This window comes from Magallana gigas, chromosome 3 (genome assembly GCF_963853765.1).
Source record: "Magallana gigas chromosome 3, xbMagGiga1.1, whole genome shotgun sequence".
Lineage (NCBI taxonomy): Eukaryota > Metazoa > Mollusca > Bivalvia > Ostreida > Ostreidae > Magallana > Magallana gigas.
The window spans coordinates 34,442,212-34,546,224 of NC_088855.1; the positions used below are offsets into that span (position 1 = coordinate 34,442,212).

Sequence of the window (104,013 nt, forward strand, 5' to 3'; positions counted from 1 at the left end):
CCCCAGGATCATGGATAAGGGTTCAGGCCATGGGGTATGGCCAATTTGGCCATTTAGTAAAAATGTATTAAATCTTTGAAAATCTTCTCTACTCTAGTATTTTTTTGAGAAAAACTAAATAGATGGTTATGATGTCCATGAAGCTCACTACCTAAATTTTGAAATTCGTGGCTCTTGAGACAGGGATTCAGGCCCTAAGGCAGAGCCAATATAGCCATATGGGGAAAATGTATTAGATCTTAGAAAATCTTCATTACTACTATACATGGTTTTTTTTTTAAAGAAAAACTTAATGCATTGCTGTGATGTCCATGACGCCCTCTACCAAAATTCAGAAATTTATGGTCGAAGGGTCAGGGGGTGCAGGCCCTAAGATGGGGCCATTATGGTCATATAGTAAAAATGTCTTCTCTACTCCCATACTTTTTGAGAAAGACTAAATGCATGATTCTGATGTCTACGAAGTCCTCCATCTAAATTATGAAATTCATGGTCGCTGGTACATGGGTTCAGGTCCTAGGGCGGGGCAATTATGGCCACATAGTGAAAATGATTTTTAGTTGTGGGAGATGAAGTCATGCATTGTTATTATGTTCATTTAAACAATTAAATGCTTTCTTTGGTGATTCATTCGGGATATGAAGGTAGCGACATTGCAGAAAAATACATAACCCGCGTTAGCGGGTTGTGTAAATTTTTTATGGCCTCGGGCAATAGATCATACTGAGCTGTTCCTTGCACCTCGGGAAAAATATTCTGGTCTATTGACTGCTCAAACATTAAATAATTGTATAATATTGAACATGTATTTTTACTCAGGTAATTATGGTTGACAACTAGCAATTTAATTTAAACTCCATCTTGGAAACTTGGGGTATTATGGTTGACAAATAGCAATTTAATTTAAACTCCATCTTGGAAGCAATATGGTAGATTGTCACTCAGTGGAATTATGTTCTATTCTATGAAATCTAACTAAACATGTTTATAATGTCATATGCATTGAATACTTGTAGAAAAAAATTTGGTTTGCATTATAAATGAAACTGAATATTATTGAAGATTGACTATAAAAAGCTTGCATGTCTCTTATTACCAAAAGTTTACAATTTTTGGTCCCTGGAGCTTAGGTGTAGATAATCCGAATTTCTTCCGATTTTTGCACCCCTCCATCCCAAATTTTCATGAAGTAATGTTTTTCAAACATCAAAAGTCGGGTTTAGATTTCAATATGAAGCTTAATATGCAATCATAAGACTCTGATATCTAACTACAGGGCTATGGTACTCAGGTGACCGTCAAGGCCTGTGGGTCTCTTGCTTTATTGTTTAAGTTCAGCAATTATTGTTTTGACAATGTAGCAACTTCTCGGGGCCTTTTCGGCATGACTCGGAAAACACCTTTCGATTCTTGAGAGAAGCGTTATTCCAATATCATATCTGCCGGAAATGCTTGATGAGTTGTGATAAAGAAGGTGTGAAAACATGGCTGAGCCAAAATAATTCCCGAATTTTCCTTTGAATTCGGGGCGGTTCCGCTCGAGACAGGAGCTGATTTTTTGTATGAGATGAAAAACAATGTGTAAGAGGTCTAACTATCCCAGTTTTGTAATAATGCGAGGTCATTTGAATTTTTGATGCGCGTTGTTTCTGGAGGGGGGTGAAAAGTCCCGGGCTTGATTTTCAAGCACATGTGTAACTTCGATGTAAACAAAGTCGCACGCCTTGCTGGATGCACTGTGTATTTTGCTAGAAACTTGTAAATGAAGCGTTGTTTAAAAAGATGTCAAGAGGATTTTTTCCAGAAGTTCGTTTTGAATTTTTAATCTGTATGTAAAGTTGTGCAATTTTGGTAAGAATATATAGTAGAATTTAATACTGTAGTGCAACCAGAATATGTGGATGTCGTCGAACAAACTTAGCACGATTTGTCATGTTTAATCTGGTTCTCTTAGGTAAGGTAAGAGGAGAACCAGTTAATTTTTCTCAAAATGTAAACAGTTCCTACACTGATGAATTTCTGGTGCAAAAATTGATAGCTAAGGTAACGTTACTCTAGTTTGGAACATTTCAAATTCTGAAGTCTTATGTATATAGATGTTTATATCACGGTAAATATTGTAATTTTTCACTCTACAAACTGTCAACAGAAATCGGGCAAATTCGGTCAGCCACAATCACTGACAATGAAGTACTTGCGAGAGACTACTTAATAGATGAATAGACCTATAAGCTAATATTGTTGCAATTTTTCTTTGTAGGTCTTGCAGGCACCATGTAGTAGTACCATTCTCCCTTGCCCTCAGATTGGACAATCATAAACTTAGGAAATAAGAATTTGCAAATGAACAGATATGGCCGCAGATGATATAACACAAACTGGACAAAGCATTCTAAATGTATTTGGCTTAAAAAGTACTCTAAATGATTTTGGAGGTAAGAATGAAATGATCAGCTCTTAGGCAATCATTCTTTGAATATTGGTTCTCAAATTTGCCCTTGGTTCCTCTTGCAAAAAATAACGCCAAAATGAAATCTTTAACCCAGGTATGTAACTCTCATATGAAATGTAACACCCCCCCCCCCCCCCCTTCCCAAACACAAATAAGGGTGCTTTCCATTTAACCGGCATTGCCGGATTTGCCAGTGTTGCCTTCGTTGCCGATTACTTGAATGCGCGTCGCCGACGAGTGATTGTGGCAACGCAATATACCATTGCCGATTAGGAAACAATATGGCGTCAAGGTTATCACATTCTACAAAACCATGAATTCCTAAACTACAATTTGTCCTACTACATTGAAATACATTAAAACTGCAAATAGCCAAAGTTTCTGGATCAAATTTCAAGATCAGTATCACTTTTAAGCTGCAATCTTCCTCGCTTGAGCATTTTGACATTGCCAAATGTTCCATTTACATCACAGTTGCTCAATGACATCGCCGGCGAGGCAACAATAATGGAAAGCGCCCTAATTTTCATCTATAAATGGGATCATTTTTAAATGAAAAATTACAATAACAAACTGTCAACCATCTCAAAAAATCCATAAAACGAAATAAATCTATTGAATTATATGCATAACATTTACCGGTAGTTACGTGTGTGCAACATGAGGTTGCAGGTTAAGAGTTAAAATCCAAGGATATTTAAAAACAGATTCTTGTTATTAATAATTAATTCAATTAACAAATAATATTCACTTTTTCCTGATCCTCTTACAGAGATTTTCTACAATATTTTTCTGTGGACTCTGTTTTCCTGTGTGTTAGTGCACTTCATAGCTGCAGCTATCGCCTTTTGTCGGCTTCGACAACACAAGATAGGTCGATGGATGCCTGTTGTGATCATAGTGATGGGTTTCCTCTCACCACTGACCGGAGGAGCCCTCTCCAGTAAGTATTTTCATGATAGAAATCTTATTGATATTCTTTTACACAATTTTTTCTGATATGATAATATTCAGTATAAGCAACATTGCACCAATACCAGTACTACTTTTTTTTATAATTAGTATTAGTAAGTAAGTTGGAAACTTGAATTTTGTTTACAAATCTAACATGAGCCCAAAAAATTATATGCTACCTCAAAATTATAAAGACAATAGTTCTGATTATTACAATGCATTATGTTATGGTAACAACATTGAAAGTATGATATTTTCCTTATGAACTTGACACAACTGAACATACACAGTGAAAAATGTTTATTTAATTTTAACTGTACTTTGCCTCATTAAGGTGCTGCCATAGCAGGGTTTTACAGAGGATCTGACTTTCCCCTGGAGCCAGAATTTGCAATGTGCTGGGGAGTGGGACAAACTGTTGTACTGGTGGTTGTTTCATTCAGCAGGATATTGCCCTCCATATAGACTAGAGATTATGTTGAAGGGTGAAACAAACAAGGAATATTCCATTAACCATGATACTTGTATTGCCCTCCATATAGACTTGTGGATTGTGTTGGAAGGCAGAATAGACAATGAATATTCCTTAAACAAGAATACATGTATTGCCCTCCATATAGACTAGAGATTGTGTTGAAGGTCGGAACAAACAAGGAATATTCCATTAACCATGATACATGTATTGCCCTCCATATAGACTTGTGGATTGTGTTGGAAGGCAGAATAGACAATGAATATTCCTTAAACAAGAATACATGTATTGCCCTCCATATAGACTAGAGATTGTGTTGAAGGTCGGAAAAAACAAGGAATATTCCATTAACCATGATACATGTATTGCCCTCCATATAGACTTGTGGATTGTGTTGGAAGGCAGAATAGACAATGAATATTCCTTAAACAAGAATACATGTATTGCCCTCCATATAAACTGTTGGAGAGCGTTTAAGGGAGAAACAAACAATGAGTATTCTATGAACCAGAGTATTGCCTTCGATATAAACAAAGACATTATTGATAAGGACAAGAAAAACAATCAAAGGTTTATTTCATACCAGAATATTGGCCTCCAATTAACTTGATGGATTGTGTTTGAGGGCTGTATTCCATAAAACAAAGTATTGACCAATATATATAGATTGGTGGATTATCTTTGAGGGTGCATGATTCAAACAATTGATATTTCTGGCTTACATGTAATATACTTATTGTGATAGAGGGAGTGAGAATCATGATTTTAAACCAGATGTTATTTAGTAGGTCATGTTGGAGACTTCTTCAATAGTGGTAAAATTGCCCATCATATAAATTTCAGTTTCGAACTGTGCTGAACACAGCTGGGAAATGAGAAAACTAATGTGTTTTTTCATGAATATTTTATTTAAGACAATTGCATACAATATGAAATTGACATTGTTGTTACTTAGGTAGATTAATCTATTATAAAAAAAAATTCTAATTAAAACATTGAGTGAGGGAGCTAGTGAAAGAAGACAGCAGAAAATGATACTATTTAGTCTTACTCTTATTAAGATTATCTTCCCCGTTACTCAACTTGCTGTATATAAAGAATGCGTTATTTTTGTGGTTTGTAAAATGGTATATGTGCAATATTACATGATCTCTGTCATGTGGATAAAAACTGTCACGCTTCTTTTGTGTTGTACAATTTAATAGCGATTTCTTTGGAAACCCCGAAATTAAATCTGAAATGCAATACTATTATAGTGCGTATATGTGACACCACGACATTCAATATGCAGTGTCTGCAGCTCTACAGGAAAAATCTTGTTAACTGTCGGGAATTTTCCATTTCCAGTTGGCAGTAGTTCAATTCAGAATGCAAGGCCCTAACTTAGGGTTTCAAATTTGAATTGATGAATTTTAAACGTTGATGGTGCTCAAATCTCTATCAACGTGTGTTAATTTTCTAAAACGACTTTCATTATGTATTTTTCTGCTCTCAAGTCTTTGTGTTTGAATTTTGATAATGCTAAACATAGAAACCAAGTAAAATTACCGATTAGACCAGAATATCATACGTACGTTGGTAACGGGATCAAATTGCCGCACCCCCAGTGCAGTATCGAAGTATCGCTGATAGAATAACGATGGGGATTTTAAAACAAAATTGAAAACATATTTAGATTGCTTTTTGATGTAAAAGGATATCATTTAATAATAATCGGGTAAAGTAAAGAATTTCTCAACAACTTAAAAACAAGACATAAGTCATAAAAGCATTTCTAAAGGAAAGGGATTTTTTTTTCTTTTGTTCCCCTTCATTTGAAACTGCCTCCATTTGATACCTCTCGATCAATTATCTTTTAATTCATTAACACACAATACTTAATCCTAATATGTTTTGGAATTATTTTCTTTATCGTTGTCCTTAGTTATATTTCTAAATTTAAAAAAAAAATAACTCATGTTCTATTTGTAAATTTCCTAAATTTTTCTGAAAGCAGATACTCTGATCCTTTAAACATAACAGATACAGATATTTGACACCCCCCCCCCCCCCCCCACCCCCATTTAGTTTTCTCCAAAGTCAAGGATTTCTAAGAAAAGGAGCACAATGGAAAAGGTAAAAGGCTATATATTTCATACATGTATATATAATATACACTCGCTTTTTCACAAATAGATGTGCGGTGCAGTTTGAAATGATATCAGAATACATGTATTACTTACATAGATTGTCTAGTGTGGTTATATACGTAATCTCGTACTTGTTAAAATATGTAACTCTGTACAATTTTCTTCATGCGTATACTTTTATTCGGGTATTTCGGTTAACTTTTTGTTTATCTAAAAACATGTAAGTAACAAGTTTATAATTTGTTGTTAACAGAAGGAATTTATAAACAATATTTTTGGGGGGTGATTCATGCGGGATATGGAAGTAGCGACATGATTTCTACCTTTATAACCCACATCAACAAAGAAAGTATTTTATTGTTTATATTACATTTTTCTATTAAAAAATTACATGTATAATGAATTGATCGCCAAAAGTAAATAGAGTTAACTAAATTACTGGTACATTGGTACTTTAGATAAAAGAAACAGCCAAATCGTTTTCTATGAGCTATGCTTTCCGTGGTTATTCTTAGCAGGAATAGCTAGATACCAAAGGCTGAAAGGCACGGTGTGTTCCCCGTTTTGCACACATTTGATAATTGGGTATAGAAAAATAGGTGTGATTTGTGATGTGATAGCAATTATAGTCTGCTTTCAGTCAAAGATTTTACCTGGATTTTTACCTGTGTTTTATGAGCACCTAAACGATATAACAAGAAGAAAATAGATAATGATATATTAGTCTTAAATTTCCGCTCATTGATAAGAAAAATAATGAGTAAATGATTTGACTTTTACATTTTTGTAAAACTAAATGAATTGAGGAAAAATTGCTAAGCCAATTGGAAGCTGCAATGGATGATTATATGATAATGGGGAAAACTAATATGTACAATCATATGGGGTATTCCGTGTCTCGTTTTACAACTAAGTTGCATAATATCTAAAACGCATGTTTATAATTCAATTTGGCTGTTTGGTATCAATAGAAAGGAAACAGATTTTTATCACAAAATATTTCTCTCTTTGAAATAGCGACCTTGTCTAGTTTATTCTTATGATCGACATCGCTGCTTTTATTGCGAGTCACTTTCTGGTTTTTCAAATCAGTAGATAAATACATGAAGCACAAAAAAAATCCGACAAAGATAATAATTTTAATATTGATTCGATACTCAAACTGAAGAAAATGCATGAATTTATTTAGTTCTACATTTGATAGGTTTGTGAAAATATCTTTACAGTCTTTGAAGCATATAAATATGCCGATTTATCATCGCATCGTCACACAGTTTGTCTATTTTCTTCGATTATTCAAGCCCCAGCATAAATGAAAAATATTTAGCAGCATTTTCCCTAGTCACATATCCTCCATTTATATCAGCAAAAGTAATAATTAAATATTAATATGATATTTTCTCTTCAAACTTGTAGCATGTACATGTACTTCCTGAAGGCAGTAAGTTAAACAAAAGCACTTCATATACAACATTATACAATAATATGTTTTGTTTATAGAAATTAATGAAATTGTTCATGGCCAAATTGATGTTTGAAATTTAATTCAAGAACATGGATATCAATTATTATATAAAAGAGCTTTTATGCAAGTTATATTGTAACATAAAATAAATGTAAATATCAATGGCGAGTAGGTATGTTTTATTTATTTTATTGTCTGTTACCCTCACAGGAACTGTGATAAAGACTATAGCAATTAAGCAATTATCTCACCTGGTCAAATTCCCGCTTCACACACATTTTTTCGATACCTAATTTTCAAATGTGTGCAAAACGGGAACAAACCGAAGGCACGTGCCATCGGATGGGGGGAGGATGCAGTTTTCTCACAGCAAACATTTTTCTTAAATTTACACATATAGAAAATTGAATTATCATGGAGTTGACCCCCCCTTCCAATTTCTTGGGCGCATGTAAATTAACAGTGAAATTGACACCCCCCCCCCCCCCGGAGATTTTGACGAATTGCGATTTTGAATATAAATGTGAAGTTTATTTTTGAGAAAGAAACATTTTACCGTTAAAGGCATTTTATTCCTACCCCCTTAAGCTTTGCACTAAATAGTGCCGATTTCATTGACGATTCTCAATTGCACAACCAAAAATAAAAACAGTTCTAATACTATAGTTACTATTTCCCGAGCAATACATTCAATTATCGCCTTTTCTTCCTTAATTGATCAATCAGCTTTAATGCATTGTAATATATCTGGGCCCATCTTCCAATCGATGATCCGCCCAGCTGGAGTTTACTACACCTGATTCTCCACCAATCATCGATCGGCTGCATGCGCGGAGAGGAATTCCTGTTTATCTAAGAGACTGGGAGATCGGCTTCAGCGGAAAGTAGGTATATATAAACTGTGTGTGGACGTGAATTGTTTGTATTCTTTTTTGTTCCACGTTTTCAGTTTCTGGTAAGAAATTTTATATTACATAGATTTATTTGAGAACACGTATTTAAGTAATGTCGTCATGGCAATACTTATAAAATGACCCTGTCTCCTTCATGATAATGCTGAATATTGGGTTAAAAATGTATGAATAGTTTTCTTAAAACTGACGATTTTCATAATCTATCAATTATCTTTTTCATTGAAAATGAGTATAGTTACATGATTGATGTAATTTCTTATCAAAATTATTTATAGACTGGCAAATTAAACATAAATGTTCGATTGTTGATTGATATACACAAGCATACATGAACGCAGTTAAGGTGGGTCAAATTCATCACATGCAGCAATAGGATATATCACAAGTTAATAAAATTGTTCAGGAAATTATTTGGGGTTCAGTTAAGTTCCGCCTTAAGATAATCATTCCTTCTTACATGTACAGCAGGAAAAATTATACAGTCAGGAAGTTTAATATTTTTTTAGTGTAGCTGACTCAATCTGTTGCTGTGTTTTAATCAATAAGAGTTAACAAACATTTCATCAGTGAAGTATTATATTAAGAGCGTAAATATACGCATATTCTTGGCCGGAGTGATATCTAAGTTGTTCTTCCACCCAAGATGGTGTACACATGAAAGTGAAATTTTATTAAGGGTACTTACATGTAAATAGCGATCGATAGTAAGTTTTTGTTTATTCTTTCTAAAACTCTACTACAATGTATATATTACTAAATTGAAAATGGGGAATCGATAGTCAGAGGAAACAAAATGGCGATCACAGTATCTATCGATTGATTTTTCCGTAATCCCCCGTGAGTTTTTGGTGTATTTGACCGTATGGCTTTACTGTAGCGTGTATTGTTATCAATGGGAACCTGATAATTACATCATCGATTATCAATAAGAATACGGCCCGGCCAGGTCAAAGGGTCAAGCTCTCTGGACCCGCTGTGAGTATTAGTAGCATCTTATTACGTCATCACACAGTGCCGACCATAAATAAACAGACACACTGGGAGTTGATGTGTCAAACATCTTGATCAGCTAGGTTATTATCCTCGAGTGTTAATAGAGGTCTGCTGTACATGATCAAAATACTCTGCTTCACTGATTGAAACGCTTATAAATACTCTGACCGAAATCCATCGCAGACAAGACGCTTCCCATTTCCCCCTTTTTTTTACCTGTCAAAAGGTAACCCGATCTATCGAATCTCATATAACTTAAGAATTCGAGGAATACTTTAAAAATAAACACACCGTCATCGGGTTTTTAAACTTTTTAATGTTTTTTTTTCTTCCTGTAGGCCTACTTAGTAATCGTTCGAATGAAGTTTTCCCGGGATTTTAAAAACCACGTGATTACAATATAGATAAAGTATATGTATACAGAACTGTTTATGTTTCAGAACAGATTTCCTAACAAGAGTGCTAAACCCACAGCTCACGTGCGCACGCCCGCACACCTATACAACAAGATTCAGTGATTACCAGCTAGCGTTCGGTAAGTAGGTTCTTCTGCATCTTTCTAAATCTTCCAAGTTAAGTTTTGTCAAATTCTAATGAAAACTGAACAAATCACGCGATCAAAAAAAAAAAAACAACCGAAAAACAAGTGATCGATTTGCTTTGATTCTATTTGTTTCGTATTAAACATTTTTTTTTATGTTCGGGCTACCTTTTTTTAACGCAGAGGGGAAAAATGCCTGCACTATCCAGATGAGTGTGTATTCTGTACGCGCTATCTGTGGAATGTCTCATCCTGCAGTCTTTGTGTTTTTTTGATGCGCTCAGAATTTTCTTTCACCGTAATGCTCTCACGAAATCAAAAATCTGTTATTTTGAAAAAAATCACAGTGAAAATCGTAATTTAGAATTAATAGAGTTTGATGTAGTGTGTTTTATTGATGTAATATTAACAACATCGTTTAATTTTTTTTATTTCTTTGAGAGAGTATGATGGTGTAGATAATTAGTTTTAATGAGTCAGAATTTGTAGAGATTTTTTTTTGTTATCTCTGTATTTGGAGGTACATGTGAACAGCTGTAGGAAATAAGTACGGAAACGGGCAATGTTCTAGTCTTATGGTTGATACATTCACCATAACTGTATGAAACTCATTCCTAGGAAACCATCTTAATATGATTTTCTAAAATAGCTTCAATTGTGAGATGGTAATCATTTTTCCTGTTTCTAAAATTCTGGATTTTCTAACGACTGAATAATCTTGAAAACATGTACATCTAAAAAAAAACTTTGAAATTATACATGTAGTATCGTTAACAGAGATTTGAATTAAGAGTGTATTACAATGATTCAGGTTGTCCATTATTGCTAAAATGCTATTCATTATAATTTTTATCTTTTTTCACTGTTTATAAGGATACATGTATTTAAAAATAATATTTAAATGTATTTTCAGGTCATCAATGAATAAACTCGAAAACCAGACCTTGGCGTCCCTCACGGACAGCGCAGACGGACGCAAATGGTGGGCCAACTTCGAGTTCTATCCGGAAGCGGTCGGTGAGCGGAAGGCTGCTTTCCGAGGTTACATGTACAGTGGGGACAATTACTTCACACAAACTGACTGTGTGGTCAAATTCAGCGATCCCGCCGTAACCGAGGAGGATCTAGTGAGGCACGTAGAGGGAATCAGAGAAGTTCGTCGGCTGGCCGATTTGTTCAACGCAACGCAAAATTGCGTCAAAGTTATTGTCTTGTTGCCTTGTGTTGCGGTAATGGATAAAGTTGCGCCGTTTTACAACCGCGTTTTCCGGTTTCTGCACAAGAATTACAGTCGTGTGATTGCGGACGATGATTGCGTTCTTCTTGAAGAGCGAGTTCCGGAACAGTTCACTTCCTTCGTCGATCCCGACGGGCATTCGAGCGACGTCTGTCCGCAGAGTTTACACCAGTTTGCGCATTTCTGCTTCAACGAAACCAAGGGGCAATTGGCAGTGACAAATATACAGGGTATCATGAAGGACAATAAGCTCGTGCTTTCCTCCCCTGTCGTGCATTCCGTGACACAGAAGTACGGACCCCGCGACAGGGGGATGCAAGGAATTGCCATTTTTTTCAAGAACTTTTCCAAAACATGTTGCGAAGATTGCAAAAAGAATCTGTCTTTTGTGAACGCGTCGTATCCTAGCGCCCCGCCTATCGTTAGCAACAATACTGATCACATGACAACTGAAAAAACAGCAGCCGACTTCATGTTGATGTTTGAAGACAGTTCGAAGCCTGTCGTCCCTCCAAGTTATTCGGACATTGGGTGTAAGGAGAGTCCCCCGCCTCCATACGACAGTACTTGCTTTTCAGCGCTACCAAACAACCAGGGCCTGCATTTGTTCGGTTCAAAAAATTCCTACATAAACAATAAAATTCAAACTGTTTGACAGACATGTTCAGTTTTTCAAATGTTCCGTATGCATAAGGTGCTCGAAAGAGATGGATCTCAATGTTTTAAGTAGTTTTACTTTTCAAAACTATTTGATAATCAAAAATGTACTCGCTTGCATGTTAAAGTCTTCTAATGTGTTCTTATGCGATGGTCAATTATGAAAGAAACAAAAGGGGGGGGGGGGCTGAAAATCAAATTCAAAAGGTTTCTGAATCTATAATCTGACAATAATTGCCGACAAAAGAGGAAAATAGTAGCTTTAGAATGTGTTAATTAAATGCAATTTAGCAAGAAGTTAGAACTTGAAACTTTTTATCTTGCATTATTTTTGTTCATATTTATATGCATGTACTTATATCCTGTGATCACTATTTTCAGTAACATAGTTTACGTGAAGTTGGATATCAAATCTCAGTTGTTTAGATCTGAATTAGTTAATCATGTTGTGTTTCTCAAAGTTTATAATATTTTGATATAGATGCTGTGTTTTATTGTTAATGCATGTACATGTCTTTCTCCACATTCAATTGTTTTTCTCGTCTCAAAATTACATGTATGTTTCTGTTATGTGTCAGTCTTAATTGATAAAAATAAAATATTTGTAGTGGCCAGTGCAATTGTAATTAAAAATAAAGTTCATATTTCATAAATCAAAATGTTTTTATATATTAAAAATTGTATTTCTACATTTTCTGTTCAAGAGAGGTTAAATATTGTTTGTGACACCTGTAGATGTTTTCCGCTGTGAATAAAAATTTGAGGATATCAAAAAACCTTCATTGTTTTGTTACTTAAATTTAAAAAGTGTTTAAATGAGCATCAGGCTTTTTTGCAGAGAGAGAGAGAGAGAGAGAGAGAGAGAGAGAGAGAGCGCGCGCGTGTGTATAGGCACAAACTATCCAATGCAAATCAAGCTTCATGCATGCATGGTATCAGGGACATATACAATGTATACTTAGTATGTCCGTCCCTGATAGTATATAGCAAAATAAGACTATTTTGTGGTGTTGGTCTATATGTATGGATGCAAGGTGTATCATTAACAGCTGCAATAAGATCAAACCAACAGCAGCAGTTGATGAATATGTCCACAAAACTCCACAATATTTTTATTGCTTTTCAGTTTGTATTTTATGCACACTGTCCTTATTCTTTCAATGTTGGGATGAATTTCCAACTCTAAAAGTACATATACATGTACGAGTACATTTTGGTTGTAAGACTTACAAAATTATTTCATGCTACGTACTGCAACACTTGTCATTATGCTGTTGTAAGTAAGTAAAAAATCATGCAAAAAACAAACTGCAGTCCATGGTTTCTAGATCTGAACTTTAAACATTCTCTTTAATAAGTCTAAAGCTGTTCATTTCTCTGAACGATAAACATAGCTTTGCATTATATCCGTTTCCTCACCATAAATTTGAATGAAATTTCTGCAATTATTTTTTATAGCAACGGGAAAACTGACAGAGAGCCATGATAGAAGCAAAATTAATTGTGAAAATTAATTAAAAACATTTTAACACTGATCTTCATAAGTATATAGTGATATCAGATGAATGGAATTAAAACCTGAAACCCGTATTCATAGTTATAATTTATAAGCCCTAATTTAGCTTTTTAAGGTCAGACGACACGTTCCTCAAGTATCTTCTTGGTATCTCCTTGTAATAAAGAGTTCCAATAAAATAATTATTATTTATAATCATTTTTTCAAGTATTAAAATTTTATTTATATATAAGTATATGCCTAAACGACCGAGTGGTTTGTGTGGTGGCCACTCACTGCTAGGGACGTAGGGTCCAGAGGCTGTGAGTTCAATTCTCGGCCCCACGGCCAAGATGGATCTCCAATTAAGTGAATTTCCCTGTGCTGAATATTTATGGTTTTTTATATCAACAATTCAAGTGTATTTTCAAGAAGATTATATAGGAAATTGTATACTCTAGTATTTTGCAGAAATTCCTGGTAAGGTATCCTAATTTTTTTTTTTGCAAGAAAGCTTGTCAAAGTAGTACTAAAGCAATAACAAATTCCTAGAAAAGGTTATATAAAATTGAGGAATGTGTCACCTGACCTTTAATGCAAAAATAGAAAAGGAACTATTGGGCATGTGCATTCAATGCATCACCATAAGTGAAAAACAAAGCAATAAAACTCTTTCTTAGAGGGTTTTAAACAAAATTATGTCACAGGAATGCAACAAATAAAATGGTTATAAAAGTTTTGAATGCTTCTAAAAATGGACACTCGAGTTATGTATACAAGTGGCTCCACTGAATAACATCAAACACTCAAGGATTACACACCTCAAGTCCATGCAAGTCAAACTTTCAACATCAATACCACTAACAGCAAAGAAGGAAAACTGTATTGAAAAAAAAAAAGTCTCAAATACTCTTGACATCTTTACTAGCACTCAAACCTCATTCACAAAAGCCATAAAATACATTGAATCAGATACAATGTAAATCTTCATGTGAAATCACATGTAAAACAACTGTCAGTGGGTTTCTGGATTCACAGATTACCAAATGTACATGTATTAAAGATGATTTCACAGTTTAACACTTTGTCGGTCTAGCTGTTTTTTCTTCTTCAGTTTCGGATTGTTTTTGTATGTGACAGGTATCGGTCCTTTTCCTGCCTTTTCCATCTCAATGGCATGAATGCGCTCAAAGTCTCTTAGGGCCTCCTCATTTGACATTTTAGATTTACCTATAATAAATAGATAATGGTAAAACAACGAGTGAGTGGTTCGAGTTTCTTTCTTTTATAATCTCTTCTTTGATAGATTAATTCTTGTTTGCAGCGGCTTGTCACTTTTGCTGCAATATGATTTCAGTTTTTCATAAAATTTGTCCTGGATATCCTAGGAATTACGGAAAGCATTCCTAAATTATGAATACATCATCACATCCTTCATACTATATTATTTTATCGTAAGAAAATAATTTTGAGTTTCTTGTTCAGATGAAATAAAATTCCACTGTTCTCCTTAAGATAATTTTTTAAATGTCCGGATGTAAATAAGTCACTTACGAGCGGAATCTTCTTTCAAATCTTGGTAGATTTCTCTTAAACTTTTGTTCCCTTTGTTGTTTTGTGGAGCAACTTGGACAATTTCCGGAATATTGAAAAATTTCTTGACAGGTTTCAATGTAAATAAAAAGGCTTGAAACAGAGAAATGAAGTTAGTGGTCACCCAGTAGCATCCAAGAGCCTAAAAAAAAAACAGTCATCACATTCATCACTGTTAAGTTGACCTTCCATATTTAGAAAAAAAAATACAAATTCAAATCATGTACAGGGATATTTATTATAAACAAGATCAATTGTATATCTTTTGATCTTTGCTAAGATTATAAAATTCATTAATTTGATTCAAAATTGCCAAAGATGAATTGATTGTTTTAAAAGCACTATTCCACCCATGCAAATGTGTGTCAGAATGTTTTCTTTATCGATGCTTATAAGTATATAATAAATCCCGAGGTGCTCGAATGAAAGAAAGTTCACGAGACTTCCCCAAGATTTGTTCAGTTCCTACTAAGCATGTTAATTGTTGCAACAGCAGAGAAAACCTATATTCTCTACTGTCACATTTATTTCTAGAACTCATTTTATCCACCAATTATTGATGATAAAGTTTAAAATCAATAAAATTTAGATTTTATATTTGAACACAAACACCTAGATTCCAGGAAATAGACTATAAACACGAGGCAGAATTTTTACTGCAAAACTGAAAGGGTCAAATAAAACCACATGGTCTAAATTTAAATGACAATAACATTCCCAGGGGTTTATCCCATCATCAGAAAAACATACTACCAATAAAGACTGAAAATTGTCCCTGATGTCAAACATTAGGTTCATTTACATACACATTTGTTTTTTGAAAATAAATCCTCACCGCAGGGAAGTTCATAACAAATAAAAACGAAATTCCAGATAGGACCATTCCCATCTTCCTGGCTATTGCTGTAGTATTGGGATTCTCAGCTCCAACCTAAGGAAACAAAAACCATAATAAACAAGAAATATAATAATAATGTATTTAAAAACACAACTCCAGATAATGCCAGGGTGGTAACTTTAAATTAAATCATATAATTTTTTGTATCTGCACTTTAGTGTTGCAAATTTTGAATACAATTCAAAAGATATATACATTTACTATGAAAAACTATTTTCAAGATTAAACAAAAAATTAAATCAAATGTAAATTTGATTAAGGTCAGACGACACGCTCCTCAATTTTAAATAACTTTTTCCAGGAATTTGTTAATGGTTTACTACTACTTTGAGAAGCTTTCTTGCAAAAAATTAGGGTACCTTACAAGGCATTTCTGCAAAATACTAGAGTATGCAATTTCCTATATAATCTTCTTGAAAATACACTTGAATTGCTGATATAAAAATAAATGCATCTACAGCACAGCGAAATTCACTGTATTAGAACTATATCTCCGCCGGGGCGGGGCTTTGAACTCACAACCTCTAGAACCTATACGCTTCTGGCAGTGAGCGGCCATGATTCTAACCACTCGGCCATCTAGACATATAACCAAGACAAGTAAATTTTGATCGTTTTTAAAGTAATTATAAAATTAATATTTTTTACTGGAACTCTTTATTACGAGGAGATACAAAAAAGATTCTCGAGGAACGTCTCGTCTGACCTTAAAACATTTTAAAACTAAATTCCTCTTTGTTTAAAATACATGCACATGTACCGGTACTCAGTCACACTGAAGGGCCCTTCATTACTAACTCGTCCTTAAAATAGCCACAGTGCCACTCTAAAACATGTAAAATGTGAAACAAAGTAATTTGACCTGAAATGCCATATCAGGACATGTCCATGCTGCTAAAGCCCACTAGGCCATCCTTAAAAAAATCTTTGTTTGGAATTGCCATCTGGAGGTTTCTAAGCCCATGATGGATAGAGGGATTTTTTTTTTATAGTTTTCAAACTTGAAGTTTAACTACCGGGTAATTAAAAATTAGTACGGTAAAAAAAAAATTCTTCACATTAAAAAAGTTTTTATTTTTATTTTTTGCTAATAGAATTTTATCAGCAGGGGGTATTTCAATGAGGCGGGAGGCAACTCCAAACAAACAATAATTCTATTGTAGAGATAAGAAGCGTGGGTCACTCACCCTCACAATGGTCGCCAAGGTAAGACTGGTCAGTGCGGCCAGGCCGTAATACGGGTCGGCTTGGGTCAGGTCCTGGAACCACAGGATGCCGCCCGTCTTCATGCTCTCCACCGGGAGTTCCGCCATTCCTCGCAGACCCATGAACGTTGGGATAAACACAGCGGACTGGCGGAAAAAGAAAGACCGTTATGGTACAGTGTATTATCAAAACGGAAATAAACCGATACAGGTCTAAGTAAGATATACATTGATACTGGTCTATAACCAATAATACATGCCATTACATGTAGTACATTACTCTCTTACCAGTGCTTGATACCAGTTACTAAGTGTTGATACAGTGGCATACTGTAGTAACAATGCATTAACAAGAAATGGTTTTTAGCGAGGACTGGTCTTTAACTTTTAAAAAATAAAAAGTAATGGATAATGGGTAAAATTGAGATATAAATGCAGTTAACAAATCAAAGTGAAAAAAATAATCAAGAAATAAACTAGTTTAATACTTTTTGGGGTATACCGGTATAATTCTGTACTAGAAACTCTCTCCTCTGTACACATCATGTCTGATAAGCAATTTAACAAAGGACCCCGTCTCAACCCCTGGGGATAGTTAGATTATACGTACGGCAATGGAGTAAAAAGACTTAATGTTCATACCATTGAAAAAAATTCAAAGCCGTATCAGATGTCAAGTGTAGAGTCAAATAAATTGAAATGGTGAGTTTCATTTTCCATCTTTGTTCTTTTTATCATTATTGGTTTATCATTACATAGTGTATTGTATATTCGTTTATCAGAATTGCTGACCAAAAAAGACGAACGCAAGCCTTCCTTTAAAAAGCATTGCTTTACAAGAGAATTGAAGAATATTTGATGTTTTATAATCATTCTAGATATGAAATTAAAAATATTAAATCTTTAAGAGTTGTATTAAACACTATCAATTACGATAATAGAAATGACTATAAAACATGTGTGTATATGCATGTCTAGAAACATAATGTGCATATGCATCTAGAAACATAATATTAGACCAACTTTTATCAATTTTGATATCTCAAACCTTTGGATATCTCAAAGTTAGACCAACTTTTATCAATTTTGATATCTCAAACCTTTGGATATCTCGAAGTTAGACCAACTTTTATCAATTTTGATATCTCAAACCTTTGGATATCTCAAAGTTAGACCAACTTTTATCAATTTTGATATCTCAAACCTTTGGATATCTCAAAATTTTTACCCAGTTCTGCCAAGTTTGAGATACCAAAGTTTGACTGTATAACTATACTAATAAATTTTTGACACAATATTTCCTGCAAGTTTCAAACCTTTGAGCATGATGTCACGAGCTGGTGATAAAATTACAGAGGAAAGGTATTTGACAAACATAGGATAAATACTTCAAGCTATGAATTCAAATTACCAAATTACAATTCAGGATTTTGTAATACATGTATATACATACTACATGTATCATATAAAAGAAAAAAACAGGCCACTAATTCAAACTGGGGAGAAAACTGACTGAACTGCCTACATGTATATTTATTCTAGTACCTGAACCAATAATGGGAGGAATTGCTTATATGTCTGTATTCCATGCCTTGCTTGGTACTCCTTCAATTCTGCCTTGTATTCTCTAGCTGTACAAAAGTCAAAGTAATAGTTTGTCATTAACAGTCATTTTGAAAATTATACAAGAAAGAACTACTGGTATATGCGAAGCTCCAATTTGATGGGACCTGGTTTCAAGAATTATTTTAGTTGAAAAGAAAAGAAACTTCAATTTTCAACAAAATCATACTTTGTTAAGTATCAATGGGGCAACGTCGCCTTTGTACAATAAATTAGGTTTATATAAACTCCATACAACAACAAAAAATGGATTACAATTTACCGGTATATGTTTCAATGGTACATTCTCTACCCCCAGAATGGTTAACAGTCTTGTACATAGTTAATGATGTAATAAACTCTGTATATTGTATACATTCAGCCACACTTTACAAAAGACATTCTCACCTGTTAAGTCGTCTCCCTTTAGTGTAGCTCTTCTGATTTTCTCATATAATGCACTCGTTACCTCATGGTGATTTGAAGTTTTAACTGAAGCTTGCCGGGACTTCACATACATAGGAGTTAATAAAAGTCTAATAATAACTGTATCTAAAAAAAAGGAAAAAAAAAACCAAGATACTGATAAATTTACCTTCTCTTTGAAGCAGTTTACAAAAATTATTTTTATGTTCTCTAACAATGAAGCCTACACATTGTAAGAGACTAAGACAGTAAGACTTAAAACTAATGATGGCCCAACAGTCTAGAACCAGTAAATATTTGACACGGGCTAATGCATTGTGAAGAGCACCTTTCCTTTCATTGGGCCATGTTATATATGTACATGTATCTATATCTGAGGATAAATAATAAATATTGGTCTAGTTGGGAAGTGAAAATTCTCAATTGGCCAACAGAATTCTAGTTGTAGGAGGCCAAGAGATATCCAAGTTTTTACGATATCAAGGGTAAAACTTAAAGTATAAGTGGTTGGAATTTACAAATCACTTCGACATATCCATTGCATTCAAGATATAGGTGTTTGGGATACCGAAGTCGACTGTATCATTATTATTATTTAATGAGTCTAAGAGTTACTTAAGAGATTTGAATGTTGTTTGTAAAAAAAATTGTTTGTAAACTAAATTTTTACAGGTATACATGTATGTGGTTTCATCACGCAATTTCTTTTTTATAAAGATGGCATTTACTTCTCTTCAGTAAAAGGCTACCTTTTTATATAATCTTGCTCAGGTGTCTATCACACAAGGAAATTTTCTAAGTCATATCTTACATATGGCAATGGCTCCGATCCATGGAACATCGAGATTCACATGTATCATCTCCAATATCTGCTGTATAATGCCAATAGGGGTCATCTTTGCTAGACCGAGACTTTTCAGTGACTCCTCTCCGAGGGCATTGAGATGGGCAGTGACATCAGTCAGCTCTGGCATCATGTCCTTCAAATGCACATCTTTGATGATACTGCCATCTTTGGATATTTCTGATGCAGCTTTGCTTAGAATTTCATCCACTCCTGTCTAAAAACAAAGGAACATACAATTGCAAGTCCTTTATTATTCATTTATACCTTTTATGATAATCTGTTTTATGTCTTAAAAATTGTTTTTATATTAATAATTCATCATGCTCTTTTGAGGAGTGTCCCAGCTAGCCTTCACATACACATGATGTACATATGTACAGGATAGATTACCAGGTACATAAACTGCTTGTATTCATGTCTCTAAAAAGCAAAATTATTGTTTTATATATATATATAATTCAAACAATTGAAATATGAGAATTTTCAAAATGAAGATGAATGTTTTGCTCAACCATTCTTCAAGAAGATAAATTAATTGCTATTATGCAAAAGATATACATGTTAAAGAATGCCATTTATAAACTTGCTGACCAGCTATTATTTACACCTGCTTAAATTAAAAGTGACTCTTTTTAGACTGAGATTTAGATAAACGTGTAGTTTTTTTTTTTCATGCTCAACATAAATAATTTAAGACAAATGTAAATACAAAGTAGTTACAAAGTTAATGTTCTTTGAAAAATTGCATCATATGTCCTCAAAAAGGATCTAATGTATGCAAAAATCATACATGAATGTGTTTTACAAATATCTACAATTATAATATAGTATTGTTTCTAGGTACATATTTGACTTAAGTAATTGCTATGTTATTTTTTTCAGCTGCACATGTATGAATTATTCACATCATGTCACATGCCATTGGCCTTTTTGAAAGATGCAGGAACTGTATCTCCTCAACTAATTATACCCCATATAAATGTTCACTAATCATTTTAATCAATTACATATTTTCTTTTACCGATGTGCTTTTTGTTCTTGATAGCAACAGCGTGGAAGCTGAACTTGTTATCTGATGATTTCTTAAGATGTCAAATCTGGCTTTGTTTGAACATTTTTGAACACTGTAGTATCTTTTGAATGTCGCCTGTAATAGAAAGAAAGCACAATTCGAATAAAACATTAATGAGACACGTATCATTCATAGAAAAGTTAACTGACATTGAAATCTAACAGAGAAAATTCGAAAGCTATGATTAAATAAAAATGTTCACTTACATTTGTAAACGGTGCACTCCCTAAAATGTAAGGGCTTGATGCATACCGAAACACACAATGAATAGAGCGATTTACTGCCATTTTGTTATATTTTAAACATAAAACTAAAAGTAGTTGTAAAACACATGTTATAAAATTATGTTCACCCGAACGCTGATACTAAAACAAGTCCCACGGGGAAAACAAGTCCCACGTAAGTCCCACGTAAGTCCCACGGCAAATGCGGCTATATATCGATATAATTATGATTGATAATTATTAAATGTGATGAAATAATATCAATTCACACAACAAAATATTTTTATAAGCTTTTATTACGGATTTATCGACGAAAAATCAAAGATGTTGGTAAAGGTAGATAACTCGTACGTATAATTCATACGGTAGCAGAATAAATCTATATGCCCGCCGTTTAATTGATGGATAATTTTAATTTTCTCCAACAAAATAAAATCTAATAGCAGTAAAAAGTTGACTTTATATTCATTAATTGACACAAACTAAGTAAAAATCAGGTAAGTAGACAACTCGTACGCAGAATGCATTCGCCCGCCGAGAAAAGAGCACTCCTGCCGCTTACCTGATGGGTTATTTTAATGTTTTATATTTTCTAACTTAAAAATGATCATATTAATAGAAAAAATTTATTATGCCTGTCACTGAGGCCTTTATGATAAATTATAATACAGTGAAAGATTTAAGAACTAGTCTATACGAAACACAAGCCTGAAGGAATGTACATGTGTACGCTTAAATTACCCTTGTCGAATAGCTACCTATATTAATGGATATGATTTTTTCATTACCTTAGTTTTTTTTTTTTAATCAACTGTACGTACGAGGGTTGTTAGAAAACTTCGCGGACAGTGATTTACGGCAAAATTACTGTGAACTTTGTAGGATGGCGTATGTTTTATTAAATGACTACCATTTGAAAATAAGTATGCAAAAAATCATATGAATTTAATTTTTTTTCCAAAAGATACAGCGATTTTTACTTTGCGTGAATTAGATTTACGGAGCAACATTTCATATTTCCACGAAGTCAGGTGACGTCAAACAACTGAAAGTCAAACATGTTACTCTTTTTCAAAGTAAACACCTTTCAGTTCCACACACTTTTTAAGACATTTAACCGATTTATAAAATGCACGTTCATACCATTATTTGTCAAGCTTTTGTATAATGCCTTTTGTGGTATTTCGTAGATCATTTAGGTCCAAAAATTTCTGTCTACGCAGTTTCAACTTTAGATGAGGTAAATAAGCGAAATCTAAAAGTGCAAGATCCCGGCTGTAGGGGGGGGGGGGGGGGGGGGGGGAGGGTGCTGCAAGGGCTAAAAAACCAGTTTTTCCATCTTTAAACCTCTGTGATTCAAGTTGTAAACATTTTTCCTATAAAAAAAATAGTAGCATTCATATATGAACCCTTTGGTCTCCATCGGAGATTTTCCTGCGTGCACACAAAATTAAATGACGGCCCGGTGCTCCAAGATGTCCATAAATATATCAGACGTCAAAGTTTTTGACTCATTTTCAAGCGTTGTTCGTCCAAGTTCGGCGATAAAACGGTAAGAAATTCTTCAACTTAAAACTTTCATAAAACGTAATAAAAACCATCCGTTCATCCTGAATATTTTTGAGGGGTATATTCAGGTTTGTTAAGGGAGGGGATCGAGGAAATTTAAGAAATTTGATTTGTTCCACGGGGGCGGAACTCCAACTCCCCCCTCCCCCACCCCCGAATCCCATCTAGATTTAGCTCATGAAAAGTATGTGATCGAAAATCATCTACAAAGCCAAAGAAAAATTCTTACATCTTCTCCAAGTTTTTCAAGATGTAAACAGTTACTAACATTGTACAGAACTGATTGTGTATATATACGAAAATGTGCGTGCACTTTGCTTTAAACGTATATTCTTTCTCCATATAAATTTACTAAAATTATGAATTTTGGAGAACAAATAATTATAAAATCTGGAATGCTTACACAAGTACGTTAGCCTGTTCTTTTTCATATCAAGATCTAAGACTTTCACTGCCTAGTTCACCAAACTACGAGGGTCAATCAAAAAATACGAAGACAATGTGGCTGTCTATCATATGTTTTTCATGAAAGTCATACTTTAAAGTTTTCATTTTCTTACCGTGTATTTCTTAGTTTACAGTAAGGATAACCCTGAACGTCGATTTACGTTACTTATTTTTTGACCAAATATTTACAGATATTCTACTCTCTTTCGGACTGTTTTATATTCAAAATACAATGACCACCACCCTCACAAAATTCTGATAATTCTGTTGCATGTAGCGACCTTGCTCTATCAACGGGATTAATAAAAGTGGACTGCATAGTATTTTGAAACATAACTTTTTTGTGTTTCGTAGATCTACTCGTTCATAACTGTTATTTTTCCTAGTCACCTAAAATATTAGAGAGAGAGAGAGAGAGAGAGAGAGAGAGAGAGAGAGAGAGAGAGAGAGAGAGAGAGAGAGAGAGAGAGATGGGGTGGGGGTTGTGTACACGGTGTGCTTCACGGTCGTCTCCCAATATACAGGTAGGCAAAGGTCTATTGTTTCTTAAGCGACAAAAAACCGTTCAATTCACACAGAATATACAAGAAACTAACACGTGTATATATACACGTGTATAGGTAGAGCCAACGATCACCAATCATCTTTGGACATGTAGCCCCCCCCCCTCCACTAGCCCCAAATATTTTAGTAAAGTAGTAAAGGAAATAATGAGCAAGTTATTTTGTAATTAGTAAATGATTTATAGAGATAAAAAAATACATTAATTCGTGTTCGTGTTCAGATTGTGACAATGGTCCCGCTTCTTTCTTTTTTTTTTCTTCTTTTTTTGATACAAAACTCTGCGTGTAACCGTTTGAGGGAAAGTGAAGTGAATGATTGTTTGTCGTACGAAAAACATATGCACATGTCAACAAATAAATGTATATACATTAAAAAATAAACAATATTTGGTAATGCTCTTGCATTATTCTTGACTTTCTTTTTATCAGGGACGTATATACTTAGTATATACGTCCCTATTTTTATCAAACGTAAAACATTTCTCGACCTTCGATTCATTCTGTTCAGTGTGATTCATTAAAATTGTCGGAATGACATTTTGCTTTTCGAACATTTAGAATGTGAATGTTGCAGTGGAACTCTTACCGACTCGCTACAAAAATATTAAAATGTATCTATCAGTTTAAAAATGATTGATATATTGGCACAGATTTTTTGTGCATGTCCTATATCTATTTATTTATTTTCCTACACATTCAATCCCGTTTGCTTGATAGTTTTCTCTATACGTGTATTTTAATTGTATTGAAAAAATACATGTACTAGAACAGTTAAACGCAGGTTCAACTACATATATATAAGTATTTTTCTCTCTCGATGTTTGTATGGTTTTCATGAAGAGAGAAAGAAAGAGAGGGAGATGGATGGAGAAGACGGAGAAAGAGATCGATGAAGTGAAAGAAGGAGGGAAGACAAAGAAAGAGAGAAAGAAATGCATGTTTATAAATATACATACTTGTATACATATACGCTTGTGTGATTCTAGCAGTTATTATGAATAATTCTATAAAATTAGAAGTCGAAAACATTTATTTCAGTAGAAAGTTACTTTTAACATATGTATAGATTTCCATAGGTTTCCGAATAAATTGGGGGAATATAATGGAAATCTCGAGAAAACAGCTAGCTTGATTCCTTGCTGAAAATTGTCAAGCAAACAACTACATATTTATACATGTTTTCAAAGCCTTCTCTTTTATCATAAGGGTTTCGAAAAATATGACGATCTCTGCTGGTTTCTATTTAAAACAGAGTTGGTCTTTAGACCCAAAGATCGTGGAACAGTCTCGTGAACAGTAAGCTGCTGTAGACAGTTAGAATGTTCTTGCTGACAATAACAATTTAATAACAATACATGTATATGTTAGTATAACTCATGAACTTCCATCAAATATTTATTTCAGTCATCATTCTTTTTTTTTCTTTTTTTTTTTTTTTTAGTAGATGCAAGATTTTTTCTTTGACTTTTAGGAAGATTTTCACCACTTACAGACTTTTCATGAGCTGATCTAGATGGGATTCGGAGGATGGGGTGGAATCCCCCCCCCCCCAAAAAAATCAAATTTCGTAAATTTTCATCGTAAAATGACCAAAAATATGCCCCGACCCCCTCCCCCGACAAACCTGAATACCCCCCCCCCCACCCCCCAAAAAACACTCTGAATGAACGCATGATTCTGTCATGTTGTAAATTTTGAATTTACTGGGTGGGTGTAAATACAAAATTTCCAACATGTGTAAATTTTGTATTTAAACCCACCCAGTAAATTCAAAATTTACAACATGACAGTTCTTAGAGAGAACAGAACTGGGTCAAACTAAAAAGGAGTGATATACGGACTAAATAAAACTCGTATCACCCAACTTCATGTAATATAATAAATTATTCACAGCAATAAGTAAACTTCTCTTCTGAACATAATCATAAGGCAAAATGTTAACTCTACAGCCATCTGAAATAATTTACAAATAAAATAACATAACTATAAATGGCAGGCGTGCATTTTAAATCCACAGTCGTAAGAAGTCTGTGTTAGAGTTTTCCCTTTATTTTTAAGCCATTCGCGCTTTTTTTTTTCTAAATTTGCGTAAAGAAATTAATAATTTTATCTATGCATTTTTAGTACAATGAAATAAAAGACTAACATACCAAAAAAAAATTAAATAAATTAAATTAAAAAAAATAGCAATTAGTTGTTTAGATTATGGATTCTGCGGAATTTTTTTTTTTTACTTTCATGATTTTTACTAATTTATTGAGTGTTAATCAATAAATGTGGCATTTTTTTTCATCAATATTAATATGATCATTTTTTAAGTTAGAAAATAAAAGTAAAACATTAAGATCGCCCATCAGGTAAGCGGCAGGTGTGCTCTTTTCTCGGCGGTGAATGCATTCTGCGTGAAGTTGTCTTCTACTTACCCAACTTTTACTTAGTTTGTGTTATTTAATGAATATAAAGTCATTTTTTATTGCTATCAGATTTTATTTTGTTAAAGAAAATTTGAATTATCTATCAATAAACGGCGGGTATACCATGTATATGTACAGATTTCTTCTGCTGCCGTATGAATTCTACGTACGAGTTATCTATCTTTACCAACATCTTTGATTTTTCGTCGATAAATCCGTAATGAAAACTTATAAAAATATTTTGTTGTGTAAATTATGTTTATTTTATCACATTTAATCATAATCAATCATAATTATATCGATATATAGCCGCATTTGCCGTGGGACTTACGTGGGACTTACGTGGGACTTGTTTTCTCCGTGGGACTTGTTTTAGTATCACCCCACCCGAATATGACAACGAAAGAAGTGTTCCGAATGAGAGAGGTATTCCGATGCTCAAAATGGCGACAATAGTGAGGGTAAAACGAAAAAGAAACGCAGAAGCCGTCCAAAATATTCTTGTGTCATGTAAAAAGGCCAAAACAGATGAAGCTGGGAGTGTAGCTAAAGATGACAATGTTTGTCAAAGTTATCTTAAGTTTGCTGGGACTGTCACATCAAAGGTAATCTGTATAACAGAATCAACACTGAGAACAGAACATATAGTATACACAATAATGACGGAGCAGACTGGGATTCAAACCCGGGCCCCCTGAATTCTCTAGTCAGGTGCTCTACCAACTGAGCTATCCAGTGCTGGTATTCGAACTGGTCTGACCATCACACTTGTTTATGTCTTTCAATAGGGTATCTTATATATATATTTATTTGAAATATAGGTATACTTTTTGTCATTGAGTCATCATAAAAAGTTTTGTTTGATTTGCTTAGGGAGAGGTGATATCAAAGCACATCAGAGATGCGATTCGAAAAGAAAAACTACAGAAGGAATACAAAAGCCATCAATCTGTGACTAGTGTATTACACAGAAAGAGACAGCACCAAAAGGAGTCCTCAAAGAACAGTAGGCTTAAAATCACTTCGACCCTTCGAGCTTTAGATCTTGCAGAGCTTGATAAGGAAAATGGAGAGGTTAGTCAAACAGAGAGACCTTCAACAGTGCAGTCTCCTGCAGAAGTGTGTGAACAGTGTTTACAGAATATTGAAAATAAATCAGGAGCTCTTGAAAACAGAGTAAAAGATGAAGTCAGTGAAAAACAGAGAGAAACAATTATTTGTACCTGTAAAAAGAAAAAGAAACCAAATGATGAAGACACTGTAGATAAAACTCCTCCAGTAGCTAGTCTAACAAATGGTGCACAGGCAGCTGAAAAAGTATATCATCTGTACGATGTAGAAGATACAGAGTCATCATTGCCAACATTTCAGTCATTATTGCAGGTAAATATAAAGATTTTGTAAAATGATACCTACAGTTTTTTAGCAGTCATAACCAACTTGATTGAAGTCTTTTGAGAATATTCTTAAACTTATAAAATTTAAGTATTTAGATCAGTATATCAATACAAGTATTTCAAATCTTTAGCATTGAAATTAAATTTTTCAATTCTTGAAATGATTTTAAATTTGCAACAGAATTGAAATTTTAATGTAATAATAATAATGTACCAGTACCAGTATATAAATATTACAAGTAGATTTTGTATTGTTTGCAGGAAGCTCAGAATGCTAGCTTTGTCACCTGCAATTCTGAGCAAATGATGCATGAGCAAGTGCAGCCTGACAGGCAAGAAGACTATGTGTATGATCTGTACTACACAAATAGTAGAGATTTTAACCTCCAAATTCTTGAGAGCTCCTTATCAATTCATTCTTTAAGTGCAGACAATTTTGAATATGCAAACAATGAGGAAGAGGATGATGAAGTGTATGAGGATGAAGATGATGAAAATGAGGAGGGGAATTGGAGGAATGATTACCCTGATGAGGATCCAAGGTTCTTTGAGAATGAAGATTTAGATTATGTGTATGGAACTGGTAAGTTTTCATTTAATTAAAGTAATATTGATTCATAGATGACGTTAAAGGGGCCAAATCATTTTAGGTATTATTTTTTTTGGAGGGGGGATGGGGGACAATTTCCGAAAGGTGAATAAAAACTTGCATGTTTGTTGGTAGTTTATTTTGTGCGTCCTATGGTGGCATCAGGGGGAAAAGAGTTCATTTCTTTCCTGGTAAATGAATTTTACAGTATTGAGGCCATCTAAAGTGCTGTGTTTGAAGGGAGCTAACTCTGGTTTTTAAAGGAATCAGCTCATTTTACAAACTACATGTAAGCAATGTACATTTATTTAGAACATAAAATAATAAATTATGCCACAATTTGTTTACATTTAAAATTTACTAAGTATTGTGAAAGTTTTTTAAGTAGAATTTAGCAAAACCTCTGAAATATAGGAATTGATATAAAACAAGCATTCTGAGAGTATTGCATAAGCAATACACGTCCCCTACCTGTTTGTGGAAATTGTGAAAACAATGCACTGTTATGCAGAATATCGAACCCGGGCATTAAAAAATTGGAATATAAAAAATTAATTTTCTCGAAAATATGTCAACCAGACGCTACAAAAGTGTAAACTTGATCTGTAGTTTGACATTTTGAAGCTGTTCAGCAAATTTCATATTATTCCTCAAACGCATAAAGAAAAAAAGTGTGGAAAACTGAAGTGGGACAGACAAACGGACGGACGGACAGATGGACGGACGGACGGACTGACGGACGCAGAGGAAAGCTATAGTCCCCTCCGGTGTAAACCGGTAGGGGACTAATAAAAGTGGGGATCAAGCATTAATGAGCGTATATTATAGCAAGGGTTCAAATTTTTCAAGCATTATAGGGAAGAGTTTCTAGTTATGGAATTCAGTTAGCTTTAAAAGCTTTATAGATTTATAGAAAAAAATTCCTTACAAACATGTTTTATAGACTCTGCCCCTCCACCACATACATACATCTACCTAAGATATTTATTTTGTAGGGAATGATGACTATCAGGCCTTTGATTATGATGACAGGGGTTTGGCCGAGTGGATGACTTCTGGGTGCAATATTGGTAAGTTTAGACGTACAATTAGAGTCGCTTCTAGATATGTAGAAGCTTATAAACAATAAAACTTTCTGGATATTTTATAATTCAAAAAATTGCTGTATTCATTTTCATAAACTGTAAGCATGGATATAAATATTACCGGTATATAATAGAGTAAAATTGTTGCTCTTGCCCATTTATTCACATTTTTAGTAATGATTAACTGTGTACATCATAATTTTATTATTAATAAATAATAATTTATATCATAATTTTATGCAATATTGTTAATACTTTGTATAAAAATTGCAATTGCTTTGCTAGAGCATTTGCTTTTAAAGAGGAATGAATGCATTTGGTGGTTATAAGGAATATTAAGAAAGAGTACAATAGGTATATGCAAACATAACTACCATAAGTGACTTTGTGCTTTGCTTTGACCAAACTTGCAGAGATGATGCATTTTGGGATGGATAATATCAGCCATACTTCTGATAATTTGCAAGTAACCTAATTTGTATTTTCCTGAAAATGGAAATTTGAACGAACTACTACTTGCACTGCTACTACTCCCTTGTAACTTTGTGCCATTCCTAGGCTATATCGGTATGGTCAAAGCATATATAGATGTATGAGTTGAATCAAGGGAAAAGGGACCTTCGTGACAAAATTTTTGAAAATGGGTTTTGCTGGTTTATTAAAAAACAATTATAAATACCAAACATGTTGAATGTTTTTTGTACAGTTGATGGGTTACCTTATTTAAACTCTGTGAACAGGTTTTAGTGATTCAAGAGAGAGAGAGAGAGAGAGAGAGAGAGAGAGAGAGAGAGAGAGAGAGATAGAGAGAGATGCATACAATACACAATACTTTGTTTTTTTTTCAGAGGATAAAGGTTATGATTCTTCAAGTGAAGATACGGATGAAGAAAATCAAAGCACATATGAAAGATTTAAACGACGGGTAACCAAAGAGTTAAAGATTAATAATTCATAACATATTTTGGATTTACTTCCCTTTATTTGTTACAGAGTTTTTTTAAAATTGACTTTTTTAAAGTAGAAATTAGGTTCATGTGTTAAAAAAACAATTTGTTTTAGATACCGTATTTACATTAAAGATTTTTTATTATCATTTTATTTCCGTGATTACAAAGATATGTTTTGAAATTCATTTATTTTCAAAATCAATGTGTCAAAATATTTGTAAGCAGTTTTGTTTACATAATGATAGATGTGCATATTTTGGATTTAATGTTTATTAATTGCAAGTCATAAAATTTGTATATTTGTCTTCAGTAGAGCTGAAATGCAAACAATGTAAACAACTGATGCAGAAAATCTTTTTTTGATGTTTATATTGTTAAATAATATCACATCTTGCAATTCAAATAATTAATCAGATCAACAAATATATGGGCAATTATTTTTGAAGCGGGTTTCAAATTACTAGTTGTTTTTAACAGATACTTATTCACATTGATACATGAATTAAGGTTTTAATTATGATCAAAATAACCCTGTTTTTATTGTAAAGATGATGTTTGACCTTGGAATACCCTATTATTCAGTACAAAATTTATTTTTACCAATGAGCTAATAAAAAAATAAAATCCAGTGGTTGGGTGGCTCTGAAATTTATGATGTATGTAAATCTTTAAAGGGTTTTATCTGTTAAGTAAACAGCTATATTTATTATATATATACTTTCATATGATTGCATAATAAAGAGATGAAAAGCACCCAGCTTGACTTGTTTGTCCGCATGCAGCAACAGTATAGATAACACTTTGCTCTGAAGGAAATTTTAACAACTTTTGATGCATTTGCTGAGGTTTTGATGAATCAGGGTGAAACTTGGAATTTGTGAAAAATCTATGTCCACATTTTCTCTTTCCTTCTTGGCTCATACTTCCTGAAAGAGTGCGGTTGGTTCAAAGGCATCTAGAGACCTTGAACCAAGTTTTTTGCTTGTACATGTATCGTAAAATTGAAGTTAAATCAGACCTTTGTAAGAAAAAAAAAACCTAGCCTGGATCAGATATTTTATCTCCTTAGCCCAGTTTTACACAGACTATCAATTACAGAGACTGTCTGTAGGTAAGGGGCATGCAGTGACCTTGAATCAAGAATGCTTGTGTAAGAAGCTTGATCTTCATTTATAAGTCAGCTAAAGTTGAAGCAAAGTCCTAAAAATGCTTTTTATTCTAATGCCCTGTATTACAATTAAAAACAAAATACAACATTTAAATTATGATTAATTTACTTCCATATTAGCAGTGCATGTATGTATTTAAAGAAATTTAGGAAATCAATTAATTTAGTTGTCAAAGTAGAAAAAATATATAACCTTGGAATTTCTGCAATGATTTTACATGATTTCATATATCTTGTATGAATTACCAAAGATAGGAATTTTTATGCCCCCTTCGAAGAAGGGGAGGCATATTGTTTTGCTGCTGTCTTGTCGGTCGGTCGGTCTGTCTGTCGGTCGGTTCACCAACAGTTTCCGCTCATTTTCTTCGCATAGGATTAACATATTGAAGTGAAATTTGGTATAGGCCTACAGGTTTATCATGATAATATCTAGGTCAAGTGTGATACTGGGTATGATCAAGCAATTTTTGACAGAGTTATGGCCCTTGGACGTAGAAAAATTCCAGTTATTTGCAGTTTCCGCTCATTTTTTTCGCAGAGGATGAACATATTGAATGTGAAATTTGGTATACAGGTTTATCATGATATTATCTAGGTTAAGTTTAATATTGGGTACGATTGAGCTACATGTATTTTCGACAGAGTTATGGCCCTTGGACGTAGAAAAATTCCAGTTATTTGCAGTTTCTGCTCATTTTCTTTGCAGAGGATGAACATATTGAAATGAAATTTGGAATACAGGTATATCTAAATAATATCTAGATCAAGTTTGATATTGGGTACGATCGAGCCATTTTTGCAAAGTTATGCCCCTTAGACTTAGAAAAATTCCAAATAGTTGCAGTTTACGTTCATTTTCTTTGTGGATGTTTCCAAGGGAGGGGGGCTTAAGTGTTTCACAAACATCTCTTGTTTTTTACTGTTTTTTTTAACATTTTTTTTAATAATTTGAAGATTGTTCATATAAAGTGAGTAAAAGTACTTTTAAATGGTAAATAGAAGAGCCAAAAGTCTGTTGTCTGTCCTTGCTTTCCATTGGTTTTATATATATACTGGTACCAGGTACATATATTACTAAAACTATGTGGATCCTGAAGTAAGCTTCAAGGTATAAAATATAACGCATATAATTGAACAATATCAACATCATTTTATTACAGGCATTTAAATAAACAGTAAGATAATTAAGGCATAATTATCAACATAATTAAAGGTATTTGAATAAACAATTAACCTTGTTTTTAACTAATGTCTAATCAACAGAGGTACAGTTGAACCTCGATATCTCAAACACAGATATCTCAGATACAATGGATATGTCAAAGTGATTTGTATGTCCTAACCACATATTTTTAAATGATTTTACCCTGGATATCTTGAATATTCGGATATCTTGAAGTTTTTAAACCGTCCCATCTAGTTTAAGATAATGAAGTTGGACTGTATGTACATTGTATCATAATATATCTTGGGGTTATGTGGACTTTTGCTTTATGTGCATGTTAAAACCTGTACATGTATGTCATAGATCAAACAGTATACTGGTTATATTTGGATTTATTCATAGAGTATTTACTGCTTTTTGGTTTTTAGAAGAAAAGAAATAAAACTTGGCAAAAGTCTGTATACCGATACAGTACAGATCACAAGCAACCTAACAGAAAGTAAACCCCAATTAAACCCTGGGTTTACTTTGGGTTTACTAGAGTGGATAAGATAAAATACAGGTCTGCTTCACACTTCAGTGCGTATAGTTGACTCCAAAAGCAATTCTCGAGTAAACCCAAAGTAAACCCAAAGTAAAGCCCGAATGGACCCAAATTTTCAAAAAGTAAACCCAAAGTAAACCCAGAAAGTAAACCCGGAGTTAGGTTGGGGTTTACTCTGGTGTTAGGTTGGGTCTGATCGGTACTGCACATCATTGTACAAATAATAGAAACCATATAATATACATGCATGGACTGTATTCTAAGCCAGCTTAGAATGATCTGACAAAATTATATTTCTAGCCATTCATTGATAATAAATTTTGAACTATGTTTTCATACACAGTCCCCATATATACAGAGTTACTAGATTTACAAGATTTTATACATGAATTAAAGACAAAATCATAAAACAAACTTTGTACATCTTGGTTTTGTTGATGGTCATAAAATGATAAAATAGCACAAAATATACACATGTATGTATAATTACATGTACAGGTTTGTCAAGAGGATAGAATGAAACTGGTCTACATATATGTTAACATTTAAATCATGTGAGGACATGAAAAGTTAGACACTGGACTCAAAATACTGAAGTTCCCTTGGGGTGGAGGAGGGGGAGTTTGACCCCTGTTTTTGTAACTCCACTGCTCCCCTTTCCTGCCCCTCCCCAGGAGGGGTGGGGGTTATGCTTCTTTGCTGGTGGATCTCAACTGTACAGACAATTCTGTTTTTGGAGGGAATTCTGGGAAAGTCAGACGGAGAAAGTTCTGACACTGACTGTTTTGGTTCCTGTTTGATAACTGTCTTTGACTCTGTGTCCATTATTTCAGATTCAGCCGATGAACTGTTACTATTGACAGAATAAGCCCTGTTTTTGATTTCTATGTTTATTATATTATTTGGCTTGGCATCAGTTTTGTTTTCTCCTGTAGATATTGTGTTGTTGGCTTCACTTTCCTCTAAATTAGAAGTGTGGTTCTGTTTTGTCTCTTTAATGTCTTTAACTTTCACATCTTCCAGCCTTTCTTCTTCATTCATCTCAGTCTTTCTTTTCTTTCCCTCCACATCAACTATTTCATTCTCTTCCTTTAAAGTTGCAGTGGGACCCTCATCACCATTTGAGTCCCCAGCCTCTTTTACATTTTTCCCCTCTGCATCCTGGTCCTCTTCAAATTTACTCAACAAGTTATCAATACTGTCAACCTGAATTTCTTTTTCCTCGACCTTCAAATCTCCATGAAGTTCAATATTGTCAACACAACCATGATCCTTGGGATCAGGAGTGGGATCTTTCTTGGGATCATTGGTTAGATTGTCCTCAAAGAACTCGGCCAAGTACCCCCCGTCACTGATCATCTGAGTATGAAGGGTCTGCTGCTCCACCCAGCTCCTCGTCTCTTCCAAGATGTCGGCCAGCTCGGTGGTTATTTCCGGGGTTATCACCGACTCCTTACTCTCCTTGTTGCTCATGGTTTTGGTTATACTAGTTGTTGGACTGGTTGCTTTCACCAGCTGAACTCCTGCAAATATACAAATGTGTCATTATCATTGATACATTTACTTTACATCTCAATGGTAAGCCCAAAAAGCATGAAAATATATTCATGAACACAGTTGAGAATGAAAGTCAAAGTAAGCTTCCATTGGTCACATTTATAATCAAAGTACTGAAGTACTGACAGGAGTTGATTTTATTGATTATCATTTATTTTAAAATCAACTTATCTTGCGTGGCAATTAGTTTCTAGTCTGTATTTAAATTACGCACTTTTTTATAATATGAATTTTAATTAGACTCTTCAGACAAGAATTTAGAGAAACCCCATATGAATCATGTTGTGTAATATTTAAAGATAGATTTCAAACTATGTATTAGTAATCGAAACAATTCTAAAAATTGTATGGATCCAAGCACTATTGATATTGAACTCCAGTCTCGTTCAACCAGCTCAGCTGTCTCCGTTAATCTCTGACAAGCAAGAGAGTCCCTCTGTTTGTTGGAGATTTACGGAGATAGCCAAGCTTTTGGTTGAACGAGACTATATTAAACTCTGGCGTAGGAATACATGAGACTACATAAATATCTAAATTGTTCATATTATATAAAATCTTACTATTTTCAAAGTGTTTATAGATAAGTTTCCTTGAAAAACAATGCTTCAGCATACATTACATCGAATTTTTCTATTATATTCAAGAACTAAGACTTGTCAGCGGTGATGATTTGTGCTTAGGTCCAAACACTGTTTCACTTTCGGTTTGCCAGAGTGACTGCATAGGAGAGTTTATTAAAATCAACTCCCAAAAACAAACATTTAAGTAATGCAAACCCCATATCTTGCATGTTCATGTAACCACTTGCTGTCAGTGGTAACTTTTTAAAAGTAGGCTAAGAGGAAAGGGATCCAGAGGATTTTGAATTTTGTTCTGATGCTGATGTTCTATACTGGTTTTTTTCCTTAATTAAACTCAAATTTGTACAGTTCTTTTCATCTAACAATGAATGTAAAATGTCTTCTGTAGTTTATACCTGAGTCTGCCGACTCCTCGCTCTGCTCTGTTGTTGTGGTGTCCTCTTTCTTCAGTTTACCAATGCCCTTCTTCAGCGAGTTTTCGCGCCTGGGTCCAGGGGTAGGCACAGGTACCTCCACAGTCAGCATCTCGTTATAAAAGTCCTCCACTTCCTGGTCTGTGGGTAGCCCTCTCCCCGTGGTCTGAAATCATACACACTAAGTTAGATCCTATTGACTACACTATGTGTTGAAGTGTTTTCAGGGGGTTGGTAAAACTCTCCACTTGCTTATCACTGAAAAGCTTAGTACATGTACTTGTGTGTAATACATTCTACATACTTCTATATTGGAAACATGTTAATCAGTTTGCTTTTCTTGCACATTGACAACAGTTCAACTCTTTGAGACCAAGAATACACTCTGAGATATCCAAGGATTTGAGATAACGATGCAAGTGTAAGAGGATGAAATTTCAATTAAATCCTTTAGAGTATTTGAAATTGCATGTTTGATATATTAAATTTAAACTGTTTATGTATTTCTTTAATGAAATGCATATTATTTTATAACGAGAATGGGAGATATCTAGAGGTTAATAACTAATAAGCTGTATAACTTATAATTAAAAAGACTAGTTTTTCATTGTGTAGTAACACTGCATGTGGAATCATTCAAATTTACGGGGGCCAATTTTATGGATTGCTTAAATTTTACAGGTTAAGGGGATATAAATTCGTGTACTCTCTTATAGTTAAAAAAATAACTACCCTTATTCATTAATCACTAAAGGATGTTAACTAGTGGATGAGAGGTACCCAGGAATTCAAAGAAAATTGAGTCGCCACAAAATCTAATGAAAACAAGGACTTCCCTTGGTGTTTTCTTGGTATGAAGCTGCATACTAACCTCCGTCTCCTTCGTGTCTTGTGTGTTACTGCCATCACTGTCATGTGACTTGTGGCATAATTTCTTCATTATGTCAGAGTCAGGATCCATCACCTACAGAAAGATCAAAGTACTGAAATCACTGATAGGAGCTGGGTTTTTTTTTAATTAATCAGCTAAAAAAACTCTTTACTTGTCAGAATTATATTACTTCATTAAAGATTTGGAGGGTGGGGCAAATTTTCAGTTATGCTATTAATCAGCAGTAGTTCAATACAACAATTTTAAAAGACTATTTAAATTGATAAAGTTTTTAGAAAATGAAATTAAAACTGCTTAAAATGAGGTTAAATAATACAGAACAAGTTTTTAGCTCACCTGAACCGAAGGTTCAAGTGAGCTTTTCTGATCACCCGTTGTCCGTCGTCCGTCCGTCCGTCCGTCTGTCTGTCTGTCCGTCCGTCTGTAAACTTTTCACATTTTCAACTTTTTCTCAAAAACCACTGGGCCAAATTTAACCAAATTTGGTACAAAGCATCCTTATGGAAAGGGGATTATAAATTGTTAAAATAAAGGGCACAGCCCTTTTCAAAAGGGAGATAATTGCGAAACAGTGAGTATAGGGTGCATGTCTTTAAAAATCTTCTTCTCAAGAACCACTGCACCAGAAATGCCAATATTTACACAAAAGCTTGTATATATAGTGAAGATTCTAAATTGTAAAAATCGTGACCCTCGGACCAAAACTGGGGCCCCAGGCGGGGTTCAAAGTTTAACATAGAAATACATAGGAAAATGTTTAAAAAATCTTCTTCTCAAGAACCACTGCACCAGAAATGCCAATATTTACACAAAAGCTTGTATATATAGTGAAGATTCTAAATTGTAAAGATCGTGACCCTCGGACCAAAACTGGGGCCCCAGGCGGGGTTCAAAGTTTGACATATATAGAAATACATAGGAAAATGTTTAAAAAATCTTCTTCTCAAGAACCACTGCACCAGAAATGCTAATATTTACACAAAAGCTTGTATACATAGTGAAGATTCTAAATTGTAAAAATCGTGACCCTCGGACCAAAACTGGGGCCCCAGGCGGGGTTCAAAGTTTAACATAGAAATACATAGGAAAATGTTTAAAAAATCTTCTTCTCAAGAACCACTGCACCAGGAATGCCAATATTTACACAAAAGCTTGTATACAAAGTGAAGATTCTAAATTGTAAAAATCGTGACCCTCGGTCCAAAACTGGGGCCCCAGGCGGGGTTCAAAGTTTAACATAGAAATACATAGGAAAATGTTTAAAAAATCTTCTTCTCAAGAACCACTGCACCAGAAATGCCAATATACACACAAAAGCTTGTATATATAGTGAAGATTCTAAATTGTAAAAATCGTGACCCTCGGACCAAAACTGGGGCCCCAGGCGGGGTTCAAAGTTTAACATAGAAATACATAGGAAAATGTTTAAAAAATCTTCTTCTCAAGAACCACTGCACCAGAAATGCCAATATTTACACAAAAGCTTGTATATATAGTGAAGATTCTAAATTGTAAAAATCGTGACCCTCGGACCAAAAGTGGGGCCCCAGGCGGGGTTCAAAGTTTAACATAGAAATACATAGGAAAATGTTTAAAAAATCTTCTTCTCAAGAACCACTGCACCAGAAATGCCAATATTTACACAAAAGCTTGTATGTATAATGAAGATTCTAAATTGTAAAAATCGTGACCCTCGGACCAAAACTGGGGCCCCAGGCGGGGATCAAAATTTAACATAGAACTACATATGAAAAATGTTTAAAAATTTTCTTCTCAAGAACCACTTCACCAAAAATGCCAATACATACACAAAAGGTTGTATATATAGTGAAGATTGTAAAAATCGTGACCCCGAACAAAAGTGGGGCCCCAGGAGGGGTTTAGATTTTAACATATATAGGAAAATGTTTTAAAATCTTCTCAAGAACCATCGTGCAACTGTTTGGGATATTACTATGCATACATGTACATCCTTAAATAATGTAGATTCAAAAAATTGTAACTCCCGGACAATTGATGGGCACCAAGAGGGGTTCAAAATTTAAACATTTTAAAAAACAAAGGAAAAGTTTAAACAATTTTCTTCTCAAGAACTACAATGTTTTAGTTAGTGGAATATCTATGCATGCATCCTTCGCTTATGTAGATTCCTAATTCGTAAAATCGTGACCCCCGGACCAATAATGGGGCCCCAAGATGGGGTCAAAGTTTATTATAGAAATATAAAGGTAACAGGTTAAAAAATCTTCTTCTCGAGAACTACAATGCTTCAATTTGTGAGATTACTATCATGCATAAATGAAGGTTCGACAGTTTTAAAATAGTGACCCCTGGACTAATACTAGGGACCCAAGATGGGTTTAAAGTTAAATTTAGAAGTACCGGTATATATGGAAAATGTTTAAAAATCTTCTTTTCGAGAACTACAATGCATCAATTTGTCAGATAACTACGTAAGCACCCTCAAATAGTGTAGATTCGAAATTATAAAAGCCGTGACCTCAATCTAATACTGGGGCCCCAAGAGGTGTTCAAAGTTTAGCATAGAAATATAGAGGGAAAATGTTGAAAAATCTCTTTCTAGGGAACTATAATGCTTCAGCTTGTGAGATAACTATGCAAGCATCCTTAAATAATGTAGATTCCAAATAATTAAAACTTTAGCACTGGACTAATACTGTGGCCCCAAAAGGGGTTCAAAGTTTAACATAGAAAGATATATTGAAAATGTTTTTAAAAAGTTCTTCTCGAGAACTATAATGCTACAGTTTGTGAGATTACTATGCAAGGATCCTCAAATTGTGTAAACTCTAATATAGTGGAACCAAGAGTTATCTTTCTTAATGTTCTGTACAGTCTGAGAGTTATTCCTCTTGAAGTGGAACTCTTCTACGTTCAGTTTTTCAGGTTGTGTACGTGCGGTCCCACCGCAGTGCTACACATTTTCATTCCTATTTTACTATTTATGTTGTTCAAGCCAACCATAAACCTCGGACCATTACTGGGTCCCCAGAAAGGGGTTCAATGTTTAAAATAGAAAAAGCATATGCTACGAAATGTAATGTTACAAGGAACTGCTGTTCAGGTGAGCGATGTGGCCCATGGGCCTCTTGTTCCATTCTTACCATCTACCATTTTGTTCATCAAATCAATAGAATATTACAGTGACTACAGAACTTGTATAATATCGCCAAGGTATACCTGCATGACAGTCTGAACCATTTTTGGAGTTCGGCTGATGACTGATGTTGATTTGATGATTTCATCCACCGGAGTACTCCCTAAAGATTCAGCACTTTCTTTGGCTAATTTTGCATTCTGTCTTAACAATTTTCTATAAAATTCAATTGCAAAATGTTATCAAAAATTACCTTTTTGAGACACAAAATATAATTTTCAATATATTATTTACAATATGATTCATAGCTTACAAAATATTAGCAAACAAATCAAAGAAAGATGAAGAATGTGAAGTACTGTAACATAATTTGGATGAAAAAAATTAAAAATATTTATGGTATTTCAAAACAGTATAAACCATGAGAAACCAATATTATATTTTTTTATGTTACTGATGAAAAAAGTAAAAATATAATGCTTATAATGTGTTTAAACTTGTATGCATCAACCAAGTTGAACATCGCTGAAAGGGAATGAAGTGATTCTAAAGCATTTAAACTGGATGTGCATCGAGAGGAATACTTCTAATATGGCCAGAACATTCTTTTTTTCTGTCTGAGGGAGCATGAAGTTGCAGTGAAAAGCAATGTCATGGTTTGGAGGTAGTGCATTAAGACACACAGGATAGGGTCTTGAAAAGTGTGTGTGAGGCCCATAGGCCATAACGCCTACCTGAAATCACTCTGCCCTCATTACTAATTGAATTTACCTGGAAACACTCCTTGGTATTCTAACATGTCATGGAGAAAGCAGGATTTTATAACATCTTAATTTTAGTCTGTTTCTGGGGAAAGTAAGAATGTGTTTTAGGTTTTAAGAATTTTGATTTATTAAGGAACAAAATAGTAAAGATTTTGCTTCAAAATATAACTGATAACCAAATTGTTTACCTCTGCTGATACGATATGATTAGATCCAGAATACAGGAGTACTAGCTTACAGCACAAACAAGATCAGATAAAACCCTTAAAATCTATGTACTTTATAATGTACTTTATAAGTTCAATCTGATATTAAGGCAGCAATGGACAGGTCATCTTAATATTATTAACAGCATGCAAAAAAGAATTCTTTCCAAAAACACACCATGCAGGAAAATTGTTCCTACACATTTACACCTTACCTCTATTTTTTGGCTGATTAAATCCAGTTAATTACTTTCATTAACTAATAACAAATGTATATGGGAAGAATTTACTCCATGCACACCAGCCTATTTAATTTGGTTATAATGGTGATTTTTTTTTCTTCAGGGAATTGTATTCTCATGCTGTACTTGTGCAGGATGATATATTTATGTATATAACAGGATATTCTAGGATGAATACGTAAAATGTTAAAAGTTGTACGAGTCAAATAATTAGGTTAATTAGTACATAACAGTTTCTGTGAATTTTATTGATAGGCCATCTATAAACATAACAACATGTATATTGAAGTTATTAAATAATACAATTTTAATGATTTTAAAATTATTTATAAATTTATGTCATAATACTAATAATCGTATTTTTAATTACTTAAAATCTACAAAAACTGATTGATGCACTGTCTGACAAATATTAATAAAAATTAAATCAATTAAAGAATCAATAATAACAAATTTGATTTTAATAATGATTTAGCCTTTTTAGAGTTTAATCATCCTAATTATCTGACAAGTACTTGATATGACTAGCAAGGGTTTCCATTTTCCTATGTCAGAACAATGGGTCAACAATCTAACATGGCCACCAGAACTGCAGGGATATCAGCTGATTATACCATGCAAGTCAATGGTAGCTAGTGCAGTTTTTTGGTACGTTTGAACTAGAGTCTGATTTCTATATATATATATTGTTTCTAAGTTATGGATGTGCTCATATGGGGTTAAATGTGATATCATTGTACTTACATTCTACAAAGGTACAAGAAAAAAACACAGATGATTTATTTTCATTCATAGAACATACTTAAGTAATGCGACTATTCTTATTTATACATATATGCATGGCATTTTGCAATGTACTCAATTTAGCAGAAAGCAACATTCCACCAAAAGTGTTAAATAGAACACACAGCCAAATGTAGTACGTTTACAGTATATTTGGTGTGTACAATGTTTGGCGGAAATAGATTTTTGAACAAGTTGGCTTGGATTTAAATTAATTAGCATATAACTGGATGTACCTATTCTTTTACATATATGCACTGCATTTAGCGATGTACTAGATTTAGCGGAAGCTACTTTCTACCAAAAATGCTATGAAGAATACAAAGCCAAATGTTATACATTTATAGTACTACACAATCCCTATCAATGATCCCCTCGGTTTTGATTACACATTGTATGTACTATTATTATAGCTTATATAGTTGAAGGCATGGCCTGAAAAAATTCCAATGAATCAGCAACAAGTAATACTATACAACATTTTAGACAGAGACAATTCAACAAAATTCAAATAAGAAAACTTCTTAAGACAATTTATAATAGACAGATGCATGGCCAGAACGCAAGGCTTTGCTTAAAATATAATGTTTGCAAAGGTGTAGCTTAAAAATTCCCAAAATAAAAAGGGCTGTCTCAGAAAAATATAGTTTAAGATAAATGTAATAATTTACATGTAACTTATATAAAGCTCAGCTATATCAATAGCACTACTAGTATTATTTTTGTTCATTTTTTGAGAAATTAAATTATAATGTTTCATAAATATCTGTTTTTAATCTAATTTTTTGCAATCTGACCATGCAATGAAAATTAATTTAAAGTTAACAGAATGACCACAATGCTAGAAATCAGAGAGTAACAACTACCAAGTGTTAACTGACTTTTCATGACATTAATCTTAAGATGCTATGACTCAAGCTCCAACAGTGGGGACTTACTTGGCCCTCTTTTTCATGTGTCTGTGAGCCTCAGGATATTCCGACATGGCTGCCTCAAAATCCCCCTTTGAGAGAATGAAGAGGTTGGTGAATCCCTTACAGACCACATCTGCTGTCCGTCTATTTCCTTCCCCTCCACTTAGTGCCAGCAAACTGACAAAGGATCAAATAAAATTAATTTATAAAATTTTTCTTTTAAAATAATGCAATCATTGAACCATCTGCTAAAATATACTGATACTTAAAACTATCTGCATTAATAAAAAAAGACATTATCAAACCAACTCAAAATTTATTAAAACTTGACTTACTATCAGCAAGCAATTTATTTCAATAAAAAAGTTATCTGCATTTTCAAATAATAAATGACCACACCATGCGGACATGAACAGACCTTATTTCTCCAAAGACACTGCCCTCTTTGAGTGTTGCCAAGACGATGGAGTTGTCTGGTCCTCCCACTACATCCACATGACCTTGGCTCACAATGTACATCTCCTTGCCCACTTCTCCCTACATACCAGATAAATGAGATCACATATCCATCCAAAAGCAAACATTTTTTGTCATATAACAAGTACGTAACTGATTATTTTTCTGTGTGTGCTTTTTTATTTCAAAATAGGTACCAACACATTTATTTTTTTGCAATTTCTTAAACGATGACTTTTTGAATTAGATTCAACACATTTTTTTTTTCAATGAATTTTTGGGTTTTTTAATGACATATTGCAAACTTTTAACAAAAACAGTTGCCCACTGGCAGAAAAATTCAGTTATACATTATTTAATGTTCACATCTTCAGAAATTCACACATATATTCTGTTGCACCTTTCTGCAGACATAGTCCCCTGGCAGATAGAGGATGGGCTTCAGTTTTAGCACTAGATCAAACAGGAGGGTCTTGTCACAATCTTGAAACAGCTTGACTTTACTCAGTGTGTTAAAATGAACATGGATGGCAAGATCTGTTCGCAGGTTCTTTGGCAAGGTGTTCATCAGTACTTTCTCATCTATAAACAGACAGTGAGTATGACCAAAATAATGTTTGTTTACACAATAAGCAGTACTTCTGAATCAAAAGTTTTTCAAATTCCAAAAATTAATACAAATTCCAAAAATTAATACAAAGGGACACAAAAGGATAAATTAGGTAAATACATAGGCCTTACCTGATAAATACTATAACATAGTAAAAAAATCTTTTTAACACTGTGCTTTTGCACTATTAAATCATGCATTAGAAATGACATGAACTTTTCCCATTAAGTTGATAGCTATAACCTTTAATACCTAAAATCTTTTGCTGCTGCCAGTTGTAAATGAACCAGGTCCTGACTTTTTCTTGCGTCTCTTTGGGCAGATTCAAGTTCTTGACATACCAAATAGCAGCATCCATTCTCTTGTTGTAAAGGGCCTTAACTCTGCCTGCAGCATCCACAATGTCTCGAATCTGAATAGAAAAGATTTATGATTAAGGTCTTGTTATCAGAGCAATCTTTCTTAATGACTCTATCAAGGAAATATTAGATAAAACTTATTTTAAATGAGAAATAAAGACAATACAAATGATAATTGTCTCTAAAAAGAAGCAGTCAATATTGTTTTAGAAGTAGGAGCTATTAAAATAATTGTTTATGCTGAAAATATTTACAACATTGAAATTAGTAAATTTTAAAATGTTACCAATCTAATGCACTGTGTGTAAAAATGCAACAACAAACCTGACCAATCAAAAGAGCAAAGACAAACACGCCTGACACCCAGTACACAGTCATAAAGACATACTCCTTCACATTGGTCGGTTGAGGGTTGTTCCCGATGGATGTTGCTGTCTTTGTAGCCAGATAAAAGCACCGAATATAACTAATGATAGAAGAAAATTTAAAATTTAATTATTGACAACCATACTGTTTTCAATTTTAGTAGTTTCTTGACATCAACAGGGAGTACAGTACCAATCAGACCCAACCTAACAGAAAGTAGACCCCAGTACACTCTGGGTTTACTTTCAGGGTCTGCTCGGGGTGTACTCCGCATTTGCTACAGCAGACCCAGAGTTTACCCAAAGTAAATGCAGAGTGGACACAGAGAGTAAATCCCGATTGGAAGTAGACCCCTGAAAGCAGATGTTACATGTTATTTGGAATATGAAATGGGCTGGGCTTACAGGAAGTAAGATGGTAAGATAAAAGACAGGTCTGCTTCACACTTCAGTGCATAAAGTGGACCCCAAAAGCAAATCCAGAGTTAATCCAAAATAAAACCTGAGTGGACCCAAAGTAAACCATGAGTGGACGCAAAATTTTAAAAAGTAGACCTCAAGTAAACCCCCCCCCCCCCCCCCCAAAAAAAAACCCCAGGGTTTAGTTGGAGTCTGCTCAGGTGTTAGGTTGGGTCTGGTTGGTACTGAAAGTCTATTTTTGAATCTGAATTGAATTTAAAGATTTATGAATCATCAATGTAAAAATAATCATAACTGAATTGTCATATTAAGAGTAGGCCATTTAATGGTTAAAAGACTTTGTTATTCCATACATCTGTAACAACTTCTTGAGTGACCACCACAAGATTTGAACTTGCAACCTTTTGTTCAAAGATCAAAGCTCTTATATAAAATCTAATCTAAATGGATATGGATTTCATAAAAATCACCAAAATTACATACGCATTGCCGACTCCATTATAGACCCATCTGTTACTGCCGATCCCCTCGTACACAGACATTGCGTAATATCCACAAGTCTCCACATGAATCAGGAACAGCATGTATATCATAGTCTTGATAATCCTAAAAAAAAAATATGTTGACTTAAAATAAGAATCTGTGATAAGATAAATCAATATTTTAAATTACAGCAAGAAAATAAATCACAAGTACACACCTAAGAATATGAGCCGATCTCACTGCCTGATCGCAGCGCTCAAAAAACTCCCAGAAAGTCTGAATCTGTAAAATGAAGATCAAAAAGTAATCAGTTAAAAAATCTTCCTGCAAAGGCTTCAACTGTATTTGAATAGGACATGTACATTTATATGTGTATTTTGCATTTATGTTTTAAATGCAGTGCATTACTCATGATAGTAAATGTTTTCGACCTCAACGTAATCTCAATTTTGCAAGCATAGTAATGGTGTAGTGTTTTATTCATTAAATAAGGAAATGTATGATTGTTTCTACATGCAAAGGAAAGGCACTCACTTTCAGATACCTGGGCAACCTAAGCCAGGGAACAACTCCAACTTTGAGGTAGAATAGATCCAAAGGTATCAATGAAAGGACATCAAACTGAAATCATAAAAGGGAGGTAACTACAAAGTATGCTCCTTGCATTATTCTTAATACAACAGTTATCATACAACAAACATAGATGATATAACACACCTTAAACATTTTTTTCTTCATATAATTCTTTTTGGTTAGTTTCATGTCTCTCTACAAAAAAACATACAACATTTTAAAAAATCTTCCAGTCTGATGACCAAACTGTAAGCTACGAACATTGAATTGAGCTTTGCAGAAAAACTACACACCTCCAGTAGGCCACTGTTTAAGAATGTCAGTCTTGGTTTAAAAACAAGAATATCCAACAGGTACACTAAATCACTGATGTAGTCACAGATGAGCCAGTATGTCACGTTACTTGGAGTCTGGTACGGGAAGATTCCTCTCAGCGGAATCACGGACACATTGTAGGTAAAACACAAGGTGACCAGTGCAAGCCAGCACATGTATATTTTACCTGTAAAAACGATATATATTAGGAGTACTGTGAACAGGGTTTTTTCACCTCGGGTAATTTTTCGCCCTTCTACTCTGGCAAACAGTTCTGCCCTTGCTATCTTGAATTCCCCAGTCATAGTTGTGTTTAGAGAGAGATAATCTGAGACATTCCATTGGAGGTGGCCCAGTCTTAAATTTGCCCGCTGGCAACCAGGGCCAACGGGGCAAAAATAAAATGGGGCAAATATTTCCCTGTATACAGTAATCATATTGCTGTAGTGAGCATCATGTTCATATATTTCAACCTTAAGTAGCCAGTTCACAAGCAAATCCCAAAAAATAAATCTGAGTCAACCAGTCCTTAAAATGTTAATGAGACTGATTTTCAGAACATACCATCCTCAAGCATCTTTTAGTTAGCATTCATCTTTCAATTAACTTTAAAATAAACTGTGGTTCCATTAATATTTGTGGGAATCAACCTAACATCACAAACAAAATCTCTGAACTTACTCTGAGGCTCTAAGATGGATGGAAACTGGAGCTGTTTGCAACAGTTGGGGAGGGGGGACTTACAGCACCCCCAGTCCATGTAGAACTTGTCTATCTCCTCTTCTGTGGGCAGACCGTCCGGTCCCAGCTTTAAGTGGTCCGGGTAAAAATTGTTGATTCTATTCTGTCTGGCCGCGTCATCCTCTGCCACAGATATGGCTGCATGAAAATTAAAGGTAGTCAAAGAAGGTAATTTATTTAACTTTAATGATGATGAAGAATTTCATCGTAAATAAAATGTGTGTAAATACTTGAAACTGTGTTGATCGATGCATTCAGTTGATCATCAAATATGCCTTCAAAGATATCGTACATACTGTATGTTTTCTGTTCAAGATATTTTTTAAAGGACGGCATAAGAAGTTACAAGAAATAGGGATATCAAATTCACTGAATTAAAATATTAATCACAATATTCTGAATGTTTTCAGGGCTATATGATTTTAATTAAATTACTTACTTCATACAGTCATGTTCTTGGCAATATTTCACAGAAAAGCTTGGTATTTCACAGAAAAAGTTGGTACATGTACCAGTATTTTACAGAGAAAGCTAATGGTACTTTGTTTTGAGTACTTAATTGCAGAGAAAGCATAAATTGTATTATTTCATTGAGAAAGTCTGGGGGGTTTTTTACAGAGAGAGCCTGAGATATTTTACAGAAAACATTTTAGTATTTCTCACTGAGAGCACTATATTATCACCGCCTGTACCTGAGTTGGCCTCTGACAGTGCATCAACCTCCGACAGCGAGGAGGGGGTGGGGGGTTGGATCGTATTCTCCTTGATCTTCTCTGTGCGGCTCGAGAAGGCGCGTACCAGATCATGGAGGTACTGACTTAGACTGCTGCTCACATTTGATAAACTGTTACTTCTGACAAAACAAGGAATTGAAACATTAAACTTTTCAAGCATATCAAACTAATTTTAATCTAGAATTCAACTTTGCTCGTAAATCCAAATAAGCTAGATCCATATAATATACGCTTCTTTTTTAAATTAACAATTACGACTATCATTTGATTAATATTTTAATAGGCTCATATAAATATCATTTCATATTAAAGCTCATATCAAATTCAAAACATTTTTAACATAAAACGCTTTTGTACTGGAATTGATGTTCATCAAGAAATGATATCATTATGATAAGAAAAATAACCTTGTGTCGGAGAAATCGCCATAAGATGACCTCCGGGAGTGTAGTTTGGCCAGTTCACTCCAAGCCGAGTTAATGCTGAGTAGGCCAGGACTTGGCGGAGGTTGAAGGTCATATTTGGAGTTTCCATAGAAACCAGGACTAGCTGGAGGCAGCTGTTTAGCATCTGTAGGAGAAGTGTAAAGGAAGGCGTCAGTATTTCCATTAGGAATGGTCGGTGGGGAGGATTGGTTTAACAACTTGCTCTCACTGTTTAAGGACGTGGGATCACTTGGACGACGTACTTCTGATAAATAAAAAAAGGAGTTTTCTTTTAACAATTACCCAGACCACTTGGGCAACGTACTTCTGATATCTTTTAATGATTAGCCAGGCATATATTTTTTCAAGACAAATACCGCTGGTTTAAAAAGATCTTAAATTTAATATGTCATGTGAAGAATTTTCTATCTGCAAATGTGGGAGGGCCAATTCTTTATTTGGGTTATTAATTAATTCTCGAAAATTATTAACAAATAAGACCAGCTGCAAACTGGTTCATGCAATATTGATTTCTTTATAAAATGCTATCCTGGAAAGTTTCGAAATTTGTTTTGAGCAGTTGTGATTACAAAATCTGTCATCCAAGTAAACACCTGATGGCTGATATCTCAGTCAAATGGCTTAATTGGTGGTTATTAATATGAGAAAAATCTTTACTAACAATGGATGATATAATGCAGAACATCTTTTTGCATTGATCTAGCTTTTATTCCATCATTTTCCATGTAACTATAACTACAGTGCAACTATTCCCAGACAGTTATAGCCTCTACAGTCTCTATAACATTACTTACTGGGAGGTTGTCCTTTCTCAAGTTTGTAATTTATATATGGTCACTGTAATAGGAAAGGAGGAATATTGAAAACGTATGGCTGGACCGGGAATCGAACCCGGAACCCCTGTAACTCCAGTAAGGAGCTCTACCACTGAGCTACCCAGGCCGATATCCACGATCCACATAGCCCGAACTACTACAATCACAATCTATAAAAAAAATAAGACCACCACTGGCAATTAACATTTTTGATCTTTGAGAGCACATTATAGCCACCCTAGTCTGCTAGCTTGTAATCTACTGAAACCACCTTATATAAATTTGTTGTACATGTATAACGAATGGGGGTGATATATCATCTTTAAGACCATGCGTCATTTATTCAAAACATATCATTCCTATAATTATGTATTAAAACAGGGGAAAACAATCAAGTGGAATTCCTTTAGGACTAGGACAATGGATAGTGGGTGCATTAAAAGGGGTTGTATGCACTTGCTGCTTCAATATTTCAATTCTCAAAGCAATTTCATTCAAATGGCAATTAATCATTCTGATATTTGTACTAGATTTTTTTTTTAATCAGAAATTCCCAGTTGTAATACATGTATAAGGCAAAATGTCATCTACTTTCTCCAGCTACTTTTGTTGAATTTTTAAGAAATCAAATAGGTGAATTAAGTCTGTCGAGAGTAGAAAGCTATAATTGTAGTAAATCAGCAATGATTTTAAATTTTGAAAAGTCATTTTCTCTGATTTTTAAGGTTGTTTATAGTATGTACACATGCACTGTAAACTGATTTTATATGACTTGTTTGTAAAATATATTATAAACATATTAGATTAAGTGCTTATGATATTTGTCAGAAACTGCATGGTTCGATCTCCAACAAGTTAGTGCAGTTTTAATTTTGCACATAATTCTGAATTGAATTTTATATACTAGTATTTAATTAACTTCAGCATGACATTTGGGAATTCATGCACTTGATTTATTGAAAGCTGCTTCCTTCCCCCCCCCCCCCAAAAAAAAAACGTTGAAAAGAATACACAGTCAAATGTAATGCCTTTACAGTAATTGTAATTAAAATGGGAAAATATATATAGATATTACTGAGAGAAAAACCAACAGATACTGAAGTAACTTCTACAACTCTGCATTCATGTACATACGCATGTTTGCACTTATAACTAAACAGTTATGTAACTTTTTATAATTGACCAGAGATGGTTGTTTTAATCTCATTACAGTAGTAACTCTTGTCTCTGACGCTATAAATGTTGCATATGTACGTCATGCATGTGTCGCAAAAGTTTGTCCAATATTGAGTTAAATGTATTAGATGTTCAATTTGCTCAACAAAGCTTACATCCTATTGATACTGATGGTAACACTTGCATTAAGGCTCTTAGCTTTCTCATCATGCCTGGAATTGCTGAGGTAGGAAGTTTAGATGAATTGAAATGAATATCTGCCATTCATTTTGGTAAAACATTCTCAGATAGGAATTCTTCCATTTCCGGTCAGACGACGACTTGGACTGGTTCAGAGTAATGAAATGTCATAAATGCTTGGCTCTGTTATCCATCTTGTAGGGGGGTCATTGATTTTAGAGAATTTATAACATTTTACTCTCAGAGGTTCAGGCATTGCGAGACCCTCACAAAAGGACAATGATGAAAAAATCAATATGGCCTCCTAGAATTCAGGAATATCCGAGGAGGAATAAAATGATTCCCCACTTCAGGGAGAAAAAAATCACACAAAATGACGTACTACAATGCTTTTATCTCGCAATAATTCACCTGACACTTAAAGAATCTCTGCTGGAAAACAATAATAAAAATCTGTAACCATAAAATAAAAAAAATGGAATGGCTGTCATACAAAGTGGAAAGCATGCATTCATCATTATATTGGTAGAAACTTGAATAGGAACAGGATCTGGATTGAATTCCAGTCATCGAGGTACTTTGTTCTGCTGAGGGTTTGGATTGCAATATATCTGGCATACACAAAGATGCTTTAATTTTTTTTTATGTTTAGTTGTTCTTGCCAATGTTTATCAGATTGCATTACAGAACAAACAATTTTGTAAAAACAATACTTTTGAGCATCATGCGCATTAGCATTGCATGATTCTGCAAATATACTGGTACCTACTTCAATCTTTTGCAGAGTTTTAATTAATAATCCTAGTTGTTTCTTCTTCATCTTAATTTTACTGAGATAATTATCTTTTTATAGCAAGTTAGTTTCACAGAATAACAATTATATAATATTTCATACATGATAAAAAAAGAAATATGAGTATCTCGTTCAGGACGCCTGGTATTGTCACATGGTAATGTCAACCATAATTTTAGTTCGCTAGTGCATGGACTAAAAAAATTAAGATTTGAAACAAAGCAATTCAAACAATGTCAGAGAGAATTCAGCTAAATTTAAATCCATACAATTTTTTCTTCAGAACTGGTAACAATGTAGACTGTTTTCCCCTATGAATGAGACGATCACCGTCAACGGCAATTACCTTAATAATATAGAAGATGAAGCACCGCTCAGCCATATCTTTAGAAGTGATAGGTACACAAACATAAGGCTCAAACTGTCTCAATCAATATACATTATATTAATCCTCATCTTGTGAAGCACACGTACGGCTCAGTGGTTATGGGTGTTAGGCCATTAACCGAAAAGTGGCTGGTTCAAACCCCACTGTGGTGTTGTGCACTTAGACAATGCACTTTATCTACCTTGTTCAAGTCCAAATTGGGCACCAGCTTATGCTGGGGAATAATCTACGATGGACTAGTGTCCCATCCAGGGGGAGTCAATGACTCTCATCCGCTTAGCACCACTGAAATAGGGGATAAGCACCGACCCTATATGTGCCTTCGTAGCACAGAGTAGGGTTTAAGTTAATCAAAGTACTGAAAGTACTGAGAGACGGAGGCATCATTGCAGAGGAGATTAATCTAATAATTCCAAGTATAAAAGTACCGACGGGAGTTGATTTCATCGATTGATATTTATCTTAAAATCAACGATATGTAATTTCGCATGCCAAGTAGTTTCTTATCCGTAATCGAATAACGCATATTTTCATAATATGAATTTTCGGGCTTTTCCGACAATTTTAAGAATTCTAGGAAAACATCATATGAATCATGTTGCGTAATATTTTAAGATAGAATAAATTCCATCAAACTATGTATCAGTAATGTAAATATTTCTGGAAAATTAATGGATCCAAGCAATATTTAACTTTATAATATTTAATGCTTCAGAATGCATTACATCGAATTTACGTATTATTTTCGAGAACAAGGTCTTGTCAGCGGCGATGATCTGTGATTAGGTCCAAACACAATTTCACTTCCGGTTTGCCAGAGTAACTGCATAGGAGAGTTGATAAAAATCGACTCCCAAAAATAACAATGGTTTTTTCTTCTTCAAATTTTAAGGTATAGAAGGTTAAGAGTATCAATTAAGAGTTTGCAATACTAAATACTACAGGACAGAAACTACTTTGCTAACATATTCATGCTCTTTTATGGAATATGCAAAAACAAATTACAAACAAAAAATATTTTGTTAGTTAGTACTATACCTAATGATTCACAAAATATACTAAAATGTATGATATATAATCAATGAAAACTTTTGGACAGTGAACTTTTTTCATATGAAAAAAATCGCTCATGCTTAAAAACCCCTAATGTTACATGTAGGTAATACATGCATGATCTCAATCTCGCATATATAGTTTTTGTTCTTTTTCTTTTGCAGAATGTACGATTCGATTGTAGATAGTGATCAAATATATTTCTAAGCGTTTCAAGAAGTTATGGAGATAAAATATTTATATATAAGAGATGCTACAGCTCATTTTGCTCAATTTTTCCCAAAATTACCGTTGATTTAATCATTTCAGGCGGTCCAAAAAGTAAATATTGCTAGCTCAGCCTTTTGATCAACAGCTTAGCGCATCAACTGTAAACATTTCATCGTGACTTTGTGCAAGGGATGAAAATATTATGAATTTATACAGATTTTACTTGTGGTGTAAACAAATTTTAGAGATATAAATTTAGAATTTCGGAAAATTATTTAACACGCAATCGCGAGCTTTTTTGCTGTAAAAAGATTCAATCTTTCAGTATATGCACGACTTCTTTTCTTTTATCTAACTATGTTTAAAAAGGGAAATATCCAAGATGAAGAGAATTCGCTGTAATATCACTTTCAAGCTAAATTTAAAATAATATACCGCGGTAGTTCTTGTAATACCCCGTACTTCACTTTTAAAAGAAAATATGTACATTCTGTCAAATGTTTTTACACTTTTTTCACGCGAAATTCTCTTATCAGCTTGTAAAAACACACTGACTTCCCAACTTACTTTGAAATCGACAGTGCTGGCCAGACATTGCAGGATTAATCAAGCTTCACAGCACGTGGCCTGGGTACTCTACCTATGCACACACTGAATGTGTGTATGTGTGTGTGTGTGGGGGGGGGGGGGTGCGTTAAAGGGTGTAATCTGGATGTTTAATTTATTTTTTTCACTATCCTTATAGTTGGTTTAGCATGCATGCCCAGTAAAACTAAACTAAATGTGCCATGCTACTATCACGGTTGTCTGTACTTAATTGGGGGAATACTCAAGTTCACATAGCAGTGGTTCAACCAATTTTATTGGATCGATGCCGGGGGCGGGAGTGTAGCTATACATCTCAGCGGGAGATTAATTGATAATGCGCAAGTAATATACGATACAGACTAAGAACCACGCCGTGTTTATCCATTGAATCTCATAATTATTCAATATTTTGGTCAACACAAGATGGTTCTTGAGGAATCCTCATTATTTGACTTCACGGACAGGAAGCTGTATAAAAAGTATAAATAGCCACTAAACGATAACACCATTGCTATTCTTAAACTCATGCATATTCATACTTACTTGGAATTTGACAAATGGACTAAAATTTTCGAGAGAAATTATGTTTATTGATCGCAATATGTATAGTTCTATTTATTGTAATTGCAAATAAGATATTTATTTCAATAACAATGTTGAAATATGAATCCCAAACGAATATTGCAATTTTTGCCGCTAGGTGGTGTCCGTCAAATCCACTATCGACGTCACATGTGAGCTGACCGGTAGCAATAGAGGAGGCTCATAGAGCCTCCGTCTAAAAATTGTGTACCAAATTGTCACTTTCATCAGCCATCCCCACTCAACTTAACAGGAAATCTATTTAAAAGTACTAATTTAGCCTTAATCAGGTATAAATACCGGTAAGCTAGATTTCAAAACCATGTTCACTCTACACCACTTTAGCAGTTTATGATATACTATAAACCAACTCTTTTTCGTGACAACTTTATTTTGCAATTTGCAGGAGATAAAATATGGTTCTTGCATGGCGATGAATTTTTGCTAATAAGATTTGTCTTGGAAATATAAAATAACGGTTCCGTCAGTCAGTATCGAAGACATTTGAGAACTGAATTGCTGTGAAAAATATTCACGAGGATGATGCTCTATTGAACATAAAAAAAATTTCTTGCATACAAATCAAAGTTGGTTTAAAATCATCCACGTGCTTTTACCATACATAGATTACATGAGTGTTTGACTGAGTCAGTTCACTCTAGCTATATACAACCACTTGTTCATTAAACATACTTCCTTTGCTTTGAATAAATGTACATAATGATCAGTAGTTTTCTTTTACCTTCATGGTACTCGGACAAAAGGGGTATTCTGCTCTCAACCGATTCAAACTCCTGCAAAGAAATTCCCTCAAAATCCTCTTCACATAGTCCCCAAGTGGCATATCGGACAGTCATGGCTGTGGGTTGTTTTCTGGGTCCAGCCCAATCACCAAGAGAAATGTCCCAAACCATTGAACACAGCAACAAGAACTAACTAGTAGTTGCTGGGCATGGCTCGAGTTTTGGTGAAATTAAAAATTAAATAAATGGTGGATAAATATAAAAAAACTCTCAAATATTCATTAGCGTCACTAGAAATTATGAAGGCAATCCATCAACTGTTGAACCTTTTCTGTCCTAAGCTGCCTTTAGAAATCCAAACTTTTTGGTAGACATTAAGATTGAGAAATCCAATACAGCAATAATTGTGTTTTACTCAAAGCCAATTTACTCCCGTTTCACAGTTTTGCTTTAATCACCGCAATTAACTTTCTTGCAAAGTCTGGTTTTTTTCCACAATCCTCTACAAACAATTTTTCCATTATCTGCTCATAAAAATTTTTTCCTTCCCTTGCAACCAGTAAGTTACCATACTGCTGATTAGCAAATTAATTCTCCCAAAGACTTGCATGCATGCCCACAAGATGACAACTGAAATTCCAATGAATCGAATATATGAAGGAGAACAAATGTCTTTGGTTAAGTCCAATCAAAATGTTTTTCCTTCCCACATGATTCTGTTATTGAACAATAAACTGTGGAAGTCTGGGCATTATAGGAATCCCCCGATTCTCGAGGATGCTGACCACTAATCAATATTTAGTAACAAAGTTTAGGAGCATTTGATAGTGATACAATATCTGTAGCTCTCCGGACTCTCTGCAACCTTCTGGCTCCGAAAAACAGATTCAAAATAGCTGATGTGTCTTTTAGGCTTGCTTTGTGAGAGCCAAGTGTCATAGTGAAGACAATTCCATCACTGGTGGGATCCAAAATGATACATTCCAACACATTTTGTCGACAATCAATATTCTTTGATAGCTATTATAGAAGAACTTTCTGTTCTTTCAAAATGCTCTCTGAGACTCCCTCTTTAAGTGAAATGGTATAAAATGGTATCTAAAATATTTGGAGTCAATAATGCATGAGGTTTGAGGATTGTAAAAACTTGAACTGTCCCTTATTTCCATGCATATATCTGTGCAACGGTATAAAATGGTATCTTTTTTGGAGTCAATGATGCGTGAGGATTGTAAAAACTTTGTCCTTTATTTCCCTATATCTTTGCAATTTGCATTATGATAAGCTTCCATGCTTGAATCCATAGTTTTGAAAGATGATTTGTGCACTAGGTTATATCATAATTTTTTCCCATAATGATGAAAAGAAGCAACATTGTCATTTGCTACTTAATCAACTGTTTTCTGTAGTGTTAGTCATTCAACTTTTAGGCACTCAATGATTTAAATTTGTTTAGGATCAATCCAGAGCATTATATAATTGGTACATTCCAAGTCATGTTACGTATACAGTACTGCAGATGTTCGAAGTACTAGGATTTTTTTTTACAGCAGGTACAAGTATATAGTCAAATTTGTCACTCCATTTACTTATATTTTTCATTATGGAGAAAAAATCATGTTAAAAGTACTGGTACATACCAGGTACATGTAGTACATGTATACCATTACTGATTTCTCTTATTTTAACAAGTACTGGTACATATAAAGACAAAAAATCCCAAAATTGCAGCCTTACTTAATCTTATGTAAAGAAAAAAAGGCCACAGTTGAAAGGACAGTATATTGCAGCAGCTGGGTTTTCAAAACTACAATGCAAAATGATAATTGGCAAATAAATGGGAAATACATGTAACTTGATCGATCAATATCCAAAACCCTGCACATAAATATTTACTGAAAACATGTATTTTATAACTGCATTTGGATTGAAATATAACGATTACCGTAATTTATTGTCATAATCTTGAGGGGACTCTTCTATGATCATTGAACTAAATCTTTCATGCTCGTGTGTGAAGATTTCATTCCTGATATGGTTTACAGCTTATATCAGAAAATTATCCAAATCTACTAGTGCTGTACAACAACTTTTCTACAATAGATATATCTAAAATTTGAAGCAACCCAAAAATGCAGAACTTTTGTTTCTATATGCCATCACTCCTCAAACCTTGGAGATCTCAATTCCTGTTTTTGTTTGATGATTGCATTGTATCAGTTACATAAAACCCTATCCTTAGTTTGATTTCACATTAAATTTTCACTTGTTTCTCTTTCATTCACACTTTTATAGGTAGCGTAATTGGGTTCATGAAGTTCTAGATTAAAGCAAAAAAGGAGCGAGAATAAGACACTCGTGCTAATACTGGCAAATTAAGCAAGGAAATTAACAGTCATGATCGAGTAACAAGAACTCAATGAAAATTTTTTGGTGATTCTTGCTTTTGGACTTCTCTTCTAGCAGAGTCTTTCTATTTCACATCGATAATAACAAGACTTTTAGAAACAAAATTTGTTTAAAAAATCCTTTGATGCAAGTCCTAGATAGGAAAATTGTGCACACTTACTGGGGGTATATTTCATTGAATAATCACTGTATCATTGCATGTATGTATTATGTCCTTGAAGTTCCTAACTGAAATTTACTGGAGTTGCTTATGCTTAATTAGCATCGTTTAAACTCAGAAATTTTCAGTTAAAAGCCATCATCAGAATTCCTGGGTTATCTTTATATCCATTAATTCACAGTGCAACAGGTAGAAAACCTGTATTTAAGATGATGGTTAAACATTAGTTTTCATTAATCTCTAATCTAATAAAAAAAATTCTCATTTTCGTTAAATTGTTTTTAATTTAATTTTTTTTCTTTAAATTGAAAGATGAGGTTTTTTATGCTGGTAGTACTTAAGACGTACAACAATTCACTTAAAGAAGCCTCATAGAAAGTAAATTGTGATATCAATTGACGAGAGGCTTTCAGAGTCAGTTCCTGTCCACTATATTGATTTCAGTTTCCTTTTTTTACAAGACGTTATAATGTTCTATGAGAGCATCACAAGTTCATTGGCCTCATTGGACAGGTCATATACTATCAGAACCTTAATGTATCTACACGAGAAAAAACCACATTAACCACTCAAATCAACTCAGATTGTCACATTACATGGCTTTCACTTATCTTGATTGATTATCTCGAGAAGACAGAAACTCGAACTGGGAGCAGAGACATTCTTAAAACACAACAGAATTGGATTCGGTACATGCATTACAGTATATATATCTATGTTCCCTACACTAGTGAAAATCAACTTTTATTTAGAACTTCTGCGGTACAACTCGATCTTTAATTTTCAGGAGGTTTTCAAAAACCTATTTTTTTTGTAAAAATTTCTTACCACAAGCTTATCATACCACAAATCACTTTTTTCACTGTTAATCAAATTAGGGGGAAAAAATTTTCATAATGAATAAAATTTCAGAGTATCCAGCACAGATATACATGCAATCAGAAAATAGAAAAAAAATAATTGAATCTATATTTAATTTAAAAAATCTACACATCATATCCTTATGAACTGAAAAGTTAACAAAGTCTCTTAAAACTCTGTTCAGCAGTTTCAGAAAAGTTGTACTCACAAAAAAACAGGATCGACACACTGACTGACAGACAGACAAAATGAGAGAAAAAAAGAGTAAGCTCACATACCCCACGCTCCCCAATTACTTGACAATGCTACACATAATGAAATTGGTAGGGTACCCATTAAATACTTTTAATTTATATACCCGGTACATTAAAAAAAAATCATCACATTAAAACTCCCTGCAAATATGCATATCTATACTTCTGTCTTTAACAGCAAGTAAATTCTAAATTCAAAAGTGCCAAAATTTGCAGAAAATTTATGGAATCCAATTTTCCTGGTAATATGCACATCTACACACTGCATACAAAATACCTACAAAGAACTATATATGATATGAGTTGAATTTGGCCCCCATAATTCGCCATTTTTTAGTGTTTCGGGCACAATAAAATGTTGTTATTTTTTAGAAGAGTGGATATAAAATATTTTGTCACCCATTTATTTGATTTATTTGCACTCACTTGCAGTATGACGTCAGAAGTGAAGCTATTTCTATATAATTCAATCAAAATCAGTCAAAAATTGACATTTTTATTATCTTTTAACGAATGGGAAATATAGAGCGCATGCTTGAACATGTAAAAAAATTTTGTCAGTTATTAGTCTTGGCTAGTTACATCTCTGATTAAAATATTTTGTTTGTTCAAGCATGCGCTCTATGTTTTCTGAAAGAAAAACTGCTTAAAAACAATTAAGCTGTTTCATGCTAAAAATGGCGGGAAAAGGTTGTCTTTATGATATCATATTTTTAAATTGTGGGCACTTGAATCAAAATGACCATAAATAGAAAACATCACATATATATCTGTACAAAGAAAAAAAAGAACTAGAGGTACTGTGAGCAAGCTCACAATTGATACCCCCCGCTAAGAAAAAAATCATAACGTGTGTATTTTTTCTATAATAGAAAATATTGGATGAATCTATTTCACTGTCCATTTTCTATAAATAACAACTACTCTATTTTTTAAAACTGTTAATGCTAATAGGAGTAAACAAACCAATTTCAATCCTTTAATTCCATTTTAATTTAAGTTAACTGTTAATGCATGAGGACATTTGCATCCTTCCGTTAACAACCATGACTCGTATCAAACAAAATCCACATGTCAAGCAGCCATTTAATATTTAAACATTTTGAATAATTGGTATACTAAGCCCGATTTTTTCCGAAATATTTTTTCCACCCATTTTTTTCCCAAAAAAAATTTCATCGGGGCAGGCCATTTTCAGAGAGATCATCAGGGGATGAGAATCTAAAATTAATTTTATGTGGCCTGAGAAGAGCAAGCTTTTTGTCAAATTTTAGCTTCTAATATTTCCATTAATACAAGACATGACACAGACAGAATTTAGCATTTTTGAAACAATGACCTTGAACTTCCTCAATTGACCTTGGGTCAAGGTCATGACACACCCTTTGGTCATAAGCAATCTTTGTGTGAAGTAAGAACTTCCAATGTTTCTCCATAAGAAAGATATGGTCCGGACACGAATTTTGCATTTTTTTCTGGCAGTGACCTTGACCTCGCCCGAATGACCTTAGGTCAAGGTCATGACACACCCTTAGGTCATAAGCAATCTTTGTGTGAAGTAAGAACTTCCAATGTTTCTCCATAAGAAAGATATGGACCGGACACGATTGCACAGACAGACAGACGGACGGACGGACGAACAAGGTGATTCCTATATACAGTAATTACAGTAAAATGATGATGTTCATTTTAGGGGGCCATTTTAGGCCCATATCATATATAGTCCTTTCCTTGAAGCAATTTAAGAGGAGATGCACTGACAAAGTGCTTATTACTAAACTCAATATGTGGCCAAAATTTTAAGTTCAAAAGGTTCAAAATTCCCAGAAAAAGGTAGGAATTAGAATTTCCTGGTAATATGCACATGTACATTTTTCATTCTAAATATCCACAAAGTTTAAAAATATTCTGTGCATCGGTTTAAGAGGAGGTGCACTTACAAAAAAAAAATGGGACTGACAGGCTGACCGACTAACTGATGGACTCACAGACTGACTGACTAACTGATGGACTGACAGACTGACTGACTAACTGATGGACTGACAGACTGACCGACTAACTGATGGACTCACAGACTGACTGACTAACTGAGAGACTGACAGACTGACTGACTGACTAACTGACTGACTGACTAACTGATAGACTGACTGACTAACTGATGGACTCACAGACTGACTGACTGATGGACTCACAGACTGACTGACTAACTGATGGACTCACAGACTGACTGACTAACTGATGGACTCACAAACTAACTGATGGACTGACAGAAAGACGAGTCAAACATATTATACCCCTCACAACTTGCTGCATGGAATATAATAATCATACTTCATGCAACAAAAGTGAAGTAAGGCACATTTCCAATGTGCATGAATATAAGTCGAATATTTTAAATTGGAATTACATTAAAAAAAAACAACTGAAATTCAAGGGTCTGACTTATAAATAAATTTGTTTTACTGCCACACATTCTTTTCAGAGCAAGACCAACTCAAAATATTAAAGCAAATTAGGATTTTGACACTAAGATTGTTACTTTTTTTTTCAAAGTTTACTGGACCCGATAGAATAACAGGGCTACATTCAAGATCATAGCAGCTAGCCTAGTTGCTAGGTTGTAGATATCTAGCTTGATCTATTGAATGGACAGTTAGGTTAACCGCTAAGTCTCGATCTGATTTGAAGTTGGAAATACTCAACTAAAGACTAATTTCATCAGCATAATTTGTTGATTTCAATCGAAAATATTGATGTTAAAATTCATTTTAAATTATATGATGAACAAAATATCATATAATAAATAGATTTCATGTTTGTTACAAAGTAGTTACTAAGGTGGCCATCTTGAATTTGATGTTTAGCATAAAATATTTAGGGTATGAATACCTACATAGTGGCTAGGTTAGCTTTCCGTTCAACAGCATAGCTGCTACGTAGCCTTAAAAAGCAGTTGTGATCTTGAATGCAGCCCAGATCACATGACACCTTACACAAGGACATGTTAACAATGTAAATTTTAAAAACACACCTCAGCAGCAAGAGAGGGTTAAATAGTGTGTTGGTGAATGAATGATATGTACATTAGCACTAAGGGAGCTGTTAAAAAGCTATATGATAATTATGTAAAAAAACAAAAACTACTTTTTAATAAATCATAGTATTTCCTCTGTTATTCAGTGTTTATATAGATACAGTTCATAGAGATTCCTGTAATGAGTGTATACACACAAAATTTACACATTTACATGTATTTTGCAAATAATTTAAGGATCTTTGACACTCAGTGAATTTAATTTTTTAGACAGTAAGTCACAACATGGTGATTTTAACCCATTGTGAAACAGTTTATATCGCCAAAATGCGGTGTCAATCTACATGGCGCAATGGGTTTATATCAGGCTTGGGGTGAACTACATTGTAAAGTAATGCATTACATTACCATTACATGAGTAAAGTAATGCATTACCATTACCATTACATTGTTTTAAAAAAGTAAGGCTAATAAAGAGTTTTTGCAAATGTTTCAAATATAAAACACTCTTTAACATATCTACAGGTTCATGCATGCTCAGTATCAGGTTCAAATTCAATGACTATACGAGAGTCATTCTTTATTTGCTCAATATATAATCATCTTGTGGCATTATGAACAACATATTTCATAAGTAAAATGATATTTATAGACATTTGGCATGATACAATGTAGGATACGAAATAGAGACACAGAATTACATGCAAAACAAAAAACAAGTTATGGAATAATGTTGCGGTTATTAAAAGCTAAATTATAAGAGATATTTCCCCAGATTACACAAATCTTTAAAATTTTTGACACTTAATTGTATTAATTCATAAACAGATGGTTTTTCCCAGTTATATTTCTTAATATATGGTATTTTAATCGTATTTCTTTCTACTGAGGACACTTTAAGACAAAAGATTGCTGTTGCACTTTATGATCGAAGTTTCAAAGGATTCATCTTTTAACTGCATCCTGTTAGTTTGAAAATCTTCCCAGCTATACTAAATAAATGTTTTACAGGAGCAGTCAAAGCTTGGACTGAAAAGTACTGTTTGATGATCTTTATCATAGGATATATTAAGTGCAATAGTAGAAAAAATACATGAATCTTGTATTTTCTATCAGTCCAAACTAATGTACAGTGTACTTAATATACAAGAGAGAGAGAGAGAGAGACAGAGAGCGAGAGACAGAGAGAGAATAAGTGAGTAAAATTATTTTCAACTGAGTTATAATATTGGAAGTGATATTGATTTTCATCATGGATGGACAGTGCATTCAGGTGCATGTCTGTATCCTATTTTATTTGGACATAGCGAAAGGAAGGGGATTGGGGTGTTTAGCACTTCTTATAACAATAGATTGTTTTGATACTTAGATTATCCTGGGGGCATAGTGTGTTGTTAACACATTTCTTATTGAAGTGCAAACTGATTGGAGTAAATTGTTTAAATGATTAAAAACTCTTAATAACAACACTCTTAAAAATGTTATGAAATTGTGCTGTTATATTTAGTAATATTAACAGTTCAAAAATGAATTTTTAAAAATCTTTGTTAATAATACAATTAAAACATTTTTATCTCAAGAATTATTTCTTTCTTCTTTAAAAATAAATTTAATCAAATTCAATTTCAACTATTCATTTAATCATCACATTTTATAAAGTGAACATGCATAAATAAGCATAGTAATGCAAAGTAATGCCATGTAATGCCAGCATTACACTAGATTTTGGAAAGTAATGAATTACATTACCATTACTTGTTATGCTAATTTTGTGGCATTACACATTACTAGCATTACTTTGAAAACATGTAATGCATTGCAATGCATTACCATTACATTTAGCATTACCCCAAGCCTGGTTTATATTGCTTCAGCCTACCAAGCCGCAGGTCCCGAGTTAGAATACAACAGAGACTTTTATATTTTCATGAAGAGTGATAAAATTTAAAAAGGTGTTTTTTTCCCCAAATTGAACATTTTTTTGGTCATTTTCAAGTCAAAATCATGCTAAAAATCCATATCTTCGGGTGATCTAGAAGAATGGCCTTGTATGCAAAGATTTTTCCAGGTGTGTGGAGGACCCTTCAATAATCTGTGGTAAATTACAGTTTAAGTCTGCAAACAAAATCTGTGAATTACAATTATCGACCAGATTTAAATTTTACAGATTAATAAGACTCATAAAGATTTCCAAAAGCAGCAAGGAAAAATACCTGTAATGTGGTAGTGAAAATCTGTTAGAAATGTATTTACTTGATCATTTTTTGCCCATCAGTCAATGTTAAAGATTGTGATGAAAGGGAGGTAATTCAAACTCATTTCTGATTCGATCCACACAGTTTTCCTTCTTACAAGCTGAATCAAGTTTTGTTCAAGTGTTCGATGACATAGATAAAACAAATTATTTACAATTGTGTACTGCACAAAACTTTCAAGAAAGAAGCAAGCTGATCATTGATTGCTGATAAGTGTAGATTATTTGTAAAATCCATTACAATGTATTAATTAATTCTGATAGGTATAAAATAATGAGAGAATGAGCACTTATTCATAAATCCATTTCTTTATTTCTTTAGTGTATTGACTCCTTAATTGCTGAAAAGTCTAAAGATTTGATCTGAATTTAGAATGTACACAAAAAAGGAACAAAAAGCAAAATCCATTCAAATGGAAAATAAAAGATTGCTTGGAGAAGCACATTTTAAGGGGGATAACTCTGTAATTGATGCCAAACTCTGCTGAATGTTAGTTTTAACGCTTTATTTTGTCTGCATCCTATCCTCAGCAATATTTTAAAGCACTAATAAATCTGGTATATATACTTGTTTGTATTACTGATTCTGCTTTTAAGTGTAATTAACAGTGTTGTAATATTTTAAAGGTATGTTTGTATAAGCATTCACTGTATCAACAAACTGGTAGTGGAATGTCAATTCTACATTGTACTGGTTGATTTCCAGTGTTCACAAATGAGTAGATGCTGAAGGGCTGCCTAGACTACTGGGTAATAAGTCTACATTGTACACATTGCTCAATATGGACCAGTGATATGAGAAATCAAAGCATGAATGATGAATGCTCATATGTTGTGATTCTCACTGTCCAGAGCATATTTTCCCCCCTTTTTTATAGCAAGTTTCTTAGGGGAGGGGGGGGGGGGGGGGGGGGGGGTTGAAGGAGATGTCAGAATTATTGTAAGTTTGGAGAATTTAAAAATTGCAAGTCAAAATGCCCTCAGGACTTTACAGTGAGGTAAAGAAATGCATGGTATTTACAAGTCTTCCATTTCCATTAATTTCTAATGTTCTTATTCTACGTACTTCTCACTAAATGGCGACCATCAAATTGAGGAATATACATATTTTTGTAAGAAAAACATCAAGCTATTTCCTCCACATTACTTAACTAAACAGGTGCATATATACTTACCAGAAAATCTGGGCACATGGAGTTGTCCTCCTCCCTCAGAATTTTTGTTGCCGGGGGTCAAGACAGTTTTCGCGGGTTGAACACAGATGATCTTGTCCCCTGGTCTGAGTCCTTCCTCCAAGGGCTTGCTCTCACTGACATTCCTCACAATTCTTCTCCTCGTATTACTGAGCTCCTCAATATCACTGTCCTCAAAGGAGAAGATGTTGGAGGAGTTTCGAGGAGAGCTGCTGTCACTGGCATTCTCAATCGAAAAAGACGGATTAGCAAGACCACCCCGAAGAGGTTTTAGCTGAACGGTCTCGAGGAGTTGCTCAGATGATGTGGAAATGTCTGGAGCATTGGGGTGGAGGAATTCACTGATTTTGATACTTATGGATTTCTGGTGCTCAGAACTGAGGAATGACGCATGAGTCCGAGGGGATTCTCCAGAACTTTTTGTTGATTTTGTCGACTTTTCAGCCTCTGAAGATGTTGCCTTCTGCTCCTCTGGTTTTTTGCTTTGTTGTTTTACTGTCTCTTTTTCTTCCTTTGGTTTCCCAACATCTTTCTTTGCCACTTTTAATGGCACCACTTTATTCATTTTCTTCTCACACCTGCAATAAAATTATGATAATTAAACTAAATCTGTGTTTTATTAACAAATATTTTCCATTACCATCAAAAGCATTGAAAATGAACCTTACAAGAGTTGCTCTCATAGAAAAAAACAAACACACCCTAAACCAGACAAGCTTTATTCATTTTCACTTCAGTTAATATCACTAAAAGCATTGTCAGATTTAAGAATAAATTGCCATGGAAACAAGTAATGCTTGAAAAAGTGAAAGCCAGAGAAGAAAATCGAAGCCAGAGAATATGAAGCAGTTTAATGAGAAACCTGGACAATTTGGATGTCGCGACGTTTGCAGCAATGATAATACCTGAGGCCACCAATTCATCAAAAGCTGCAGGTACTGACAACAGAAAGGTAGCGACTAACGAACATTCCAATTAACAAAGAAAATCCCTGCCTCCATCCACTGTTCATGCTCTCCATTGCTGGCACTGGTTAGAAAATATTTTGCCTACAAGAAATCAAACATGAAAATAATTGAAATTCTGCCGTATCTATTATTTTGGACCATATGTGATCTAGAATAACAGGCCTTCTAAAAGTCTTTGGCTAGTAGAATGCATTATTGTGGGATTTGCTTAAGATGTAAGTTAATTAGCAGGGGTTTTTTTGCCATTGGCCTCCAGGGCATGTATCTGAAGTTTATAAGAGAAAATCAATTGAAGTAATTGATGATATGGAAATAGTGATTAAGTTTGGGGTTTTTTTCCTTCTTTGGGAGAGACAAGGTGGGAATTTAAAAGAAAACAACAAAAACCTATATGCCAAGTGACTGGCATCTTCGCTAGCTAAGGGTATTTGATCCCCATGAACGTTCGTAAGGAGCGGTGCAAATCAGAATCCCTTGGCTAGCAAAGATGAGTGACTGGATATAAAAATAAAAATCATAACTTGAATCCTTTAAAGGTTGATACAATAGAAGATGTCAAAGCATGAATGCATCGATCACCTCCGAATCATTCAAAATTTGGTAGTGTTTACACTAAGCCTCCCTCCTTTTTTTGGTTTACCCTTCGACTCAGTTGGTAAAGTGTTTGTTTTTTAAGGTGATCTGGGATATTTGTCGATATTAATGTGATTAAAGTACATTATAATTGAAATACTTTCACTGGTTTAGAATTGTTAAATTTTACAATATTTTACAAAAAAAAAATGTTTAAAAAATCATTGGAAAGGTAAAAATATCAAAATCCTCAGTGGAATTTACTATTTATAAAATTACACTTGATTTTATTGTTTATTTCGATAAATAGTACGTCACAACATGGAGGTGTCCCATACCACCTTAGATGGAAGTGTGGCTTTTTTTTCACTTTGGATAAAGTGTAATTTGAATCATATTTTTATTTTTTTTTTCTATCATGGAGGCTATTTATAATCACAGCAGTAATTGTTTGTTGTAACGAAGTTATTTTGTTTATTTATGGAATTTTCTTTACCGTATTTGCAAACAAATACATGTTTACATTTATAACAAAGAATTCTGAGCTCTGTAATGAGATTCTTGTAAGTCAAATTTTTAACATTTCACAATCAGTTAATCGTTCTAGAAAAAAAGAAGGGAAAATTAAAATTTGAACATTTGCAGTGATCAGCTAAACTGTGACCATATGCCACTTTATTCACAGATTTATTCTACAAATGGTTTGTAAACATATCAAAACACATTACATGCTATGGACATAAACAATAATTCAAAAACAAAGATCATATGTTTTTATTGCTTTATCTTTTCCTGATCCTTTAAAACACCAGAATGCATATGTATATGTATCTTTGCAACTCTCCTCGCTAAAAATTCCACAATTCTTGTTGTGATATTATACCGTCTGGTCTTTTCAATTCCTCAATTATCAGTATGTGAAGGGGAAGAAAAACATTATATCAATACTTATTAGCCCAGTATATGCACAAGAAAACATTATTGAGATAATCCTCAGAGAATAGCCAGTAAAAACTGGTTTTCTGTAGAGAAATACTGTAATCTTACATCTCTCTCTCTCTCCTCTCTCTCTCTCTCTCTCTCTCTCTCTCTCTCTCTCTCTCATTTGGAAAGAAAATTAAATGATGCTTGCATAAGTTTCCCTAATTAAAAGCCTGAAGACTAATGAGGCTTATTCAAGTTCAGTGATTAAAGGGAAGTAACTTTGATCTGAAAATTTTTCAACAGATCAATACAGTCTTGTTTCTGTGGATTAAAATCAGTTGCTACGGGATACATTGATGTAACAAATGGAACAGACAAAGCTATCGTGATGAAATATGCTAGCGAGATGATTTCAGGAATATTTTATGTCCTACACAGATACGATGATTTTATCTATGTATGTAAACAATAATCAGCTTTGTCATAGTACAATGTCTACCAGAAAATGGCACATCTATTTGAACCTGGAGAAATGTGATTAAGAGATTAAAAGCTGTGTAAAAATTATTTTAGGAATCAGTACCTAATTTACACTACATGTAGTAGGTACCATGTCCTACAGTTTGGTATCATATGATAGGTTTTTCGTAATATTTCGTAATATTTCGTAATATTCTTGTCATTTCCATTACATGGAATTTGTTTTTTTGGGGTGGCAACAATCCGGCTATAAAATCTTTGTATATTAACATTCAATTTCATACCTCTTTACAACAATTTCCTTATCAATAAAATCTTCTGCAATCTTTATTATATATTATCGAGTTCCAAAATTGTATTAATTTTCTCAACATGTACAGATTTTGTTTTTACTATATGGGCAATAATTCAAATGAACACAACTTACAAATACATATCATACCGGTATTAATTGTAAATATAAAAGTTGAAAAAGGGGTTAAAATTGGTTTCTTTCTTTTTTTTCCTACACATCAAAACCACTTAATAGAACCATTAGCAATACTTGTGTATAACTCTTGCGAGCAGGAGATAAGCCATCAGAAGACCACAAATCCAAGCAGACTTCCAACGGAAATCAGTATTCATGAGAATAGCCTGTCATATCTCATTTCATTGTCTCAAGCGATGAATTTTTAATGGCTGTAGAGTGGCTTCAGAGTTTAGCTATGCGATTGCTGCATTATTGTGAGCCATATGGCTTAAAATCAAATTCAGACAAAAATAATATTGGCCTAAGCTTTTAGCCAACAGGACGCAAAGATTAGTAAATTGCAAATGCCATGACATACATGTATCTCTAAGGTGGCGAAGGATATTACTCACTCACTTTTTCAGTGGCGGCTCTTTTACAATTCCTCTAATATTTATACTGATATTGACATCTTTTAAATCTAATTGCCACATGAGGATGTCAGAAGGGGTTTTAGTCAAAATAAATTTGCTCTGGATTTTATCTTTATGTGCTAAACAAAGTCTTTGAGTGCAATTAAGTACATAAAGCTTGTTTGCACCAACCTTTTTACTATATATATACTGGTATCATTATCAGTGATATATGTGCCTGAATTACATGTAGTCATTTTTGTTTCTTTGAAAATAAATAATGTATTATATTATGTTAAGAGTAACTCCTCTATCTTAAATTATACTAATTAAAACTAACTTGCGAAGTGACCTGAAATTGGAGCTAACAAACTGGTACCACAAAGAGTTCCTCGAATTGCCTTCAGCTGTGAGAAGCAATGATATTTTCTCTTAGACAATTATGATTTATACATTTTTCCTTCCTTAATATCATCTTGGTGCAGCTCATCTATAATATCAATGGATTTCTCCCAGATGGCTTCACCTTTCATTGCCGATTCACCCAGACAATTGAATTACATTGTCTGAATTCATGTATTGTTTTTGGATTTTACATATATTTTTGGATTCACTTCAGTATCAAAACAATTCTGCCTTAATTTTCAAGTCTTCATAGATCACAAAAAAAAATTGATAGGTTAACCTATAATTAGACTTGGTTATAATGAGAAGTGACTTAAATCATAAAATTTTTCAACATTTTCCCTTTATTTCAGCACATAGGGAAACAAATTGATCATACCTTATACATGTAATAATTAATACTCATAATAACATATTTTCCAGATACTAAAATAAAGATTAGAAACTTTTTTTCTAATAATTTAATGACTTTTGAAAATTGATAGAAATATCTACTCAAATAATTTTGACATACTATGGTATTCATCATCAAGCTCTATAAATCTATGTACTATATAAATGATGTCATAGGTAGGATATCAGTAGCAAATAATGCTAATAATTAAGACATTTCTGGATGTTTATGGCCTTGAAATGCCAATATTAAATAGCTCATACTTCAATCAGGCACATATATACCTGATGGTAGTAATACTTTCTCATATATTCTAATCTGGACAAGAAAGGTTTCTGTTTTTTACCAAGCCTTTTGCATATTTGCATATCAAGTGCTTTACTTTCTGAGGCCATTATGGTTCTATTCGGTTGTCTTCTTCTAAGGATGTAAGCATTTAAGGATGAGGGGTACATCTCATACACAAAATAAAGTATAAAGTGTAATAACAAGATAGGATAATATGAGATTATCATAATAACTAGACTTTTTACCTGGTATTTCCAATATATGTATCACTGATTTTTCCATCCAGCAAACCATTAAGAAAACAAGTCACAAAATTTCACAGTATATAATCATTATCGTTAGGCTTCCTTTGGTGGTATCCTTGTTGAACTAGAGAGCAATTCTCTGAATCTCTTCAACATGAGAAATGTCGTTACTGTCATATTATTCCATGCTATATTGACAAAGCCAGTGATTCTATGGAAACAACCTGTGATTCTTTGTCATAACACAGTGTCAACAATCTGTTGTTTCATCTCATCACAACGACAGCTAGATCCATCATCCACAATGCAGCAATAGCCGTCACCCCCATCCCCCCCCCCCCCCCCCCACCCTTACCATCCACTTCTTTTGTAAAATAAAAATAAAGATTATACCATGCACCTGTTTGGACATTTTTTAAGCAGGTATTAAAGTTGCTCCCCCCATTTCAAAATCATTGCAACATGTAATTACACAGGCCGGGGGGGGGGGGGGGGGGGGGATCATATGTAGTACTGTAATTTGACAATAATATTGTTAATAATGTACATGTACAACTTTATTTTGTTTTTTAACTGAATCAAAAGTAAAATCTACAACCTTGGCAATGTTTGAAGTTTCAAACCCATATATACTATAGAATGCTAGAAGACAGAGTCGAACCCTCATTCTCAAAGAAACAAAAAGATAATTCTACTAAAGATAAGACCCTGAGTGGCTTTTTCTACTATGTATGATGTTATTCTGCTATCATGGTTTGTATAAAATTCCACTTTCAAATTCTTCTCAATATCATCATAACTTATGATGGAGGTAAATTTTGTTCATTGAAGTGGATAAGTTTTTGAAATATAACAACATTAATAATTTAGTCCCAACAGTCATAAGTAATCACTTTTTTTTTTAGCCTGACAACTGTTGCAGGTGGAATTAGTTGTATCTTTTGTCCCTTGATTAAAATGTCAGAGAAAATGACATATATTTTCTAAAAGCTTTCCCACTGTAGCCTTTCATCATACAATTTATCTTATTGAAATAAGTGACTCATAAAAAAGTTTGGGAAAATAAAAGATCATCAGATTATCTTTTGAAAGAAATAATTTTGTTTTAATTACTACCATTATATAAAAATCTGTATCGTTATATAAAGATAAAAATTATATAGGATTTTTAAAAAATAGTATATTTTTCTCATTTAAAATAAACAAAATAAAAAACTTACCTTTGAGTTTACAAGGCAAGGATTTTCCTAACAATTCTTCTCATCGCATCCAGTAGACATGACTTTGTCCGATATAGATCTAAATATTACAAATACATAATCAATAGATTTCTAAGCTGCTATCTACCCAACAATAATTAATACCAAATCAATACAAAAAGATTCACGCAACATAACAACCTTCATAAAAAGGGGCAAAAATAAAATATACAAAAGAAAAGTTCACAGTTTTTTTGCCCTCACTTTGTGAATAACGCCGTCCTTTGCAATTTGTTTATATAAAGCCCATAAAAAAAATCCCCACTTGTGTTCTTATATTGCTATTAGATGAGACAGCGAGTAGCGCGTAATTGTTTGTATTTATCCATCAGATACATCCATATTCACGGGATTTCACCTTACGTCGGTTACCTGGGTTATTGCTAGCTGAGTATGATGGCTTTGCAGCCATCTGATGTTGATATAGGCGGGATCAATACGACAATACTGAGATCATTAGCAGTAATATGTCTAACAATGTATCGATTTTCGGGAACATAAGTCTCAGATAAATCAGGTGTCACCAAGAGATTTCCTTCCGAGATTTTAATTAAGTGGAGTAGATTTCAATGTTTAATCAAGGAAAAGAAAAATAACGATGTTGGTAGATACGGGCTTCTAGCTGCTAAGATGCCTCAGTATCAAGACTTTTCCTCCTTTCTCCATATCATTGCAAGGGTTTAAGCTTTTGATATTATATGTATATTAAAAAATAAAAAAAATTATTGTATGTTTGCTAAATGAATAAGTCTATTAGTTTATTTTTAAGGTCATGGCCATGCACATGGTGACTTTACTTTTAATGATATTTCTCCAGAAAATGTTAATTTAAAGGCATGACTGAATTGTTTTTCTTATGATAATGACTTTTCAATTTGTTTGAACAGCTAGAGATTAAATATAGACTGTAACTAAATCAAAACATTTCTTTTAATTTTTACTTGTATATTTCCACAAAAAATAATAATTTTCTTTTTCTTGAACTCTAGTGTATGTATACGCTTGTTTTAAACTATAGGGCCTACAAACATTCTATAAACATTTAACAAACATTTCATTAAAAGCAAAATTGTGTTCCATCCATGCAGCGTGTTGTCTCAAAATTACTCTGAACATTGTAATGTCTTAATTTCTACAAAATGGCATGAAGATACATTAGTCTGCGAGAAATTGGATATTTTTCAGACAATGGACTCCTGAATTCCAGAGAGATTTTTACAAAAAATTAGCGGAAGAATATGGGATTACAGATTACTGACTAGCTAGTTTTCAAAAACATATGCAATTAATATTTACTTTTATATATATATATATATATATTACATATTCAAAAAGCAATATTAGTGTATTAGTATCTACACTTACAATATCGACAGCCCGACAGTGGATCATTGATGATGGCACTAGCACAGTTGCATTCCTCAATGTTATACCGGTATATTATGTCATCGTGTATTGACAAGTTTGACTCCCGCAATAAAACCATCTACCCAGGATACATGCCACTGTTCACCTTATATATCCATCTGGTTGGTTTATTGCTCTCTCATCTAATACATACATGCATTATCCGATTTTCCAAAATTACCCTCCTCTCACACTACGGACCTCGGGGGGTGGAGGGGGGGGGGTCTACATCGTAGTTGACCTGACATGCATAGTAAATAAAATGCCAACAAAGTCTTTAAAAATGTATTCTGGAGGACACACACTTTTCTTTCGTTTCTGTTATCATTTATTTAATTACCCCAAATTGCGATTTTTTTTCTCTGCCAATCCTAGGTATGTTACAACGCACTTTGAAAAATTACGCACTTTGAAAATTTTGTTCAAAGTGCGTTAATTTGGGGACCAAGTCTACGCACTTTGAATTTTTTTTTTCAAAGTGCGTTGATATCGTCGATAATAACGCACTTTGAAAAAAAATGTTCAGGGTTTAGTCGAAATAATATATAACATTAGATGCAATAAATAATTGTTTTAACCTTGTGTCGCTTAATGGGATGTATTTTAAAAAGAACCCACTGCATTCTCAGCTAACTTGATGAACAATTCCTCGATAAGTATTTTTCCCCTTTTCTCATAAGCTTACGGAGTTTGACAATTTACATATAGAACTATGGAGATTTGAATTATCCAAATATGACATAAACTGCATCGCTTAGTAACTGCATTTTCCTTTTTGTGTTTTTTTGGTGTTTTTTTGTGGGGTTTTTTTTTTTGGTTTTTTTTTTGTTTTTTTTTGTTTTTGCAGCAAACTTACTAATTATCTGGTATATTGTGCGGTGTGCCAGAAACGAAAATTATTTAATTTATTTATTGATAATGGAGATAATTACGGAAGCTTGTTGAGGCCAGCTTAATAGAAAAAATAATTTCTTTTGCGTTTAAACGCAATAACTATTGCGTTTAATCGCAATCTTTTGCGTTAAATCGCAATGAGGTTTGCGTTTAAACGCAAAAGATTGCGATTAAACGCAATAGCTTTTGCGTTTAAACGCAAAGAACATTGCGTTTTAACGCAAAGGTTTGCGTTTAAACACAAAGAACATTGCGTTTTAACGCAAAAGTTTGCGATTAAACGCAAAGTTTTGCGTTTTAACGCAAAAGTATTGCATTTAAACGCAAAATATTATTGCGTTTAAACGCAAAGCTATTATTGCGTTTAAACGCAATGATTTTTGCAAATAAACGCAAACATTTGTGCGATTAAACGCAATAATTTTTGCGATTAAATGCAATACTTTTGCGATTAAACGCAAAGTTTATTGCGTTAAAACGCAAAAATGTTTGCGTTTAATCGCAATGATTTTTGCAATTAAACGCAATGAATGTTTTCTTTAATTCAAATGTTAAAATTTGGAATTACATTAAACGAAAAGAAGAGGAGAGATTTTGGAACGAAAAGAGGTAAGACCATTGATATTTTATTATGAAATGAATGTTCATAAGTAATTTAGTTTAACTGCATTATTTATATCTCTTATCTTTCTTGTTTTGGCGTAAACACTTTTTATTTGAACATATTTTATTCTACATTCTTATCTCTCTCTCTCTCTTTCTCTCTCTCTCTCCCCCTCGATGATCTCTATCTCTCTCTTTCTCTCTCTCTCTTTCTCTCTAGCATTTTTAGGACTTAAAACAGTCTTTGATATTGCCGGCTGCATGATTCTATTCGGGTATGCGGCTTGATCTTTTGAAGTTGTCAACGACCGGACGCCGACGTAAACTGAACTTTTTTTCCATTGTCTATTGTAGTCGTTGAAGATGGAGCCTGAGTTAGAAGACTTTCTCAGACAGCTAGTAAATGATGAAATAATACATAAAATGAAAGAACAGAAGGTAAATATCTAAATTTTATAATCTATCTCTCTCTCTCTCTCTCTCTCTCTCTCTCTCTCTCTCTCTCTCTCTCTCTCTCTCTCTCTCTCTCTCTCTCTCGTTTAGACTGTAGTATATGTTTCTTTGCTTTTACCAACCAGGCCCATTTTCTCTATGAACATATAGTCTACAATTTGAAAAGAGTTTAATTTTTTTAATATTCTTAAAACCATACAATTTTCCCCATTAAACATTTAAATATTTTTTACGCGCGTTAAACGACGATTTCGATGCATGATACACCCTAAACCGACATTGAGGAAAATATGTATTAATATTAAAGTAGGAATAGATATAATCAGAAAGAGAGACATGCAAACAGAGACATAGTGTGTGTGTTGTGTGTGTGTATGCGTGTGTGCGTGTGCGCGCGCGCGGGTGTGTTCCTGTTCAAGCTTATTTGAATAAGTTCATTGATGTATGGTTGGACCAAAAGTTTCAGCATCCTATAATCAAATATAAAAACCGTAAATATCTATGATTTTTCGTTTCAATCAATATTTGATTAAATGGCAACGAAATTGTTTTGTAGATAACGCTCGCCGTCCTTGCTAGAATGAACGATAAGGACATTGCAGAGTTTTTACCTAGAATCGGAGATAGGGTAAATTTGAAAATTCATCTTGAGGAAACAAAGAACAAAAAAAGAAAACCAAAGTCATCTCTTCTTAAAACGCTGCGTCAAAAAATGGGTATACAAGGGAATGATATTCAAAGTAACAGCTCCAGTGATGAAGGACCCTCTACCTCAACGGCAAAAAAACAGAAAACGCACATGTCTAGATTTGGAAATAAGAGTGCAAACAAACATATGCGTAAAGTGGAAGTTGGTTGGATCCATGCAGGTAAACAAATAAGAACGCCTAGAGGTGGTGGTACAAGAAAACTGAACCTCCCCAAATCGTACAAGAAGGGTGAAATTCTGGAGGAAGTCAAACCCCTTTTTTTCCCAGAAGGAAAATCCCCAATGGGAACAATCGAAGATTTTGTCTTTTCAGTGGCTGATTTTTCGCAAAGAGACATTGATGGTAAGTCGATAAACGACTTGTACGTAGAATCAAAGATGACTACCCTTCGATTATACCTTATGACCTCAAAGAAACAGAGAGATGGGGGCGATTCTGCAGTAGATGATCCAAATTCTTCAGGAGGAGAGGAACTGCCCGATCCACAACTTACTGATGTTCATGTTGAAGTGGTTCCTGAAATCGCAACAGTCAGCTCCGAAAATCCACTGAATATTTCCGGTAACTGCATGGAACCTTCCAACACACAGAATCATACCACTGAAGATAATTTAGCAGCTGCGACATTGGCATCAACTTTGTCCCTAACAAACGCATTCTCTGAGGAGGTTGTCAGTCTTTCTAATGTACCTGCAGATAGTGTTTTACTCGATATCCAGAACTACATTTATGACCCAGAGATAGTATTCGGGCCCCCTCAGATTTCTGAAAGCCTAGATGAAACATTACCTGCAAAAGCATGTGTGAAAAATCTTGTTATTAGAAGAGGTAGCGCATTCTCGGACATCATGAATTTTTTCTTAAAGGAGGAAATGAATCTGAGAACTGACACATTGGAACTAAGTATCTTAACAGAGAAAGGGGAGGATTCTGGGGGCGTGTTCCGGGACGCCATGTCTGAATATTGGGAAACTTTTTATTTAAAGCATACGGAAGGAGCAGATGTAAAGATTCCCACGACAGTTCACATTATGAAACAAGAAGAATGGGAAGCAGTAGCATAAACGCTTGTCTTGTGCTTTAAGCAAGAAAAATACCTTCCAGTACAAATTTCCCGGATCTTTCTCGAAAAGTGTATTTTTGATACGACCCCGTCAAATGAAGAGCTTCTCGAATCATTTTTGGGGTTTTTACCCGATATGGATAGAGGTCTGATCAAAGATGCTCTCGACAATTTTGATAGTGTAGATGAAAATGAACTCCTCGACGCCTTTTCGAATTTTAATCTTAGAGTGTATCCCTCCAAAGACAACTTCAGAAAGCTTGTGGTTGAGTTGGCACACCATGAACTTATTCAAAAGCCGTCTTTTGTTACCCTCTGCTGGTTTCCTATTTTAAGTTGTCATTTAAAGCCTCTGATAGATAAACTGGAAGATACGTATGAACAAAGCATAGTCACCACCAGAAAAGTTCTGAATTTGCTCGTTTTCCCAGAGGAAATGTCGAAGGCAGAGAAGGCAACAGCTGAAGCTCTGAAACGATATGTGAAGACGTGTACGACTGAAAAATTAACCATGCTTTTGCGTTTTTGCACTGGATCGGACATCATCATCGAAAAGAAGATCACTGTACGAATCACTCCTCCCATGTCTGATTTTTCCCTCTGTCCAGTGGCTCATACATGTGGATGCGTTTTGGAGCTGTCAAGAAGTTACGATAACTTTCTCCTGTTGAGAGAGCACTTTGAAAATGTCCTTGACACTAAAGTATTGAGGATGGATATCGTGTGAATTTTCAAAACTTTATTCGGGAAAAATGTTAATTTTTTTTTATTTTGATTTAAATGCAAAAGGCAACAAGCTTTTGAAAATTCTTGATGAGAAAAAAATATTTTGATTCTTAAATGACTTTTATGTTTAACAAAAATTCATGTACATGTGGGTTTTTTGTTTTTGGTTCATTTTGTAACAACATTCTTACGTTATGACACAAATAAATTCATTGACATATTCATCTGTTTCATTAACTTAGACTATAAATATTCGTTTCCACGCATAAGCGTTTGAACCGGGGGGGGGGGGGGGGGGCTAGGGGGGCTTAGCCCCCCCCCCCCCCCCCCCCCACTTTTTTTGGCAAAGTTAGGCCTAACCATTGGTCACATAGCATCAAAGGGTTCAGCCCCCCCCCCCCTCCCAACACACACACTTTTTCTCGCAGCAAACACAATTGTTCCAAAATTTACCATGAAATATTGAGAAGTTGGAGTAATAGGGCATACAACCCCCCCCCCCCCCCCCCCCCCCGCCCCACCTCCAAGGATTAGGAATTTCATGATTTGGTTAAAAAAAAAATTGATAGGTAAGAATTTTCTTTTAGATGCTTGTCAAGATTTCTGAGGATTAGTCTAGCCCCCCCCCCCCTTTCAATTTGCTTCCGACCCCACATCCACGTATATTGGATTTATGATAAATAGCATAAATTATTATGTTAAAATCTACCAAGTAATAATTGCCCATTTATCGATTGGTCGAAATCTACAGCGACTGAAACTGACAAGAAATTGACTGGACTGAAATTGACACGCCCTGTTTATCGATTGATGGAAGCCTATAGCGACCTAAAAAAAATCACGGACTGTACGAAATAATCATGATGTTGTCAGACTCAGTCTCACAGGAGACGAATTGGCTGTTTCTTTTAGCTAACGTACTTTAACAGTAAATCAGTAAATTTTACTTACCTTTCATAATCAATTTATTAACTAGTTACAAGAAAGATGTTGATTTTTAAAAACAATATAATGCTTTCTTTTGAGGATCCATGCATTCGGGTAATGAAGGTAGCGATCATTGCAACAACAAAAAATTACATAACCCGCTTAAGCGGGTTATGTATTTTTTTCAGCAATGTCGCTACCTTTATATTCCGAATGAATCACCAAAGAAAGCATTTCATTGTTTAAATATTTACATCTACCGAATATGATTTTTTCTATTTCTTTGAGAAACTTAGAGTTATTTCATAGCTCTGTAGAAACAGCCAGCGTCTCGTTTATTGATTGGTCAAAATCTTCCTAAAAAAAAACACCGACTGCACGAAGTTACCATGATGATGTCAGACTCAAAGTTTAATAGGAGACTATTTGGCTAGCTTTTTTAGCTAACGTTATGATGTACATTAACAGTAATTTAGTGAATTTTACTTACATTTTACAGTCTATTTATTAATTTGTTATTAAAAAGAAAGATATAAATATAAACAATAAAATACTTTCTTTGATGATTCCTGCGAGGTATGAAGGTACATGTAGCGATTATTGTCAAAAAATATGTATTTTTTTGGCAATGCACTGCCACTTTCATATCCCGCATGAATCATTAAAGAAAGCATGCATTTCATTGTCTTTTTTCTCAATCTGATGACTTATTATGTTTCAGAATAAACAACCTCAAACATTTATGTACACTGTCAGTAACAACCTTTATATTAGAGATAAAAGACGGAATTTTCGATATGGTGAACGTCAATATATTGGAAACTGATATATCTACGCAAGTGATTCGATAACAACAAGACATACTGTATTTGAAAAATGCAAATTTATTCTTTTAATCTAAAGCATTAATCTTAAGCATTAACATAATCTCTGTCAATGATTATTATTTAGATATAATGAACTGCAGAATCGAAAGCAGTGGAAGCAAAAAGTTTCTTTTCATAATGTTGACCATTAAACAAATTTAAAAATTGTATATATATATACACGTCTACAAAATATGTATTTCCTGGTTTACCATAAGACGTAGGGTGACATACAGATCATATGCTTCTTCCACAGACTCAGGCAATATAAGGCCGTTCTCTTCCATCAAGAGATTGATAAGCGCATGCATGTCAGAGTCATTTGGGGTGTTCCTTTTAAATAGGCACTGGTTTCTGCAGATCTGAAGAACGTGTTGATCAGCTTCAACTGAATAATCTTTGGTCCCATTTAGTTCGGGTAGACAATATAGAATACAAGGTTTGCCTGCAGGGACGTTTCCATTTTTTGTAGGACGAATCCGATGCGTATTCCAGACAGAAACTGCTTTATTGATGTCATTCTAAATGTGAATAAAAGAAAACGAAAATTCAATCAAGTCCCAAGACACCTTTACTTTACGGGTCTCTTTTTCTCTTATTTTGGTAAACAAATTGACTTACAGTTGCAAATAAATTGAAGTGTGATTTAGTAACAACAGAACGCAACCAATAAATTCATTCAGATGTAATTTATAGGAAATGAACCTACCGAGAACTAAAACGTACTCTTCTGCTTTTATTGAAAAACATGTCAACAATTTTTTTTAAAAATCTTATCTATGAAGTCACAATTATCAACGCTTGGGCTAATATCGTTGACCAATGTATTATCACGCAAAAAAAAATTAATCATAACTTTTAATAATATTACTTTCCCAGAGGTAAAAAGTAGAATGAATGCATGTCAATTATCTTTATTAAATAAAACAATCATCTGCTAGCCCCGATGAGTTTTTAAATTACATTCAGCTGTAACTTACTTTACTGTGTCCTAATTACTTATAAGTAGCTCTAAATTCAAATACAATTACCCCCTCCACGCACCCCCCCTCCCCTGAAATGAAGCATTAATTAAGTTACATACGGTAATATATGTATTTTTACCTCGGTAACTGAAGTAAGATTTGATTTCATTGAATAAAAGTACAATAATACAAAGGTCACAATAGAAACTTAAAAGACAGACAGGGGACGGTATAGGTTATGAATATCGTTACATTTTGCAACTTTATCTCAAAAAATTACCTTTTCAAACTAAAGAAAAACTAGTAAACGTACCTGCACAAAATTCATGAACACAAACTGAACAAGATTCTTATCTATGATGTCTCCCGAAAATTCACCGATATCTCTTAGGTGCCCGAAGAACTCAATCCAAAACTGACAGCATTCCATCCGCAAGTGTCGCCAAAATGCTTCTATTCTTTGGTTACCTGTACTTGCTCCATAAACGAATGTACCATAGGGTGTTAAAACACTCTGCATGTCTGCAATATCCTTATTCTCTGTTCCGCGGTCCCCTCTTACTTTTCTGGGACATGCTGACATTTTTTCAACCGATGAAATAAAATGTCCAGCAACAATACGAGGATCGCTACTTGAATTGGTTACTTCACACCATATAATTTTCCTCGAATAACCGTCGATGCAACCGTTTATGCAAATCCCATAATTCTTTAGTTTGTCATACGAATCGACATGCCACAGATAATTAGGTCCCTTCGCATAATACTCCCTGCGACGGAGTCTTTTCCGTTTTCTCAATTCAACCCCCTCTGGATCAAGAATAGAAAGGAGACCTGCAACTGTTTCTCTAGATACCCTGTATCCGGCTAGCAAACATCGCTGGTGCATCCATCGATACCCACTTTGCATGCCATCTTTAACAATCAATTTGGAAAGAAATGCAGAAACGCTGATTAGCGATGACTTATTCTTTCTCCTGTATAAGTTCATAGCAGCAAGCCTTCTTTTTAGTGTACGTTCGCTAAGAAGTACCTGATGCTGTAAAGCTAAACAACTTACTATATCATTATAAGTTAATCCGAGTGAGAAATAGAAGTGGATAAGAGTGTCCGTATCCATTATCAAAACCAACTTAATTCTTCGGGACTGATAAAAAAAAGTTAACAAATAACATGACATTTAACACAACAATCTTTGCGTTAAATCGCAAACAATTGCGTTTAATCGCAAAAACGATTGCGTTTAATCGCAAAAACCATTGCGTTTAATCGCAAAATTATTGCGTTTAATCGCAAAAACCATTGCGTTTAATCGCAAAATTATTGCGTTTAATCGCACAAATGTTTGCGTTTATTTGCAAAAATCATTGCGTTTAAACGCAATAATAGCTTTGCGTTTAAACGCAATAATATTTTGCGTTTAAACGCAATACTTTTGCGTTTAAACGCAAAACTTTGCGTTTAATCGCAAACTTTTGCGTTAAAACGCAATGTTCTTTGCGTTTAAACGCAAACCTTTGCGTTAAAACGCAATGTTCTTTGCGTTTAAACGCAAAAGCTATTGCGTTTATTCGCAATCTTTTGCGTTTAAACGCAAACCTTATTGCGATTTAACGCAAAAGATTGCGATTAAACGCAATAGTTATTGCGTTTAAACGCAAAAGAAATTATTTTTTCTATTAAGCTGGCCTCAACAAGCTTCCGTAGGTTCATATGATAACAGAATATTTTTTAATTATTCTGTTAATTACAAGTTACCTTATGAGAGGTTTTTAAAGCGGTATACACTGATTGAAATTTCTTTTCTAAACATTCTCATTTTTGTGGCCAAGGCGCTTTGTGGAGTCAAATACTGAGAGAAATAATTTTGATAAGTTGGAAAATGCGTAATTCATATAAAACTCGATATATACAATTGTTATGTTCAACTCGATCTAAAAAATATTCGCATATACGGTTCGACATAAAGTCGAAAATATTCACGTAAAAATAGCATGCCATGAACATGTAAAATTATATAAATAGTTCAAGGTCATTCAGAAAATCAGTTGTCCCTGAATTAAACTTTTCCCCCTTATACGCCAAAACAGTATCAAAGTACTGAAAGTACTAAGAGGCACAAAGCTTAGTCTGTGTATTTGTGATGTCAAGTAGTGATGCGTTCGATAAAGAAATACGAATTCCCCCTGAAGAAGATCGAACTATGATCCGCTCAACTCTACAAGGAAGAAGTTACGTGTATAATAAGATGCACATTGGTATAATACATGATAATACATGGTATTTTAATATTTACAATACCATCCCACGCATTATCTAATGTTACATTTTAATAAGATTGATAAGAACATTCATGAAAAATATATGGTTATGAATTGCATGGATTGTTCGAGATTTGATCTAAATGTAATGTCACAGGGTGAACTGGCTTACCATAAACGCTATACTATAAATATGATAAATACATATCCTATCAAAATTTGAAAAATCATATTTCTAATTCAAATTGAATGTTTTGTATAATTTTCTTTGAAATGCTTTAATGATACCAATGTAAAAAGTGTTACACGTATGTAAACACAGCGATAAAACGAAAATGTATAGTTCTGAGGAGAGCTGTTTGTCTTTAAGTCTGAATGTCAGTCACTCTGTCCCAACTTCGTTTTACACAATTTTTTCTCTCTAGGGTTTGGCGAGTTTATTTGAAACTTGCTGTGTAGGTTTATAATGAGGAACTACAGATCAAGTTGAGTTTTAAGATTAAACCTCAGATTATGATGACCTTCAAAAATTCAAACTACTCGCTTTTATTTCTAATCAGACTTGTTCTTTTAAAAAATATTTCATCGAATAATCTCGAGACTAATTTTGCATAAAACGATATTGTCCTAAACGTAAAATTGAAACTTGGGCCAGTTGCCGGTAGGGGCATGTATTGCAGAACTCCCAGAGTGCTCGAGTAAGGGTTGGTTATCAAAACATGTAAATTGAATATGTTAACATAATTACATCTATAACAATCTTGCTGGCTTTTGTAATCACGCATTCAAGCTTGCAATTGTGAAACATATTTATGTGAAAAATCATTGAAACGCGTGTATTTTCCTTTATGTCAAATTAAATCCTAGTGAATGTCTGTCCATTTCTCAAAAGAGAATAGGTATTTATTTGTAAATAAAATAAAAAATAAAATGAGCAAAATATCTTAAATATAAAAGAAAAAACGGAAATATTCTAGCTAGCAAATAAACATTTTGTTTAACCTTTCATCTCAGTTTCGCAGTACATGTATTATATGATAAGCATTTCATAATGATTATATAACATTTTGAAATAAAACTATGATCTTGAGTGAATATGAAGTGACTGGCTACTATACACATCAAAGAATTTATTTCTGCGTTATAATGTTAACCCCATAATGAACTTTTATGCAGGGGTTAATTTAACATCGTCGCAGAAACAAGGGCCTTTGGGATACACATACATGTTTGTTTGGTTTTTTTGTTTTGTTTTTGGTTTTTTTGTTGTTGTTTTTTTTTTTGGGGGGGGGGGGGGGGGGGTTGTTTTTGTTTTTGTTTGTTTTTGTTTTTAAACTTGTATCAACCTGACTCAGTTGACCTGGCTTGCTTCGAAAATAAAATAGGCAATTTAAAACAAAGCCTTATAGTAATGGCTTTATAATAATGTCAGTTGAAGCCTTATCAACATAATTCAGTTCACATCATACTGAGTATTTGTTGCTTGACTATTCTAGTCTTGAATTAAAATGATCAATCTGCAATCCCCCTTCTTCTAAAACTAACCGTGTCTGGTTCGTATTTTACTCACGCAGTGGTACTTCTTCTTTCGTTTTGCATTTATAGGATTGATTTTCGAGGCCTCTAATTTCTAATTTCGGGCCGATTGGCAATATTGAATTTATTATCGAAAGAAATATGGAGTAACAGTCTCAGGACTAAATTGTTATAAACAATGCCAACATATCCTGACCAAGAGGAGCGAACTGAGGCGGAATGTATGGCGCATGGTTGCAGATGGAGATCAAGGTTTCATTGCATTTTAAATCAACTTCGAGCAAATAAAGACATCAGCGAATTGGAAAAATCTGATATCGATAGAATTCCGTATGCAGTATGTACTTGCTCAGTGACACCTACCCGTTTGCAAAATGGTAATTTTTTTTTTTTGGTATTTTTATAACAACTTTGTGCACGTCTATAGATAGAACCATGGGCTAGCCTTAATACTTTTGACTTGGCAATGATGCTCTCCCAGTAACGTTATAACTACCGTTTAAAAAAAAAAGGACGGAGAGGAAGACTCGTTTTAGTACAATTTGAACTTAATGCAATTCGCCAGTGTCTTCTAGGATTTATATTTGTAAATCATATAAATCTATTTTTAGCCTAGGGGGTTTCCATCTGAGAGCTTGCTATTTAGCGCATGTTGGAAAACGAAGGCAAATTCAATTTTGTTTAAAAATTGATTACGAATTTATATTTGAATATTTATATACATGTACGTATAAATAAGTTGTTTGTTATCTTTGGCTCACACCATAGAAACCAAACTTTTTTATAATAAGCTCACCTTAATTAAGTTAGGTTCAAATGAGCTTTTCTGATTACTGTACTGGTACTGTACCATTTATCAGCTAAGACCAGTTATTGGCTACACTGAGAGTTCGGGTTGATAGCATGCGACTATCCAAGATTTTTTAATTCAGTTGTCTGTTTAAAGAACATTAAAGAAAATTAAGTGTGCTTGAAAACTTTCTTGAATATCAATACATATAACATGCATTTATATAAACAAAGGGAATTCTTTAAATTCCGAGAGATTCATAGCACAGCTGAACGCATGATTGCACAATTATGTATACAAGGGTTGTTCGGAAATCATTGAGACATTTTCTCTTATTCTTTAAGTACGGTAAAAAAGATAAACTCTTGAAATTTCACCAAAACGTAAATCAGGATAGAGTTTATCAATGTGAAAAGTTGTTTGTCCATGGCATGAATAGATCATTCTTGGTAAGCTGACCAACATGCCTTCGTCCAGTGACCCGGCGCAACTGCAAAATTTTGCAACATCATTTTAATGCTTCTTATTGCTCCTGTGTTTTAAACACCTTATACAAACAAATGGAAATAAGAATTATTCTTTATTTCTCATCTTTTGTTTTCATTTCAAGATGTCATCATTTACATTTTCTCTCATTCTTGCTTTTTTAGGGAAAAAATCGAGTTATTTAACTTATTTTTACCCAAAAGTCTAATTACTGTGAATGTTTCCTGCAGTCGTTTTTTTTTATATATTTTAGAACTGTTGACAACAGTTAGTATGTCAAAAGTACTTGATAATTAATCCCTTTGGCCTAATTCTAGTTAAACAATTGGTGAAAAAAAATATGATGAACTGAAGCTCTATACCTTGTCTTGTCATCGTAAAGCTTTTTAAAGCAATTGCGTGGCCTTAAAAGGTCTTCTTCTGAGATTTCAACCAGTTTGACAGTTTTCGTTGCGCTGTCTTGACATCAAAATTCAATGTAAAGGCGTTGTCAGATTTCTCACTTACTTCACTTATTCCTGTTCGCTCCTTGGGGAGCATAGGGCCGCAACCACTCCTCGCCAGCGGACTCTGTTTTCGGCGACTTTCTTTAACTGGGCCCAGGTGAAGCCTGCCTCTTTTGCCTCTGACTACTGATCTTCTCCAGGTTTGCCTAGGTCTCCCCACCTTCCTCTTTCCCTGTGGGTTCCAATCCAGTGCCTGTCTTGTGATGTTTTCTAGGGATTTACGTAGAGTGTGGCCTATTCATCCCCATTTCCTCCTCTTTATTTCAATGTGGATGGGATCTTGTTTGGTCTTTTCCCATAGGTTTGTGTTTGATATGGTGTCTGGCCATCTGATGTTAAGAATATGGCGGAGACATTTGTTGACAAAAGACTGGAGTTTGTTATTTATCGTTTTTGTTACCTTCCAGTTCTCCGAGCCATACAACAGGACTGATTTTATGTTTGTATTAAGATTCTTGTTTTGGTGTTGATGGAGAGTGCTTTTGAATTCCAAATTTGACGTAGGGTGTTGAATGCATGTCTTGCCTTGTTGGTACGACTTTTAACGTCGTTGTCGGCGCCCCCATCCTTGCTGACAATGCTCCCAAGATAGGTGAATTTGTCGGTCTCTCTGATGTTCTCTCCATTTAACTGGATTGGTGTATTCTGTTTGTTGTTTATAACCTTGTTATTTCAAACTATAGATGGGACAGGTTAAACACTTTGAGATATATATCCAATTATTTGAGATATCAAAGGTATAATTTTTAAAGTATTACTATAAATGTTTTTGGATTTAAAAATCACTTCATCATATCCATTGTATTTAAGATTTAGTGTTCAAGATACTGAAGTTATTAAACAGTATATCTTGATTATTATATTAAGTAGATTGTATCTTATTCATCTCATTAAAAATGATTTTTGATTTATCCAAACATTGAGACCCATATTTGTTTCAGTTTTTGAGAAGAATATTTTTTAAGGATATTTCTCTAATTATTCCTATGTAAAACTTCAAAATTCACCCCTCCCCCATAGTGACCCGGCCCCACCCTAAGTTAACTCTGGGTATCCTGATTTTAACAAACTTGAATCTACAATACCTGGGGATGCTTCCGCATACATTTTAGGCTTTTTTGCCAAATGGCTATTAAGGTGAAGATGTTCAAATTTTTTCCTCTATTTATTCTTATGTAAAAACACAAAACTCTTGAACATTATTTAAGTGCCATTTGGATAACTGAGGGTGTCAGTCTGTTCCAAATTGAATAGGAGTCAATTTTTTCCATCGACTTGCAAAAAATGCTTGCAGATGCGAGACTGATATTTCATTGTTATCTGTTTTTTCTTAAATTTACCGTATTTCACGGAATTTAGGTCGATACTTTTTTCCCCTGACATGTGGACCTCGCCCTATTCATCGCTTCGCCCAATTTATGTTTTTTTTTTTTGGTTGGAATTTTGCAAAAGTTTATGCAACCCTCCAATAAAATCATGAGTGTTTACTGTAATACTGCTTGAATTTCTGTGTAAAAATCGTATGGATTTTAATCAATAGTACTGTAGTAATTTATCATTTAAACAAAATTAAATGTAAATCGATTTATTTCTTCTTACATTTCTTACTTAGATCACTGACTGAATCATTAAATGCTGTCATGCATTTTGATCGTGTGCTTACGATAAACAGGAAATCGATTTCGCGCGGTAAAAGTAAAATGAGAACCGTACAAAGGGTAATTACGGGGGGAAATATCGTCGGGTAGAAATTAAAAAAAAAACTCGTATACTTAAAATGGAGTTGCTTCCCCCCCCCCCCCCCCAACTTATATGGGACCATGTAAAAAATTGAATTGAAAATAAGGAAATACATTTTAGTCAGTGAAATTGAAGTTAAAGGTATACCCCCCCCCCCCTTTATCCTTTATCTGTTTTATAAACTTTTCATCAAAATGAATTCTTATGAAATAAACGTCTCGCTTGAGAGTTCTCGAGAAATCAAAACACCTACTGTAAATGTATTACAGGTATATTTGTCGTGTACAATATTTGGCGGAATATGTTTTTACAGCAAGTTAACGTGGATTTGATTTAGCGCATTTCTGATGTACTTATTTATCTACTTATATATTTTACATTTGGCAAAGTACTTGATTTAACGGAAGCCGTTTTCCGCCAAAATTGCTAAATAGAATATACAGCCAAATGTAACATGTTTACAGTATTAGGTTATAGACGGTGAGGCAAAGCCTCGCTCTCCATGAGACTGATTTACCCGATATATTTTTGTAGTCACTCAGTAACAAACTTATGAACTAAATAAATAATATACCCTCCCCTTTTTCAGTTTTTGCTCAGATTGAGTCAAATCCCTTTGCTTTCAATATTTAATTTATGAACGGTATTCATGTACACACAATCAGAACAACAGTTTTTAAACTCCATTTTTGTCAAACGTTTTAGTATTTCTTGTAGCTTGTAATAATTTTCTTCATCTTTAATTTATAGTACCAGATACCAGATGGAATAATATCCCTATTGGAGAGTATGAGGCAGCAGAGAGATACTTTGAAGAGTTCATCGAGGGCCTAGAAAAATCAACAGAATTCTACTCTTTACTGAAATACCACTTTTCTGATCTTCAAAAGCATGAAGAACTAACAGAAAGATCAAGTAGTCGGAGATTTTTACTTTTATTCCAAAAAATTCGTGCGCAGAAAGATAGAGAACTTTTAAACAGACCGAGGAATAGAGAGAGAGGGGTACCGCAGGACGAAGCTCAGCGCACAAAGCAAACGATACATCTGGCATCTCTGAAGAAAGATTATATACCTTTATTCGTGGGAGAGAAAGGTAAAAATATGAAGCGCTATCTCAGAGGCAAGAAGAAAGTGAAAGTAGAGCTGGAAGTGAAAGATAATGACCAAGTTTTTGCAACCATCGTCTGTAAAGCTAAAGACAGTGAACCAATTGCTAAGAAATTGACAGAAGAAGCAGAGCTTTTAGTAGAAAGGCGGCGAATCCATGAACAGAATGTAAGATTACATTTTTTTTTTAAATTAGAAAATGAAATTGAAATTAGATGTAAAGCTATCCTGTTTGTCAGTAATATACTCAAATATCACTGATGCATTTATTTGCATTTCATAAAAAATGATTAAAACTAACAATGATCCTAAAAACACTGAAAGAGATAAATAATTTACTTGAATGAAATTGAAATACATACTGAGTACATGCATGTTTAATAATACATAAGAACATAAATCATTTAATTTTTTCTGGCAACAATAATGAAATTAGATCCCAAGATCTGTCAAGAGCATGTACAAGTAGATTGCTACTCATATATAGATATTCTTCTCCTTTTTTTTGCATTTTTTTTTTTAGCAAAGAGAATATTTAGAAAGATTAGGAACGGGAGATGATGAGGACAATATGGGTAGGTAATCAGTTGACAGCCTATTAGACTCTATTGAATGCTTTGTTTACACATCAAGTCTGAATATTTTTTATTACATATTTCGTAGATACAAACAGTCAAGAAGAAGACATGGATGAATGAGTTATCCTCAATGGTAAATTGTTAGTTTTGAACTATTTTACTGGTATATAGTGTCAGCCACCTTCCATATCACTCTTATTTGTAGAGGAGGTATTCAAGAAGATAAAGATTTTTTATGCAAGTAATTAAAACATGTAAATTAATATGTATTTTGTACATTTACGAGTATACATATATTTTTTTTCTTTCTAGGTGACAGTTTGGCACTGCACTACGACATTTTTAATATTAATATGTACATGTATATGCATCAATATACTATATGATATACTGATTCAAATAAAGATGTCAACAGATGCTTTTGTTAATTTATTTCACTAACTTTTTGGACCTACCGAGTTACAAGTTAATATTAAATTCAACACTTCAGTATCTTTTCCCGGTAAAGAAATAGAATCATATTTATTTCTTCTCTATGTGGTGATCGAGACCAACTATAAACAGATAAGGGTACAAAATATTTTTTATTTACATGCAAATATGCATAAAACTTTATGGATATCGTACAAAACTATGTTTCAACAAAGTTTCAAGTCATAAAAACTCGCTGTAGTGTACAAAAAATAGATTTGAATTAACAAAAAAATTTGACATCAGCCATATTGCTACAGTAAATACTAGTACATGTATACAATACATATACATATTTGGAATGATATACATAAATGTAACACATATAGTCCAATTTAAAATGAAGGATGCAATGTGCAACGATTTCAGTCCCTTTTATTTGTTTAAATTAACTAGAAAACTGACCAGTCAGGAAGGGCCCCGCTATGACAATTAATATAGAGAAGTGAAAAAAACTTTGAATTCCATCCTCTTTATATTAACAATGATGAAAAATAAATGCCGGCATAAGATGAAAAGAACTGCAATATATAGGATCTCATGATTTGTAGTTGGATATGATTTTCATCCAACAATTAAAGTGTTAAACTGAGGGGTAAAAATATAAGGGTGCAACTCATGGAATGAGAGTTTAATTTGATTACATTTAAAAAAAAAATATGAAAATTATAAGTTACAACTGTATTTTTAAAATTTCAAGATAATTCCTGAATGTCCAAAAACTCTAAATAATAACCTTGTATCTGCATAAAACAGGGATAACCTCATGTCTTATAAAAAAACTAAATTAAATGTGTATGTAAAAAAGATTTAAACAGGTGTTTTATAAAATGCAGGCCTTCAGTGAATGCAAATACATTGTATCACCCAGGGTTGACCTCAACTTCAAAACAAACATCAGTTGCAGACAAAGGTGTTCATTAATCTTCATATGACAGATAGTGATAATCCTCTAAATTTTCTGCAGCAGGCAAGATAATTAATCCCAGGGGGTTAATTGTTCTGCTCTCTCATCCTTTTCTTCTAAATTTACAATAAGATTTTTTTTTTCAGAAATGACAGAATGGGGTTATTATCTGATTACCTGTAAAAATTAACAGCATTAAGGCAGAAAAAAATAAAATAAAATAATTAAAAAATAAAATAGTGAAAAGGGATATCTTAATATATATCTTGATTTTAGAATTCAATAAAATTATCATAAATCATTGTGTACGGTATTTTAACCAAAATAAAGTATGAATATTATATTTTAAATCCATATTTCAAAGAATGTACACAATACTACACATCATTCAAAATTGACCTTAACTTCAAAACAAAGTTCATTTGCAGACACAGGCAGTGCAGTAATTAATCTCAATGTGACAGATAAAGATAAAGCTTAGGATTTTCTTCCTGTGGAAGGTTAATTAATCCCAAAGGACAAATATTGCACAGCCTTCCAAGTATACAATGGTAACATTCTTAGCAGTTATCTCTCTTTGCCCATTCATTCTTATGCATAGTTAAGGAATCTACCCCACCATCCCAGCTCCAAACCAGAAGACATAGAGAACCATACTTAGCATCAAAATATGAATTTCTGCCTACTGAACTACCATACCAAATTTGAACTTGATTGGGCAACCATAAAAAAAGTTATTAGAAAAAAAACCGAAAATTTGTGGACGGATGAGTGACAGACGGACAGACAGACAGAGTGATTACTATAGGGCACCCGCAAGTACTTGCGGGGCCCTAATGATATTCATTCCTCAGCAATGCAAGATGCATACCGGTACATGTAATTATTATCAATGACATCCTTATTTTTGCATAAAATATACTGAAATAACCAGTCTTATTCATTACATACATATACCTGGTAATTATCTGTTGAGACTTTCCATATGCAATAATATTAAAAGTGAAATTATAGAAAAGTTGTAAAATACCAATACAAAACTATACATGTTAAAGTATTTAAAAAAAAATACACCCACTGGTAGTTTTATATAATTAATGTATCATTCATTTTCCCTAATAATCAAAGACTCGTCAAAGAAAATAATTTAAACTTTTAGATGGCTTCATAATTTGTATTAAAATTACAGAATATCCTGTACATGCATTATTAATAAGTGACTGTACATTTACACCCAGTGATCAATTGTACATTTAACAACTTTTTTTGTAATAAATTACCTATAGCATAAATTTGGTATGACATGTATACATATAGGATAAATTTCTTTGAGATGAATCACCAGACACTTTCCCTTGAAAATGTTTACTATCATCATTCAGTTAATTATTCCAGCGCTACCAGTATATAATAGGAACTAAATTGAATAAAATCAATACTTGTATATGGTCATTGACATTACCAGTAATTAAACAGATTATTTTTCAATCTGGTTTACATGAAGTAAAACATCTCTTCTTGTATATACACATTGTTCAAAAAGAAAAAAATATATCTTTAATTCTAGCTTACTTTGAGGACTTGTGTATTAAGGGGGACAATTTTTCAAGATCTGGATAGTGGCTTCCCTGCTTTTTAAAATAAAAAACATAAAATGTTTTTGGAATCCCTGAGAAAATAGTTCATAATGACTAACATTCAAAAATTCTATCATTCTATAGGCATCCCACCTAGTTACCATGAGAATGGGTGCATATACATTTCCCAATGTAAATGTTTTGTCTCTGGGAAGTACATTTTTTTTAAATTTAATTATAAGGCACTAAAGGATGTCCATAAGAATATGCAACCATTTCTTTTTATGATACATTAATATAAATAATGAAAATAACTACTATTGTAGCACTAACTGTTGCCATCAGTGGATTTCATAGCACATGTATAATATCTCAGTATCAAAAGCTGTATTTTCCTTTCGTGAAATTTGAGTCATTCATTCAGAAATACAAAACTAGAACTATAAATATATAAAAGTTTGAAACTGCAGAAAAAAACAGTTACTGGGTAAATGATATAACAGATCAACACAAAAAAATATCATCTTAATATTTTGGTAATGTTTGGAATATTATTAGTCAAATTCGGATCCAATAGTGATACTGATGTTTTCTCCGACATTTAAAGTTGAGTGGTACCACATGTTTGTATCCAGAACAACTAGAATCAGAAGAGAATTAAAGATCATTATTAAGTTATTTAATAAATCAAAATTTTTATTAAATATATCTATAGTATCACGACAGAATTTAATGTACAGTAAGAGGCATATCTTTTTGTAGGTAGATAGTTTTTCTACTTCTATGAAAAAAATGCGGAGAACATATGAAAAGTTTAACAGTCAAAAGCCAGGCTTATACACTACGGTACTTTCCATACTGCCAGTTTTTCAAACCTATACATGTAATTATTTTTTTCATTTAATAATACACATTGCTTTCAACAATGGCTCAGTAACCTAAAAGTTGCTGGTACAAGCACCACTGTGGTCATTTGATGTTGTGGCCTTCAACAAGGCATTTTATTTACATTGTTTCAGTCCACCCAGCTGAAATTGGTACTAGCGTACACTGGGAGTTAACCTGCGATGAACTAGTGTCCCATCATAAGAAAAGACAATGACTCTCATCCGCTTAGCACCAAAGAATCTGAGGATAAGCACCAGCTTTATGCACCTTCATGGCTCGGAGAAGGATTTAACTTAAACTTAAATCAATACTGTTTTGTGAAACTAGTATATCGTACTCACTTATTTCCCCTGGTTGAACAGTGACTGTGAATGACCTTGGGCACTGGAAGTAACACTCAGGGGGAGGCTCCAGGGTCCAGCGTTTGGTACCGGTGATCTGAGCTTGCCATGAGGGGTGATTTACATAGTCAATCTGAAAGGAGGGACCAATTTGGACTTCGTCACACTGATTACTGAAAGTTTATTCTGAGATATTCCAAGCATACTTTGGTGATAAAACAATAAATTGTCTTTTATAGAATAAATGTTGAGGTTGTATGGTGTCCAATATAAAGAGCTTCAATGATGGTATAATTATGAACATTTAACAAGTGCTTTCATTTATCTACAACATATTCATGTTTAATTCTCCTATGGGTATGGAAGTCTAGAAATAATTTTATCAACTTTTCATAAATATCTTAGGTAAGAAATTTTTATCAAAACCATATTACAGTATAACATGTTGTTGTAATTGTAGAAAAAAATCAGGAACATACATTTTAAAATTTGTTATACCCTTTTAGATTGATTGAGCTATTTGTTACATTCATTATATAAAACCAGAGACATAAATAACAGAGATTGGCAACCTCTGCCATTAGTGTGTTTTGTTGTTGAAAAATGGTACGGGACCAACCTTACTTTGATAACTACATTTTAGTGAATTGAGATAATGATCTTAAATCAAAAGTATATTGTTTTAATGAAAAGTGTGCATAGGTTTTAGACATTTTTGAAACAAAAAATTGAAAAATAAGATAAATTTATAGAAAATGAATTGGACAGCTATAAAACATCGGCGAAATCTCGGATGACGGGTAACCAACTGCCTCCTAAAACTCCTCTTTTAATATTGTTTATATGACATAAACTCATGAAAATATAATATTTTGAATGTTTGGTAATAGGTTTTAGCTGTTTATATTTCAATATAATTGTTTATTAGAAAGATATACTGATTTAAACTGGGAACACTTTACAATAGGGACTGCGGGATTTCGGGAGATTTTGATCAGCTGCCAATCTCTGTTATTTATGTTCCTGATAAAACTTTATATAACATTTTAGGACAAAAGGAAACCTGAGGAATGAAAGTTGCTTTTCTTCAAGCACATAAATTATTAATTTATTCAAAGCTTGTTTACTGAAACCATGTTTTTTACAATAACAACATGTACTATGTTTGACATACATGCAAGGAGGCCCCATATCCTGGACTGCCCATGAAGATCCAGTCAGTTTTGCTGGACTCGGATTGTTGGGGGAGGAAGTAGGGACGACTGTAATGTTGCCTAAGGGTATTAGCTGCTGAAAGGTCACAATTACTCCTAAAAAAAAATCAATAAGAAAATCAAGTTGAAGCACATGAGTAAAGTACACAATTCTTTTTCAGGGTCTAAAAATATACATGGATGCAGTGTCATTTAACATTTTCCAAGTAAGGTTAACCTAAACAATGAATAAACATGTATGATGTACATTACAGATTGTGAGTATATTGTGTAGTTTGTCAAAGTAAGCAAGTATCAAACAGCTGAATTACCATCCTATGTACCAAGGTGATGATTTATCTTTCATGTATGCTCTGTCATCACTCATCTCAAACACCTCCTCTAAGTTTTTAAACTTGGATTTGTATGGGAAAAACTGACAGTGTTCCTCTACATTTCTTAACGCAGTGCTGTTCTTGCTGTAAACTGTCTTCAGAAACTGGTAGGAAAAGTGTTGTGATGCTGTCCAGTTTTTGGTTCCATCCTTCACCACAACTGGCCTGCCACTGTATGCGTACAACTTCTCGAACTGTTCAGGAGAGATGTTTTCAACCCTTTTAACGGATTTCACATTACGACAGAAATCACACGACTTTACAGGGGGTCGAGACATCTCCTGCACAAAGTCAAATATTTCGACAGCACACCGGTGACTTTTAGAATCGACTCCTTTTGCGTCCATCCAGAATTTAAAAAGTGTGTCATTTTCAACAGGCCACTCAGATAAATAGACAATGATGAGAGAAATAAACAAAAATAACCAAGCTCCAAAATATTTAAATACGTAATCTGGAATTTCAAAATTGTCGGTGTCTTCTCTCAGTTCTACAACAGCCCTGATTTTCTCAAAATCAGACGATTTGAGTCCATGATTAATTGCACTGTCATATAAATAATGGAAGTGAGAGTGAATCCTTTGCCGTAGCGCCCTTGCCTCTGGGCTGTTCTGTTCTTTTCTATCCCGTGAATGCATATTTTGTTTCATATTAAGAAAACCAGACTCTTGTTTTGATGTTTACATTTTTTCATCCCTGTTAAAACGAAAGTAAGAGGACCGCTTAGGTCAACTTAAGATGATTGGTAACTCGTACGTTTAATAAATCATACATCTCTCATTTTAACGACAGGGCATTTATCTGCTTTGGCAATTGCTTTCAAACGATTTTTTATTTTGATATCTCATTAATTCACTCTACAACCATGGCAAATGTTCCAGAAATTGATAAATTTAGGGTTTTGCAATATGACGAACGAGATAGTCATGATCGTTGAGAAGATTTACATGACTACAGTGAACTTCTATGAAAATCAAAGTACATTAATTTTGTACTCCTGTATACATACATTATGTACATTCGTGATGGAAAATGTTGAAAGAAAAAAATGTGGACGGAAAAAAAATGAAATTTAAAAAAATGAATGAATTAATATAAAATTAAACAGAACGCGGGACCAGTGGCAACTCGGTCCAAATTGTCAGGGGCGTGTCGTATTATAATTCTCTGCCGTTTTGTTTTGATTGTTAGTTTGTTTGTATTTGTGTTAGTTTTGTTTGTTTGTTTGTTTATTTGGGGGGGGGGGGGGTGGAAGGGTTGGTTGGTGGATTTTTTTGAAGTTTCAATTATTTCTTTGGATTAGAAATTGTAGAAAATATATGAACATATATATGTATGGCACGCCAAATTCACAAAAATGAGCTAATCATAGTTTCTGTCTGCAAATAACGTTAACGATAGATTTTGCTGATAGATATAGATTCACATCTGTAAACTATAATTTACATTCGTTAACTATAGTTAAGAGTTGTTAATCATAGTTTCACACTCGTGAAACTATATTTATCAAATGAACTATGTTTTGCAATCACAAATGGTTGTTTTCAGTGTTAATTATAGTTTCAGTACACTTCTGAAACATAGATGATCGCGTTAACTATGGTTTACAGATGTAAAATATAGATTATTGTCGTTAACTACAGTTTTCTGTCCGTAAACTATAGTTTACAACTGTTAAACCTAGTTTATCGACTGTGAAACTATGATTAGCTCATTTTGTAAATTTAGCGTGCCATACATATGGTACTTTTGGACAATATGATATATGATTTCGTTAACAATTATATCAAACTGTGAATTGATAAAATACCCTGCTCGATATTCTCATCAACGTTATAGCATACGTCGACAATTTTTAATAATATTATTAATAAATTCAAATTAAACTGAGTAAACGTTCATAACACTGACTAACCCCCCCCCCCCCCCAAAAAAAAAAAAGAAGACAAAGAAAAACAACAAACAAACAAACAAAACAAAAAACTTTTATAAACCCTTGAATTTGGAGTATTTAGAATCACGTATGTATATATGTAAATGTTTAACTATAGTTGAAGCTGGATTGTTTTGAATTTTGGTATGTTTCTTAAAAATAGTCTTTTTTTTAAACATACGCCTCCCCCTTTCCGCTATCCATAGAGATACCATAAATATCTATGGCATGCCAAATTCATTAAAAAAAATCAAAGTACTGAGAGTACTGAAAGACGGGGTCTTGAAACTTTGAATTTGTAATTGTCCTGGATTTCCTCGAATATGCTTCCAAAATTTAAGAGTTTGAATTACTTGTTACAATCTATGTTAATTCGGCTTTTTTGCAATTGTCTGATACTTTGTCTAAATTTTACTCAATCCCGGCCTTCATAATTGAAGAAAATTGACACAACGGTATATTATGTAAAATAAGACCCCAAAGAAAATTTTTAAAAATTACTACTAACCGGGAAAATCAAACAACTATATCAAAGTAGATAGTTTTAATCATTAGATTTATTCAATTTTGTGATCCAAGGGAAAATCCACAAGTCGGACGGTATCCGTAATAAAAGTTTTATGAAAACCCCGAAAACTCTAAAACTGCTGAATTAACAAACAAAGTGAACATTTGTATACCGATAACAAACACAGGCACCTGACGTTAAAAATAATTTTTTACAATAAGATTCCAAGAACTTTGACAAAAAAAAGATTTGTCACGGTTGCCATTTTGATTTTTAAGACACGAATGTCTTCATTTGCGATTCGTGCAAAATTGATAGGTAAAAATAAATCTGTTCGCTACTTACTACTTTTTTGTGTAAACTCGTGCATCACCTAAACGAATTACGATACAACCGTTCCTTTCATGAAAAATCATACTCCGAAAATCAGAGACATAAATAACAGAGATTGTCAACTCCGCCATTAGCGTGTAAATTAGCGGGACCAACGTTACTTTGAGAACTACAAGTGCAACATCAATCTTGTATAAGTCATTAAATTTGAACCTGATAGTGAACATGAACCTGTAAATATTTTAAGCATGTTTTATTTATGAAATATTTACAAAAAATCTTAATTTAGTTTTTAAATTACTTTTTTAAAACTTATTGACTTTTCACAAAGTAATGGTAATGCATTACTTTACTCACGTAATGGTAATGTAATGCATTACTTCAAGAAAATTAAGTAATGGTAATGGTAATTTAATTCCCTTATTCATGAAGTAATGGTAATGTAATGCATTATTTTACAATGTAATTCACCCCAAGCCTGATTCCAACTAAGCCGGAAAACATGAACATTAACATTTAACTTGGTTCTTCAACCTATAAGGGGGGGGGGGGGGGTGGAGTGGATATTCCATGATGTGGGTGCCATTTTAAATTGCACTCTAATGTTTTTTTAAATATTGATCGAATTTTATTAACATTATACAATTCTTTTAAAAGTTGAAGAGTTTTTTTTAAATATTTCTGCATATTTATCTAAAATTCCTTAATCATAAAAATAGCATTTAAAAATGCCTAAATCAGTGCAGACAAATACTCAATTTCTTTAAGTTAAATTTCAGTCGGTAACCCCAGAAACTATTGAACCTTTGGGATCAACAGTTTAACCCAGCCGCAATTTGTCAGCCCCAGGGAAGCTCTTCAATATATAGATTTTCAAAAAGCTGATTAATTTTATGTTAAATAGATCCTTAAGGCATTTCTATGTGTTGTATTCTTGCATTCATTTTTTTTTTTTATCAGAAATGCGTTTGAACTGTCTGTTTCACGAGCAATCCCATACCAACCGCTGTGTAGACCTATCAAACAAAAGGATTCGGATCTGTTTTAAATGTTTTATTCGTTTATGTGAGGTTTATACATGTAGTACTATATGGTATTTTCTAGTCATATTCCGATCCAATTGTTATACTGATATCTGTCCCCACATTGAGGGTGGAGTGGTACCACCGATTGGTATCCAAGACAACTGGAAATAAAAAAAAAACACAAATATTTGATAAACATACTATTGATTAGTAAAAATTAACACATCAGTTGGGTCATCTCATGGGTGTTTGAAGCAAGAGCGCATGAATATGTTGGGATGAAAAAAGGTTTGGAAGAGAAAAACCAATTTGCACTTTTTACATAACAGAAAAAATATATTTACAAGATGTAGTAGTTGCATAAATATGGCTTTAAATTTCATTTTACATAAATAATGAAGGTTGTAGCTCTCTCTCTCTCTCTCTCTCTCTCTCTCTCTCTCTCTCTCTCTCTCTCTCTCTCTCTCTCTCTCTCTCTCTCCTTTAATTATCTGCACCACTGATCACACGAAATTACAACTCAATCACACACAGATATTTGTTTGAAGCACCGACAAGAAATTAAACTTTTCCCAAATCCAGTCTTCTGCAGAATTAGCCTACGATCCAAATTTAGTGCTTTATTGCCAATTTCATTTACCAGTTCTCTCAGCTAGTTATAATTTCATTATAGCCTTGACCCAAATGTATCTCAATTAAGAGATTTGATTTCGATCAGAATTTCCATCAGAAGACATAAAACAAATCCTATAAACTAAGCAGACTTGACCCTTATTCTAAAATTTCACACTTTTGCGAATTTTTTTTTTCAGGGGAGGAAAGGGTGGTGTTACGATTTCTGATTATCGGAAAAAGATGTAAATTGGAACCCAGTGAACCCAATATCCATCATATATTGAAAATTGAACTAAACTTTTGACAATTTTTTTTTTTTGGGGGGGGGGGGGGGGGGGGGGAGATGGTTAGTATTGCGCATTTTTATCCTGGGTCTAAGAACTCACTGATTTCCCCTGGCTTGACAACCACTTGGACAGTCTTGGGACATTGGAAGTAACACTCTGGGGGAGGCTCCAGGGTCCAGAGCTTGGTGCCGGTAATCTGGGCCTGCCACGAGGGATGCTCCACCGCGTCTATCTGTATAATGCTACATGTACATATTCTAACGAAATGATCTCTCTCTCTCTCTCTCTCTCTCTCTCTCTCTCTCTCTCTCTCTCTCTCTCTCTCTCTCTCTCTCTGGCAGACTGAGGGGATTAAAGGTTTGCGTATATTGGTTAAGTGAAGGATAATTATTATTCTATTATTGAATATAAATTACTGAATATTGTAATTTATACTTATGGGTCAATTATCAAAAAATTAGAAAGTTAACATATGTTGCGTATTTACAAATGCCTGTATAAAACAATATCTACTGGGTGACAGCTGTGGGGTTTTTTTTTTTTATTGCTACAGTATAGCCACCAAAAAGGCCCTGTTCAGTCTCGATCACACCTGCCGCGATGCAGAAAGTCAACACGATATGCCAGTCCTCATATTAGTCACACATGTTAATGCCTCAGACGAGTAGCACTAGTACCAGGTATATCATTTGATATACCTAAAATTTATACGTTTTGATATGCATGTATTATCCATTCTTTTCTTTTTTTACCATAATTGAAAGCAATATTTACGCTGCGAGTTTAATGTTGGGAATGAGTCGTTTTAATTAACTTCATTGTGTCTTATTTTTTTTTTTAAAGAATTCTGTTCTCCATATGCATGTATAGAATTTGGGGAAACTGTTAATAGACTCTAATTGATGCAAAATTACATAAGTGTCCACCTTGTATGAAGGTTTATTTAGTATATATAAACTAGGTAGTACAGAGATATTTCGTCCTAAGAAATTCAACGCTTTGCATTATTCATACATGGGTACATAACAAAGGAAAAATTATGCAAAGTGACAGAAATCAATGTAAAGACCTGTTAGTAAAAGTAAAATTCTTTAAAAAGTAGCTTATTTTGCATTAAGTTGACACATTATATTTACTTTGCTATGATTTTTTTTCATTTGTACATAAATTGAGTGAAGATGCACGTACATGCATGTGGGCTCCATACCCGGGACTGCCCATGAAGATCCAGTCCGTCTTGCTGGACTCGGCGACAGGGGGGAGAAAGTAGGGTCGCTTATAGTGAGTCCTCAGGGTATTGGCTGCCGATAGGTCGCAGTTACTCCTGTGTATGATATATAAATAATGATACCCTTGGAAAATATTCAGTAACTGTTACTATAAATAATGTTTATTTGGGGACATGATAACAAAAACCTTAGTTTACAAGGGGTCATGTCTCTGTGACTAAATGAAACAATTACTCACGTGTAAAGTTACACATGAAAACCTGAGTTATAATGATAAGTAATGGTATTGACAGTAACCTACGACCGGTCTCGCACACGCTTTATGACGTCAGTGCGAGAATGCGAGACTGGTCGTGATGGGGGTATATGTAATTCGCAGTTTCTTCCGTGTGTTTAGATAAAGAAAAAAGAAAAGAAAGACAAATGCCTTCAGATTATGGTCATGTTGTATGTTTTGCATTTACTGCTACTCGGTAAATTTAAAATTTAAAACATGACATTAATATTAGGACTGTCGCAGTTCCTTCTTTTAGAGTCTAAATGAAAAGTAACTTTTACATCTGAGTTAATGACAAGCAATAGTTACATGTTTGTAGAGACAACAAAGTAAAGATACGAACATTTTTGACACGATAGGTCGTAGGTCTCAGTAACCTGATCATAACAGGTCTCAGTAACCTGATTGTAACAGGCCTCAGTAACCTGATCCCAAAAGATAGAATTACGGCGACTGCATGTAGTCGAGAGAATTGTTAAAGAAAAAACCCAGATCAAATCTAATAACAAATGCTTTTTCAGTATTTTTCCTAACAAGATAAAAGAGAATTGGAGCTTAAATATTACGACAATGTCGACTATTTGAGTTGAAATCAAATGGTAGATGCATTTACAGGTACAAATTACTGAGCAATTGCAGTAGCCCTTGAGAAAGCTTTAAAAGCTAACGATCTGGATCGCCATAAAAGAAAATGAAAACAATAATGAACCTTTAAATACAAAGTATATCTTTTTTACCATCCAATATACCAAGGTGGCGATCCATCCTTCATCAGAGCTCTGTCTGTATCCATATCGAACACCTCCTCCAAACTGGAAAAGTTCGTTTTATACGGGAAAAACTGGCAATTTTCCTCTACATTCTGCAAAGCAGGACTTCCTTTTGAATACAACGTCTTGAAGAATTCATAAGAGAAAACTTTGGACGCTGACCAATTCCTTGTACCGTCTGTGATCACGACAGGCACAGAAGAGTAAGCGTAAACTTTTTCAAAATGTTCCGGGCTCACGTGTTCTAACTTTTCAACCAATGTAACGTTGCGGCAAAAGTCACATGACGTAGGGGGTCTAAACACTTCGGCCACGTAATCGACGGCGTCAACGGCACAGACTTCTACGCGCTCAGACCCCGCTTCACTGCCAGAAAATAAGAACCACAGTCTGACCAAGGTCGTATTTTGAACAGGCCACTGGAAGACGAAAATTGCAATAACTGACGATGTAAGCAGAAGAAGCAATATGAAGAATTTCAAGCAAACACTCCTAAGTTTTGAGACCCATCCATATTTCTCTGTTTTAACTGCTTCTTTTATCTCCTTAATGGCATTGATTTTATTAAAATCTTCTTCCGAAACTCCCATTTCCTTGGCTTTCTTGTAGAGTCGTTTAAATCGCACTTTAGGGTCTTCCTCTTTGCTGCTGTTCTTGGAGGTGCCCTCGACACCATTTTCTTTGATTTCGCTCATATCGTTATGACAAACGGACCCTTGTTGGCGACGAGTGAGAAGTGTTGCTGAATTCATGCGACAGTAACGGAGAACAGCGGCAGTATGACTGCGTGTGTATCAGCAGCTTCATCTTTGTCGGGTTTGTTTTACATCACCTGTACACAGCACGGAGACAAATCAATAGAACACCGCACGGCCAGCGCTCGCGCAAGGTGAAAGAGGACTTTGAGGCAATTAATAAACTATCATATTATTCCATGCCATAATTCTTGATTTAATCCAATTGTAATCATATTGGGTTGTAGAACGTACGTCTTAGATTGTTTAAAAATTAAAGATTTCTCTTATTATTGATGTAGCGTGTTTAGATTAAAAGGGATCGACGTTGATGCTTCATAAAAAAAAAAGAGTTAATAAATTCGCGAGGAATTCAATTCAACCACAACTGGATATAATTGAGTAGATATTAATTGATACAAGAAAGCGGGCCCTGAATTTATAAAATATGCCTGTGTACTTCACGAAATTAGGTTCCACGCCGAATATCTCAGCCGAGGTCAGTCAGTTTCAAGAAGGTAAGTGTATTTTAATTTACACAGTTACATGCACGGTATTGGTGACTATCTATACAATTCTGTAACATTATCTATCATCTACTACAAGACATACTGAAACTCCCCTGTGTATCACGTCCACACTTAAATGTTATATTGTACATTAATCAGTTTACACTGTAATTTATTGCATCAGCAAGATTATAAATGTATAATAATTATCCCCCCCCCCAAAAAAAAAAAATCGGGGGGGGGGGGGGTGTAGTAGCTAATTTCACCAGGGGACTGGAAGGTTCCATGGGATTATTGTGCTGCTTGCGAGGGGAAGGGGGAGCAACACCTATTTCCGATAGAGTTACTATTTTAAATTTAATACGTTCGAATACCCCCCCCCCCCCGGCCCACTAAAGATCCAGACAACTATGATATATGGTTGAGAAAAATCCTGTATAAGCATGATAAGTGTATACAATGTACGTCAGACACATAGCATCGGCCTGCCCCGCCCCCCCCCCCCCCCCCCCCCCTCGCACACACACACACACGGGTAGCAAGACTTTTAGGCCCCAAGATGTTTAGGCCCTTCATTGATAAGACGCTTAGGCCCCAAGATGTTTAGGCCCCAAGATTTTTAGGCACCAGCCTACATTTTTCTAAGTTAATTATAATTTTCAATTTTATTTTTTAAATGAATAATGGTTTAGGCACCAGCATACATTTGTATAAGTTAATTATAATTTACATTTTATTATTTAAAACTTCATTTACTTTCAAAATTATAAAGAAGTATAATCTGCATCTTATGCATAATTTATTATTTTTTAAATATCATATTATTTTGTCACATCATATTATTTTCTATATTTAATTTTCTAATTAGAGATCAAAGAAATGGTAAAGACTTTCATTTACTTTTTGTATGACATGAATTAAATTGTTAAAACAACACCCCCACCGTATCCTGCTCCCTCTCTAGATAGGTGCTAATTAGAAGAAGATAATGAAGAGATCCTCTAGTAATACAATAGGGTTTCACACCTCACTTTGGAAGTAAACCATGAAGAGACGGGTCTTCAAAAGAAGACAGGCCAAATACAATGTATAAGTTAAGCTTCATTGGCAGAAAAATTACATAATTTGGGGAGATATCCTTTAATTGTACAAATATGATCACAGAAATAATATTTCACTTGTATTTGGGTAATAAGTAGGTGAATTCTTTTGGGATATATAAGGGTTCTTAAAAATATTATGTATAAATCAGTTGCCAAAGATAAGCTT

At 33.9% G+C, this 104,013-nt stretch overlaps 9 protein-coding genes and 1 non-coding gene across 23 annotated transcripts; 5 read left to right on the top strand and 5 right to left on the bottom strand.

Annotated features, from left to right (window-relative positions):
* The first annotated feature begins 1,932 nt into the window (after positions 1 to 1,932).
* On the top strand, positions 1,933 to 5,059 carry LOC105324822 (transmembrane protein 170B). 2 transcript variants are annotated; one of them, XM_034481675.2, is made up of 4 exons: positions 1,933 to 1,954; positions 2,261 to 2,435; positions 3,225 to 3,395; positions 3,741 to 5,059. In XM_034481675.2, the coding sequence occupies exons 2-4, from the start codon at positions 2,354 to 2,356 to the stop codon at positions 3,869 to 3,871; spliced, it is 384 nt and encodes a 127-aa protein (XP_034337566.1). In that variant the 5' UTR covers positions 1,933 to 1,954; positions 2,261 to 2,353; the 3' UTR covers positions 3,872 to 5,059. The 2 variants fall into 2 exon arrangements, with proteins under 2 accessions (XP_034337566.1, XP_011422318.1); XM_011424016.4 differs by having other exon boundaries at positions 1,935 to 2,043.
* A 3,145-nt stretch (positions 5,060 to 8,204) lies between these two features.
* Positions 8,205 to 12,591, top strand: LOC105324821 (uncharacterized). 6 transcript variants are annotated; one of them, XM_011424011.4, is made up of 3 exons: positions 8,205 to 8,356; positions 9,820 to 9,914; positions 10,834 to 12,591. In XM_011424011.4, the coding sequence occupies exon 3, from the start codon at positions 10,841 to 10,843 to the stop codon at positions 11,810 to 11,812; it is 972 nt and encodes a 323-aa protein (XP_011422313.3). In that variant the 5' UTR covers positions 8,205 to 8,356; positions 9,820 to 9,914; positions 10,834 to 10,840; the 3' UTR covers positions 11,813 to 12,591. The 6 variants fall into 6 exon arrangements, with proteins under 6 accessions (XP_011422313.3, XP_011422314.3, XP_011422316.3 ...); XM_011424012.4 differs by having other exon boundaries at positions 8,233 to 8,360; XM_011424014.4 differs by having other exon boundaries at positions 8,283 to 8,427.
* A 1,625-nt stretch (positions 12,592 to 14,216) lies between these two features.
* On the bottom strand, positions 14,217 to 26,600 carry LOC105324820 (mitochondrial inner membrane protein OXA1L). The gene is made up of 10 exons (XM_066079399.1): positions 26,554 to 26,600; positions 21,159 to 21,301; positions 20,902 to 21,027; positions 19,845 to 20,094; positions 19,016 to 19,159; positions 18,551 to 18,636; positions 16,988 to 17,152; positions 15,738 to 15,833; positions 14,864 to 15,044; positions 14,217 to 14,539 (listed from the first exon to the last, which is right to left on the bottom strand). Exons 2-10 carry the CDS (start codon positions 21,237 to 21,239, stop codon positions 14,379 to 14,381), a joined length of 1,290 nt encoding a protein of 429 aa, XP_065935471.1. The 5' UTR covers positions 21,240 to 21,301; positions 26,554 to 26,600; the 3' UTR covers positions 14,217 to 14,378.
* A 3-nt stretch (positions 26,601 to 26,603) lies between these two features.
* On the top strand, positions 26,604 to 30,947 carry LOC105324819 (probable RNA polymerase II nuclear localization protein SLC7A6OS). Its single transcript, XM_011424008.4, has 5 exons — positions 26,604 to 26,774; positions 27,043 to 27,552; positions 27,828 to 28,149; positions 29,151 to 29,225; positions 30,089 to 30,947. Exons 1-5 carry the CDS (start codon positions 26,604 to 26,606, stop codon positions 30,196 to 30,198), a joined length of 1,188 nt encoding a protein of 395 aa, XP_011422310.3. The 3' UTR covers positions 30,199 to 30,947.
* Positions 30,948 to 33,426: 2,479 nt separating this feature from the next.
* Positions 33,427 to 71,517, bottom strand: LOC105324818 (cyclic nucleotide-gated channel beta-3). 8 transcript variants are annotated; one of them, XM_066079400.1, is made up of 22 exons: positions 71,337 to 71,517; positions 71,094 to 71,172; positions 65,638 to 65,781; positions 64,715 to 65,310; positions 48,001 to 48,283; positions 47,552 to 47,712; positions 47,090 to 47,134; positions 46,800 to 46,997; positions 46,097 to 46,305; positions 45,948 to 45,998; positions 45,765 to 45,851; positions 45,448 to 45,512; positions 45,231 to 45,353; positions 44,287 to 44,428; positions 43,856 to 44,015; positions 43,394 to 43,575; positions 42,956 to 43,074; positions 42,562 to 42,714; positions 39,712 to 39,844; positions 36,490 to 36,582; positions 35,601 to 35,784; positions 33,427 to 34,590 (listed from the first exon to the last, which is right to left on the bottom strand). In XM_066079400.1, the coding sequence occupies exons 4-22, from the start codon at positions 65,295 to 65,297 to the stop codon at positions 33,638 to 33,640; spliced, it is 3,924 nt and encodes a 1,307-aa protein (XP_065935472.1). In that variant the 5' UTR covers positions 65,298 to 65,310; positions 65,638 to 65,781; positions 71,094 to 71,172; positions 71,337 to 71,517; the 3' UTR covers positions 33,427 to 33,637. The 8 variants fall into 8 exon arrangements, with proteins under 8 accessions (XP_065935472.1, XP_065935474.1, XP_065935473.1 ...); XM_066079402.1 differs by having other exon boundaries at positions 65,595 to 65,781; XM_066079404.1 differs by having other exon boundaries at positions 33,428 to 34,590; positions 48,001 to 48,163; positions 71,337 to 71,516.
* Trnas-gga (transfer RNA serine (anticodon GGA)) lies at positions 48,910 to 48,982 on the bottom strand. The gene has a single exon. It is a non-coding gene; the product is annotated as a tRNA-Ser (tRNA).
* Positions 71,518 to 75,049: 3,532 nt separating the features above from the next.
* On the top strand, positions 75,050 to 76,263 carry LOC136273445 (uncharacterized). Its single transcript, XM_066077863.1, has one exon. It carries the CDS (start codon positions 75,070 to 75,072, stop codon positions 76,261 to 76,263), a length of 1,194 nt encoding a protein of 397 aa, XP_065933935.1. The 5' UTR covers positions 75,050 to 75,069.
* Positions 76,264 to 83,568: 7,305 nt separating this feature from the next.
* LOC105324817 (uncharacterized) lies at positions 83,569 to 89,169 on the top strand. The gene is made up of 5 exons (XM_020065714.3): positions 83,569 to 83,920; positions 87,816 to 88,342; positions 88,698 to 88,749; positions 88,838 to 88,885; positions 89,065 to 89,169. Exons 1-4 carry the CDS (start codon positions 83,722 to 83,724, stop codon positions 88,870 to 88,872), a joined length of 813 nt encoding a protein of 270 aa, XP_019921273.3. The 5' UTR covers positions 83,569 to 83,721; the 3' UTR covers positions 88,873 to 88,885; positions 89,065 to 89,169.
* A 2,614-nt stretch (positions 89,170 to 91,783) lies between these two features.
* Positions 91,784 to 95,260, bottom strand: LOC105324816 (uncharacterized). Its single transcript, XM_011424005.4, has 4 exons — positions 94,462 to 95,260; positions 94,111 to 94,246; positions 92,937 to 93,069; positions 91,784 to 92,347 (listed from the first exon to the last, which is right to left on the bottom strand). Exons 1-4 carry the CDS (start codon positions 95,172 to 95,174, stop codon positions 92,262 to 92,264), a joined length of 1,068 nt encoding a protein of 355 aa, XP_011422307.3. The 5' UTR covers positions 95,175 to 95,260; the 3' UTR covers positions 91,784 to 92,261.
* A 3,076-nt stretch (positions 95,261 to 98,336) lies between these two features.
* On the bottom strand, positions 98,337 to 102,371 carry LOC105324815 (hypothetical protein). Its single transcript, XM_011424004.4, has 4 exons — positions 101,469 to 102,371; positions 100,414 to 100,549; positions 99,325 to 99,457; positions 98,337 to 98,484 (listed from the first exon to the last, which is right to left on the bottom strand). The coding sequence occupies exons 1-4, from the start codon at positions 102,251 to 102,253 to the stop codon at positions 98,399 to 98,401; spliced, it is 1,140 nt and encodes a 379-aa protein (XP_011422306.3). The 5' UTR covers positions 102,254 to 102,371; the 3' UTR covers positions 98,337 to 98,398.
* Between the last annotated feature and the right edge of the window lie 1,642 nt (positions 102,372 to 104,013).

What these genes read in the sequence shown, in the direction of transcription:
- LOC105324822 (XM_034481675.2), top strand. Translation starts at nt 2,354, where the DNA reads ATGGCCGCAGATGATATAACACAAACTGGACAAAGCATTCTAAATGTA. An exon ending in TACTCTAAATGATTTTGGAG is followed by an intron (nt 2,436 to 3,224) that starts GTAAGAATGAAA and finishes ATCCTCTTACAG; the next exon opens with AGATTTTCTACAATATTTTT. An exon ending in GACCGGAGGAGCCCTCTCCA is followed by an intron (nt 3,396 to 3,740) that starts GTAAGTATTTTC and finishes TGCCTCATTAAG; the next exon opens with GTGCTGCCATAGCAGGGTTT.
- LOC105324821 (XM_011424011.4), top strand. Translation starts at nt 10,841, where the DNA reads ATGAATAAACTCGAAAACCAGACCTTGGCGTCCCTCACGGACAGCGCA.
- LOC105324820 (XM_066079399.1), bottom strand. Translation starts at nt 21,239, where the DNA reads ATGGCAGTAAATCGCTCTATTCATTGTGTGTTTCGGTATGCATCAAGC. An exon ending in GGAGTGCACCGTTTACAAAT is followed by an intron (nt 21,028 to 21,158) that starts GTAAGTGAACAT and finishes TTTCTATTACAG; the next exon opens with GCGACATTCAAAAGATACTA. An exon ending in AAAGGGAGACGACTTAACAG is followed by an intron (nt 18,637 to 19,015) that starts GTGAGAATGTCT and finishes ACTTTTGTACAG; the next exon opens with CTAGAGAATACAAGGCAGAA.
- LOC105324819 (XM_011424008.4), top strand. Translation starts at nt 26,604, where the DNA reads ATGCTCAAAATGGCGACAATAGTGAGGGTAAAACGAAAAAGAAACGCA. An exon ending in CATTTCAGTCATTATTGCAG is followed by an intron (nt 27,553 to 27,827) that starts GTAAATATAAAG and finishes TATTGTTTGCAG; the next exon opens with GAAGCTCAGAATGCTAGCTT. An exon ending in AGATTATGTGTATGGAACTG is followed by an intron (nt 28,150 to 29,150) that starts GTAAGTTTTCAT and finishes TTTATTTTGTAG; the next exon opens with GGAATGATGACTATCAGGCC.
- LOC105324818 (XM_066079400.1), bottom strand. Translation starts at nt 65,297, where the DNA reads ATGAATAAAGTGGTGCCATTAAAAGTGGCAAAGAAAGATGTTGGGAAA. An exon ending in TGGTTCAGACTGTCATGCAG is followed by an intron (nt 36,583 to 39,711) that starts GTATACCTTGGC and finishes ATCTTTCTGTAG; the next exon opens with GTGATGGATCCTGACTCTGA. An exon ending in CGAGGAGTCGGCAGACTCAG is followed by an intron (nt 34,591 to 35,600) that starts GTATAAACTACA and finishes GTATATTTGCAG; the next exon opens with GAGTTCAGCTGGTGAAAGCA.
- LOC136273445 (XM_066077863.1), top strand. Translation starts at nt 75,070, where the DNA reads ATGAACGATAAGGACATTGCAGAGTTTTTACCTAGAATCGGAGATAGG.
- LOC105324817 (XM_020065714.3), top strand. Translation starts at nt 83,722, where the DNA reads ATGCCAACATATCCTGACCAAGAGGAGCGAACTGAGGCGGAATGTATG. An exon ending in ACCTACCCGTTTGCAAAATG is followed by an intron (nt 83,921 to 87,815) that starts GTAATTTTTTTT and finishes TTTAATTTATAG; the next exon opens with TACCAGATACCAGATGGAAT. An exon ending in AGATGATGAGGACAATATGG is followed by an intron (nt 88,750 to 88,837) that starts GTAGGTAATCAG and finishes CATATTTCGTAG; the next exon opens with ATACAAACAGTCAAGAAGAA.
- LOC105324816 (XM_011424005.4), bottom strand. Translation starts at nt 95,174, where the DNA reads ATGAAACAAAATATGCATTCACGGGATAGAAAAGAACAGAACAGCCCA. An exon ending in TCACCTTGGTACATAGGATG is followed by an intron (nt 94,247 to 94,461) that starts GTAATTCAGCTG and finishes ATTTTTTTTTAG; the next exon opens with GAGTAATTGTGACCTTTCAG. An exon ending in GATATGGGGCCTCCTTGCAT is followed by an intron (nt 93,070 to 94,110) that starts GTATGTCAAACA and finishes CCCTCCTTTCAG; the next exon opens with ATTGACTATGTAAATCACCC.
- LOC105324815 (XM_011424004.4), bottom strand. Translation starts at nt 102,253, where the DNA reads ATGAATTCAGCAACACTTCTCACTCGTCGCCAACAAGGGTCCGTTTGT. An exon ending in GGTATGGAGCCCACATGCAT is followed by an intron (nt 99,458 to 100,413) that starts GTACGTGCATCT and finishes AGCATTATACAG; the next exon opens with ATAGACGCGGTGGAGCATCC. An exon ending in TGTCAAGCCAGGGGAAATCA is followed by an intron (nt 98,485 to 99,324) that starts GTGAGTTCTTAG and finishes TTTTATTTCCAG; the next exon opens with TTGTCTTGGATACCAATCGG.